Raw genomic sequence first — 105,796 nt, forward strand, 5'->3', positions numbered from 1 at the left:
CTAACAATTGCAGTAAGTATTCTCTCTTTATGCTACAGATATAAAAATAGCACCGAAAATATTTAAAAATAAACATCTCTAAATATTTTTCTAGATAGACAAGAATATTAATAATTTTTCATCCTCACATAACATCAATAGAGAGGGAAGTAAATTAATATTGTTGGTGGTAAGGTACCTTTACGTTGGTCTTCACACAACCCCATGTTTTTCCTAGTACGAGTACTTTGCCATTTCTTCTTTTTTTACCTTCTCAAGGATCAGAGAATCCTGAAAAAAACTGCCCTGTACTCCATCATCTTCTTGTGAATGTCATTATATTGCCCAATAAATTTTAAACTATAAATACCCTCTTAAATGTATTCACTGTCATTGTTGACCCCATTTGACTGTTTAGTCAGTCAAATACTAGTTTTTTCTGTTAAATTCAATGTATAGAAAAACAACATTTTTGCCCCACTAATCCTAAGCAATTTTTTTATTCTTAATAGTTTAAACTCTGCTAAATTTTAAAATAGAGTATTATGAGTATTGCAGTCCTGGTTTTTTATTATTAAGTCCCTAAAGCCCTTCTGTAATACATATATTAAACAGCAATTCCTGTGTGGGTTAGTATATGATCTTTTTGTATCACAGTCTATATTAGCCTTTGAACTAAGCTACATCTAGACTTGAAAATCATTAGAGGGTTGTTTGCCTTCAAAAAATTAACATTTAGCAATGTTATAATTAATCTTTAAATCTCTCTCTGTCACTATTTCTCAAAGCATCACAGACACTTTAAGAAGAAACCAAAACAACCAACTCTGCCTATTAGCTCTGCATCTAATAGCAGACATTTTAGATGCTTGAAAAAATGTCAAACAAGCTGACACTTAAAAGGTCCTTAATGCTTCATTCACTTTAAATTTTATTCCAGGTGTGTAACCTTGCAGAAATTCCTTGTAAAACATAAGCCAAGATTTTGTAGGACTGAGTAATCTTTGGTAGGTGGACAGATAGTTCTTCAAATGCTCTAGAGTTCATCATTCAAGGCACTTACAAGCTATTAAATGCTCACATGATTCTGCTATAAGCCCTTAGTTATTCCTGTGTTGTAGCTCATACCCTGCCATGGCTGAATTCTGTTTGGTGGAAGTGGCTGAACAAGAAGCAATCCCTCAGTTCTCATTTGTGTAACAGTGCAGAAAAAAAAGCAAAAAAACAACCTGGTTGTAGACTGAGATGCTCAAGGACAGAAATAGTAAGAGCATGAGACACAGTGTTTCTACATTATTTACAACATCTCTGGGGATGCTAGTTAAGAGCAGGAAAGGCTTTTATTGTAAGAGATTGTGTCTCCCATGTATCTGAGTTATACTAACACTGTTTTGTACCTGAAGACAATGAGTGAGTCTGAAGGAGAAAAAAAAAAAAAGTGTTAGACTAGGTTTGGCCTTTCTGAGAGTGCTTAAGTATGAGTTACTGTGTTTTTACTGCTAATACTGTTTTTTTCTGAGTTGAAGACTTAGGAGCAAATGTAGCAGTATTTTAGCTCCAAAAAATAACTGTGAGAGAACTGCAACTTGTTACTATTCAAGTTAGTAGGAATTTTGTGACAGTATTAAAGTACCTCCTTTTTCTCCTTTTTCTTGTGAGACGAGATCATAAAAATTCAGAGGTGGAATTTAAGAAAGGTTTACTCTTTGCTCTCTGCCTGCACTGTCATTCTGCTGCTGTGGTCATATAATTGCTTCCTTTCAGAAAACAAACAGCTGCCAAGTCTTGAAATTTTGGTTAACTGCTTGGATCAGAGATTCCAGTTCTCAAACTCCCTGAGAATTCAGTCATGCACCAGTGCAATGCATTCCTTCTCCTCCTCTCTGCACACAGATTTCAAAGCAGTTACTGAAGCTCTAGGTAGTGACTAAAGTTAAAGTGCAGAGTCAGCATTTCACAGCTAAAGCCGAAGCAAGCATTTTATTCTTTCACTTTAGCTCTGCTCTGCAGATTTGCAAAGTAATTGCATTCTCAAATATTTTACATTGTGATGGGCTGTATCATAACTTCTTGATGACTGGATCGTCATAGTGTTTTATAGTAAGGTTTTGTCTGTCAGCATCTGTGCTCCTTTGTGGACTGTAAAAATGTCTGCTAGAGCAGAATTTCCAGCCCTTTTGTGGTTAAATTTTGTAGCCATACAGGCCAGACTTACCTCTTAACTCTAAATTGAAGTTAAAGAATGCTTAAGGGCCCCTCAGGAGATAGTTACATGGCAGAATATTGCCATTTCATCTGCAGTGAAAAATCTGTTCTGGACATGAGTCTGGCTGGAGGGAGAATTAGTACAGCATTCCTTCTGCTCTCCCACCACCTGGTATGTGGTATGGGCCTTCAAACAAGCTTTCAGCATGTCTGCCAAGTCCTACTCAGATGGAAAATCCCTCCTTTCCTTTCCTTTCCTTTCCTTTCCTTTCCTTTCCTTTCCTTTCCTTTCCTTTCCTTTCCTTTCCTTTCCTTTCCTTTCCTTTCCTTTCCTTTCCTTTCCTTTCCTTTCCTTTCCTTGCCTTGCCTTGCCTTGCCTTGCCTTGCCTTGCCTTGCCTTGCCTTGCCTTGCCTTCCCCTTCCCCTTCCCCTTCCCTTTTCCCCTACCTGATAGCATCTCTTTATTTATGAGATGGAGAAAAAGTAGTTTTGAAGAGTACAGAATGACAGGACCCTGCTAACACTTAGCAGAGGCTGAAGAGCTGTTTGCAGCCCAGAGAATTCAGCTGTGGGGGCAGAAGATAAGGCAGTAGCCCCTTCTGCTGCCAGCCCCAGGGGGCTGCACAGAAAGAACCATAAGCAGTCACAGGCTGACACACCAGCTAAGACACCAGTTGCATGCTTCATTCTTGCAATGCTTATGAAATAATCATACTGTTACACTTGTTAACTTTGATATGCTTACTTAAAAGGTGCAATCTAAGTGTCATTGTTTTAGCTAATCCAAATGTAACAGCTATTGTCACACACACATTTTGATCGCTCCACCCTGATGTCATGTTCTCTCAGCCTGAAAGCCCAGATTTTGTTCCAACACAGCATTCCTTATCTGCATTTAGCTAAAAAAAAAGTGTACAGCAACAGGATCAAAATCAGTTCTTATTACAGCAGTCACTTATTTTCTATTTTGGCTTGTTTCATACCAGCACTGAGGCAGATCCATATCTATACAGTCCTGACTCTATCCCAAAAATTTGGGGCTGCTGCAACAGACAGGTTTTCCCTTTTTTTTCCTTGTGCTATGTTCTTTTCTGATGAGTCTCTAAGTATTAGTTAAATATCCAGTCATCCCCTCTGCCAGCTTTTGCAGTGAGGTGGAGTGTGAATTTTACAAAGCACATCAAGAGCTGGCAGTCCTGCTGCTTCCCTCTCAGTCTGCTGCCATGGCTCCCACTGAGCCCACGTGGGTGCTCCTCTGACTGGCTCTGTACCCCCAGCAGTATAAGCTAAGCCCAACAGCAGTGGTTAAAATGTTTTCTGATGTTCAGTCTCCTGAGTCTACTCCTCCCAGAGGCAGGGGAGGCCTGGTGGGGAACAGAAGGGGGTGGGGAACAGCACACCAGCAAGAGGCTTTAAATCCATCTTTTCTCTGCAGTTGTAGCTGAGGGTACAGTTACCTGACTCAGCCACACTTGTCCAACATCTGCTGCCATCTAAGGTTGCCGTCACTTCTGCTCAGGACATGCTGGCTCTCCCCTGTGCCAGGAGCCATGCAGAGGTGGCAGCTCAGTGAACTGCTCCTGCTGAAAAACATTAATGTATATATGCATATATAACACATACATGTGTGTGTAAAAATAGGTTTGTTTGCAGGCAGGTCAGCTTGAAGGCTTCAGGGGCCCAGGAGCTGAGAGCATGTACATATTGAAAAAGGAGTACAGAACTGAGGTAGCAGAAGAGGTGATAAAAATATTCATGTCAAAATGGAAATACAGAGAGAAAAGTCTTATTTCTTCCTGTGTTTAAGTTACGGGAGGAAACACCTACAACAAGCCAAAAGGGAAACATAAGCTGACCTTCAGTTTGATCCCATGGGCTGCCATCTCTTTCAGATACCCGGTACATTTCCCTGGTCATGGGCCACTTATGAAGTGAACAATTGAAGTATTTCTGTTATGAGACAAATGAGCTGCTGCTTGTGTGAGGAGAGCAGAAGTTTCCAGGCAGGACTGCCAAGTAGGCACAGTGGCCCTGAGAAGTGCCATGGGCTCAGCCTGGCTGGGCTGAGGGCCATGTGCCACCCTCATGGGCACTGCTGGCCACAGAGGGTACTGATGGCTCTGCTGTGCCCCATTGCACCCAGGCAAGGTCCATCCACCTGCCCACGACAGATGCAAAAGAGAATACCCTGAGCTGCCAGAAGCAGATGTGAAAAAACTTTGGGACATGAAAGACCACATTCAAAAGCTTGTCAATATGAACACACACTAAAAAGCTGAGACAAATTAGACAATGCACAAAAGGGAAGGCCTAAGAAGCATGTGTGAGGATTATCTAAGTCAGAAGTCAGTTTGCTATAGATTAATTCTCCTTCAACTTACAACACACTGTTGCCAGCTTGCCTCTCCCAGGAACTTTAACAGCTGTCTCAAATTTCTCAGGTAGGATCAATTCTAGAGCTGTATTTGCCAAAGATAGAAGGAAATGTAGGCAAGCATTGATAAGACACTGAACTAATGTGCAGGAGGTTGCTAAAAGTAGAGCTGATTTTTTTCTGCCTTGCCTGGAATTCAGCAGACCAAAAGGTCAAGTAGTGATGGTCTCCAAGGACTTTTTAATTTACTGCAGGTTCTAGGATGTAAAATGCCTGTGACAGTGCTATCATGCTACTAAAGATCTAATGCTGTATCAGATTACTGGAGTGATTTAATTACCAACGGATAGCCTGTGGTGAAAAGGGCACCCTTACTTGCTAGACCTGTAAATCCAGGTCTTATTTTAAAACTTTTTTTTAATCAGAAACGGCAAATTTATTGAAAATGTATTTTTCTTCTGTTTAGAATGAACTTTGAATCTCACATGATGGCTGGGAAGATGAATAGGGGAAAAAAAAAGAGATGGAAAAATTGAATAGTTACCACTCTCCTCTGGTTTTAAATTAAAACTATTTGGAACCATTGATTCCTGATGGGAAATTATATTTGTAGTTTTTACTTCCAGAGTTTGACTGGAAGTAAAACTAGATATAAACCTATATCCTCAGTTGTGTAAATGAATCCAGGTTCAAACATGCTGTGCAGAAGGTTTTTTTATGTGGACAATTGCACAATGAGAACAAGAAGCTGGGGTAAAACAGGTAAAAGCTGGGATGTCAATACCCAGTAAGTCTGTTTGTTTGTGTATAAAGAGGAAGTCACAAAATAAGTTGATTGAAAATTCTGCAAATCTCACATCAAGGTCAGTCTAAACTATAACAAATTATTTACTAAAAATCTAGACAAAACAGAAAATAAGTATCTGTAGTAATTTGAAATATTTTCACAGAAATCACACTATTTGTGTCCATGACAATGACTGCATTGACCAGCTACCACTTAACCCTTCTTAGAGGTGTAAAGGTCTAACAAAGGCTCTCTGTGTCTTCAGTTTACCTCACCCACTACTTCTTTTTTTTCAGATATACTCCCAAATCCCATCCAAAATTGGTGTTGTGGGTTGGAAACGTGGGTTTGTGAATTGTTTCCTTTTGTTCAGCTGCACTGTAATACAAAAGATGTAGAAAGGGTCTGATTGCCTGCTCAATTAAAAGAAAATGTTTGATGTGCTGCAGCTTCTGTCTGAGAGTGGTGGTGGTGCCATTTGAGCACTGTGTTTGGAAAGAGGGCTCTGAACACATGCACAATGAGAAGTCAGGGCTGCCACAACAGTTGCACTGTTCACATAGTGACATGAATATATCCCCTTTAGCACAAAGGATATGTGTTCAGTGTGTTTCCTCTGAGATAATAAAAGATTTAATTAACTGCAACAGCTTATTTCTTATATATTTAGGCATTTTAGCTATTTTTTTTAATATAAAATGCAGCTTTGGTTTCTTTTAAGCAAAAGACAAGGAATCAGCATGATTTCTGATGTAGATTCATGGAGGGCAATCTTAAAATACATCTTTAAGGCCTATGTTCTTATAGATACCACACTGTCAAATAACAAAGTTACTTTAGTTGTAGTTCCCTGATGCATTTTCTTTAGCAGCTGGGCTGCTTTAATAAGTTCTGACCACAGTCTGCTTCTTGGGTGCTCTGCAAAAACTTGTTCAGCTGTGCTGCAAATTTCATAATAGATATAATCCAGGTTAAAAACAACCTCTGGTTAAAAACAATTAAATAATATTGATGGGTGGAGGGGTGGAATGGTGTGTCTGTGATACAGAAATAAAATGAGCTGGGGTGAGGCCATACAAAAATATGTTCTTCTGTTGTGAACCTCAGTGCTGCTGTTAAAGCATGTAGCAGAACTGATCAATGAGAACTGTAACACCAGACTTTTACAGCCTTGTAAGAACTGGGCAGAAGCCTAATTTGCAAGGTATTTTTTAGCATATTGGTGTGGTATAGTCAGTCTATGACTGTATTGATACCTTGAATTTTAATGAAGCATAGAGTTAAAAATAATACTGCATACTATATTAGCATGAGCTTGGTTATTTTTTAAATTTTATTTTATAGCATTTTAAACTGTTACTGCTCCAAATTGCCTTCTGTCATTCATTTAGGGAAAAGAGAACACCTTTAGAAATGCTATAACTTGGCATTTATTGTGTTGTCATTTTTGCTGTGTTGTATGGATGGATAAAAAAAATCTGTTGTTCAGAAATATGTACTATTACACAGAAAAGAACCCAAAGAGTGTATTTTAGACTGTTGAATTTATTCTGCCTGGGTGTTTTTAATGATGTAAAGAAAATGTATGTGTAAAAGCAGCTCCCTACTTTGCTTAAAACAGCATTTTTCCCTCCAAAAAAAATCAGTCTAAGAATAAAATAGTTTTACTTAATTCTAGCAATTACATTTACAGTGGGAATTCCTGCTAAGTATTGTGGAAATTTAGATGTTGACAAATCTAAAATAATTCAATTACTACTTAATGCCTACTGGCATTTTCGATCAACAATCCCACAGCACTTTCCATGAAGTAGGCTCCAGGAATTAATTAATATATAATCAATACATTGCCTACTCTAGGGATTGAAAAGGCATCTGCTCTGTGCCAGGAACATACCTGACTGTCGGTTTGTGGTTTTGTTTATTTAAAGGGAAATTAAAACTATTTTCTGTAGGAAAAAAACAATGATAAATACTTAAGTATATTAACTGTACATATATTTATTAAGAGTTTGGAATTTTAGTAATATAGATATGGCCTTCATAAGTGGTGATAAGCTTTTTTAGAAAGTTTGTGTATTACAAATTACCTCAAAATTGCCAACTTCAATAAGTTACTACTAAAAATACATTAATTTTTTTTTTTTTGCCTAAAATTTGATACCTTACAATTAGAGGTTTTCTAAAAGGAAAAATTTATTTCCTAGACATTTCTTCTAATCATTACTGCTCTTTCAAGGGTGTTGCCAGAATCCTCTAACAATTCAGTTCAAAATTTCTGGATTTCAAGTATAAAGGTTTTGAATGTAGCCCAAAAAAGTAAGACAGAGTGTTATGTTTTGATTAATTTTTATCAATATCATGAAGACTGTTTGATAAGGCATGCCACTACACTGTACTAATTCTTGCTTATGGGACCATATTTCCAGCTTCATTAAAGCCTGTGAACTGAAGCAGATTTACTTGTGTATGATTTAAGGCCTGACACAAATATTATCAGTTCAAATTCCTCCATAACACAAGGTTTCATTCATTCTGCCCAACAAATCACTAGGTTGGAGTGTGTGTTATGAGGAGACATCAGTTTGAGGGCAGACTTGAAGTGCTTTTCATCATATCCCATTTGAAGTAGTTCCTGTATCTGCCACTTCTCCCAAATGTCAAGGTATTCCTGCATTTCTGAACATGGCACTCTGCAGTGGCATGCATAATCAAAATGGGGAACTGATGAGGCTTTTTCCTTTTTCTGTGTTATTTTTAATTTGAGTTGAGCAGACAGTTCGCCATTCAGCTACACAAAGAGCTGCATGGCAGAAGTGAGAGAACAGCATGGGAGTAGGTGTAAGTAGTAGAGGATGAGCGAGGAAAGGGCTTCCCACAGCAGCTCTGCTGTCTGTAGTTGCTCTCCTGCCCATTTTTCTCCTCTATACCAGAGCTGGCAGAAGGCAGGGCAGAGCTGTACCTCACTAGCTGATGTTCACAGTCTAGCATTTCAGCAGGAACTGGCTTCGCAGGCAATTAAAGCAAATGTGCTCGACTGTGAACTGAAAGAGTTCTGTTGTGGAAATGTCCTCGGGCACAGGGGATGGCAGGACAAATGGGGTAGCAATGCATTAAACCATTGCAGCTGTGTTGTGCTCTGTGCTTAGGTCAGAGCTCTCCTAATGCACCACGTGCTGAAAAATGTACTACCCTGCTCGGTGATTGTTCCAATCCTGTACTTCCTTAGGAGTTAAAAATTAGCATCGTCTTTCTGAACTGAATTCTGCTCATCTCCTCATCTTCACCTTCTCATATCAGTATGCACCAGCTTCAGTACTGGAATCTACTATTTAGAACCTAAGAGGAATTTTTAAAGAGTGTGGGCTAGGACTTGGATATTTTCTAGCTCTCTCTTTTACCTTATAAGGTAAGCAGGAAGGTGCAAGTGTTAATTCAGGGGAAGGAATTTTGGGAAATGGGGGTAAGGCATGAAGAAAATGCCAGCTAGCCTGTTTATTAGAAAGTCCATAAATAGGAATTAAGACTAACATTTCTGTTATAAAAGGTTTGTGGTTTTTAACAGATGACCACCACAAGCATAAAAAAAGAGAACAAAGAAGTCTTTTACTTCAAGTAAAAAAAGTTCAGAGGGGATTATAACTTTGCTTCAACTCTAATTCAAAGAAGGAAACATCCAGGATAATTAAGTAAAATCTCCACCTTGAAAATAAGTTATCTGAAAATTATAAAAGGCTTTCCAAACCAGAAATAGATTAAGGCTAGCAAGTGTATTCTGACCATGCATTTTAACATATAATCTCAATTAATCTTGGGTAAAATTCTTGAACATCACAACTCCAGCAATTAATAGTGGAAGTAGACTTGAAAGCATAAATATGTACAAAGAAAACCTAATTTTACTGGCTGATTGAATCTGAACTGTGTTGTCTTTGTAGACTTTGAAATACAGACATGCAAATATAAATGCAAACTGTTCTTTTGCATTTGCTTGCAATTGACCACCTTCAAATTTTTTCTTCTGAGTACAATATTTATGGAGTTTTCTTAGTCCTCTAAGGTATATAGGATTGTAAAGCTTTCTATTCTGGATTTTGAAGACCTATTTACTCTAGATATGTTATGTTATTAAGACCTATTTACCGTAATGTTTTTTAGTACATTTTGAATTTTTAAAAATATATCAGAATAAAAGTGTAAACATTGTGTCCCTTAAAGCAAAGACTGGTATGTCAAATTAATCAGTATCTCTGAATGTTTAATAATAATGATTGTATCTAATCTCAGTCAAGAGCTACAAATGAGTCACATACATTTATACAATTTATCTGATGGTAAAACATTATCTTTTACAAGCTGTGTTTAAATAAGGTAAAGTTTTCAGTGGTTATAAACAGCCTTTTGCTCCCATGTAAGTCCAAGCTATTGATGAAAGGAATTGGACTGCCTCTAACCTATCTCAGAGGAAAAAAGAGTCAAGATAAGTTTTTAGTTCAGATCATTGATTCAGTTCTTTATACAACGAGAGAAATGTTTGTGCCAGCCCAGGGGAGAAGGTAGGCACCAACAGCAAGAGAAGGTGACACCATCTGCCTCAGCAGCAGGGTGGATTTATGTGAGGTTTAAGTGACCATGTAAATAGAGCCTTAGAAATGAAACCCGTATGCCGTTTCCTCAAATAGATTCATGATTTGTTTATACTGAGTTAAGGGACAAGGGAATCCTTAACAGGCTGTGTCTGCTTTTTGGGTAAGAGGTGGTTCCACCTACTCAAGCAGTAGAAGCATTAGCATTTGTAAGAATGTGAATAGGAAATAATAGGAAATAATCTATTAGGATAAATCTAAAGCTAATACACTGATTAAGTCAGAGTTCACAGAAATTTGCAAAGGGGAAGGAAACAGTGTCTCTCTCTGAAGGGAACATGAGGGAAAGTTTAGATATAAAGGTTGGATGGATCCCCAGATCTTTGTTCTCATCCGCAAAAACAGGCCTAGAGAAGAAAGAAAGAAAGAAAGTAGAGTCTGTATAAAAACAGACTCCTAGACAGATACATGAGCAAGTAGATAGCTGAGTGGCACAAAAAGAGAGAAACCTCTAAATTTTTCTAGGCTTGATTTTAGGAAATGAAGGTGATTTTATTTTAAATCATTACCATATTATATATTGTGTAAATACACTTATTAAATGGAGCTACAAAGCTGGGCAATGGCCAATGCTAGAGCATTACATTCTACTGGTGCTGTAATACTTTAAGACTGCAGTAGCTGCTCAGGATCATAGAATATTTTTAAGCACTTCCAGAGCAAAAGAGCATTAATCTAGGAAGCTATTCTAGGCAGATTGGAAGTTAGTAAAGCTGCTGTGAGAAAGAGAAGTCTTATGATTATTAACATTAGCTAGAGACTCCCTGCATATAATATGATGGTGGGGAGAATGGGTGAACCCTGAGGATTTCCCATGGAGTCTCTTATGACAGTATTTGAGTTAAATCAGTATGTGGATGCAGCTGCTTCAAATAACTGAAAGAAACAAGTCCAGCACCACTGCAATAAGTTAATGTTTAGCTTTCATGTGATGTTAAACCTGTATTACTTGCTCAAGTTACAGAGACTTGCCTTCAAAAGAAATTGGATAAAATTATTTATTATATTTTGAAGGTGCACATTACACTGACTACCTTGAAGAATTCAGGTTCTTCTCTGTAGCTTTTCAATATTTTCATTTGTCTCATATATTCATTCCTTATATTTCTAGAATTCCTGAATGTTTCAATCTTTGCAAACATTTTTTGGTTTTTCTGAGTTATGCTAATATGTAATACAGTCTAAGTTGTCATGGAGTTGCAGGTGAATGTAAGAGGGTACTATAAAACCACATTTACCTTCTGACATTGTGAGTGACAAACACTGCATTGTACAACTAGCAGTCGATTTCTATCTTATACAAAACCCCTGCATCACTAAAATAACATTTAATGTTGTTATAGCTGGATAGGAAACTTTAAGAATTAATAGGTAGCAATAAATCAGCATAACTTCTACTGCTTGGACATTAAGACATACCAAGGCTTTGGTGTGGGCCTACAAAAATGGATGATGTGTGAACTGCAGAATGGAAACGTGTGAATGGAAAGGCTGTACAGCAGATAATGTATCAATATGACTTATGTTCTACTGGAGGGCAGATGCAGATGTTTTTCTGCATCTGCCCCCCAGTCCTTAGAATATTCCTTTGGGTTTCCACATCCTGAGAGCACCAAGTCAGTGCATGTTACATGGTTCCTGTTACTGTCATGGCTTATGTGGCCTAGCTTTTCATGGGAGTTGCCTCTACTGAAGCTTTACCAGGAATTTAACAGGTAACTGAAAAAGGCTGAAACAGCCTTATTTTTTAGCGTTTAGCAAAGACTGGGCACAAAGAGTACTTGAAGAAGAACTAAACATTTCAGTACTGGAATAAAGCACCTGCTCTCACAGATGATGAAGATCTCATGTACTAAGTGAAAAATATATCCCCTAATGAACATATGCCAGGAGCTGTTTGGATCTAGATGGAACAGGAATGAAACATTTAGATCCTTGCCAGCCATATGGGACACCGACATTTCACAATTACTCCCAGCCTGTCATTCCAAGGCTTGGCATACAGCACTGGATGAAGTAAAGGCTTGAGATTATTCAGCAAAATGTTAAAATGTTTTGCTCTGTGGCCTCCTCTTGCATTGCTCCTCTGTTGCATGTCCACAACCCAGCTAAACTTGAGCAAACCACTGAACTGCAGAGGGAAGTGATGCACAAAGCACAGCCATCTGGGCCTGCTGAATAGGAAGGGAAGAAAACCCTGGGAGAGTCACTGGCTGTTACTAAAGCCAGGATTGCTTTTGCAGGAATGCCAAATCTTACTAATTAATTTTCAGATTTATACTTCAGGGTGACTCTGGCAGTGATGATTATATTATTCAAAAAACAGTCACAGACTGTTCTTGAATCTTCAAGCACAAATCTTTAAATTCTTTGTAAGCTCCTAACATTTGCTTTCCACGCACACATCTTTCCTTAAGAGTAAGCCCTGCCAAAAAGAGTTAGCTTATCCTTACAGTAGTATTTTGTGACTTGTTCTTTTCATCAAAGCATCGTTCTTTGAAAAGTGCACTGAACACCCAAGTCACAACATGCTATGTTTGTCTCATTTTTATCCCAACACCTTGGCATAATCTTTGTGCCTGAAGTCTCATAGACAAAAAGCATCAGGACTGGAGACTCCCAGCTTCTGGCTTTGACTCTGGTAACACACTGCATTAAAAGAAGTCACAATCAAATCATAAAGGCAAGAAGGCTGGGCAAAACTCAAACCTTGCCTAAGAAAGGATGATTTTACTTGAACTTAATAGTGTTCCCACCAATTTCAATTGGACTGAGGCTTCCCACAATGTATGAGGAGCTGAGAGATCCCCTGGTGAAGAAGAAGTAGGTAACGTTTCTCCACTTTATGGCACTAATGTAGAATTATAGAATAACTGGGGTTAGAGATTACCTTTTCCCAGCCCTCCTGCCATGGGCAGGGACAACTCTCAGTAGACCAGTTTACCAGTTTGCTCAAAGCCTTGTCCAACCTGGCCTTCAAGTGGGACACCCACAGCTACTCTGGGCAGCGCTCTTACAACCTACTCAGGCTGCTCTTACCAACCTCGCGGTAAAAACTTGCTCATCTGTGTTAATATGTGTCCAGGCAAACGCTCCTTCCTTATTCTGGAGGAACTACTCCTTTTTTGGGGTTTTGCGGGGCGTTTTAGTGTGTTTGGCGTTTTTTTAAGGACGGTAAGAAGCCTGCAGCTGGTTTTAATACCCTACCCAGTAAATGACGGGAGCCTGTTCGCAATCAACGACACGCGTTATTTATTAACTGACTTCTCCGTAATTGTCCCCAGACGGCCCCGAGCAGTTTCTGGCAGACACGAGGGGAGCTCGGGGGTGGCTGTGGGCTCTACGGGCTCCGGGCGGCCCTGCAGGGGAAAGGGACGGGGACAGCCCCGGTGGCTCGGGGCGGGCGGGGCTCGCCTCGCCGCCTCAGCCCCGCCTCGCTCCCTCGCGACTGCCGCGTTCGCACCTTCGGCGCGGCGTGAGCGGTGGCAGAGGCGGCAGCCGCCCGCCCTGCCCGCTGACAGCCGCCGTCTCTCGGCGGCCCCGGTGCCCGAGGCGGCTCTTCCCCGCCGAGCCGAGTGGAGCGGGCGGCGCGGCTGCGGCGGCAGGCGGGGGAACGCTGCTCACCGCTCCGCCTCCGACCGCCGCCCGCTGCGGGGATGTGTGATTGCCATGGCGAGGCGGCTCTTCCCGGGGGCCTGGCTGAGGAAGCCCCATTCCGCGCAGGTAGGCCGGCGAGGGGCCGGGGCCGGCGCCCGTCCCTCCCCGCAAAGTTCCCTCCGGAGCGGGCGCCCCCCGCAGGGCTCTCGCCGCTTCCCCTGGCCCGGCCCGGCGCGGCCGCCGCTCCCCTCCCGCCGGCGCCTGGCGGCTGCCGGGGCTCGGCTGCGCCGCGCTGCCGCTCGGCCGGCGGGAGGCGGCGGCGCCGGGCACGGCCGGCCGTGTCGGGGCACGGGAACAGGTGGCGGCGGCCTCGGCGCCGCGGTGCCTCTCGCCGCCCGCCCGCCGGTCGGATCGGGCCTCTCCCGCCGCCTCCGGGCGCAGCGCGCTCCGCGGAGCGGCCGGCGCAGGACCTGTTACGCGGCGGGCGGCCCGCGGCTCCCCGGGCTCACGGCACGGCCGGCGGGGCAGCGACACCTGCGGCACTGCCGCGGCCCGCGAGCCCCGTGCTGTGCTCCGCGCCCCTGCTTTACACCTACCGCCCGTGCTGCGGGATCCATCCTGTCGGCGCACGGACCACAGCCTGCAGGAGCAACTCGTGCCCTTTTTTGCGTGTCTTCTAAAAAATTAATATCGGGCACTTTTCTACTGCTGCTCCATGCATTTCCTTATATGCTCATAGACACACTTCTGTATTTTTATATGCAGGTACATGTTTGCATTACTTCAGTTAGCAGAGTAAGGATGTTTTGGTTGGAAGTGCTGTGGCTGTTGTGTCGTAGGAAGTTCTGCGGTGAAATGTTAGTCGGTCATGACATTGTGGTAGCTTGATGGTTTATCCACTGGGTTTCCCTTTATCAGCTGGGTTGTATTTTAACTAGATTGTAATTAAGGTGAGCATTTGTTGAGTTTGAGGAGCTAAATAATGTTTACTTTTCTTATATATTCTGTTTATGTGTTTGTCATCTGTTGATATGCTTAATGATCATGGGATTAAAAAATTTTAAACTTCACATTGGTGCATTTTAAAATCTTGAAAAAAATTTGGAAAAGTTCTAGAAGAGGAGAAATTAGTTCTCTTTCTGGAAGTACCTGGGCTGGGATGTAATGTTTAAAGAGAAGAATACAGATCTAATTTTACCCTCTTCAGTGGGTAAAATGGTATGTATCTGCAACTCTGGGTCCATATTACTCAGGTTTTAAACGAAAAAAGATTACTCTAGATCTATTTACTGAAGTAGACACTTGTACAGTATTTTAATTCCCATAGCATAAAGCCTTCAATACAATAAAAATGAATTAATAATCTATATGCTACCTTTCAAATGAGGAGTCTCCAAATTGTTTGCCTCCTTTGCCTTGATAGTCTCTTTCTTATCATCATATGGTGATGTCTGATAATATTCTTCTCTACTCTTCTCAAAATTTAATTTAAGGCCTTCCAAGCAAAATATGTTCTTTTAAAATCTGCTAAGAAACAAGAAGACCACAAAATTATTTATAAAAAAATATAGTTAAGAAGTTAAATGTTTGTTTCTATTGCAGATTTAAAAAAAATAAATCTGGTTGTGCTTTCTTATACTGAGAGCTGATTTTGCATGTTCTACGGACTTGTTTTAGGAGAACTAATAGTGGCTTTGTGACCTTAAACATATTTTTCTGTGTTAGTGCATGTATGTTGATATTTGATGCATCCATAGAACAGCAGCAACTATCAATATATTGGCTTTTCTTGTCACTGCATGGTACTGTTGGTACATGACAAATGTAGTCGTGATTTACACTGATTGCTGAGCACTTCTTTGAGATTTGTCTGCAAAGAAGCCAAAGCTCTCTAAGTAAGAGGTAGACCTAACTCACTGAGGGCTGTGAGCAAGGTAGAAAGACTTGTGCAATGTTTCTATGCAGCATTTCAAGTAGCACACCAGGGGAGATATTTGTACAGTGGAAGGTTATAACCTTTGCTGGCTGGTGTTCCAGACTTCTTGAACATTATGTTGTGAAATGAATTGCCAGAACATCAGCTTCTGTCAGTAAGAACTTAATACTTGTTCCAGCTTTTCTGCCCTAATGGGAGCAGGATGTTATGAGCTGGTTGCAACAGATATTCTTTGGCAAATGTTCTCTTGCTCCATGCATGCTTTAGCTTTTGTGCAGAATGCAAGACCCATAGGTAATCAGTTGATGATCTTTGACCCTAAAAAAGATGTCCTGCCATGTGTCAGCTCGTGCAAAAGGAGCAGGGCACACACTCTTAGCTATCTTAGCTCAGCCCAAAACTTAGTGTTAGGTCCTCCCTGAGTAAATGTTAAAGTCCTGTCACTACAAAGAATAGTAAGTCAGAAGTACAAAGCTTTGCCATTGCTTAGACTGCTAATCATGTAGTAATAGAAAACAAAACAAAAATACCCTCAAACCTGAAAAACTTTTAAACACTGCTAAAGACCACAAAAATAATTTAATTGTATTTATAGGATTTTACAGTTAGGTGATTAACACTGGGATATTGTTTGACAAGGAGAGTTAGTGTCCCAGATTTAAGGGACATTGTCCTGAAGTTCTTTTCAGATAGCTGTAGTTACCAATTGTATTGTGAGGCTGAGGACTAACCAGCAGGATTCCTTATGACAAAAATCATGTAAAGAGCACTTGAATGTGTGGAAGTTTGGCTTTATAGATTCTGGATCAAGTTTACAGCCTCTTTAAAGGTGCCTCATGGACTTCACTAGTGTACAAGAGACTGTCTTTGAAGGGCCAAAGAATAAGCAAGTTTAAAGCCCCACATAGAAGAAATTTCCTAAATAATCTCTTTGCTCTAAGATTTTAATCCCTTCTGCTCTGTTTAACCTTTAAAGGAGAGATGTCCCATTTTCCATCTTGGTCATTATTCTATTTCAAAAGATACCTCAGCTCTATTTCCTCACTTTGGTTACTCTGGATACAAAATAACTCAAGACACCGGCATAATCATAAGCACGCACTGTGTGCTTTTAAATATTTTTGTGGCATCCAAAACAGTGTGGGCTAATGCTCTCAGACATCGTGTCAGCCTACCTGAAATGCCTCCTGTGAGAGACAAATCAACCTGAACAGAGAACAAAATAGAATTTCTAACATGATTGGCCTACTTTTTTTTCATCTGTCCTTTCCTATTGCAAGCATGTAAGACAAATGGAATGAACAGCTCTGATTTGGAGATTACTACACTATGGTTATGTGTAATACTTTCCAGAATTAAGCTCTCTGTACTATTACACAAAGAAACACTTTCACACTCTTTAACCATAAAAGTGTTTTAAATAAAAAGTACACTCACCAAAAATCTGTCAAGTTATGTTTCATGTTGATTCACTACTCTCCATATGCTTTGGAGTGCATCCAGGCTTGAGTTTTGCCAGAAGTGGTTTTCCAGTTCTATTTCAGGGGATGAATGTCTAATTATTGTTCAATGCATATGACTTAGCAGAATATACAAGTGATGGAAGAAGTTGAATCTGTAACATCAAGCATTGCAAGTGCTTCCCTCATTCTTGCATTCCCTGGCTCATGTTTAAGTCTTGCTGGAAGAGTAGATTTGAAAAAAAAACTGTTTCCTTGTTTTGAATACTTTTTTCCTTTTTTTGATAATTTTGGAACTCTGTCATTCTGTTGCCCTAAAAATGTTCTTATGACAAGTTTCCTGTCAGTTTGTCACAGTTTCAAATGGAGTCCATCTATATGTGTTGTTCCCTAAATGCTGTCTGGAACTTCCTGCTCAGAAACGTTCCAGTGCTCTGCAGAGCAGTGTAAGTCCCTGTGTTCAGGGGCCAGAGCAGCTCAGTGAAGCCCTGTGCCCTCATTTGGGACAGTGTGCCTGTGCCAGGGGAAGTGAGCTACGTGTGTCAATGCTCCCAGACTGTTCTGGGGAGAACATGAACAATTGGTAGGGGAATGCATGGGAAGAAATCAAATTATCATGCCTTTTGCTGAAGTTGATGACGAAGTCCTTAGAAGAGAAGTAATTCCCTTTGAAGCAGAGTGGAACCTTGGTTGTCTGTAAGCAGAGGGATGCTGTTGTCCATGCTCTGAACTGGCTGGGCAGCTTCTGCAAGTCAAAAGCTGCATGACTCCAGTGGCACAGTGCTGAGCTCAAAATAAACCTAGCTTCTCTGGAACTTCCTGCCAAATACATGAGGTAGTCAGATGGCATTTGGGGAGGATTTTCAGTCTCAAGTACATTCTCTTTCAGCCTAAGGAGGAGGACAATATATTCAGTATCCATACTGGGAGAATGGTCAATATTCTGCAGTGGTCCTGAGGCCTGCAGGCTGCTGCTGGTCTCTGAGGTTGTACTAAATGGATACAATAGTACAAAATTTCATTAAACAGCACTTTAGTTTAAAATGTATTATAAAAGTTCATGGAAGGATTCAGCAAGAAACACTGAGGAATGAAGAGGGTTTGTTGTCCCAGAAGCTTTGGTTCCCAAGCAGTTTTTACACATGAAACAGCTTTCCCTAAAATTGTCTGTTTTATTTCTGTTGATCTTCCCCAGATTTTACCAGTAGTTTTTTATGCATTATGTTCTGCTACATAACAGAGTTATTAGAAATAGCTTTAAAAAACGCCGAACTTATGAAACTTGTCTCTAAAAAAATCACTGGAATAAAAAGTTAATTGCAGCTCTCTCCTTTTTTAACCAGGTAGTTTTAAGATTGTCAAGTGAGTTTGTGTGAAGGCGTGAAGGAATAGGGATGCACAGCTGATGCATGTGGCACAGCTTTATGGATTGGAATCACCTTTGGGTCTTTTGAAATGGACTTTTCTCGATTTTTTTGTTTCCAAGAGAAAGAGTATCATGCATGCTGGTTGGTTGTTATATTTTAATAAATACTAATAAATTACTGCAGTCTTTGTGGTTAAATAAAATTGCTTATTTGCATTTGCTGCAGTTCCGTGTATGTGTGTGATGGCAAAACTGATTACTACCTTCCTTGGAACCTTTTCCAAACATATGGAATAATTTCTCCATGATGTACAGTCAAGTTAGGACCTGTCAATTTGCAAAAGAGATGAGATCACGGGGAGGTGTGTTATGGAGGCCTACAAAATCAGGCCAGTGGAGACAGAGTGGATAGAGATTGTTCACTCTTCTCTTCCAATAGATGAACTAAGGGGTCTCAAACAAAGTTAATATGAATCAGACTGCAGCAAAATAAAGTCCAGTCCCTGACTGTGGTAGTGAATAGTAGACCTGTGATTGTTAAGTTTGTTGTGGATGCTTATGTGGATTTCAAAGGGAATCTGGGTAAATTAGTGAAAGATTTGAGATTTACTAAATATAGAGTATTACATCTGGCTTAGCAAGTTCTTCTAGAGGAAACTGGGAGTACACTTAGTGTATATAATATATGTTACCAGTCTTCAATAGCATCTTTTTATAGCTATTGCTGAAGATCAGGATACTGATAGAAATGGATCTTGTACTGACCAAATATAGCTGCTCTCATCCACTTCCTTATATCTTGCTGCTAAAGCTGATCCTGATATTCTAATTAGTTTCTGATCCTGATGTGAATATGAAAATCATCCTGTTAGCACACCAGACTCTGAGGAGGAGGAAAAAAAAAAAAGAAGGAAAAGATCAAAACATCCCTCCTACTTTGTAAGACACTTAGGTCTCCCTCAATTCTTAATTTATAAATAGTTTTTCCTTCTGCCCCTGTGAAAACTCTATTTGTGAGGCCACAGAAACAACAGGAAAGTTGTGCATACAACTTCCCACAGTTGTGGGAAGGTGAGGCTACTATAGAAGAATTTTATTTGCATAATTAATGGTGTCATTTCAAGGAAGGAGTGGAAGACTTTAGCATATGGAACCTGACCCTGATATCCCTTCTGCTCATTGTATCTCTATCTTGCATATTTACACATTAACACAGATTATTTTTTTACCAAATTCCTTGTCTGTTGGGTTTGATTTACCATGAGTGGAACATAGATAACTGGTCTTAGAGAAAAATGCACTTAATTGAGCTCTGCGATTTAATGATTTTGATCAAATTTGTTCCTGCAGTCTGGCTTGCCCTGTGAGGGTCTAATACCTTTTCTTCTATTTATTTATATCTCAATTTTCCTTCCACTTACATACATGAAACTGACCTCCCCTGTCAGTTTTGCTCACTGAAGGAAGCAAATGTTCCATATAATGCAGTCTGCTTATTTTATCACTGTGGAAGGCAAATTCCTTAGAGATGAAACAGTAAATGATTTTTAGTAAATGAAATAGTAAATGTCCTGCTGCTCAGTGAATTACAAACAATATTTTCTGTTTGTGTGCTCTAGGTCCGTCTGTCGTACGTGCGGATCAAGTATCTCTTCATCTCCTGGCTGGTGGTGTTTGTTGGCAGCTGGATTATGTATGTTCAGTACTCCACCTACACAGAACTCTGCAGAGGCCATGACTGCAGGAAAATAATAGTAAGTGTATTTAGTATAGCTTTCTCAAGTGTTTGACTAATTCAGTCTGTGCCACATGTGATTTAATTAAATTCTCATATTCCATCATACTGATCTAAGATTACAGCTTCAGTTACAAACAAAACCAGTTGTGTCTCTTAACAATATTTTAGCATAGGGTTATTAACATTTTTTCTTAGGTTTTTCTTTCAAGACTCAGGTGTTGGAAGAGATACAGTTATTGCCTCCTTTCCTAGGCAATTTGTTAAATATTTTTCTCCCTGTTTGTTTCAGTGTGACAAATACAAGACTGGTGTTATTGATGGATCAGCATGTAGTAGTCTTTGTGCTAAAGAAACATTGTATTTTGGAAAATGTTTGTCAACAAAGCCCAATAACCAGGTAAGGCTTTACTCATCCAATCTAGTTTTATTATTGCCCACTACCATCAGGTAGACCTTAGTGTCAGCAAGTTGAATCTGTTTAATACAGATTATTTCAAATTCTATTTGCTATGACAGGCAGAGTGTGTGTGCGAGTGTGTGTATATATATATACCTTTGTATAGGTATATATATATATACATATACATATATACACACACCTATACAAAGAAGATACACTGTAATACAAATCAAAATACGTAATATGCACCTATATACAATAATAGAAATTAGTCCTGCATGTAGAGGGGTATATGGTTATTTTATAGTACATGAACATATACAATACATCCTAAATCCTGCCACAGTTTGCCCGACTGTGCACACTTTGTACATCATATTGCCTTCTCTGCTATCCTGCATCCCCAGTAGAAGCAGCAGCCTCATAACAAGCTATGCAGAGGTGGCAGTGATGCCAGGCTGCTGTTTGGGGAGCTGTCTGTGTTCTGACAGTGCAGTGGCTCCTGCAGCAGTGGCTGTCTGTTCAAATTGCCACATCCATTGTCTGCACACAGGATTCAGTTCCTGATCTGTGCTGACTCTTAAAGCAATGGTTGGAGGACAGGTGGTCTTCAGATGAACATCTACAGTGTTTACCTTTCCCCCTCTTTTTCTGCATAGATCTATTTAGGAATCTGGGGAAATCTGCAAAGTGTTATAAAATGCCAGATGGAGGAAGCTGCTCAACTTGATTTTGGTACTGACCCAGAACCAAGGAAGGAAATAGTCCTATTTGATAAACCAACAAGAGGAACCACTGTTGAGAAATTCAAAGAAATGGTATATGGTCTTTTTAAAGTAAGTATATTCTTATTTAGTCTATTTTGACAGAATGGCTTGTTTTCTTGAAGCTGGAGAAAATACCCTGTTGTATGAGCCTTTTTCAAGGGTAAGCTAGATAAATAATCAGCACAAAAATAGTTTTTCCCAGAGCTGATTTGAAGTTTGAAGTAACTAATTAACAGGGTTTTCCCCTTATTCTTTAAATGATGGAAGCAGGCAATAATCTTGTATGTCTATTTTGCTAGTATTGGTATAGAGAACATGATGTAAGGCTGATGTCAGTTGTCATGCATTGCAACAGCTTTGTCTCTGCTGTGAGCAGCAGGTGTGTTAGGCTAGTTTTAAGGAAAATTTGGGAAAGGTTGATATGCCTGGCTGAAAATGAAACAGTTCTGATTCCAGCAATGGCTTTTTTTCTCTGTAGTCCTACAATGGAGGTGATTACATCAAATAACACAACTAAGCATTTCAGTGTAATTATGGACTCCATTTTGTCTTGGTACCCTTAGTAATTGGACCAAATGTAATTCATAACATTATTCCTCTACATTTCTAAGGTCTAATCAACTGCAAACTAAACCTGATCTAAACTTTTGAATTCTTCATACGTTTTCTTAAAGAACATTGAAAAAGCTACTTGATACAATTTTTCTAAAGCCTGATCTGATCAAGAACAATGATTGAATTGTAATATTTGCATTTTGAAATGCAAAGAAAGGTAGTTCTCATAGGATTGTATGCTCAGTGCCTATGAAAGCAGAACAAAAAGGAAGCTCTGCAGGCAGCTGATGGCAGGTCCTGTTACATTCATAACCAATGAAAACCACAACATAGCCAGTTTTTCCTATTATTCATAGAAGGAGAGGAACAGAGGCAGAGTGACAGATGGATTGGGAGTAGTTAATGAAATCATACTTAATCTTTTTCATTTGTTGCTTTCAGGCAAAACTGGGTGAACAAGGGAATCTTTCAGAACTGGTTAATCTCATCCTGTCTTTTGCTGATGGAAACAAAGATGGAAGAGTCTCTTTGCCAGAGGCAAAATCTGCATGGGCACTCCTGCAGCTGGAAGAGTTTCTGTTAATGGTCATCTTGCAGGATAAAGAACATACTCCCAAGCTGATGGGTTTTTGTGGGGATCTCTATGTGACCGAAAGAGTTGAATATACCTCTCTCTATGGAATCAGCCTTCCGTGGATCATAGAACTTCTCATTCCCTCTGGCTTCAGAAGAAGCATGGACCAGTGGTTCACTCCATCATGGCCAAGAAAGGCAAAAATAGCTATAGGGCTTTTAGAATTTGTAGAAGATATTTTCCACGGACCTTACGGAAACTTTCTTATGTGTGATACAAGTGCCAAAAACTTGGGATATAATGATAAATATGATTTGAAAATGATGGACATGAGAAAAATAGTGCCAGAAATTAATTTGAAGGAAATAATTAAAGATCGTCAGTGCGACTCAGATTTGGACTGCGTTTATGGTACAGACTGTAGAACATTATGTGACCAAAGCAAAATGAGATGTACCACTGAAGTAATTCAGCCAAACTTAGCAAAAGCTTGTCAGCTCCTTAAAGACTATCTGCTTCGTGGTGCTCCTTCTGATATCCATGAAGAACTAGAGAAACAACTGTACTTGTGCATTGCCCTTAAAGTCACAGCAAATCAGATGGAAATGGAGCATTCTTTAATACTCAATAACTTAAAAACTTTACTGTGGAAGAAAATTTCTCATACAAATGATTCGTAGCTTCTTCACCAGCAGAAGAGAATATTGATGCCTGCCACTAGAGGTGGCCCAAGACATTTGATAAAAACAATCTGCACCTTTTTAAAAAGATATTTCTTTACTCAGATTTTATTAATGGTTCTTTCAGTCCTGCCCTTCAGTCAGTAACTCAGGACAGGGCTTGTCTAAGAATGAACACGCCACTGAATGACCCGGCACAGGCCAGAAGGCTGCCTGCTGTTCAGTGCTGTGTTACAGAAACAAGAACTCTGCATGCTTGACTGTTCTGTGCACTTTGTCAGATCTTGAACAGGATGAAAGTGTTCACTGTGCCACCACATCAGCTGAGGCAACATCTTCCATTTCTGTGAAAAACATTGCCCACTTGTGAAATACCTGCAGAGGATTTCTTTCCTAAGTAGTTTTATGAAGAATCACCACTACTGCAAGTAATGTGTCCAAGTCCAAGCTGCTGTTATGAAAAACTGAACTGTGAGATTGAAGTTTACTAATACCTTGGCATGGCAGAATTTGCACATTAAATAATTTTTAACTATGGAAAATTAGAATTTTATTCTAGAATGGATAGGTTGTAATGAGACAAATCAGATTCTGTTTACACATTGTTACCTCATGCTTACATCTTGAATGTTTAAGTAATTCAACTTTTTTAATTAAGTCATTGTATGGTGAGCCCTGTGGGAGCCAACAGTTTTAGAGTACTATTTCTTAAAGTCATTTATATGGTTTAGCAGCAATACCAGCCTCTGTTTGAAAACTTCAGTGGAAACCTCTAATCCAAATTAAGCTGTAGCAAACAGTGAAAAGCAAGGACTTTGTGGACTAAGCTATAGTATGAAAACTGAATTTTTAAAAATACTGAATAGCAGACATGTCCAACTAGTTAAAAAAGAAAGTTTGCATAGTGCAGGAATCTGCTGTATGACATGAGAAACAATCAATAGTTGTGGATAGTCTTGCCTCTTAATGCTCCCTCCACATTTAGCTACAGACCTGTACTTCAGTCTTAACTACTGCAGGAAATATGTAAGCAAGAGCTAGACCTGAATTTTAGGACAGAAGCTGGATTGTTCAGGATTGTGCAATATTGCTCAAATGGGAGCCTATGAGCTATTTTCCAGCTCGCTCCTAGCTGTTACTAAGTGAGCTGCAGTGTGATACTATTCCTTTTTTCTAGTAGCATCTATGAGTCACTGTTAAGGCTCAAGTCATGAGTAAATAAACATCACCTGATCCTGGCACGCCACAAAGCATGACCACTCTACCACCTTAAATCTTCACCCTTGTATTTTTCAGATTTACATCTGTATTCATAATTATGCAGAATTGGATGTCCATAATACACCTGAATATAGGCCAATACTTACCTATTGTATGTTTAATTTTTAAATGCTTTAGGTATAAAGTTGTTCAATCTTTATGATTTTAATGGCAGACATCTGTATACTTCTGAATCCTGGACCCTTAATTCATTTTCAGCAGAGGTAAGAACAAGTTTTAAGTATCTGAAAGGTTAACTGCTGTAGGGATCCTGTCTTAAATGCATTCCTAGAATGATGATACTGAAATACAGGACCACAATAAAGTAATTTGTCCATACCAGATGTAATAATATGCAGCTTGGGTTAAGATTGTTTTGTGAACATCAGTCTTTTAATTTAAGAAATACTGTGCTCATGCTAATTATTGTCTTGAACTTGCTAACGTGCTCCAACTATGAACTAAAAAGTATTCATAACCAGCAATGCACTAAAAGTGTAAAGTGGTCATGTTCTTGTGGAGAAATCTGACAGTGACTGCTACTTGGGCAGATATTTAAAATACCCAACATCACTGGGTATCTTAACTGGAGAATATGTTTAATAGTGCAGTTTGTTGTACACAATCTTCATTTTTATTACTGTTGCATAAAGTTGAAGCTTTCATTGGGAAAAAAAAATACACTTTTGTTTACAATAAATCACAGGCCTCTTTTTTTCAATAGCAGTATTTACACCAACTACCAGTACCTTACAGCAAAACATTCCTCCATCTAGCCTGCTTTACTGGTGTTTAAACTGTGCAAACAGTTTGTCTGAGTCTAGTGTAAACCTACTGTAAGTAAGTGCCTGTGAAACAGGAGGCAAAGGAGCAGAGGACAAAACTGGTGGGGAACGCTTCTCTTCCAGGTGGCTCAGCCTGCAGAGGGAAACACAGACTGGGCTCTGGGAAGGAGCCACCCTTTAGGATAAGGAGATGAAAGCTGCTGAGTGGTGAGGTGGAGGGACACAGAGAGGGGAGGCAGGAGAAGACTGAGGAATTCCACACTGGCATCAGGGAGGGCAGGGAGTGTGAGGATATAAAAGCCATGGGGTGCTCCTCAGAGGAACCATCTCCAGTTGTTCCTGCACCAGGAATAAACTACCTTGTGGGACCAGATTTTCTGTGCTCTGCTAAGGGAACCCTAAGGGTGAACTGGAAGGGAACATGGTCTGGCGAGTGTGTGGGGAGAGTCAAGGGGAAAGGCTCTGGTGTCTGAGTCTCATAATGTTTCCTTAACAAGGCTTCTGTACTTACTCCTGTATATGCAACTTGAAGTGAATTCTCTTATCAACTAAATCACATGGAGTATTCAGCTCAAGACAGTACCTGATTCAGCAGCAGCCAAGGCTTGGAGGTGGCAAGTGCCTGAAAGCCTAAGGTTACCTTTGGGCAGAGGCTTTAGAACCTACTGTGACTGCTCCTGGCCTTTTCCAAAGCTACATCCAGACTCCCCCCAAACAAGAAGTATGCTGAAAGAATTGTGAAATACAGGTACAGGCTTAAAAATAAATTTTAAAAAAATCTTTCTCTAGTTAGAAGTAGCAAACTCTTATACTTAGTTCTTGATACTAACCATGCTAAAAATTAATCGAATTTACTTCCTCGTTCTTATAGAAGTAATTCTGATGCAGCAGCCTTGGTCTTTGAAGTCTGTCACCTCTCTTCTCTGTGAAAATTCACACAGGACTTTGAGAGGGGAGAAAAAGAACTCTTTCAGGTATAGAATACCTAACAAAAAATAAAAAGAATAAAAATATTCTCTATTTTTATAAACTATATAAATAAGCTGGTCTTACGCAGTTGCTTCCTCAATAAATTTATTGCCTCTTTTTCCAAAGCTTCACAGAAAACTGTGGAAGTTGTCTTAGCTCTCCGTTCTGCGCTCCTGGGCCCTGAGGAAGCTGGCCTTCTTCTGAGCAACGCGGTCTTTCTTCTGGGCAAGAGACATTTTGGGACAGTTCCACCTGCAAGGGAAGCACAGTGAGCAGTAGATCCAAAGCTAAAAAGTAGCAGTGCAACACAACTGTGATTAAGAGTGCAACGAGAATATAGTCCCACTTCTGTAACATGCTTTATTTCCTCATAATGATCTAAAGCTGTAGTTAAAACACCACAAAAAGCATGGCTGGACAGTTCCAATTTCTCTAGAGGTAAACTCTGTATTCTCTGTGACTGAAGCATAGATGTTATCAAGCCCAGTGCAACAGCTGTGTCTTGATTTCTTCTCTCCCACACCCTTAAAAATAAAAATAGTTTAGTACTGACAGAATAGTCAATGAGCTCTCAGCTGAAGAGAAGCAGCCTTCCCACGGAAAACACTGGGACCTGAAGGTACACACTATTCCAGCTATTCAAGCCACAAACATTCTTCACTTTGATTTTTTAAATAGTTAAGAGCTCTTGAATTTTATATTCCTACTGCTAAATTTAACTCTGAAACCATACAGAACTGCTTGTATCTTAATCTGGTCCAGAACACAGAACTAATGACGGAACTGCAAAACTGTATTACTAGTTTCACTGTAACTAAGGTATGTCCAACAGAGAAGTCACACAGATGTTAGAAAGAATGAGAATTTTACCTCTTTTTCTTGACGTCCCTCTTGGGTTTCTTTTCATGGACTGGATTATCCCGTATAGCAGCATGGGCTTTTTTATACATTTCTTCCATCTTGGGAAAAAAAGAAAAAAATTAAATTTACATAGTGGTCCAGTTGTAGGTTTATCAGAAATCCAGGATCCCTGTGCCTGCATTGTCCCCAGGCATGCAGTAATGCTGCTCTATCCCAAAGGCAACTCTGGCTCCATAATGCCACAAATTTTAAGAATATCTTTGCTGGTGGTTAATTAGGACCACTAGATCTCAGCTGTGAAAAACTTTTTAGATGTGCAAAGAGGAAGTGTCTATATAGTGACCTAAATCCTAGGCTCGCTTTGTTTGAATGCAAGCTATAACTACTATTTGTTTAGAAAGCAGATGAAGTTGGCATTTATATTACTTTCTTTTTATAATTTGTTAGAAAAAAACTAGCAACTAGTTAAATTTATCAAAACCCCAAAACCCCATGGAAATGAAGGGATAAAGAATGAAGTTTGCTGTAGCCTATAAAGGGGATATGAGGGAGCTATGTTTTAAAGCTGCAAGATCACTTACTAGGCGAACCAAGCAAGAATACTAGAGGCAGCAGCACAAGCCATGTGGAAGGAGTTTAATACTTGAAAAAACTAGAAGAACCACCTCTGTATTCTTACCCATCTTCTAGTATTTTATTAACTCTAAAATGTGAAGCAGTACTAAAATAAAGTGTATTACAGTCTAGACCTTCATGAAATGCTACCTTGGGCTCTCTCTATTCTCCTGGAATAGGCAAACTCCCTTCTAGGGTCACACAAACAGTACCACAGATGTGACCCACAACCACATGCTCACCCATGGTACAAGCACTACATCTGCAGAAATGATAGGCTGTGGGGCAGGATAAGGAAAGAGTAGAGAGTTTGTACAGAAACTTCTTACTTAGATTTTTGGGAAGGGGGGAAAGTGGTCCAGCACAGATTTAGGTCAAGTCTGATTTATAGGCAGAATATAAAGTTTCAGAGCAGGCAAAAAGGTTCCACTTTCAGAAGTTCTACACTAATATTAGAGCCCTTAATGAAGGAAAAAAAATTTTCTTTGCATAGGTAACATACAACATGAGTCACATGCTACATTATCAGACTTATTGGCATTATTAGAGAAGTCCCTATCAGCTTCTCTATTTAAATTCCCGAGCTCCAGCTGGATGAACCTTACCCCATCAGGTGTTACATTGTTCTTTATGTACTGGGAGAACTGTTTCTTGTAGGCATCTTCATCCTCCTCCATCAGGTACCGCATGTAATCGGCCACGTTCTGGCCCATGATGTGCTTGCGGTGCACCTCAGCATTGAACTCTTTGCTCTCCGAGTCGTAGCCAGGGAAACGTTTGGTGCTGTCAAACAGCAGGGACAGTCACATTAAGGCTCTAATGCAGAGGCTAAGATGCACACTGAAATGACTCATACATCAGATTCTCCTACAGATAACTGAGGGATAGGACCCTCTTATAAAAATTGGACGTTTTAAATTAATCTCAGCTGCCATCAGTCCCGTCTTGAAACACTGCAGTACATCAGACACACGCTGTGGACCAACTACGGCGTGTTCAGTCACTGCAAGTATCATCACGTAGCAGCCAACTCAAAACAACTGGACAATTAGCCAAGAATAGGACAGCATGGGAGAGGGCAGGAAAACACACAAAAGATCTCAATAGTTTCTTACTCCACTCCTGCTACCAGAAAGCAGCACTCAGCTGTAATACCATTGTTAGGTAACAGTCAAAATATCCATGTGGAAATTCTAAATGAAGGTGAACTGCTCAGACTTACTGCTGTACTGACAACTGTAGCAAGTACCAGTGGGTTTGTACCTGGTAAGTAATTTTTTCGCAATGAAATTAACACCTACACATAACTTTGTGAAGACTCACACCAAGCAAACACCCTTTTGAAGATCTGATAAGGGCATTCTCTTGATTTTTGGTAAAAGCAACAAGATAGTTCTTTAGTTACGACAAGTTTTGTAACATCTCGACAATTGTAAGATTCATAGCAGCACTATCAGAATTGCATTTGCAGATTAAAAACCAACCAACAAAAAACCTTCAAACCCAGAATCTAATTACATAACTATTACTAGGTCAGTACAAAATTATTCCAGCATAAATTGATTAGTGTAAGTAGACTGTCACATACATAAGCATCTCAGGCTAACCCCAAAGAAATTCTTTGTAACACACGTTACCTGTGAGGGATAGACAGCCCCCCATCCACTGCACCCTTCAGAGCACCAAAGACTTTGTTTCCAGTGGTAGTTCTGGCAAGACCTGCATCCAGGTAGCATGTAAAAGCACCAGGCTTGCCATCCACACTTTCCACATTGTATTCATCGCCAGTGACTTCAACTTGGCCTTCATAGATCTTATCAAGGCCAAATTTATTCAGAAGCTGTGAGGAAAGAAAGCACACTTTTGAAATTACCTCCATTTATTGATAATAATTTAGAATTACCATTACTTTAAAATGTGAATTTGCAGTAGAATCATGTCTTTAACAAATTTCTTTACAAAAAGTATGTACCAATAATAATAACAAAGATTCTTAACAACCACCACTGTAAGTGTGTCTGTTAAGTTCCAACCTTCTGTTCCTACAGGTACACCACTGAACATATTCATGAACCCCTGTGGAAAATGGATGGCTGCTGTTTACATACTTTTGAACTCTACAAGGTGCATTTCTTACATTTTTATCCTCCCTCCCTCCCTCCCTTTCTCCACCAAACTCAAGTGCTGAGGCATAAAAGTGGGCTGCTGGAGCTGAGACTGCATGCTGTCAGACCTCTCCCTGTGACTCGACAGTCACAAGCCACATCAAATCCATGATGGTAAAGAGCGAAAGTTCTGATTCTGAGAGCCCCCAAGACTCGGTGGGCTGCCACAGCCCTGAGGGAAGGGTGTCCCCGTTCCCTGAGGAGCAGCAGAGCAGCAGCCCCGGGCGTGCCCGTACGTACCCTGCGTGCCAGGAGCAGGCCGGTGCAGTAGGCAGCAGCGTAGTTGGTCAGCCCCACCTTGACGCCGTACTTGGGCAGCTCGTGGGCGTAGGCAGCGCACACGATCATGTCCCCCTCGATTCTGGCATAGGCAATCTGCAACACACAAACGTTGGGGCTCCCTGTTCCTCTTCTGACACCTACTCAAGCCACGCTGGGTCCGAGTGTGCAACAACTGCCAAGCTCTGCATGCAAGCTCAAGGAGTGTTGCTGCTTTGGTTTGTTGGGGGGTTATTTGTTTGTTCTGTCCCTCCCGTCTCCCCCCGTTGTTTGCTTGTTTTTCCAAAAGGAGTCATCAACTCCTCAAGTAAAGACACAAAGAAATGAAACCTGTATTAGGCCAGCTAAAATGTTTGTCAGCAACAACTGGTTATTACCTTTCCACATAAATCAGGCCAGAAGCTGCCTATAATAGTAACCTTTCAAAGAATCACTATGAATGGGGATGAGTTCTGTCCCATTTTCTGATACATCTCAAAAAATACAAGCAGCATGTCAACACTGTTAGTAACTTTATGGAATGATTTGATTAATCATGGTCTAAGACCATCATCATCCCAGGGTCACCTGTGGGACAGCAGGACTACCAGACAGGTTTCTGCTGTTCCTTTCAGGTACAGAATCTTCTCCTTTTGACTCTCACATCTCCTCTCTATATCCAAATGTCATCCCATTTCTGCAGGATTCTGACATACTGGAAAAGGACTTTCAGTCAGATGTAAGCCCCTGCAACCACTGATCTTCATTCATTAATGACTGAACTGTTCTCATCAGATAACTACTCTATGAAAAACCAAGTTTAACTTAGCTGCTTCCTTTTTGAGCTCAACAACAACTATTTATTATAAACCAGGCATTCCTAAGTTTTAAACTTAAAAGTTAGTCAAAACATTCTAAAAATTAAATAAAAGTGAGCCACAGTGAGGAACTGCATATGATGCTACACACAACCACAGCCTAACGAGCATGAAAAAGTGCCTGTTCTTGTTTACAAGCCTCCTTCAATCTCACAGGAAAGCCATCATAAAGCCTCAGAGCTTCATGTGAGCCACACAACACGGAAATAGAACTCTCAAAAGAGAACCTTTAGACATAGCACAAGTCAATGCAGGTTAACAGGTCACACTGTGAACTTGGTTGTCTTCAGCCAAGCAAAAAAGGCCTCTTTTTGAAGCCCTTTAAATATGGCAAAAACCCCCCCAGAGATATCTTCCCTCTCTCAAAAATGTTCTACTTAGCCCAGAATTATTAAAGCAGTACAATCTTACACAACAAATAACCTCACAGCAAAAGTCCTAACACATGCAGAACTTTTTTTCTACAATGCACACGGTTTATTACTGAAGTTGTGATAACACTGAAGATTGTCCTCCTCTAAGGAGCTGTTTTACAATGCAAACACCGCGCAGATCTGGCCTAAGAAACCCCAGGTGCTCCAAGCCTCCCTCTCTGTGCTGACCTCACCCTGCAAGGCTGGCAGGTAAGCAGCAGACACGGCGGCGGGCCTTACCTGGCAGATGATGTCTCTGTTGGTAACACGCACAATCATCCTGTATTTAGGAGTGTTGTACTTGTTTTTATCTTGAATAACCAAACGTTTCCGAGCATAGTAGTCAGTCTTTCCCTCTGAAAAACAACAGTTGCAGTGTGCAAAATGCATGCATAAACCAGAAATATTCACCAAGGACATTTAATTGTGTGTTACAGGCAATTTAATAATACCTCTCCTTCTCCTGAATTTCACTTGGTATCTCTTGAAGTACGCCTTATTCTTGACAACTTTCACAAACCCCTTGGATAAGAAACATAAACTATGCGTTATTAACATATAACCCTGTAAGCCAACACCATTCCAACTAAACGTGCCATGAAAAAAGGCCCGTCCGCACGGGCAGGAGCAATGACCGCGCTCATTTCCTGTCACTCCCGCACAGCCGCGACTTCTCTGGCCCGTTCCGCCACGGAGCCGCTTCCCCCGCCGCCCCCCGCCCTCAGCCGCTCCGACACCCGCACGCCGGGGCCCGGCGCGGCTGCTGCAGGGCACCGGGGGCTGCATCAGCACCGGCCCGGCGGCTCGGCCCCGACCCAGCCGCCGGTGGGACCCCGCAGCCCATGGGGACAGCGCAGCCGGTAACGGGGCCGGGCCGGGCCCCGCGGCAGCCCCTCAAACCGCCCGCGGCGCAGCCCCTTCAGAATGGCAGCCATTGCCACGCCGGCGCCGGGCGGCCGCCCCGAGCCCGCGACAATCGGGCTCCATCCGTGCGGACAGCGCGGCGCGGCGGCCGCGGAACGACGGACGCGATGCCGCCGACCCCCCCCGTGCCGGTACCGACCATCGTGCCAGGCACTGTCCGGTCCCTGAGGCCGGCGCCCGCTCCGCACAACGACTGCGCTCCGCAGCAAACGGGAAAAGGCCGCGCGCGCCGCGCAGCCGCAGCTCCTGCCCTGCCCGGCGGGGCGGGGCCGCGCGCGGCCCGTGCTGCCCCCTGCCGGCCCGGCGGACCGAGCGCGGGCGGTGAGAGGTGCGCCGCCAGTACCAGCCGGAGATGTAGCACGGAGAAGGGGTCTTAAACAGAAAGCAATCCATGGATTTGATCCTTTAAAAAGTCACCATTTATGTATATGTTATAGGATTTTAATTCCCGTCATTTTCTAGGGAAAATTCTCACAGCCGATCAAGCAGCAAGTAATTAATAACATCAAACCAAAACCAAAATCTCAATTCAATACTGTTCCTACAATAAATTATAGCTGCTTGGGATTATTGATATTTGATGCATTAAAGCAAGAATGTAGACTTGCACACATATGTACACTGGATCAAACAGGTCAAATGGCATTAGGTTTCTTGACATTGGCAGGCAATAGTGAATCTTCATTCCTGATGCATTTGTCTGGTTATGCTCATTCATTTCACTAAAAAATACAAACAATCCACTTAGCTAGTTACACATAAGCCAGTATTTAAAAAAAAATACTTTGATATAAATAACCAAGAAAGTTAAAGAAAAAATAAATGTTTACTACATCAGGCAAATACCAGCATGGTTCCTACTTGGTAGGGAGCTGCCAGCTTCGGAAGTAATTTAACTGTCTGAAAGGATGTTGTAGCAAGACGGAGATTTGCCTCTCCTCCCTGGCAACCAGTGACAAGAGAACATAGCCTTGAGCTGTGCCAGGGGAGGTTCAGATTGAACATCAGAAGGAATTTTTTTGCTGAAAAGGTGGTTAGGCTTTGGAAGTGGCTGCCCAGGGAGGTGGCACGGTCACAATCCTTGGAGGAGTTCAAGAAATGACTGGATGTGGCACTTAGTGCCTTGGCCTCACTGGCAAGGTGGTGATCAAAGGATGGACTTAATGATCTTGGAGATCTTTTCAACCTAATTGAAAAATGATTCTGTGATCTAAGAATGAATTTTAGAAAGCTCAGAATTCTATGTGCTTTTCAATTTGTACAGAAAGTATCTCTAGCAGAGCACTTTTTTTTTTCCTCCCCTCTGGCATATAAATCCATAGTCTTCAAAAAGTCTGCTGCTACTACTGGGCAATTACTTCCATGACAAATGCCTCACAGACAATGGTATCATAAGCAAGGCTTGTTAGGTTTTGTTAAACAAGGAAAAACAAAATCAATTTCTTGTTTTTCTCTGTAAAAACACTTTTTACTCCTCAAATAGCTTGCCATGGCAAAAGTCAGCCTGTTAACCTGCCACACCCACATGCTTTCTTGCTCATTGCCACCCTGCAAGATGGAGACCCCAGCTGGGTCTATTAGCCCCACCCCAGCATCTCTTATAAATTCAGGGTGAATGGCTCCTCTGGGCTTTTTTCCCTCTGGCTTTTAGTGGCAATGTTTGTTGGAAGGGTGACTGCTATTCATACGCACCCTGAACATGCTAAGGTAAAAGCTAGTATTTTCAATGCTTTAATGAAGTACCTTTTATTCATGTCATGTTGATAGGGGGAAAACCATTCCTTTAATGTTATTTCTCAATTTCTCTTGTATGTGGTATTTTGACTTAGGTGTGTTCTGGAGAGCAAGGGATCAAGCAGGGGTTTTAGAGCAGTGACAAGTACTTATAAGTCTCTTGGACTGGCAAAACTGATGCTTGAGCAGCATCTCCTGCAAGCAGGACAAACGCTCTCCCTGTTTGTCAGCAGAGGACTCAAGGCAGTACGGCTGTTGTCCCTGACTGGATTGACCCTTGTGGTCACTTGTAGTAATTGTTTCGGATCTTTTTTGCTGTTCTTGCAGGAGTGACAGCCTTATTTCAATGAAAAAAGTTTGGTTGAAGGCCTGGCGATAGCCTATCCTTTCTATTGCTGCATACTTTTTTTTTTTAAAGAATGTATTTCTGCATACTTGGCTATGAAGTAGTGTTATAGAGTACAGTATGTATTCTGGTAGTGTTGGAATTACTTTCATAAATATTTTTAAATTAAAATTATTTATTAAAGGTCTTGTTAGAATTCTTCCAAATGAAAATTTCTGTACGGTTTAGTCTAGGAGTCTCTACTCACTGCAGAATGACAATGGCGAATGGGTTCATTATTAGATGGGGAGCTGCTCCGGGCAGACAGTGTCTCAACTGTTTGTGTAACCTAATCGGCATCTGACTGAAACGTGTCAGACAAATGAGCCTAGGGACGGGCCCGTGTAGCCCGAGGCTGTGGCGTTCCCGGAGAGCGCGTTACCGTGCGCAGCTCCTAGCGCAGAGCCGGCGTTACGGAGATGCCCGGGCAGACGCTCTGACCACACCAAACCCGAGCAGGGGCCTCCCCTCGTGCGGCGGCGGCGCCGCGGTGGCTCCGAGCCGCTGCCGCGAGGAGCGAGTGCGGGCGGCGAGGACGCCGCGACCCGGGGCCGGCCGGGGCTCGGCTCAGGGCCGGGGCCGTGCGGAGGCGGCGGCGGTGACACAGCGGGCGACCCGCACGAGGGCAGCACGCGAGCGATCCGCACGCTGCGGAGCCGGCTCGCCGCCCGGCCTTCCAGCGTACGGCACCGGGAGCCCCGAGACCCGCAGGGAGAGCCGTGACACCGTACGGGAGCAGCGCCGGTGGGTTCCCGCCGTCGGACCCGCGGGCTCCGGCCGCCCGCAGGCAGCACGGCGAGGCACAGCCGCCGCCCGCCCCTCCCGGGGGGCCCGCGGGGCCGGGGCTGCCCCTCGCGGCGGCTGCGCGCCCAGTGCGCCTGCGCGCGGCGCGGACAGGGACGTGGCCCGGGAGCCGGGGCCGGCGGAGCGGCGCGCGGGGCTCGGCGGGGCGCGGACGCCGATGCCCGCACGCGCCGCCGCTTCCCGCCGCGGGCAGCGCTCCCAAGGTGAGGCGCGCCGGGCGCGCGGCCCCGCCGCGGGGGGCGGGGGGCGGCCGGGCCCGGGCGGGGCGCGGCGATCGCGGCCGCGCTGCGCCGTCCCCTCGGGCGGCGGCGGGGCCGAGCGGTGCCGGGGCAGCGCCGGCCGCCCCCGCCCGGGCCCTCCTGGCGCGGTGGGCGGTGGAGCGGGCGGCGCTGCCGGGCAGGGAGCGTCCGCGCCGGGCGGGGTGCGGAGAGGCCGCGCTCTGCGGCCCTGCCCGGCTCGGGGGCCGCGGGGCCGGCGTGTCCCGGCCCCTCCGCGCCCCGGCCCCGCGGGACGCGGGTGGGCAGCGGGCACGGTGGAAGCGCCCCGAGGCACCGGCCGCGGGACGGGCCGCGGCTCGGCGAGTCTCCGGCGGCTCTGTCTGCGGAGGGCGAGTTCTGCCTTGGCTTATCGGCGGAACGCCGGGCCGGGAACCCGCGCGTCTGTCGTTCTTGAGCGAGATAATTTTCGGTTTTCAAAATAAATAACGATAACTCGTGCTGCATCAGCCTGAAGGTGATTATATAATGAGGGTAAAAAGTCGATAATAATATTCTGGCTACTTACATATTCCAGGTTTATGGCTACTTACATATTCCTCAGTTATGGCCGTGCTTCCATGTAACACCTGCTAATCGTCAGCATTGATAAAGCAGTTTTGTGGCAAAGGAGAAGTTGGCTTATACGATTTTCAATTTCCAGCGTGTGCTGCCATTAGCACTGCCTGCATCAAAACATCGTACTCCATGTCAGTCTAGGATAGCTTTCTTTTGCAAAGATCACATGCAAAAGACGTAGAAAGGAGATGCTAATACAGAGAAGGACAGATAATATTCTTTTTTGCTTTACTTCTCTCCAAATTATTTACAAATTTTTTTTTTAAACTCACTTTACTTCGTTTACCTAAAGGAAATGGCAGTTGGATCTTGTTTGGTTTGCTGGTAGATAGCATTAAAATGTTTTTTTAAATGTGCCCGTTTATTTCTCTTCCCTTTCCCAGTGTGAGTTGACAGCTTTGATCACAGCTCTGTATTTATGCTTATAAAGATTTAAGGCTTATTTTGAAATGCATAGATATGAGTTCTTTCTCAAGTAAGGATTAGGAGAGGAAATAGAGACAGCCAGTGAAAGAAGGGCATGATCAGAAGGAAAGCACTCAGTATTATGAGTCAGCATTGCCTGAATTTTATCAAGTGGGCTGACAGCAGCTGTAGTGATTGTCACTGAGTGTCCATCCAGTCCCACAGTACTTTGAAGAGGAACAGATGTTTGGAGAAGAAAGCTTCAACAGAACAGCCCTACTTCCTTCCCATGTCTCTACCTACACTCCCACAGGTTGAGGCTTAAGCACTTCTTGAGCTTCAGCTAGTGGCTTGGATATTTTGTTTTGGTAATGTGGCTTTGTTTGGTTGGGTATTTTGGAATTGCTCTTCATATCTTTGTCTTCTGTGGACTTGTTGAATTGCTGTTGAACAAGTAAGCAGGAGGTGGTTAGAGTAGTTGAAGAGATAGGAGAAAAGCCCTTCTAGATTTATGGCAGAAGAAGGGATGGAGAAAGTGACATGCCTAAGCAGTTACTGTCAGTTTATTTTCTGGGTAAGACTGATGGTAAACAGAGAAGTTTTAAAAATGGGAAGACAAGTCCTTTGTCATGAAAAAACTTTGCTTTCATGCTTACTTTGCTATTTCAAGGTTCAAATATCACAATTTAGAGGGAGGAAAACAGCTGAGTTGGGGGTATGCATACTTAAGACTGTTTACCCTTTCTTACCCTTAAGTTTCCTTATCTTGTAGAAAAAAGAAATTCTAATGCTTAAGAAACAGAGAGAATGTAACATTTGCATTTAAAGTGTCAAGTGCATAGTTTACAAGAAAAAAATTCTTTTCTGGTTGATCCAAGAAACAATAATAAAAACTAACCCTGAGTTTATGAATGTTGCTTTCTAAACCAGCCTATACTTGCCTCGATTATGGACTCTTAATTCTTTTTTGTAGACCCAATTAAAACAGTAACAGTTTTAGAAAAGGCAGATAGTAAATATTATAGTAATATGTCATTTAAAGTAGTGAAATGGGTTCCCTGAAATTCTTGACTATGTCACTGAAGTTTGTAGGCAGCATGCTGAATTCAGCCTTGTGCTTTCTGTGTTTGTAACACTGCCCATCACATGTTGTAGTGTTTGGGTTCCTTTAAGCTGGGAATACTGTCTTGCTTTCATTGTAGTGATCTCTGCTCAAGTTTGTCCATTGCAGTGCATCCCTTCCTTCTCCAGCCAGTGGTTGCATGGAATGGGGGGCTGGTGATGGATAGAGCCTGGGCCCTGCTCTGCCTCTGCTCATTGTACACATGGCTGTGATGTGGTTTTGTCGTGTGTGTGTGCACAGAAACAGTCTGCTCAGAGCAGCAGAAGTGATTTAGTGAATTGTCACTTTTCCATAATTAGTCTTAATGTCATCTAACTGCTGAGAACTCTGGAAACTATTCAGTTTAGCCATCCAGTGGTGTTTTGGGGACAGCCTAGGATCCCTAGTTGAGCCTGCTCTAGGGATCATGCAGTGGATCTTCTTTCAGTCACAATGGCAGTGATGATGTTGCCAGTGTGACTTTGTTTGCTAATTGTCTGTAGGAGTGATCCTCCCCAGTCCCTGTGAGGCAGCTGTATATTTGGAGTTGAAGTAAAATACTAGGGTGAGTCTTAATTCTAGACAAGAAGTAAGGTGATGTGATAGAATGTCTGTGGACACCTATTTTGTCCTAATTTCCAACTTAGAAAGCAGGCAAAAGCCATCATCAAATATCTTTTTGTTCTTTTGCCTGAACAAACCTTACCTGTCTCTGGTGGGTTATGTTACTTTATTGTCTTGTCTGACCAGTATTGCTTTTGCTTCTATGGTTCAATCCTTTGAAAAAAAAAGAAAAATCCAAACTTAATATTTTGCTAGTAGGCAGTGTTCATGTATTCTGCCATATGGTAAGCTCTTGATCTTCCTAAACACCTGAGTTTTCTTATGGCCTATTGTCATGTCTAAATCTTAGTGATTCTTAGCATAGCATTAAATATCTGTTTGATGACATCATAACATGATCTTAAGAGTTTTGACTCATCAATATCTTATATTGCATTAACTGTTTTTTTTTCATTGTTTTCATCAGGCTGGCAGATGGGGTCAGTCTTTCAGTAATGGATTGTTGTTGTCATAAATTACCTTGCACTTGTAGCTAAGAAGATGTTGGAGGAGTTTACTGTTAATTTTTGTTATAGAAGGCTAAAACTATCAAATGTCACTTAAAATGGGTGTTAAAAAAGTTATTATTTAGCCAAAACCTAACATTTTGAACATGTGCTGTTGACATAACTATTGTGTAAAAGTTAGTTTTATGTGTCTCACTTTTCATGCATTCTTCTGGATTATGTGTAGCTCAAGCAGTAAACTACTTCCAGACATAGTAAAAAGAAATTCCAGCTTCTATGCTGTCTGAAACAGCAGAGCTAAAACTCAATATTCATTGAGCAAAGTAATTTTTTTCTCCATTAGAATGCATTACTGGTGGAACTTCATGGGTTTAGCTGAAGTCTTAGCAAGTATTTCTCAGGCCTTTGGAGAAAGATTTGTGGTCAGTCTTTCTAAGACAAGATTGCAAAAGCAAGTTTAAATTCCATGATGAGATGCATTAAGTTAAAATGGACCTGGGATTTTTATGTGAACTTCTTGGTGTCAGGCTGGCACAAAAAACCATCTGTGTTTCATTGATCTCCTTTCGTTCTTCCCCTGTTTTGAAAGAAGTAAACAGGCCCTTATTTGCAAATAAAAGTGCAGAAGTCAGTGGCCAACTAATCAGAACATAACTGACTTCATTTGATGATGAGCAGGTACATCATTTCTCTGAAGAGCCTTTTCCCTTTTCTTTATTAAATATCTAAGGAAAATTAGATTTCTCTGTGCTGTGCTCAGAGAAGGCTGCTGGAGTGCTATTACAGGCTTGAATAGCATGGAGGGAGACCCTGCCACAGCACAAAAGCACACTGCTTCCAGTTATGCTCTAAGTGCTTGTGTAGGCAAGTCATGACTATGGCAAGTAAATTAGTGGGCAAAATTGAATATTACTGCAGGACCACAGATGTTGGCATGGATTGTGTTAAAAGAATTGACTACTGCTGTTTGCAGCTGTGTTTATATTTGTTCTGTTTACTGGATAGCTTGGACACCTTTCCTATGTGGAAATTACTAATTAGTTATGCATCTCACTGCTGAAACTTTTACATTCTATTTCTTGTCTGTCAGCAGCTGCAGGTTACAATGAGTTGTAGTTCACAAGAAAGGCTGGCTACCAGTCAGTCCTTTAGAAACTGTTTCACTTTGGAGGTGGCCATCACTTTGGCCACCTGATAGAAAGGTGGCCTTTTAGCTGATCATTTGAAGGAGAGGAATATCCTGAAGGTGAGGGTCTCACCAACGTCTGTCATGTGGTTTTTTTTTTTTTCTTCTAGGAAGTTCTTAATAAAGTTTTAAGTGTGACCATATTGCATGAGGGACATCCTTATATTCATTGGTTTCTCCATTAAGTCTTATTTAATACATCCCTTTGGGAAGGGAACTGTGCACAGCCTGATAAATGAGAGATGAGCATTTTGGTTCTAACCTGCACATTGTGTTTATCTGGTCTCTAAAAAGGAGCATTAGACCTAGAAAATTCTTGAGCTGCTAGTATGTAAACCAAGTTGCATGGAATGGTAAGTTTTCATCAGATACTAAATCCTTTTAAACTTAGCAATTGAACTGCTTGTAAATTTTGTATCCTTTTAAATGAAGAGTTGTGTTAAAAACATTGATTTTGATTAAGGGTCAGTGAATGTTTAAAAATAGGACTCAGTTGTTTCTCACTTCCAAAATATGGACCTAAAGCTTTTAGTAAATTTAACTGCATTTGTGTACTTTTGTTTATTTCTGTCCTAATGCAGTGTAGATGCCAGACCTGCCTCCTTTCCAGGAGGAAGCTAGGCTTTGGGGAATGAGTAGGAAAGTAAAATCTGTAGAAAGGAGCTATAATTATTAACATGTGTGCTTTGGAGTGTGTTACTCTTTTCCAAGTGCCTGATGATACTTGAACACCAGTTAAATAATTGAGTTGCATTTTACTGAAAAGACAAAAATCCCTGAATCTTCCAATGTATTGCATAAAAAAACTTGACAAGGTTGATTTTACTTTAGCTGGTTAATCTGATTGTTGCCTCTGTTTTGTTAGCCAAGGGGATGGTCCTTCAAGTACATGTGTGAGCCATTGACATGCTGAACCTCAAATACAAAGAAATTTTGCATACTGAGGTTTAAGAGAACAAAGGAAGTTTTCTGTTAAAGATTTTTAGTGTTTTAGTTGTAGTCCATCAGTATTTTCTCTTGCAGCTCTGAGGAGCTGTCAGCCACCTTGGGTACAAAAGCACTGTATCTATTTCCCCTCGAAAGAAGCCCTCAGTTTCTTGAACACAGTTATGTTCCTGTGTCAGATGTGAAACTTTTTTTTTGCTAAAGGGCCATCTCTGGATGGACAGAAGATAGTGTCAGCAAAAGCACTGTTGGTTTGTCTCCTCAGCACACTGGGACAATGCCTGACAGACTGTAAACCACATTGGACTGCAGAGGTAATGAAAAACCTGGAATTGTTCTTGGAAAGGAATGAAATTTAGTACAACTTGGTCAGTGATGGAAATGATACTCATAAGACTTTTAGCAATGGTTTCAACCTTTAGTGGGTTGCTACAACATTTCTAATGAAGTTCTTCTTTAAAACACCTCATAAATTAGTTGTAGATGTGAACTGCCACTTTACCTTTCTCTGGGATCATCAAAACCCCATGACATGGTAGTCAGATGATGAATTTTAAAAATGATGCTACACTAACCATTGATAGCCTAAATTTTATACAATCTAAAAATGTTAGACTGCTTTATTTTTTTTGTTTCAGAAAGACTTGGAGAGCTAGTGTGTATCAAGTGAAATGGAAGCTAGGGAATGGTAGCCATGATATTCCTACTATTGTTAGGTTAAATCACAAGAAAAATCAGGAATGTGAGCATAAGTGAGGACTTCTCACTCATGCTTTGGCAGAAATCAGTTATGAATTTTTATTGTAGAAGACGCAAATAAAGCTTATAGTGAAGCCATGTTTGAGCCCTCAATTAGGATTTTAGCTTGTAAGGGAACATGATTGCTGGCTGACTCACCAGCTACATCTCCTGCATGTGTCATTGACTGAGTTGGTTTAATTGGTTCTACACATATTAGAATGCTGTTAACTTGGAGCAGGAAGGAGACTGGGTCTATGGAATGCTATAAAACTGGCTTGACACCACATATACAGTTTCAGACCCAATTATGTCAGACTTCTTTTTGTATGTAGAGTAGTGTGGAGATTGCTCCTTGTATTCTGGAAGTTCCCATTTCTTTCTCTTTTCATGAAGAGAAGAAATCATTGAAACAAATGATACATACAGTAGTGTTTGTGTGGGGCTTGCAGTTATTTTTACTTTGGCATATGGTTCGAATAATTGAGACAGTATTTCAAGATACCTGTAATCTTGTGGGTAATCAAGATATCAAGATATAATTGTTTGACACAAATGTTCCTCAGGGAAATGCAGGAAAAGGTAGTAAGCAAATTCAACATGTACAGTGAAATACCTTTTTAAAAGAAATCTAAATAGACCTTTTTCAAAAAAACAGATTTTGTCTGGCAAATGCAAATACAAGGAGTGCTATCATAATTAGGCTTTCTGAAAGGTGATGCACATTACCTGAGTATTCTCAGGGAAAGAGGCTTATACATTTGTGTGTAATGTGGAATGTTGCAGTCTACCTTTAGCTGGTCTTACTTAAAATATTTTATATGCAGCCTCATTGCAATATTCCTTTGAGTAATTTGGAAAACTAAACACAGTATTGTATTCCTCTTGGTAATAAAGTCCCGTAATCATCAGCTAATTAAGAATACTAAACATGAAGTTGAGATACTGAATATTATATATTTTAGTTGGCATATATATATGCCACATATTGTGCATCTGTGTTTAGTATCAGTATGAACATTTATTGTCTTTGCAATATCTTAGAGGATGTAGCAGACAGGCCTGTGTCTTGCCTGATAGACTTATCAGGTGGCTGAGAGTTGCTGGTAGTTCTGTTTTCCCAGTGGAAACTGTGTAAGAGTACAGAGTCTTTGGTAATTAAGTCTTGTGTCCGTCCCCCCCCTCCCCCCCCAATCATTTTAAAGATCGAAGTGTTCAAGCTCAAAATTCACACCTTTCTTTAGGAGGGATCTGCATGACCTTAGGCAGGCACAAGCCAATGAATAGTTCCTGTGCTCTGGGTTCTTTGGCAAGCTGGGAGCAGTGTAGCTGTTAATAGGATTGGGAGCCTGAGTGAGTGCCTGCTTTGGAGTTGGGAGATACCTGCTCAGTTCCACGTGTCCTCCTGCACAGGGTAAGGAGGATGTGCCCCTGCCTGCTTGTCTCCAGATCCAGCCATGGCTCCCTTCCTTCAAGGGAAGGAATTGGTGTCCCACGAGTGGGCTGGAAGTGACATTTTTGTTCGAAATCTAGGATAAATTGGCAGGTTCTTGAGTGATCCCCCTCCAGAGAAAACGCACGTTTTTACAATTGGTTGATTCTATTTTTGATCACACATCAATAATAATTAGTAATAGCTTGAGCATCCTGATGGTGTTCTTGGTTTGGCATACATCCCAGCCAATGTAGGTTACCTTTGTACTCTTTAAAGCTAACTTGGATTTCAGCATCCAAAGAATGCTGGGAATAAGAAGGAAACCAATTCTCTTTGCAGAGTTGAAAAAGTGGCTGAGGTGAGTTGGGCAAAGAATGCTGTTCAGTGGGGACTCCCAGCCTGGCTGGTCAGCTGAGCGGGGATGGAGAGCTTGCCTAGGTCTGGGAGGTGTTGGGACTCAGGAGTGGTCTGGGTCGAGCTCTGTGTGTGTCAATGGTTTCAGATAGCTGGCTAGAAATAGTTTTGGGGTACTAATTCTCTGATACATTCTGATGCACCTCTCAGCTGCCCTGAGAAGCAGTATTGTTAGGCACGTTGTTTTGACTGACTTAACTGCTGTCTTGCATGGTGTTCTTGGCCGTATATTTTTTATATTCTTCACACAATTGGCTTCTTAACACTTTTGAGTTAATTTTAATGCCCAGTGATATGTTGGTGAATGAATGCTAGCAAGATTCTTGATTTCTGTCCCTACACCACTCCTGTTTCAGTTGTCTTACTGTACAGTATAAGCCTCATCATTTATAGGCCAGATTGACCTTGAATTTTGTTTTATGCCTTAAGTCTTTCCAATTGCTTTACTTTGTGAAAAGATAAAAATTGGGTGTATGGGTTTTTATCCTGTTTGCACCACATAGGGTATTACTCAAAATCATTGCTTTTCTAATCCTTATACCTAAGATTCTTAGAGCTGTGACTCCTAAAGCTTGCTGTGTATGGCAGTCATTTTACTGTGTTAAGATTGGCCCTGGTTCTGCCAGCATTTATTTTTGGAATTACTTGTGATATTTTAAGCAGTTTAAAGCCTTTGAGAAAATAATCAGTCTTAAGTGAGATGTATGGGTTACCTTCATTATAATGTGATTTTATTCAAAGTGAAACAGCAGTAATTTATCCTTTCATAGCAATAGTGAATAAAGGGTATAGACTGAGTGAAATATTAATGCATGTATTAAACTTTGAATTTTGAAACCTCTGGTAATTTTCATTCCTTTCTTTTATAAAAGATGGTGTCAAATGCTAGTGTTGGAATCAATTTTTTCCAAGATTTTATTTAAAAGATATGTGTTGGGATCTTTGTGTTTTGGGTTGTTGCAGATTTTTTTTCCTTTTTTTCTTCTTTTTATATACCTGACTTTTGCTGTCCAACAGTGACAAGAACCAACCGGAGCCTTTCTGATGCTTATGTTGGTATCTTATTATCCCTGCCTGTGGTTGGCATCCCTGCCTCTGAAGACTTCCAGCAAAATTTGATACCATTTTCAGAAAGAATGCTAATAAGCATATGGAAATTGGAAATTTCTCCTAGTCTTCTAGGAGAGCTCTTAGGTGTCATGTTGTTGATGGAGAGTAAGTGGGAAGGTTGATTACCACTTGTTTGGGTTTGGCCTGTGTTGTTCTGCTTGTTTTCTGAAGGCATTCAGTGGGTCTTCTTTTTGATATTAAGTGAAAGTAAAATACTGATGGATTTGATTGACAGGAAAGTTCTTTGTAGCATTGTATCCAAATAAAAGCTTCTGTTTCAGCAATCAGTTACTAAGTCTATATATTGTGCTTCAGATAAATGCACAGTGTGATGGGATGGAGTGTTTTATTTCAGTTAAAATTTTCCTTTAATTAGATTCTATTGGAGGATCTTGGGAAGAGATTTTTCTTCCCTGTAGCTCAGTGTCTTTAGTATCTTAGTAATTATTTATAGGCTGTACTGCAGAATTCTTTGTGGCATGGAGTAATTCAGTGTTTTGAGGAAATCAGCAAAGTTCAAAATAAATAGTTACCAGCAATACCACTTCAGTTCCTCTTCAGCCTTGGTTTTACCAAGTTTTAACATTTGCTAGGCAGCTGGCTCTTCCTTTGAGGTGCACCTGGATTTCCTCTCAGTTGGGCTGGGGAGGGATTAAAATCTTGAGTTACTTTGTGTCAAAGCCTCTCATATTTTCAGATGCTGAAGGGAAACTCTAGTGAGGGATTCACTGGAAGATGCCTCCAGCAGCTGCTCTTTTGTTCTTTGCACTGGTCAAGAAATAGCAGCTGATAATGGTCAGCACCAGTTAACCTTTGCTTTCCCAGGCTCACTGCTTTCCTGACTCTAGCAGCACCTCTTGCTTTTTCCCCAAAATCCTGGGGTCTGTCCAGGCACAGTGGGACTGGGGATCAAGGACACTTGGTGTACAAGTGACCTGAAGAGAAAGTGAGAAGAGAAAAGAGGCAGCAGTGTGATGCCTTACTGTGAGACTTTGAGCTGTTGTAGATTTATGGGCATAGATTCTTGGTGACTGTTTTCTGCACACTGGCAATGCTAGAGGATTCTTGGTGTACATCAGAAATGTGGCAGCCCTGCTCCTTGTCCTGGCACTTTAGGGTTCAGTGAAGGTGAGCAGTGGGTGGTCTGGGGGGTTACCCTGATATTCTGCTTCAGTGTCCATCAGTAAAGTAGTTGATTGTTTCTGTATCTATATTTCTACAGTTTCTGTGCCATTATTTTAGTTTATCGAGTTGTTTTAAAATAAGCTTTTATTTCTATTTATTTTTATAATGGAAAGTCGGAGCTGATCCTGGATCCTGTGGTATTTCTGTACTGCAGAGATGAGCTCTGTGAGTATACATCAGGAGTTTCTCGGGGTTTGTCTTTGTGGATTAGCAACATACTTGCATGTTCCTTCTATAATACTGTATTGCTGGTGATGCTTGTGTGACTTCTGACAGCCTTGGGCTCCTGGAGAAATAAATGATCTCGGTGTTGCTTTGTGCCTATTGTATATTTTTTCCTTTGTTGGATGCCGCAGGTTTGCTGGAAAAAAGGAGTTTAAAAAGGACAACTTTTGCATCCTGTTCTTTGTGTCGATACAGGTGGCGACAGACAAGGTTGCAGGCAAGCTGAGCTCCACTCTCTCATGGGTGAAGAACACGGTGTCGCACACCGTCAGTCAAATGGCCAGCCAGGTGGCGAGTCCATCTGCCTCCCTCCACACCACATCCCCCTCCACCACTCTGTCCACACCCGCCCTCTCACCATCCTCCCCGACACAGCTCAGCCCCGACGACTTGGAATTACTGGCTAAACTTGAGGAGCAGAACAGGTGAATGGAAAACTTTTTGCTTTTCGAAGTACAGTAATGAGACTAAAATTGGTTTGTTGCAATTGTAGCATAGAGGCTGTTAAAGGGGAATTAGTTAAAAATTTCATGGCACTGCACTTCAATTTGAAAGCCCAAAGGTTTAAGAATTTGTATTTTTGTGCTGTGTTTTTACAAGTTATGTTTTTGTGAAACTCTAGAAGGTGTTTTTCTCTACTGTTTTTACAGGAGTGTTTATAGCTGCCTCTAACAGTAAGAAATTATACTATGATTTTTAAAGCATCCAATTGAAAGTAAAGTATCCCAGAGATGAGATTTGTGTAAAACCTTCTTACCTTCTAAAATCATAACGATAATTTCTATGAATTTCTTGAAATCTTAAATCTTTCTCAATTCTTTTTTTTCCCCACTTTTATCCAGTTCTTGTTTCAGCTACATAATTTGCTATGTAGAGAGATGGAACCATGTTCAGCCACCTTCTTGCTGTTACACTAGTGGTGCCTGATGCATAATAGCTTAAATTAATTAAAAGTTAATTCTTGATCAGTTTTTTTGTGTCCATCTTGCCTTTGTATGTATAGAAACAGTTTTCATGGTAGTCTTTCCATGTGCCTATTTATCTGCACAATTGAAGATGCAACTTTCAGGTGGATCAGTTACTCTTGATGTGCATAGTGATGCAAATTCACAAGATCAGTCAGAAATGAAGTTGGACTGTAGAATTTCTTAATGCTGAATTTCCAGAAGCCACACTCATTTGCACTTTTGAGGCAGGACTCCTAAGTCATCTGTCCTTTTGCAAAATCCGGTTATATTTGACAAGTATGTTTTGGTAATTTTTGAGAGGTTGGCTGTTAACAACTTGAACTCCAAGTAGATTTTTAGACTTGGCAGTTAGCTGCAGGGCTTTGTTACCTACTGGAGATGGCTATCCTTGAGCTGTAGTGAAGGTTTGATAATTTAGCTCAAACTAGCTTCTGTTCCAGCTTCTATGAGAGTGCTGGCCTTTGCACTGAAGCAGTTGAGGTACTCTCTTTTTGATTGGTTTGGGTTTTCTTTGGGGGTTTTTTGCTTTTGGTTTTTTTGGTTGGTTGGTGGGTTTGGGGAGAGGAGGCTTTTTGTGTGGTTTTCTTTGGTTGTGTTTTTTTGTGTGTGTGTGTTTGGTTTTTTTTTTAAATATTCTTATTCTTAGTTGGGAGGGGTTGTTTGGTTTGGGGTTTTGTTTTAGTTGGTTTATTTATTTGTTTGGTTTTTTCCCTGCTGAGTCACTTCTGAGGGTAGTAACTTTCAGTGGAGGAAGCGAGTAACTGGGGGGAGGAGAGGCAATGCCTGTGTGTCACCAGGCATGTCTTCTCCCATGTCTGCATTCTGCAGCCTGATAGCACCACAATTTTAAGGGAATTTGATACATCTGTCCAAATTTTGACAATGGAAGGAAGCTTCTAGAACCACATCATACACTCTTCCTTGTCTTCAAAGATGAACTCCATTTAATTTTTGCTGAGCAAATGAAAAATTATCAAAAGAAGCAGAAAAATGGTTAAATAGTGCTTTTTTTAGAAAGCTAATCTGCATTTAATCTGAGGCTTTCTAGTCTGTTCATGACTAGAACAACTAACTTGTATTTGAAAAGCAAACTGTTCTTTGGACTGCTTATCTATGCTGGAGTGTAATGTCTTTACATCTAGAGCCTTCTCATTGAGGCCTGCAGTCAGACTGCCTGGCTTGTTAAAAGCAGAATGTGAGCTTGGGCTTTCTGTCTCAAGTCAGCTTTCTTCATTTAGTAAGTAAACTAGCCAATCTTGTCTGGTTTTATCTCCTTTTAGCCAGACTTGTTGTTAGTCCCACACTAGTCTTGTGTGTGAATTCTATTTGGAGCCTGCCTTACCCAGCCTGTGCTTGCTGGTGAGGTACTGCCCTTTAGTACTGAAATTCGATGCTCTTTGCTGGCTGCCCTGTAGTTTCAGAACAGTTTGCATCTGCAGTTTAGCACAGTGGCACTTTGTTGACAATTGTACTCTGTTCACAGGGAACCATTCTTTCTTCTTGCTGGAAGAATTGCTGCTGTGGATGTTTGTAAAGGTTTTGGGTTTTTTGTGAGCTTTTTTGTCAGAAGGAGAATATGAATTAGGTAACAGTTAGAAAAGGGAAGAACTCAAATTGTTTCAAGCTATGTCTTGTAGCATTCTGTAATCTAATTATACTGAAAGTCCCCACAGAATAAAGAGGAAGCTCAGTCCAGAGTCCTGGTGGAACAGTTTGGCATTAGTAAATCATTTATAAAGTTTTAAATGAAAGAAAACAGTGACTAAACGTCACAGAACTTGCGACTTACTGTGAACAGAACTTCCTGTTTTCAAATCTAAGGACAATGAGTTTATCCAGGTAAGGTCTAATTACAGAAACTTAGTATAACTTTTACAGAAACCTGTGAAAACTGGAAGTGTCTCATTAGACCTTTGTTTTTATAATCTTAATGTTTATTCTATGCTTTTTCCTCTGTGATTACCTTGAATTTGGTTTTGAGTCATTGTCTTGGATTGAGAGCATTTCAAACTAATTTTTCATTATGGATCAGTATAGGCCAGGTTTCTAAACATTTGAAGTGGATTTTTAAAGTATTTTCTTTAAAACTAGATTTTATGCATTCCATTAATAAATGGAAAATTATTTGAATTTTTTTAATAAAATCCCAAATGAAAATTTGTCTTGAAAAGGTTTTGTTTTCCTTTTTTTTTTTTTACCATTTAACTCTTTTCCAAACAAAATACTGTTGCAGAAACTGTGCTATATATCTTAATGAGTTAAATTACTTTTTCCCTTGCTTTCATAAACACCAGTAGGTGAAAGCTAGTATAAATAATTTCATTATAGCAGAGAGCTTAAATATTGTAGGTATTTCTGTACTATTAAATATTAGGTATTTCTGAGATTTCTGTACCATCTCAGATACAATATCCTTTGGGCTACAATTTGTTAAATATCTAAAACATAACCTGACCTTGCTGAAATGCTGGGGGATTAACTTTTGTACTAATTTTTGAGAAAGTATTCAACCACATGGCTCTGATTTTGGAATTCTTAGAAGTTAAAGCACAAATGAAACTCATGGTATAGTGAAACAGTTCCAAGTTAGTCTGAATTCTTGCTCTTAACTAACACATAATCCAAAAAATGTCCCCTGCTTATGGGGTTCGATATTAGTGGAGGATAAACAAAGCATTGCCTTCTTGCCAAGTCCATGGCCACAGCAAGCTGCTCACAGGGAGGTCTCCTCAGGAACTCGTCTGGCACTTGACACACCTTTGTATTTTGCTGCTGGGCAGCCCCAGAGGGTCTCACGTTTGAGCTCCTCACTTTAATGGCACGTTCATTAGCTCCACTAGTCACTTGCCTGTCCTGTCCTTGGGCTGCAGGTCTGGGATTTCTCCTGTGCCTTTATAAAACACTGTGCTGATTTGTGAATCAACATGTCAGCAAGGATCAGTTGTTTTAAAATTGCTTCAGAGGTTTTAATTGTTCTGTTTTTATTTATACTGTCAATTTTCAAAGAGTGTAATCAGGTAGACTTACAGGAGGTTAATTTTTTGTCTTTTAAATTACTATTTTTTAAGTTCTGTGACATTTGATGTTATCATTGAGGATATTTAACTTCCTTAGGTTTTCTTTGTCAGTCTGATGCATGACAGCTGTGGGTGACGTTTTTATCTGTTTCTTAAAATGCTGCAGTGTGAACTGTTCTATCTGCAGATTTACTTGAGATCTCAAGAGAAAGGGGTAACATTGAACGGTTCTTTTCACATTTAGTCCAAATGAACGCTGTGAAGCTGTTTCACTGAACCTCTGGGTGCGTTCTTTGTCAAGAAAACAATTAATAGTGCCATCCTTTGATTAGAAGAACTTGAATTTGTTTTTTGTGTGCTTTCTTTGCAGACTCTTGGAAACAGATAGCAAATCCTTACGATCAGTAAATGGGTCAAGAAGAAATAGTGGATCTTCCCTTGTATCTAGTTCATCAGCTTCTAGCAATCTCAGCCATCTTGAAGAAGACTCGTGGATCCTGTGGGGGCGGATTGTGAATGAATGGGAAGATGTACGGAAAAAGAAAGAAAAGCAAGTTAAGGTAGTTGGAAACTGGTTTTTTGATTTATTTTTAATGTGATATAAGTGATACTGTTTTATATTTGTGATGGGTTTATTCTTTTAAAATTAATATGCAATACAAACTTCCAATGGAGTCTTTCTATCCCTAAGCCTTGGTGCTTCCTTTGTGACCTTCCTATGTGCTGTCACCCAGCAAATGTCTCCTGCTGAAAACCAGATGCATTTACTGTATCTTGAATACTAAAGCTTTCAGTTTACCTCTGATGAGAGATTTCCATGAATGCAGGGATGATTAGCTTCATGTTTCCAAAAATGGAATTACTGAAGATCAGCAGAAGGGCATCTGATAGCTTGATGCTCTGATTCCGTACGTGTATGTTGTGCTGCCAGATACTGAGCAGCTCTCTTTAAAGCATTTTTAATAGGGGAGCTGATAAGTCTTCTCCAGGGCTACAATGAGTTTAGATTTTGTGCTTGCCAAGTATGTTGACCCCAGAGATGACCTTAGGCAGAAGAACACATAGTTTCTAAATTCTGGATGGATTGGATGAACTTTGTCCAGTGTGTCCAGTCTGGGTTAGTTGTGGTCATGTACAGAAGTGGGGTTCAATCACACTTTAAATTCAAACCAAAAAGCATTTAGTGCATTTGAACATATCCATGTTTCAGTGGCAGCAAGCAGAACAGCGTGGGATTTTTTTGTTAGCAGGCAAGTCTGTTCTGCTTTGGTTCTTTATTGGCTGTAGTCTGCAGTTTTATGTGCAGAATACAAATGTGTCAGGGTCTTTTGAACAGTTTGAAATGTGTGTCTATGAATAGGTTGTGGGAAGGCAGAACAATGGGCTAAAGTAAAGTATCTTTTGTATGGAGCAGTTGTGAAGAGAACATGACTTGAGAGAGGAAACAAGGGAAGAAAATGAACTAAAGATTTCCTGCTTGCATAGGGAAAGCAGTTTCTGGAGAGGTGTTCCAAAAGGCCATGAAAAGAAGGCCACAGGAATCTGGCAAGAGAAAGTAAAAGTGAGGTGGTAATAAGATCTGTCAGTTAGAATTTGTTCGAACATTTTCAAGTGTCACAAGTGTCACTTGTTTTTACAGCTGCCCAAGTACAATTTGAGGAGTATTTGACTAACTTTCAGGGAATATGTAATTATATTGCTGACTAATATAGTAAAAACTAGCCATGGTTTCATTTGCTGTTAAATAATGCTCAGTATTTTTTTGTTGAATGTGAACCTTATCTGTGAGTCTGTATTTATGATGGAATATCAGAACATCCACATCTATTCCCTGATTGTGCCACTAGGTAAATAGGTAGCAGCATAGGTATCTTTTTGTCCTGGCTGTAAAACCTGGTCTTTGGTTGTCAGAAATCTGGTAAGTTTTTACGTTTTAGGCGTAAGTGTCTATACCTCCCTCCAAAGATGATGTGTTCCATCCTTTACATCTCTCAATTCACTTCAGAACTTGCTTCTTGTTTATGGAGCACTTCTGAAGGATGACTCAAGTCCTGCTGTTCAGTTCACATGGCATGGCCAGTAGATGTGTTTCCTGCTGTTCCTTTTAGGAAAGTTGGAGGGGTTAACTCTATTATTCTGTCAAGGAGGTACATTAACGAGGCATTAGCCAGAAGTTTCTTGCTTTATTAGTGCTCTTGAGGCTTTAGATGGCTGATGTACAGTACAGTTGTGTTGTTGGCAAAGGATAGGTAGATACAGTTGTGTAAAGCTGATGTGTTAGGGTTCTTGTCTTGGATTGGCATTCTTTTAGGAAAAACACCTTGGTGTTATGTTGTAGACAGGAGAAATAGTTGGAGTGGCATTACTATGGTGGTTCTGAAGAAGGATGGATTGAGAGCTTAGGATGTTAACAAATGGAGATCAGTGATGCAAAACTTCTGCAGCAGAGTTTGAGCTCAAGAAAAACAAAACTTAAAAGGAAGAGTCTGTTTGAAAGTTATCAGTGTTGCATGAATTAATTGTAACGTTGGAGAAGTAGGAGAAAAATGTGAAACAAACAGGAAGAAGAGGAAGCTTTGCAGAATAGGAGGTTACTCTAGCTTCAGAATAAATAATAATGAAAGAAGTTAGCCTTTAGGAGACTGAATATTTGATAAGAATTCTTAAAGTAAAAAAGTTATTAAGGTACAAAAAGGAAATAGTCTTGAAGAGACAATTTTCTAGGTCAGACTGATTCTAGGTGCAGAGCATACCACCAAGAGTCTGTTAAATTCCTGAGTAATGCTTCTTTTTCAGTTTTCAGATCAAGCAGCAAGACTTCTTGTCCTTGTGATTTCTTAAAGGACGAGTAACAGGTTCTTAGCTGTACTCATCTGGGCATGTTTGAATTGTATAATACCTAGCAGAATTTTTTTCAAAAGCTAAAGTAATTTTAGTTAATTCAGTAGGTGTAAACTTAATGTTTTCTTGGTGCAGTGTCTGAAACTGCATTTAAATGCTTTCTTAAAAGATAACTTGGAAATCCTGGCACACCAGAGAAATTGGACATAAGTTGTCAAGTTTGCTAAATGATAGCTGTACTGTGCAAATTTTTTGTTGCAGTTGACTGTGCTACGGTTAATTCTACTTTTTGTCATTTGCCTATCTTGGAAGTAATTTTTAGTCATGATTTCTTAGGTCTCAGTGACTGCAAATATTATTAAAGGTGTTATCTCCAGTAATCTTTCATGAAATATAGACATCATTGTATTAAGTTCTGTTTAATGGAAGTTCTTGTATAAAATTATTTGAATATTCTGTTTTTCACATAGTTTGCCATGGATAAGGAACTATTTTCAGTAGCTAATTTAGACACTAAAAATGATTCAGAGACTGCTTACTTTTGTGAACTTATCCTACTAAATTTGACGTTATAAACTGTATGAGGAGTTTTTGCCATGATGTAAAGGTTTTTTTGAAATTGTGAGGAATTTGATTTCAAGCTGTTTTTTCTCTAGGTTTATTTTTTGTAATATTTTCAGGAAATATGAATTGTCTTTTTGTGCCTTAGGAGCTGGTTCGAAAAGGGATACCTCATCACTTCAGAGCAATTGTTTGGCAACTTTTATGCAGTGCTCAAAGCATGCCAATTAAGGATCAGTATTCAGAGCTTTTAAAAATGACATCTCCTTGTGAAAAATTAATAAGAAGGGACATTGCTAGAACATACCCTGAGCATGATTTTTTCAAAGAAAAAGATAGCCTTGGGCAGGAGGTCTTGTTCAACGTAATGAAGGTGAGTTGGTATTTCAGCCCTTGAGAATGTATTAGCAAGAGCATGCACCAGCTTGGATTGCCTTGTATATAGAGAGCTTGCACCAGTTTCATGTGTTATGAGTTTTTTTTAAACCATAGACACTGGGTTAGTTCAACAAATCCCATTTTAGTTCCAATGGCATTCCTATAAGTTTTTTTATATCTCACAAGGTAAAACCAAGTTGGCATTAAAACAAAGCCACATGCTGACTGCTGATTGTGCAATGGAATGAAGTGTGCCATAAATTAAAGTGAACAGTGTTGCCCGAGACAAGAACATTGGCAATCAGAGCTAGTATTCAGTGTGCAGGTATTTCTGAAGTGCACATGGCAGGCACAAGCTAATGTGCAGTTGTTCCAGTGCCCAAACATAAAATGAAAATGCCAATGTAGCATTGTTTGCATCACTTACTCTTCACTAGAGGTTAAACTTTGAAGGTCAGACTTTTCCACAGAACATGGTTTCAATGGAGAAATGGCAGGTTTCCAAACCATAGTAGTTTCCATAACTCTAAAACAAAGATGCCACCTGCATGGAGATCACCACATTTCATCCATCTGTAAATAAAACTGCAGCACATATTATTTCTGAAGACAACTTGTTTCATTGTCTAGTCTGTATCCTATAAAAGTAGTACTTTGTGAGATTTGTATGCCAGTGGTCTCTTTTATCTTCTACCAAATTCCTGTAGTTGAAAACTGCCTGTATTTTTGATAGGTATGCCTTAGTTTAGCTTTGTATGTATATGCTCAGAGAGCAGAGTTTGTGGCAGCAGGTAGAAACTAGAATGTCTGACTAAAATTTCTGGATAGGATGTCTGCCCTTGTTGGATTTGGGGAGAGGAAGAATAAGTTATTAACAAGATAGCAGGGATAAGCCATGATTACTTTTTATTGATAATGAGGTTTTAATTGCTGATAGTTTTAACTTTATTTTCCAGGCTTACTCTTTGGTGGATCGTGAGGTTGGATACTGTCAAGGAAGCGCTTTTATAGTTGGGTTACTGCTTATGCAGGTAAAATATTTAAAAATATGTGAACCTTTTAAATCCATGCTAGAATGCATAATATATTGTGGTGGTTTATTGGGAATTCTTGCAATGCTTTTCCTTCATAATTTTGTTACATTGGAGCTGTCAAGGGCAGCTGTTTAGTCTGGAAATAAAATGAGATTTACTTTGTGTCATTCTATTTGCCAAGATACTTGTATTGGAGTGGGAGAATGTATTTGTTTTTCAGAGCTAAGGTAGGATTGCAGGCTTGCGAGCTATTTTGGTGAGTAATATTTCAAAAATAAATGAACTTGTTATTTCTCTTCTATTACATGGAATCTCCTCAGAGTTCAAATGAAACTACACAGTTGATTATCTTAAAGCTTCCTTTGTATTATTGGTTTTTGATTTATGACAAAGTATGCTATATAGTAAGAAAGTTACAGACCTCCATTTCAGTTGAGAAATTATTTGCTAGAATTTAATATATACAAAAGTTAATTGGAATAATTGGCTGTAAATCCCTTAAACAAAACAAAAACCTCAAAACAAACAAACCAACAACCAAGAAAAAAGCTCTGCTATGTGCACATGCACACAGACACAAAACCCCAACCCTAAATCCTCCCAGGCATTTACTCTGATATATCATTATGTTTGTCCAGAGTTTTTACTGTGCTTTTTTGTTTTTGATATAGATGCCAGAAGAAGAGGCATTCTGTGTGTTTGTTAAATTAATGCAAGATTACAGACTACGAGAACTCTTTAAACCAAGCATGGCTGAACTGGGCCTTTGTATGTACCAGTTTGAATGCATGATACAGGTACATACAAAATTATCAAACTTGCTCTTCAGTAACTATTAATAAGAAACTTGGGAATTACAGCTCAAGAGCAGGCATGTCTGTTGGCTAACAGGCTGCACTCTTGACAATAGCTAGTTTCAGAACTTCACAAGTAAATGCATGTGGCTGTGAGCAATTTTTTTTAACCTTTGGCAGGCAGTGACTGGCTTTAAACACTGAAGCATGAGGATTTGTATTGCTGCAGTTTAAGCAGATGGATGTTTAATTCTGTTTGGATTGAAGACTCTGAAAATCAAAGTCTTCATAGTTAAGTTATAGTATCTTAAAAGATGAAGATTGGGAGATACCCTCTTATCTAGGATTGAAATTGTTTTCAGATTTGGAATGCAGGTTCTTCCTGGTGAGGCTGATGGAGCAAAAGAGGTTTCTGTTTGGTGATCTGGTTTCTAACATAGTGGTCAAGGGTGAGAGATCACATAGCCTTAGAGTTTTCAGCTCTTTTTAGTAGCCCATTCTAGTTATTACTCAGGGATTTACAAGCCTGACTTCCCCTTAGGATCAGGAAGTGTTTTTGTTATCTGCTTTGCAGGGTAGACATGCATGGTTCTTGATAATGATGAGTTATGTCTTTCCTAGTCCTGTTGCTAGTACCGACAGCTCCTCTATGTACTATGTGTCAATTACTTTCTTGTATTCAAAATTTGTCAAAAACACATCTGCACTAAAACTACAAGCAGAAGCTTAACATACTTGTGTATTTTATTCCTCTTCTTTTCCAGGAACATCTTCCAGAGCTTTATGTGCACTTTCAGTCTCAAAGTTTTCACACTTCTATGTATGCATCATCATGGTTTTTAACTATATTCCTTACAACTTTTCCACTACCAATTGCAACGAGAATATTTGATATCTTTATGTCTGAGGTAACTACTAAATGTAGTCATATGTTATATTTCAAGAGTAGCTGTTGAAAGCAGTTATTTAGGTAGTGGTATAAATCCCATCATGATGGACAAATCTCAGTCTTGCTTTTTATTTCTTATGCTGATCAGATTATTTTAAGGGAAGGTGTCTGTGTGTGCAGTTTGTCCAGGAAGAGTAGCCAAGTCACTGAATGTTGATATTGTGTGTAGCTTTGTGCTCTAAGTTGAAGTGGTCCCAAATACGTTTTTTCTGGATGCAGTTCATTAGCATTGCATGCAGCAGGGATATCCATTCCTCAGTATTATGGTGAGTTTGCAGTGGAAACTAATGCTGCTTTCAGGCCAAAGTTGGAGTTCATGGTGGATATGCAAGCCAAGAAGGGGGAGTGTTAGTTCTTTTTATTGTTCACATGATGTTAGGTGCCAAAGGAATTTTTGGGAAAGAAATCTGTGTCATTATCACAAGGACACCTATGCTGTGTTTAGGATTAGAACTTTGCACAATTGTAACTAATAACAAATCATAGTTTATGCTTGCCCTGCAGTCAGCTTTGAGAAAGCAGTAAGTCAAAGGTGGATCCTTTCACCTTGTCCCCAGGAAAGTCGAAGATGGGGTATATAGTGAGACTTTCCTTTTTTTTCCCAGTAGTTTAACTGCGTTGTACTGTGTCTGAAATGAAAATGGCTTTTGTGACAAGTACTGGGGATGTTTCTACTAGATATACTTGAAATGGTAGATAGAGCTGACCTAGAGGATTCCTGTCACTCGAGATTTTGCCTCATCACTAACTTCTCTGAGGGAGATGTCTGGCATCAGGACAAATAGCCAGCTTGCTTGTCCTTGGAATAAAAAAAGAAACGCAGAAGCAATTTGGTGAGAGATTTTTTCAGTAGCCCTTTTACTTGTGCTTAGGTGGGTGAGATTTCCAATGTTAGTAAATAGTAGAAAAGCTCTGTGCTGTTGACAATGGCATGAATAATTGTTGAATATTTTTTGACTTCTCTTTTCAGGGTTTAGAGATAGTATTTAGAGTAGGTTTAGCATTACTTCAGATGAACCAGGCAGAATTACTGCAACTTGACATGGAAGGAATGTTACAGGTAAGCTATGATTATTATAATTTTAAGAGATATCTGAAATGTGCAGTGTGTGTATTTCCTTGCAGCTGTTAATTATGTGTAATCTTGTGCTCTGATTGCTTTTAGCACTTTCAAAAGGTCATTCCACATCAGTTTGACAGTGGTCCAGACAAATTAATCCAAGCATCTTACCAAGTCAAATACAATGCAAAAAAGATGAAAAAGTAGGTATTACATTTTGAGAACATACATTATACTGTTGCTGAGTTACTGTTTGTTTACCCTTAAGAATTGCTATTCAGCGTTTCATTTTGAATTTTTCATCTTTACATTTTTAGGGGATTTTATACTATATAAACAGTTAAAACTGCAGTTCTGTCTGCAAAAAAATTATTCTAAAGTAGTATTTGCTATTTTTCTTAAATATAATAAAGCTACAGCTCATTTACAAAAATAACTAAAAAAGCATTTGAAGAAAACTGTGAGTTATGGGGAATTACAGCCCTTCTGTAAAAAGGAACTGAATAGGAAGGTTGGGTAGGGGGTGGTTTTCTCCTCTGGTGAGAGGGGAGATTGTTTTTGTTTTGTTCAGGGTAAAGGAGGTGAAACTTTTGTCATCTGGCCTAAATTCTGAAGATTTTAGTTCTCAGAAACTGGAAGAATAATCATGATACTAAAGAGTGCATTTATAATCAAAATTAGTGCTGTTGAAAATATAAATTGAGAGAACTTTGTAGTAACATTGACAACAGTAAAACAACTTTCATGTGGGGTTTGAAGTCTTGAGAATACCACTTGTTGTTGTTAAGGTTATTTGCATGTCTCTTCTGCCTTTGGTAAATTCTGCTTTGATTAGAAAGCTGCAGATAGTGTGGCTTGCCAGGGTTGAGTTTGTTGGGCACTCATTGGTTGTAAAGTATCCTGTGTTCATTGTTGCACTGCTGGCTGTGTCCAGGGTCTTCCAAACTGAATTTGTCAATCTTTTTCTTTTATTTTTCTGTCAGCAGCCTATGATCAGTAGAATGAGCAGTCTTCTCTAAAAAAGGAGTAACAACAAAGCTTTCAGGAAAAATATTTTCTTTGCAAACCAGTCCAAGTGTATGCAGTTGAAAATCTACCATTCCAAGTCTGAACTTCCTGATCTGCTTTCTGTAGAGGCATTGTTATCTCAGCTTGTGGGTTTTTCTTGCTGCCTTTTTCATTTGATTTGCTGGGGAAAGGCTAAAATTGGTTTATCTTTAAGGTATTTTTCTCAGATTTCTTTACATCTTTGTCTTTCAGGCTTTCCAAGCTCTGATTTCTTTTGGCTGAATCTGTTGAATTGATGACTGTATTGCATAAAGGGGTTATTGCAGAGTAGCTCCAAATTGCTGCCACTGTAATGTATCCAGGCAAGCTCCTGCACTTCATAATGCTGGTTCAGTGTGTTCATATCTACTGAAATCATATCTACTGTGTTAAATTTAAGGTCCAGTCTAAGCATTTACAGGAGTGCATTTGAGAGGAAATATCAATAATCTGTATCTCTGTTCTACTGTTATTTGTTAGGTATTACACCAACAAGTAAATTATCCACAATGTTTCTGATCATAATTTACTATTTCTAATTTTTAGGCTAGAAAAAGAGTACACTACAATAAAGACAAAAGAAATGGAAGAACAAGTTGAAATTAAAGTAAGGAGCCCTCAACAAATTTATTTATGAATAAGTTTAATTCCTAGATGGGGGGATTGCATGTTTGATCTCTGCATGTAGCAGGACATAATCAAGACCCCCAAATTTTTTCAGCATTTGTATTTGGGATGTCTGTTCCCAAAGGACACTTACAGTGAAATTATTGAGACTTTGGGTGGACATTAAAAAAAAATCTATGGGGACTTTCTGTACTTATTTTTTTAGTATTTCCTGCTGACAGAAGCTTAATAATAGATGCCCTCATTTGTCAGAGGTTCCAAATATGCTGGTTTAAATGTAGGTGCTGCACACAGGAGGTTTGTATGATAGACTTGTTAAGATAGACTTCATGGAGTCCACTTGACTGGTTTGTCTTTGATTTTAAGGTCCTGATTTTTCTTATGCATTGGACCCAAATTGTGGCATCTTCTCTCTGCAGTCACTTTTTCTTTTGGAGCTTTTGCAGTTAATACAAACTGGGGGGGAAAAGCCAAGCTGCCAGTGGAGTTTATTTTTCCCTTTTTACTAACTGACCTACTTCCTGTATGTACCTAATCACTGCATCTTTTTGCTTTTGTGACATAAATAGTCTTTTGATGCTTTTTTTCCTATTTTGCTTTTTTTTCCACAGCATGTTGTTTGATTTGGATTTTCTTCCTTGTGGTTTTAGCCAGTTCTGTGAGAAAAGACAGTGGGAGAAATGCTGTGCAAGTGTATTATATACAAGTTTGGTGAGGGAGTTAGGTACAGCCTTCCTTCTTCCTGTCCACTGCTTGTCATTTTGCCTTTCAATGTCAGTTTTTGAGGCATCAATTCTTCAGAAAAATGACTGTGAGATGCACCTGGGAGCACAAAGGTATTAGGAGCCTTTTCAGGCAGTTGATTGCATCAGGCAGTGAGGCAGTTAGCAGCAGCAATACCTGCTGTAACAGCAGCTGAAATCAGATTTGCAGGGCTCAAATGACAGCTCTCTGCAGAACAGAGTAAAACCATGTGAAAGACAACTGTAACTTTAGATTCTAGTATATTAACTCTTTTCAAATCTTTCTTGCTTCTTGCCACCATTCCCCCCCCAAAAAAGGAGAAAGCAAAAACCCTTCCCAAAACAAAAAGCATGAAGCCCACCCCAAGAAAAAGCAACCAAAAATTTTTGCAAAAAACTCCCAACCAAACAACGCAGAGCTACCTGTTTCTAGGCCCTACTTTGGGACATATGTAAATAATTTCTGACTTAGCAGAGCTTCTTAGCAGAAGAGACTATTTTAGGGGAGATAGAACTGTATTTTGAGTTTGCCTTTTAGCCTGGCAGAGTAAAGCATTTGCTGAACTGATATCTAATCCCCTCTTCTGAGTGGTATGGATCTTTTGTGTCTGAATGCTGACTGCTAAAATTTTACTGCCAAAATTAAAGGAAGTGCACTTGTAAAATATAGGGTTCAGCACAATTCTTGCTGACTTCTGGGATGTTTGAGGAAATTCTCAGTATAGCCATACTATAGATTTATAGATTAATATAAATTCTTATGAAAGAAACCTTGTAGCTGCCTCATTAGGCTGTCCTGCTGCAGGGAGTGCACTGTCATGTCCCTTAACCATGAAGACTTTGATCCTGTTTATGAAGGGGAGGCTGTCCAATCTGGTGTGGGTTAAGCCCCATGGTTCCCCTGCAGACACAGCTTTCAGCAAATGCAACATAAAAGCTTTCACATAACATGAGATGTGTTCTTGTTGTTGCTGTACCAAGCTGTTTAAACTCATATTTCGAGCTAGTGCATAATATGAAAGGATGTTAAGAAGTTCAGAAATTATTTTTGTAATTATACTGATTTTCATGGATGTGATGAGATAAAAGTATTGGTAGTTTGCTTTCCTTTTGACTTTCAATTCATAACTTGAGAAATGGATTTGTGAACTGTTTACCTTCCAGAGGTTACGAACTGAAAATAGACTCCTGAAACAGCGCATTGAAACACTAGAAAAAGTAAGTATGCTGGGGATTAGATTTAATCTCTGTTAATTTAGACTTTATTGATGGCAACTTCATTATATGAAATGGGAATCTCAGAATTATAGTTTACTGTTTTCCTGATAATCTCTGGTGTTTACTAGCAGTGCTTAGCCAAATAGCATGGCTATCACTGAGCAATTAAGGTCAGTGCTTTAAATATGTAAGGTTATGTCTGCTTCTTAGTGATTATAAAATCAAACATTTTAACATACTCAGCTTGTGTTGTACTGTTTTCTTTCTGAATTAGAAGCATATGTTCAAAGTCCAGAAGACTCCATGAAATAGTGGACTGGTTGTTTGGAAAAAGGTCATTGTGAGAGAATCCTCAGTTTTGAAAATCTGAAGTTGCTTGGTGTTTTTATGTAGGAGCAAAATGACAGACCTACCAATGACCAGAGGGATGTTGCAGCACTCATACTGAGAACAGGAACACTGCCATTCATTCCTTCTTTGTGGTTTTGAGGTTTTGTGGCAGGTCTGGGTACCTGGTGGGGAAATATCCAAAGACTTATTTCTCTTATATTTAGTCTGGAGTAGAGTTTTGTTAAGTTTTTTTGTAACTGACTGAAACTTCAATAGTAGGCATGAGGAGTGCTATGGATATGTGTCCAACTGTTCTCCAGTGGCCTCTGCTGTATCCTGGTATCACACTTGTGTGGCAGATTGCATCTGAGCTGCTCTGCTCAGGAATGAGAGCATTCCTGCTTTTCTTATGCCAACAAGGACCATCTTTGAACAAATGGGATTGAATGCTCTTATGAGTTGCAAACAGTTGTTCATGTTTCACAGGGAAGAAAATGGTCATGTTTCAATTGAGAGTGACATAATTGAAAGATGTCACACTAAGGATGTTATACCCCAATGCAATTTCTGGAAAAGAAGTTGGTCTATGTCAAATTCTAATTGACTGGTTTCAGAATTTAGTTTGGAAAAGATGCATAATGATGGCACATTGTGAAAGTTGTGACCAACAATAAATTTGATGAACATTTTTGTTTCTAGCATTGGAGATTTATGAAATGGATGGAAAAGAGTAGGCTCTCTTTAAGAAGGTTGAAGCTGTAGTGAATCATTTCAATGACCTTGGTAAATATGTAATAGTTAATACCCTTGTTTTATACTTAACTTGTAGAGGTTTGAAATCTTTTCTTTTTTTAATTTTAAAGTCCAGGATGAACTGCTGCACGCTAGTGCTTTTGCAAATTCTGTGCTTAGAATTTCAGAATTCACCTTCAGATTATCCCAATCTGATTGGTATCAAAACAATTCAGAACTGGAAAATATTATTTATTAACAAGAATTCCTGAAGATTGTTATCATCGCAGCATTTGAAAAACATCATAAAGAGTGAAAAATACATTAAATTCTTCTGTTGGAAACTTACTTTAAAAATATTTTTCCCATCTGATTTAGTTGGGATTTCCTTAGTGTACCTTAACTTCTAAGAAATAGCTTTTATCTAATAGTTTGAACTTCAATTTTAATCAAAGCTTCAAAGACAAAGAAGGTCTGTGAATAGATGTATTTCTCTGTTGTAGAATGTTCAAAAAAATTGATTGGTTTCAGGGATGATAAAGTAGAAATAAATGTAACTGCAGGGCAGTAGGGCTTGTCAGTGTGCAAAAATGAGTATTTTTTTTGCAAAAGTTTGGCAAGAAAAGAGAATCTATGAACTGCTGAATGAGTCAGTGCAAGAGTTCAGTAAAATAGAACATTAGCTGTCAGTTGACATTTCCTACTTGTCTGTCAGTTTGCACTGTTTAACTGTCCTGCTTCATCTTAGTGGAAACTGTAGTTCTGCATGAGTGCCTTGGTGCTTAGTGGAGTTCCCTCTGTGCTCAAATTATGCCTTTGTTTCATGTTGTGGGGGGACTGTAGGTGGTGTCCTGCATCTGTCTGTTTGATCCTATCAGATTATGCTTTGGTAACTTGCATTAATTCAGGAGCAAGCCACTCAAATAAAAACAACCAGTCTCCTGTAGGTGAATTTTAAGTGTTACAGAAATCTGGCTTTGAAACCTTTTTGTATCACAGCTGGACTGTGTTAAATCTGTTGCAGAAAAGGCTGCTTCCTGAGATCTTTGGACTGAGTTGCCTTCATTTATATGAAGAGTTGTTAATTTTGCAATAAGAGTTTGCACAAAAAATGGGTAGAATTTGGGCATTTTCTTTCTATCAACTCTTGGTCTTTTTTGACACTATTATCAGCCCCTTGTGTTTTGGTTTCCCTTTTCCTCATTCCTGTCTGAATTTTTCCTTTGTAGGAAAGTGCTTCCTTGGCAGATAGATTGATACAGGTATAGTCTTTTAGTCTTTTACTGTATGACTCTCTTCCTACTCATAAAAAAACCCAACTGCTTTAATGCATGCATGTTTGCATGCTGTATTCTATCCCTGCTTTGCTGATTTGGAATAAATACAGAGCTAATACATCTTGCTAGAAACTTGTTTAATTTTGTTTACTAAAAATATATAAACCCAATACCTGCACGTTATAGTAATTTTCCTAACCTATTGTAATTTTTTGTACAAATTCCTGTGGCAAATGGATTCTATGACACTGTATTAACAATGAAATTGAATATTGTGAGCCTAAATCTGTGCATGTACAACTGAGTAATAATGCATGAAAGGAATTTTATTGAATGCAAGTACAAAACTGTTCTTGCTAAATGGATGCTGAACTTTGTAATAAAGTACTAAAGCAGCTGTTTAGTACTACTTGTCCTAAAATTTCTACCAATTGTACTCTGTGCTATTTGCAAAACCAATCTGATGAAATAAGCAGCTAAGCATCACAAAGGCAGTTTTCCTTGGATTTGTCATCAAGTGCTTAAAAAAAATAAATTATGTCCTAAGGGACAAGTGACAAGGGCCCAGGAGGCTGAGGAAAACTACCTCATAAAACGGGAGCTGGCCACCATCAAACAGCAGAGTGATGAGGCCAATACTAAACTGGAGCAAGCTGAGAATACCATCAGGGAGCTCCAGCAACAGCAGCAATGGGTAAGGAGCCTGGCAGCACATCATCTCATTTTTTCCCCTCACATGTGTTTATTTTTCCTCATCATTATATGACATGGTCTCTGTGCTGTCTTTGTAAACCCCTGTTCACTGTGATTTGCATTCTTAAAAGGACACAAATTGGATTAAATGAAATTTTGCTCTGTTCTACTGATAGATGAGATTCATAACCCTGGATAGGTGTAAGTTGAGTTAATTAAAAAAACTAAACACATACCCACAATGAAACACACCAAGCAAAAAACCCTACAAACCAACTCCAAACCCTTCCACTACAAAAGAAATACTAACAAAAACCGCACATACAACCTCTGATAGCTCTTAAATGCTGAGAATCTAGTCATTGCAAGTTGTGTCACTCTGAGTACTCAGATTTGAGGATTGATTCACAGTGCCCTTACCTAGTGTATAATTTAAGTCCATTTCTTTCATGTTAATGCTTCTTCTGTGTACTCATATTTGTTTTTTTTCTGAGTATGCTAAAATTTACTGCTTGCTGAGGTAGAAGAGTATTATCCCTGATTTTGCCACTACAAAACTTGATTAAAAAGTGTGAGTTTATGGGCATATGGAGCCGGAAAATAAATTTTAGTAACCTTTTGTAGTGCTGTATTTGTGTGCACTCTGTGTTCTAGTTAGTAAAATGTTCAGGACTTCTGACTGTTGCTGTAACATGGAAGTTACTTTCCCTAAGATACTTAAAATGCTCAGTATCTTCTCTTTGGTGGGACAGGGGGAAGCATTTTAGCATTTTCACTTGCTGAATAAACTGTGCGCTACTAGTGTTGATGTGAATGTCTTCATATTGTTTTAAGTAAGTGGTATCCAAGTACTTGTCTGGAATCTTGGGAATTTCAGGTGTATGGAATATGACTAACTAGAACTAAATATATTGCAGCTCCTTACTAGGTTTCTTTTTATCTTTCTTTTAATCTTTCAAGTGAAATACAATGAGAAGTGTTTATAGACTTTTGCATATCCAGCTGTTTTATGCAGCTGTATTATCTGATTACAACAGTACACATGCCTTTGGAATGTATTTTTTAGAGGCATACATGTTAATGACATGTATGCAATGAAAAGTTATTAGAAGAAGACTAAGATACTGTATTTATTTGTTAATTGTTGGGAATATGACTTTTAAAGCTACTGCCTTTATACTGAGGACCTTACTGAGTACCAATGATGGGGTGGCTTGACAGGTTGCCTGGGTATGGGAACTGATCCTGAGCAAACCTTAGATAACTGTGGATTCCAAATTTGGCTTGGTTGGAGCTGTGGGTGCAGACAGCTGGATAAGTACTGCAGGAGTGGAGAGTAAATGAAATTATGAGCACACTTCCTTCTTTCCATGCTTGCAGCATGTTTTCCTCCACTTAAACGTGAACATGGTTGTAGGAAATTGTCTGTGTGTGTGGAACTGAGACTATAAGTCCGTATTGTTATAGACAGATTTGTGCCTAATAATAACAGTAATAATAATTGTGCTGGCTTATTTTGAAGTGCAAGGAATAGCACTGTGGCTTTGAGACCCATCAGAATTAGACAATGTGGTGAAAGAGTTAAAATGGTTTAAGTGAGGAGCGTTTGCGAGCTCCTACTGCGTCAGTAGGACGCGTAATGAAACAGGATTTTAACTGTTTCCAAGCATGGAAGTGGGAGCAGCAAGTGTAAGCGGCTGTGTGCGTCTCGGGCGCCACCTGGTGGGAATGCGTGGATTTATTTGGGATTTTGGCATTTTACTGTAAACGCTGGTTAATTTTTTTGCCACTTGCTAGTGCCAGTAGTTTTGTTCTTGGCAATACTCCTTTTCGGTATTGCCTTGTGAGTATCTGCTTTAATGTTTTCTTCTCTAATTATTTCAGCTTTGTTTATTGTTAGCAAAAATGATTGCACTGTAAAGCTTTAAATCACTGCATAGTTTCTGTGCTTGTTTAAAGATACAGCATCTATTGTATATATTTTATCATCTACATATTTTTCAGTCTTGAATTGTCTGTTTCAGCATGGTAAAAAAGCTATAGTGTTTGGATATGAATCTCTGAATAGGAATGGAAGGAAAGAACTGCCTAAAGGTACTTGCAACAACCTCTTCTGAACAGCACTGTGGGATTAAAAAAACCCATTGTTTTGTAGGTGGCAAAAAATTATCAAAACAATGGTATTTCTAGGAAGGTTAACATAGCCTTTGTTAAAAGGTTATTAATTTGTCTTTGAGTATTGTCAAGGGTTTATGCCCTCTGTTCTGTGAGACTGGATAGCATAGGTTGGATGGCTTAAGGATAAGTCTTGAAAATATTTACTGGATTTGTGTCTGAAGAAATTCTCCCCTGCAGCACTTCTGAATACAGAGGTGGGTAGAGGAGTATTCTTCTGATTGAAGCCCAACACCAGAAGCCCAGATTACATACAAGTTCATTTTTTGTGCTGAATAGTTGTGCTGTGCTCAACTATTTATAGTGAGTTTTTAGTTGAACCAGAAAGACTTCATTATGAAGTTTGGAGTCTGCTTAAAGAAGTAATAATTATACTAACGAATGATGCTGAACCTCTCTTTGGCTTGTCTGGTCTTTAAATGTGGAAGCTTGCCAAAGCCATGGTGTGTTGCCAAGTGATTAAGAGGGAGGTGGCTTCTTCCTTATACTGCTGGTAAATCGAGGACTGCATAGAGGAAGTTTTGCCTGACTTGAACAAGATACAGTTTTCTTTTGAGGCATGCTAAGAGCAATGGTCTTTGAGGAGTTAGTTAGTTAGCCTGTTGTAACTTACTCCTGATAATGATGTTCTGAAGGTTTTATTCTCTGTTCTTTTCCCTCTTGTGTTTCTAAATGAAAGGGGTAGCTTCTTGCTGGATGTAAACACCTCCAGAATGCAAATCTTGTCTTTCCTTGTGACACTGTAATTGTCTATGATTACCCAGTTCATCAGTCTGAATGCTTTAAAATTGAATCTGATAAACTGGAGGCTAATCAAGCTAAAATTAGTTCGCATCTTATTTTTAAATAGGCTCTTCAGCTATATTATGTGAAGATAGAATTTTAATTGACTAAGCATTCAGATGGAAGCATATGCATTTTGCAAGGTAATTTATAGTGATGTATTTGGTTATTGTTACAGCAACTTCATAATGCATAGTTTCTTTTCAGGAACTCATGCTAAAATGACTGATAATAATTAAGAACATAGTAAGTGACCTTGGGAATATATGCTTGTAAATGAGTGTTGCAACTTTATGAAAGACTTGACTTTATTTTACAGTATACTTTCCTAATACTGTGTTCTGATTTGCAACAAAAAGGCAGAAAATAAGAATACTGTATTTAGGGAAGTACTACAGTTAGTGCTCAAAAGTATAAACAAACTTAGCTGGGAGCTGCTGAGTCATCTGTTAAGTGCTCTTCAGTATAGTGTACTGGAGAAACATTGTGTAATGACATCTGTCATCAGCCAAAATAGTATTTGGTATGGTTATGTTTAAGAAAAGTTGGGTGGAAATCAGTCTAGTTGTGTGAAGCCCAGCAAGGACTTGTTTCTTTTAGAATTAAATGGCTGTGGAACTACAGTTTTAGTCCTTTATGTTACTTGTGTCTCTTCAACATAGGCAAGAAAGTCTTACTGTGGTTAAAATATTTGGTGCCTGAAAGTCTGTATTTGCATTTTGGCTTTTGTCAGAAATTCTAGGGCTTAAGGCAAATATATAAAAGCAGATATTTTTCCTGCAGTCAATTTAAAAGTAGTTTTCAAATGTTGTTTTAAATATAAACTTGTGTTACTTTTATATACTAAATTATTGAAAATGTGCTTTGTTTTACTAAGTAACAAAATGCACAACTTCTGATTTGTGAATCTTGATTTCTTCAGTCTGTTTTGATCTTGGCTGTATATCAAGACTTGACTCAGAGTTTGTTGTGGCTAAGTAAATAAGTGCTGTTAACGTATTCTTTAGGCAGGCAAAATCTTAAGACAGATTTAAAGAAGTCATGGCTCGTGCTTGAAACTGGATTAATAACGTTTCTTACATTCTCTATTACTAATTATTTGATAAACATCGATTAGATTTTTATAGAATACACTTACATTATTGCAAAATCAGCATGTATTCAGTTCTTCAAATCTGCTGTGTTCTCTCAATGTCCTGGAGAACACTGCATTTGCTCTCATTCCATGTATCGCAGACAGAAACCTGGAACATAAAATGTAAGGTCCATGTAAGTTGCTGTGTGTATTGTGGGATGAACCTGTACAAAGAGCCAGGGAATAAAAAAGAGTGGTTGCTTTTTCTCTGCCTCTGCATGGTGTTACATGTGGTACTTCTGTTGCTACATGATGTGAAGCACCTGTAGAAATGAATCAGCATTGTCCACCATCCTCCTCCTTACACTCAAATGAGGTCTGCCTCCACTGCTTGCTGAGGCAAGAATGCTGTGTGGGTTGATAATGCTATGAATTCAAGTAGTATTGTATAAGGGAAAAATGAGTATTAATGTACAAGGCTCATAGTGTATCTGTGTTCCATGTGTGTTCACGTGCACACAGTATGCTGAGTGCTTAAGTGGACAGTGTTAATGACACTAAAAACTGCCTGCCTGAGCTGCCTTTGCCTTTTAATGCTTTGTGCATATCACCTCCATTACAGCTTCTTGTAGGCACATATATACAAGAAATGTAGTAACACTAAGAGTAGAGTGTACATTTTGAATTTGGATTGTACTGTAAGTCTCGACAAAAGGTTTAATTGACATGCTGAAATATAAAAGCAAAAAAAAAATTCCTTGACTGTATAGTTACATTTAAATTCTTGTTCTGTCCTGTTTGCCTTTTATTTATACATAAAAAGTCAGTGTCACACCCTAACAGAAGCATGTGGAACTGAAGACTTCTGTTCATTTTTTAACTGTTTTTTAGATGCAAACTATGATGAAAATTTAGATGAAATTGTTTGATGCAAACATAATGTAAGACACAGCTGTATCTTTAGTATAATGAATAATCTTTTAAAAGTTGAATTGTAAATTAAAACTGAATCTATGATTCCAAGCATAGTACTTTTATTTCACAATGTAGTTAATGACACCAAAAATATGATTTTCCTCTAAATGTAATTTTCAGAGTAGCTGAAACACAGTAAACACAGTAACTAAACAACTGCACTTTGAGGATTTCAATGCCCACTTTTTTATTCAGTCAGAAATTTAAAGGCTGATTTAGGTTGGTGTTGCCTATCAAGCAAGTTTGACATCTGTCAAACTGACAGGTCATTTTAAAGTGAACAAGGAAAGAAAATGTATTTTTTAACTATTGATTGGGGGGAAAAGTTAAGAGAGTCTTTTAAATAGAAGTGCTTCAGTTGGATGTATCTGAATCTCAGAAGGAATATATAGTGTGTGAGCAAACGAGACCCAAGAGCTGGAGTGAAGAAAAGGGCAAACCAAAGTCATTGTGCTTTGAAGCATGTGTAGTTTATTTAAAGCCAAGATTATGGAAGGATTCTGTTGAACTGGAGTTCAAGTGAAAAAGGATTGAGTGATACTTGTACTAACCTTGTAATTAGTTAGTGTTTCCCAAACATCTTTTTCTGCAGATCACAAAATAATCACAGATGGTTTGAGAATCTTTCAGTTGGGTTTACAATGAGAGAGAAGTGTGAGTTGCTGCTTGTCAGTACTGGTAGGGGTCTCATTTTTGTCAGATACATTTGGTTGTGTGGAGGTGCAGTTGTTTGAGAAACAGGGCAGTAGGGATATGTTTGTTAGCAGTCTGGACTGACATTAATAGACTTGTATATGGTAAGCACTTATGCTGGTACTCCTGATATTAAACATTTGAATGTACTTGTCCCACCAAATCTGGTATATGAAACCCCTTTCAAACAATCTGTACTTCATACTAAACATATTTCTGCAAACTTTGTAGCATAAATGCAGTTCACGATACAGTGAAGACTTTGTGCTACAGCTGGAAAAAGAGCTGGTCCAAGCCAGGCTGAGTGAAGCAGAATCCCATTGTGCCCTGAAGGAGATGCAAGATAAAGTTCTAGAGATGGAAAAGGTAAATCAAACCAGGACCTCTATACAGAATGGCACTAGAAACAAACTACAGGTCCCTGTCCTTCCTAACAAGCAGAACTGTGCTCTAGAACCTTCTCTTCTATGCTTCTGTGACTGCAAGATGCTTTTCAAACCCGAAAGTACAACAATAAAACTAAGGTCTGTTTGTGCAGGGAAAGGTTTGTGAATAACTGATCACTTTTCTTCTATTCCTGAGGCCTGCTGTAGTAGAAAACTTGGATTCTGGTGAAGTCCTGACAAGAAACATCAGTTGTTTCAAAATTATATCCTGCAACAAGGGCAGTGGGCTTAGAGTGAGCATTGAGATGATGTGAAACTGAATATTTTGGAATGGGATAAAGAATGGGTTCAATATTACCATTCCCATTGTGGGCAGGGAAAGAATCCCTTATCCTTTCACTGCTCAGTATTGGAATCTTTATTCCTTTTTGGTGCCATGCTAGCTTGTGACTTATTGATGCCAGAGTTCAAGCTGTACTCAAACCTACTGTCAAACATTTACCTTTTTTGAAGCAAATTTTAACTGCAAGATAAAAAAAAAAAAACAAAAAAACCAATAACTGACCTGGTATAAAGCATGCTTTTCAGATCCTGTTGTACTGGCTTTGAAATTAGTTTCTTTAGGAAATTTTAATGAGCTACGTACCCAGGCTTTGTAGCTAATTAATTGACCCCCTTGAGTCAAGATTTTTCAGTTATCTGGTGGGCTTAGTATTAGTAGGGTGGTAGTTTTTACTGTATTGACCATTGGTAAGGATTCAGGATATAAAATATTTTTCAAAATTCAGGAGACTGCTTAATCTTCATCAGTATAGAGACAGCATACAGTGCAAACTTACCTGTGAAGAAAAACTGGAATAGTGGGATTAGTTCCAGTGCACCAGACAAACTCAGGCATTCAGTAATATTTCAGTGTGTCATAATGAACTTATGCACATGACAAGGTGGCTGAAGTCCCTCAAATTCCTCCAGTAGAGCTCTTTACTGCTGGTAGTGATGAGTCAGGTAATCTGGGGAGCTTCTGCTGAATAACCTGAGACTTGCATGGCCACAATTACAGTGCCACAAGCATTCAGAAACAAACCCTCTCATTTCCTGTATTTGCCAATACTCAGATCCCAAAATTCCCATGGAATGCTAACCAATGGCTTCTGTGCTGTGTTCTGTTAACGTTAATCAGATGCTTTACTCAACTCTCAAGAAAACCTGACAACTGTCACGGTATTATACATCTGCAAAAACACTCAATTTTGCTGAAAACAACTACAGGGAAATAAAGCGATGAAGAATATTCAGCTTTGAATATTTGGTGACCAGTGATTTGTTGTAAGGAGGTTGTAGACAGCCTGTCCATTTTCTTCCCCTCTTGTTTTTCTCCCACATTTCCATCATTAGGATTTTGTCTTTGTTATGCTTTTCCTGGTGTTTTCATGTTTTCTGTTCAGCCTTCTCTCACCTTTCTGCCTTTTCCTCATGTGTCTTGCACTGTTCATCTCTAAGACCTCTTGACTGGTTGTTGTTTATAAATATTAACAGATGGTTCTTTTATCAGCGTATCTGTTCTCCTTTTCAAAGGCTGATGACCTACTTCCTAAAAAATGAATTTCCATTAATTATTTTTCCTGTAAACCTAAATAAAAGTTTTAGCTTTAAGGTGTAATTTCTGTTCACTGTTGCTTTACTTTTTATCAACTAGATCAAAACCTTCCAGATTACTCTCCATATTCTGATAGTGTGTTCAAATATTGTAAATGTAACATTTTGTTAGGGATACCATTCAGGGAAATCTTGAGGTAAGAATACCTAGAACTACTATCTTATAAATTTTTTTTGTAGTTGGCAATTGGAAGTTATTTATACACACAATATCCAGAAGCTTAGATTGTTTGATGGTTTTTATTTTGCAGAGGATGTGTACTTAAAGTTCTCATAGTTATTTTTGCACGTCTATGTTCTTGGACTGGGTTTCACTAAGCACAATTTTATTCAAATGCATATTTAAGAGGATGGTCCTTGTTGCAGAGGAACAGTTCCCTTCCTGATGAGGAAAATGTTGCCAGACTACAAGAAGAACTGATTGCAGTAAAATTAAGAGAAGCAGAATCTTTGATGGGTCTCAAAGAACTAAGACAGCAAGTCAAAGATTTGGAGGAACACTGGCAGGTATGGACTGCACTACAATTTTATGAATTTTTGTTTTCAATGATAAAGCATAAGACTATAAATTGTTGAGATACTGAGATCAAGTAGAAACTAATGATTATGGATCAAACTGCTGAGGTGAGAAAATCCTTAAATTTGGCTGTCACAAGAAACTTCAAAAAATGTTAGAAATTGGTGCCTAGTTGTTATAGATGGCAGAGGGCCTGTGCTACGAGCTAACTGTAATGGTAGGAGGGAGATACCTGATCAGTATTCCTACTTTGCTGCATGTTAAAAAGGGCTAGAAATAGACAAAAGTCTCAGGATATACTTGCAGTTCACTGACTTAATGTAGTTGGGAATGAATGTGTTCAGTTTTTTAATTGTCTGCTCTTAAAACCGGTATGTTTCCATGGGATCAACAGGGGAACTCTAGCTATATGTCCTCATATAACTGAGACCTTAGATGAAGTAAGGAAACACCAGGAATGATCAGGCACTGCCAGCAAAACCATGCTGTTTTTCTAGCGTCACCTAGCTCGTACCACTGGAAGATGGAAAGATCCTCCCAAAAAAAATGCAGTGAATGAGCTCCAGGATGAGCTGATGACAGTGCGCTTGAGAGAAGCAGAAACCCAGGCTGAGCTGAAGGAGACCAAGCAAAGAATGATGGAGGTGGAGACACAGGTATGTTATTGAACACTGGGATGTGGGAATTGAGCTGGATGCTGGCAGTTTGCTGTTATATAGTACATGCCTGCTGATGATCTTCACTATCTACAGGCAGGACCTCAGTTCCAAAATGTGGGATATTTTTACTTCTGTTAGATGGGGATGGGAGAATCTAGTGCTTGCAGTCCAACTTGAATGTCTCTTCTTCAATCTTTTTCAGGATTATGCTTCTTGAATTTCTAATTTGGGTTAGTTGTTAGACACTGAATGTGTGTGCATCTTAAGTCATTAAATCTTAACAGGTGTAATAACAACGAAAGTATGTTTAAGGTGTTTTACTTAAAGGAGTTTTACTTACTGGCAGTTCTGGTAATAGTAATGTTTACCTGGCAGTGTGTGCTTTTTTTGATGGCATTGGTGATTGATGTTCTGCTGAGGTCCTGAATCTGGTTACTAAGCTGGAGATTCAGCAAAGCAGCTGTGTATTGGTCAGGGGTATTTGGCAAAGGTTTGCCTTTAATGTGCCAGAATAGAAAAGCATGGGTTGTGGCTGCTGAGGTTTGTGCAGAAAAGACACTCATACCTTGAATGCTGAGATTGTTTTTGTATAAGTAGGGAGTAAGTTGCTAAGCACCTGAAATGAAAATGCACTAAAGTGGTGAGTTCATATTGTATTAGTAAACTTTCACTCAAGTTAATAAGCACAATGTGCTGATGATTGAGAAGGATTTGCATGAGGCTTCTAAGAAATCTTCCCATGAAATACCTGCTAAATATTACTTTTTGAAAGAGACCTATGCATCCACAAAACTAAACAAACAGCAGCTTTACTTGAAAAGGTTCAGCAATTCCAGAAGCCAGAAGAGCATGTAAGGATGTGCTATTGAAGGTAGATGAAGCAACTGCAAGGCCTAGGAAGGCTTCTTTCTGACAGAGTCACCACTTTGTCTATACCAACTGAATGACTTTCCTCTTGCTTTACTTTTAAAATTTTTAAATTTTTTAAAATTTTCACTGACGTGTCAATATTGTTTTGGTCAGTAGGGGGCGGAGGGATCCTGCTGTTTGGCTCGCATGTACTTAGGTACCTCTCACTTCAGTGTTACACAGGGAGTCTTTGTATGTGCTTAGGCTGTTCACCTGTCATCTGAGAAAAATGCCATTCTCCTGGTATGGTGTGCACAGCTTCAGGTACAAATGCTGTGACTTGTACTTGTGCACTGATCTCAACTAAGGTGCCATGTTGCTTTCAGGGATTTACTGGGCAGGGAAATGTGCAATGTCAGTATTTCTGACATACCTGATCTTTCCTGGATGCATAGTGTATTTGGGATACAAGTTCAAAAATCTGCCTTACTTAGGCAACAAATTGGGAAAAAGAGATCTACTGGAATGTGGTGGAGCTTTGCAATAATGTTCTTACAATGAGTCATCTGTCCAAGAACAATTTGAATATCCTGGTGATAAGCAAAATGTTATGCAGTTTCTTCTGATTACCCTTGGGAAACACTGAATGCTTTTTCATCAAAAGCTTTTTATGGTAAATCACCTCTAGGTCTGTTTTATCAGGCTTCAGGGAGTTAGATTAATATCCTTTCCTTAACATGTATTTTGTTTCCTTGTTTTGGCCATACATTTCAGAACCAGATCAATAGCAATCACTTACGAAGGGCAGAGCAGGAGGTTACCAACCTACAGGAGAAGGTGCAGTATCTTTCTGCACAGAACAAAGGACTCCTGGCTCAGTTGAATGAAGCAAAACGTAGACAAGCAGAGATTGAATGCAAGGTAAATGACATCCTGAAAAAAATGTGTGCTAATATATGTACATTTTAGTCTTGTCTGCCATTATTGGATAAAATTGTGTCTTAACTGAGAAGCATAAATCATAAAACCAAAATTCTTTTTACTGATTTTGACAATATCACTTTGAATTTACTATCTCACAAAAACCACTTGAGGTTTTGACAGAGCTGCTTCTTTGTGGTCCCATGAAGATAAACATTTACTTTAGAGCATGGTTCTACTCAGAAAAGTGTCTGTGTATAATATAAAAAGACTCCTCAGCAACAGGTTTTCATTTTTCTTACTGTCTTGCTAGTTCCATTTGTTTCTAGTGGGACTTGAATGTACAGTGCAGTAAAGAAGTAACTTCTGCTGTCTCGTCAAACTCCATCATAAGCTTTTAGGAAAAAAGACCCTGAAACTTAACTAGAAGAAATTGCTTCTGCTGACTTTCTTGTTTGCCTCTGGTTTCCTAAGTACTATCTTTTTACTGCTGAGATTAATTTTACTGATTTTTTTAAATAATCATAATCTCGGTGATGCCTTCTTCTTATAACCCATAACTTACTTTGATTAGTTTTTGATACTGAAGGTGCTCATTAATCCTTGAGAGATTGAGGATTGAGACTGTGTAATCGATATTCTGGTTTTATGTTGGCTATGTAAAGAGCAATATTAACCTGATTAATGAATTAGTACACATAAGTATTCTCAATGGGATAATACATTTGTAGAACAATGTTGTAAAGCATGAGCTAGAGAAAAGTATGACAGTAATAGACAGAGCACCAGTCATACTCTTTAGAGATTCTGTGAAATTCTGAAAGTAGCTATGGTGAATAGCCAGTGAAATGTCTTCACTGACATCCTAACATTAGATCCTAAAAATTGTTTTGCAGCTAATTTTTACAGTTTTACAAGTAGTATTTGATTATATATCAAAACCAACAACAGTTATTCCTGATTCTATTAACTGATGTTGGATTATTTTTTTTCTGTTTTTTCAAGTTGTTTGAAATCATGCTCTAGTTTTATTTTTGTCTTGGCTAGGTAGCAATATTTCTACTGTCTCAAAAAGTATATATTAAGGTTTTCAACTCCAAATATATGCATAATAAACTGGTATGTTATTTCAGGAGCTTGTATTTTTCTTTTAAAAGATGTCTTGAAATGCTTAAGCAGAAATTAAATTTTTCTTGTAGCCAGTTGCATCTCATACCACCTGTATAGCAACTGTTTTTGCCACAGGTGTGTATTATGTTTTTCCCTTTTTTATCTGACTACTGCTTCTACAGCAAGGATCAATTTGAATTTTTTTCTTGAAACTCACCACTGATCTTTCTAATCAGTTGTGCTAAAGAATTTACGATTTAAGGTTTGTGTCCCTACTGAGTCTTGTCTTTCCTACCATATCAACTTCTGTGGTAATTGCTGAGAACATGCTCTGTTTCAGAGATAAAGCATCAGTGCCATCTAGAGCAGCACTATTGACTCATCTCTGATGCCAAAGTCAAACCAAGCCACTCTTTCCTTCAGCTTTCAGTTAAATACATGCAATCCTGTGGAATTGTCGGTTTGGCTTTATTTAAGCAATCATGCTACAGAATTTAGCAAGAATGGCTAAACTTTGTCTAGCACATGATAGATTTCTCTGAAATGGGCTCCACAGATTACAAATGCAGTTAATCGGGTCCTGTAGATTATATAGCTCCAATACAGGAATATCTAAAAAAGGACCCAAAGCCAAACAAGTAGCATGTTTAGAAGTAGCTCCTATGGATAAGCTTTGATATGTTTGATTTTATTTTAACTGTACTGTCTAATGAAGGGTGATTGAGTACTGTTTGTTTGAAGCACACATTAAAATAACTGAAGTACTGGAACTGATTTGCAGTAAATACAGTTTAGCTACACCAGTCTGCTATAAAAGTAGGTGTACCTGAGCCTAATCTGTCTCTTCCCCAGAGCTGTTTGCTCTTCAGATAATTAGTATTGCTCACTAATTATCTAATGCTGCTTTCTCTCTGTGGTTGTACCAGGCTGCTGACAATATAATATTGTTTTATTCTCTGAAGTCTTGAGGACTTGCCTCATGAAACTGGACATTTTTTTCTCTCTTTTCAAACTCCCTATCATTTATAGACAGACTAGTGGGTTAAGCTTACAGTGGGAGGCCAGTTGTAGGTTATGTGCATTAGTATTTGATTCTGAAATATCTTTGTTTTATACTGTGACTAAGATAGCTGGACTAAATGAGGTTGAGAATACATTTGCTTTTGTATTTAATTAATTTTTTAGGACAAAGGAAATTATTATATAAGTAACTCTTGTGTAGCTTTGCTATTTCTCTGTATAGTCCAAAATTAAAGCATGAGCTGGTTTCTTTTATAATGTTGATTCTGTTTCTTAATTTACAATATAATATTTCTGGGAAATAAGACAGTTGTTTTCTGAACCTTGAAACTGATAACAGCAAGTTTTCATTTCTGCACAGATTTTTTTTTAAATTAATATACTTTAGAGTTTATATTAGATTATTGTATACTCCTCCTATGGGTTAAAATTAAATTTAAGTTCTTTAGAATAGTGGTAGTTTGCAGAGCAGTATATTAAGTTTTCTCAGGATTTTGAGTAAAAGCAGTGCACACTCTTTAATCAGCTAAAACTGGTACTAGTTAGCTGCCCTTTGTGACTTTCCAGAGTAAAGAAGAAGTGATGGCAGTACGGCTCCGTGAGGCAGACCGCATCGCGGCTGTGGCAGAACTCCAGCAGCACATTGCTGAACTAGAAATCCAGGTAACGAGTGATGGCATTAAATGTCAGACTTGATACTGATTAGATTTTGTACTTTGTCAAGTTTTTTCTTCCTCTGCTGTGTTTCTTCATTAGCCTACTGTGAATACAAGACACTGCTTTGCCAAGTGGGATAGTGCTGTATTGCTGAATTCCTGTACAAGCAAAGCCTTAAATCTAACTTGGGCAGATACCTGTGAGCTGTTAATAACTCCTTTTGTACAAATACCATGTTAAAGGCAACATTTTATTTAACTCTGACTTCTGTTTTGGTTTTTTTTCCTTGTAATTGGTACTTCTTACCAATTAAGAGATGAGATTGAAAACATCCTCTATCCAAAAATAGATGCATACAATTTTGATTCCAACAACCATTTTTTTTTGCTTACTCTTCTGCTATGATCAGTATTGAAGGATTTATTGTTAAACTCTTACTCCCTTCATGTAAATCTTGAAACCAGAAATATTTACTGCTACCACGTCACTGTAGGATCTCAAGATGCATCCTTTGGCCTCTGTGTTGTTCCTTACACTTTCAGTTCCTTTTGGAACTTTCACCATCCCATGAACTTGCAGCTCCCTTTATGAGAAAACCTGAGATTGCTGTGCTTTATATTTTCTTGGCTTTGGAAAATCATGATGTCTTACTGTAGTCTGACCTTTCTATAGTCATGTACTGTTGTCCTGTCTGAATTCTGATGCAAAATTTCTCTTGGCTATTTTTACTAAGTTACAATCTAGTTACTATCTGGATTACTTTTTGTTAAACCTGGTATTGCTATTGTGTTTCTTCCCTCTGAAATCTTTCCTTTGAGGTGATGATTTTATTATATAGTTTCAAAGTCACCTTTTCCCTATCATTTCTCAACTAGTTGTATCTTTTTCATCTCTTTTTATATGGAATGGGCACATAAATTTCATTTAGCTTGCATAAAGAATTTTTGTTATATTTCCTCTAATGCAGCAGGCGCTAAACTTATTGAAAGTTAAAGCAATCATTTCTTTAAATCATATACTGCTTAGATAATGCTGTGATCTGTACATTAGACATACCTAGATAAGTATAGTAAGCATTGCATATGAATCAGTTATCATCTAGTAAGATAATGAGAGAGTAGCTGAGTTAAGGTCAATCTTCTGCTCAAATTGACATTTCAAAAAAAGAGAGAGGAAGTTTAAAGGTTACTTCAAACAACGTGATTTAGTAAGTGAGCAGTGAGTACTCATTTTACATTATTTTTACTTTAGCAGAGACTTCAAATGCCATGCTGCTTCCATTATTTGATAGATTCACATCTCTCAAAATGTAGTCAGTATCTTATCAAATGGTGAATCCCCTCATGATCAGTTGGGAATTTTTGGATAGCTGGCATGCAATTCAAATTGTGTTCATTTTTTAATGTAAATACATCTGACTTGGTTTTCTGTTGTTTAACTGACCAAACCGTCCATGCTCCATCATTTTATTGCTCTCTCCTATTCCTATTCCATATTTCTGCTCAGCTTAGGGATCCCTAAGTTGCATGTGGATTTTTGTACCTTGTCATGAGACAGAAAGAACTGCAGGAATGTAATCTTTTTTATGACTCCAGCTAATACAGCCAAAGGACCACACTGTTCCCGTTTTGTCATCATATTGCACGCTCTCAGGTTCAGTTGGTTATCCACATCATCTCTCCTTCCTTTTCACAAGTACTACTTTGCACAATGCAATCTTTAGTTATGTTTTTATTATTATAGGTTTTTTTATTTCCTTCCAAAGTATATTTCAAGTCCCAGTCTTTATGGTATTCTCAGATTATCACCTGCTAATAATTTCTTCAGGTGGGTCTCAGTAAAATTCTTGATTTTCTTCACAAAAGTGAGAGTGGCTGGGCTTTCTTTGTCTACAGTGTGGAGTATGAAGTCATTTTGTGGCTGAGATTCATGTTCATTTGATGAGTTTGCGCTGTTAGGTTTTTGGTGAGCATCTGATCTCAAACTTACACTTGCAGGAAAAATAATTTCTTCAATTGTGAAATACAGATTTTGGGTGTGAACTTTATAGTATTTAAAACAAATAATTTAGCAGAATTAAGTTCTGCTAATGTTTATTTATTTTTGACACTATAGACATTACCTGAACTGCTTTTATTGTACTGTGGTAGATGTCTAGGTTTTTTAAAAAATCTAAGCAGATATTTTTCGCCAGTGTGTTTTGCCAGCAAATACGAAACTTATGATCAGAACTTCCTTTTTGGGTACTCATGCTCAAAAGCCTTTGAAACACCTGCACCAAAAGAAATGTAATAATGGAGTTGGAAATCCTGAATTCCCAAAGCTTGTCAGCCATAAAACATGCAATTGATAACAGGGTTTAAACAAAAGTGAATTTTAAAGGAGATTGAAAGTCTAGATAACTTCTTCATCACTGGAGAAAGAGCTGCCTCCCACTCTCTTCTGTTCAGCTTGTAATCAGGTGACAGCTGTAATTGCTGTCACCTGATGTGGGGAGCAGAGGCCCTTTTAATCAGAACTTGCCTTAATGACTTGAAATGCAATATTTAGTACTAGAAATACATTTAGCCAGTCTTGGAGAATAGGCACCAGGATTAAAGTACAGATTCACAGTGCATCACAAATAGGTCTGCTTGTCAAGCTGTTTCAAAGCTGATAAAAATGAAGGGAGGAAGTTAACCTACCACATAACCTTCTCTTTTTTTTTTTGAGGGGGGTGGTGCTTTTCTAAGAAGTTCAAGGGATTCATTGCCAGGTCCACATGGGCCATAGCAACACTTAACCTAAATTGCAAGGTTTTCTTTTAAAAGTTTACGTAGGTGTAGGTGCAAGACGGTGATGTTAAATTTGTAATGCAGAGTATCACTACTCCCACATAAGAACTGATCTGACATCACACACACACATGCTAGATTTAAATCACAGTTTCTGGGTCACTCTTAGTTTTAGTTAGTAATAATGACAGGGATGGAGAGTGAACTATGATTCAATAACAGATGTAATTCTGCAACAAGTTGTCAGTTTATGTCGTTAAGAAGTTATTTCTTAATATATTCTAAATGTCACCTTGTCTTGTTTGAGCATTCAGTTCATGATGCTGAGCTTTTAAACTTTTGTGTAAGTATATTGAAATGCAATGAGTTGTCCAATACATGATGGATATTCTAGGTCTTTCTTTAGACTTTCTGTGCAAAAGTAGCATGGAATTGAAGCATAACTGAAGTTTAACTTATGTTGCACATACCTAAGGTCCAGAAGTGACAAAGAAAAACCCTGATGTTATAACCCTGTTATGTAGAAACAAAGGTTTACTTTGTCAGCATTTGTTTATTTGTTTACTTCTCTAGCAAGTCTTTATTTTTCTCTCACTTGCCAGTTCAGCTTATGTTTGGGAGGTAAACATAGAATCACAGAATGGCTTGGATTGCAAGGAATCTTGAAGATCTTTTTTCAACCTCCCTGCCATGGGCAGGACAGCTTTCCCTAGACCAGGCTGCTTTACCATCTTCACACTAAACAATTTCTTCCTAATATCCAATCTCAATCTACCCACTTTCAGTTTAAAGCCATTCCCTGTTGTCCTGTGACTATATGCCCTTGTCAAAATTCCCTCTGCAGCTCTCTTGTAGCCTCCTTAGGAAAGGGCTCCAAGGTCTCTGAAATGAGCATACAAAGTTCTTTCTGGTTGCATATGGGCAGCCCTGCTGGTCCACTGATGTTTTTTTGGTTTTTTAAGTTTTTCCTGACAGTAATTGAAAGAAGAATAGAAAAATTCAGGCAAGGTTAAATCAGTTACAAGCTTCAGTCACTCAGCTGCCTAGGGTGAGGAGCAGTAGGCCAGTGGAAGTGTAGACAGGTTGAGGAAGCAGAGTGGGACAGCTGTCGCCTCTGCTTGGCAGCTTAATTCCTTCCCCTCCATTTCTATGCAGGCTGGTGACTGTAGTATCCTCTTAAGTTATCCATGCCTGGGTTGTGTTGGGCAGCATAGAGCATACTTGTAATATGAAAAGCTAGTTTTACATCTGAGTAATCTTATGCAAAAACTATCCATAAGAATTAATTCTTCTTTTGGTGAGGTTGATCTGGACAGACAATAACATCACTTCTTGCTGCTGTGTTTCCTGGCAGATTCAGAGAATTGTGTCACATTTACCCTATCTCTAACCTGGTCAAAGCAGCTTTGAGAACAACTGTAAAGGAAATCCATGATTGTGCTAGTAATCTCTCCACAGCTTAACTTTTAGCACTATTTCTTTAGAATGAAGCCTTTCTGTGACCTCTGTTTAATAACTTTTCCAAGTACTGACTGTTCAGTAAAGAAATTGTTTCCATCTTTTCAAATTACAGGAAACCCTTTTTTTACTCTTATCAATAGTGGTGTGTGATGTTAGTGATGTGTTTTCTGAAAGTCTAGAATGAGTCACTGTAAAGTCACTGAAAGGACACTAGTTACCACATCTACCCTTCTGAATATACTTAATTTACATTTTTAATGCAGTGTCTTTTGCCACAAAGTAAGAATTTTAAAGCCTCTCCTGAAAAGAGGCTGAGGCAAGTTGTTACCAAGTAAATATTTCTAAGTCAGAAAAGATCAAATTAAGGCTGTTAGGGAAATATCCTATCTTTGAGTCATTTTTAGTAAAGATGTTACTGAGGAACAAACAGTTGTCTAGTGTGCCTGGAGTTGACTGCCTAGGTAAATATTTTTTCTGTGATTTTAAGTTCACAGTTATTAAAATGAAAACAACCCTAGATGTTTTCTTATTATTTAAAGTAGCTTATTTTCTTATTGATGTATATTTCCTTTCCTATTCAATGTGAAAATTGAGTGTTTTAGCAAAGTTGTACTCCTGTTGGGATGAAACACCTGCAACTGGAATTTGATTACACCAATCTCTGTGTCTTAAACTTTGATCAAGCAGCAAAAGCCAGCTTAAGGCCTCCAGTGTTTTTTCAGGTGCTTTCTGGTGATTTATTTATTTGTTGTATAAACCCTTTTTTATTATGAGTACCAAACTTGATTTTGGGAGGCCGTTATACAGTAATGGTTTCAGGTATTTTAAATCTGCATTTTTTTAAGCAGTCTGTCCCTGCACTCTTGTGTTGCCAGCTATACATCCTGGCCTGATGCTAAATGAATTTGAAAGGTCTCCATATGTTCAGGAGTTCTCAGTAGCATCAGGTGGCTTTTTGAGACTAGCTGTTGCTTCTTGGCAAGATGCTTTTTTCTTAGAAAGCCAGACAAAAGAGCATTTGAGTGTGATATGAAAACCATGATTCTCAGCTGATAGTTTTTTGTAGACAGAATTTTTTCTCATTTTAAGGAGAAAATTTTTGGAGTTTAGGTTTTTCTTCTCAGGAGCTCTCAGTGTAGCTCTTGATATGCACACAAGTACAGTCACTCTACTGCTTCACAGCAGGATGAGAGAGGTGAGAGCTTCCAAAACCGTGAAGGGGCCTGAGTTCTGTTTTAGCAGCGGGTTTTTTTGATCTATAGAGCTCATTTCCTGCTTGGCTGCCCGTGCTACTCCCACTATATACACAGCCTCTGGGGCAGGGGGTTGGACTGTGGATTGCCTGAGTACCCTGCTGCAAGCACCGTGTGGAGGGTGATGGCTGCCACGAGGTGTTTGTTACCCTGGGAAAGATTTCTAACCCTGGTGCTGCTGTTGGAGCTGGTCTGTCAGAAAAGACTAAAAAGGAGCAGTTAAAAGTCTTCAAAAGCAGTGAAATCAAGATGATGCATCTTTAATGACAGTGTAACACCAGTTGGCATTGCTGGTCTAAAAATCCTTCAGGCAAGAGGAGGTGGGCACTGCAGCGGTGCCGGTATGCAGACGCAGTACGCCAGGGATGTGGGTGTAGAGATTCATTCACATGTGACTGCAGGAGGTTTTAAACAAATTCCTACATTCTAGAATTGACTAGCTTTCATTATTTTGCAATTCTGATAATACCCACACTTTGCTTATTTATACGTTCTCTGATTTTTTTCTCTGTATATTAAATTTTACATTTAAAATTACTATGATTTGCCTAGCAACCAGCTAGTTCTTGTGTTGTGACTTCTCCAAATATCACAGATTTGTTATAAGAGTGCTCCCCCTCACCCTCAACCACCAAAAAACCGAGCAAGCAACCCACATCCTATGTGAATAACTCTAGATTTAAACAATTTAACATGGAGATTACTAATTACTTATGCTGTTCTCTTTTAAAAGGTGTGACATTCAGACCTTAAAGACTTCTAAATTGTAAGTGGAGTCTTAACATTCAGTTTTGAACCCTTACTGTTGATTTGAGTGCTTTCCTCAGAGCTGCTCAAGCACAGTAGTCCAAAACTATTCAAGCACAGTATACAAGCAATGCAGAGTTAAATGTCCTGTTCCTACTAAAGTAAATGCCACAATAGGAAGCATTAAATGAAATTAAGCTGCATGAAAGCAATTTAATTTTTATGTCAGTGCAGCTGTATAGGAACTGGTAGTATGGCTTCACCTTGACTACTGTGTGCAGTCCTTGGCTCCGCTATTTCAGAAGGATGTGAAGGTCCTTGAATGTGTCCAGAGGGAAATAAAGCTGGTGAAAGGGCTGAAAACAAAGTCCTGTGAGGAGTGGCTAAGGATTTTGGGCTCAACTTAGTTCAGAGACAAGGAAGCTGAGGGGTGGTGGTGTCAAACTCCCCTAATGAAAAACGACTGTTAAAGAATATTACTACCAAATTTAAGTTCCTCACATTCAAATTTGCCTTTGATTAATGAATGCTCATCATAAGGTGGGAATTATTTGCATTAAGTTCAGATGATGTTCTAACATGAAATGTCAATGGAAGGTGAAACAATTTGGAAGATCATGGTAATACTTTGTACTTGTATAAAAATGTATGTATTGATGAGAAATATCAGTCTCATTTCACAGTATTAAAGAATATTGGGTAACTTAAAAATGATAATATGACAGATAAATTTTGAAGGACTTTTTTGTTCATTAGACAAAGGTAAGCTTTCAGCTGTCTACTTATTATTTATTCTCTAAATTAGATTATTTGGATAAAAATTAAAATATATTTTAATGCTGTGCTGTCTGACTCCTGCATGTTTTCCAGTAGTTTGCTGCCACACTTGCATAAGAATCTTTAAAAGACAATGGCATGATCAGCATAGTAGACTATACTTTTCTGTTGGTCAGGGATGAGCAGCAGATGTAAAGAAGACTCAGATATCTTGTAGTAATTTTTTTCCTATGTCATCCTTCCAATTTATCCACTGTAGACAGACTGGTAGCCCATAGAACATGGGATTATTTAATTAGGAAGATGATTTTTTATCAGCAAGTTAAAAGGATCAGCTTCTGATTACTTGCATTTTGGATGTTGCAAGAGGAAGTTACAGCATGACCTTTCTAAAAGTATGTTTGTCGAAGATGCAGGGTTATTTTTTTTTGGTTTGTGAATTGCTAGCTCTACAAAATCTGTAGTTCTGAAAGGAAAACTGAAACTTACTTGCCTTTCAGTAATAATGGCCCCCTTACAAGCCAGGCTTATGCCTTCCATTCAGCTCTGACTGTAGCTACGGTCAGTTCTTCCATGAGCAAATACACACAATTTCTCTGTAATATCTGCATTGACTTTACAGTGTTATTCCTAGAATAAAAAGTAACCATAACACCACTTCAATGTAATGGAAGTGTGGAATTCCCATATGCTATATGCAAACAGCTTTCAGCTGTTTGTGTGCCAAACCCAACCTGCTGAATGTTCCTGCTTCTGCTGTTAGTTTATACAGTCTGACCTTGGCAGTGCCTGTTTCACAGCCCCTTGTGCACCCAGCTTCTACCTAAGCTCAGCTGTTTGTTACACTTCTGTTTTAGAAGGGCTATGGCATCTCTCTTCTGCTTCTGCTAAAGCTTTGCTTTACTGTTGCATTTTGATTGCAGAGTGCGTAGTGACGTAGTAGAGTCCATAGTGTAAGAGGCTTAAATGGGAAAGTCAAGGTTTCAAACAGAGGGAAAGGACTTAAATTTCCCCCATATATTCCTGCTACCTTAAGAGATCAGGTCGTGCTCATTGTGTGGAATCTTAGTGTCTGAGAGCAAGGAAGATTTTTTCATATGCTGATGTATTTTTAGTCTGCAGGTTATGTTGCTTTTGTTTCTTAGGCCAGTAGTCATTCTTGTAGAGAGAGATGAGGGGGTTAGACTGCTTTTGGGTTTTTTTGATCAATTTAGGACAGGAACTATTGTTAACATTAATGCTACCTTTCTGTACGTGTGTGAATGTGGCCATAGGTTACATTGGAAATTAGGTTCAGTGTGGAAATAGGCATTGAAACATCTTGTTCTTGTTACAGATTTTGGGAGTTAATAGTGATTATGATAAAATTATTTTTTGAGTAATTTTGTGATGCATACCCCACTGCAAGGAAAACAAAGCCTGAAAAGTGATATGGCTTCGATATTGCCAATACTGACAGTGTTCTAGATTGTTCTCTTCATCCAGCAAAAGGGTTTGGAAGGTAGCATGTTATCTCTTCTCATAGTTTTGTCCTGGGGTTTATATTTCAGAAGGATGTTTTAAAGGAACCTCTCCATTAAAGCTTTTTGTCTTATCCTTTGATGAACAGTTAACACTTCATTCTAAAAGGTATTTAACCTCTCTTTGCTAATGACTTTCAATTTGGCTGTTGAAGTAAACTGTTTGCTTTCTTCAAGTGTAATTAAAACTTCAGCAAAATGAGCTATAGGTAGAAAAACAAGATATTCCCATTATATTTGTATTTCTGTAATATATTGCTCATATGTGATTTACAGTCAAGGTAAAGGGTTTTATAAAACCAAGATGCTTGCATTCTCTAGAGCTGGTGGCTGCTTCAAAAATTATTTAGCTAGAAAAAGGCAAGAACAGAGTTGTTCTGCATTTTATTAGTAGCAAGTAGAAAATATGGAGTGTATTCCTCATCAGGGTGATCATTTATCTCAGATCTGCCAGGTTTGGTTCAGTCACATTAGGATTCCCTTTAGGGACAAGATGGAAACCAGTGCTGCAGGCATTCAGTGCAAGCCTTTTCAAGCATCCTGAAATGTAGGAGCTGCATTTGATTGACAAATGAGGGAAACATCATATTCATCTTAATCTATTGTTTCTGTTTGCTTTGTTTTTTACTTGCCAGCTTTTCTGTATGCCTCTTGAAGCATTGGTATGAGGGGACATTAATTTATACTGTCTGGAACTCCTACATGACAAATACCACAATATTTTGGATGTTACAGCTCTTCTTACAGGACAAAAGAAACTTGTCTTATATAGTGTTTCCTAGTGCATGTCCTACAAAGCAAGGAAAGAATTGTTTTGTTAATTGGAGACAAAAGAAAATGTGTTGTTGCTAAAGGATAAACTTTAGTGAAAATAAAATATGCTATGTTCCATGTATTGAGAGTGTTCTGTAGGAGTGGTTTACTAAAATGCAATCTCTTGTGCAAAGGATGTGGATTCCACCTGTGAAGCTGTTAATTCTTCCTGCTCCTCCATAGAATCCTGCATTGTACTGTTGAGAGAGTCAGCTTGGTCTGAGCCACTGTCAGATAGCTGCTGGAACTTCAACTAAATGAAAGTGCTCAGTGGTGTCTGGGAATAGCTTCTGTTCGTGACAGAAATATGCAGACAGTTAAAATAAGATTTTTAATATAGTAGATCTTTGAATAATTTGAATATGATTCCTTTTTTTAACCAAAACAGAAAGAAGAAGGAAAAATTCAAGGGCAGCTTAATAAATCTGATTCTAACCAGTACATCAGAGAGCTGAAAGATCAGATAGCTGAGCTGCATCATGAGGTGAGTGATATTATACTACAGTCTCTGATCTCTGGTAACTTTTGTCCTTTCACCTGTGGCAGGTTTTGCTTATTTAATAGTTATTACATCTTCAGTACCTGTTTTTGTTGAAGTACATTATTTTAAATTAATGCAATAAAACTCTTACACAAGAATCTTGCCTTTATCTTGGAATGTAAGAGAACAAAACAGTGATTAGTTTTGTGATTTGACATTAAATGAGATTGGCATTTATATTCCATCTTGACTTTTTCTTTAATTTCATGAATTGATCATATTCATGTTGCATTTACTCCATTTGGAACTGCATATATGAAAATAAGCCCCTTGATGTCTCTATTTGTTACAGCTGTTAAGGCCACTATAGTTAGAAGCTAAACCTCACTTGTGCAAGTAGAAGAATTCATGTGTAAATTTTCTGGTTCTTGCTGTTGCAAGGATGAATTTTATGTGGTAGTATACTGAGATTGCTTAAAAAAAAAAAAAAAAGGGTGCTTGCTTAACATCAGTTAACAGATTTTTAACTTTTAAACTGCCAAAACCTTCAATCTATGAAATGTCTGTCTTCAAACTTCCTTGCTCTAATAGTTGTAGTAACTTTCTGTTAGTTAAAAAGATCAGAAGATCTTGAAACCGAAATGGCTTATGTAACTCCTGTGCTCACTGGCTCATTTCAGTTCATGCTGCATTGTGAAGAAATGTCTTTACCCAATACTCCATCGTGTGCAAAATGCCTGCTCATCTTTGCATAGAATCTCTTTCTAGCCTTTTCATACACAGCTCTGAGAATGTTGCTTAAAACCACAGGATTGAAAAGCAATTCGACCTAATTGTTTGTTGCTGTTTTGCTTTTATTAAATAAACACATCCTTTCTTTAAGTGTAGATAGTGTTTTCATAACAATCTGAGTAGATCCAAGCTTTTAGGATCAATCCCTTGAGACTTATAACACTCTTGAGGATCTTGGAATGTTGTCTCTGCTATAGATCACTATGCTATAGATGTAGGATAGTCTCTAGGGTCATCAGTCCAGCACCTTTACTAATCATTAAGCTCACTTAAAAACAGATTTAAAAATCAATAACCTGGCTTTCTCCATTAAAGCACTCTAATTAGTTTTCTTTGTTGCTTGCTTGAAGAATTCCCAGAAAGCTAGATATTTAGTGTATTTTTGCATTATGACCGAAATAAGGCACTGTACTGACTTTTTCCTCTGCTCACTGTAGGTTTAAAAGGTAAGAAACACTGCTTTGGGGGGAAAGTAGAATTATTCTTGGAAAGATGTTGCATAATTTTCTCTATACAATCATCTGTTTCGTGCCTGGCTGAGCAACTGAATTGTCATGAAGGCAGGCAATGTTGTACATCTGTAAATGTGTATAAGTTAACGTGAACTGGTTGGAAAGAAGATGAGAGAAGGTGTTCATAAGCTGACAGAATAATGATAATTCTGAGTAATACCACTGATTTCCTGGTTCAGTTCATTCTAGTCAAATCTTTATCAGCATTTCAATTTGGCAGAAAGGAAATGCTGTGAAGAACATGAATTTCAACAATAGCAGAGTTTGAGTAATTTCATGTAGAAGAGCACTCCTATTCCCCGATATGTGCTTTGTGGTGGCTAAATTTTTAATTTCCAAGCTAGAGAAACGCTATAGGAAGGAAGTCCTTCCAGGAGATATAGGAACAGTAAGAAGAAATGGTTTGACTTGATGATTTTACAGTTATTTTCTGACTAGTCATTCTATGATTTCATGAAACTCTGTATGTAATAGATGTGTGCTACTTTGGCAGCATTCTGCATGCTTTTTACACAGACTATATTCAGGCCTGGAAGTCTTTGTTTACTAATGATTTATTTTTCCCTTTCCCCTTTACTGTTACCTATTTATTTGTCTAGTTTTTAAATCAAATCTTAAGAGGGAAAGCAATGTTTCCTCAAAAAACAAAATCTGAAGAAAATGGCAACAGGAAGAGGCAAAAATGTTTGCTCTCAACTGCTAAATTTTAGAAGTATAATTCATTCAATACTAGTTAAATAAACAACTTCCTTAAATCTGCACTGAAGTGTCCTCATGCATACATCCATTAATGGCCATGCTCTTTGTTTTTTGGCTAGCTGCTTTCTGATTCTACTTCTGCAAAAGCTAAAAGAAACGTTACACGTTTGCAAATGCATCTTCCTGAAGATAGGGTGATGGTGTGTGTGACATGCTGACCACAATCTCCAACTGGTTACCTTTTAAAAGGCACTGGAAAAGGAACAGAGCTCTTGGGGACTCTATGGTTACCTTCTAATACATTGTAATTGTGGAACTTTAAACTGCACATAAATGCAAATGTTAATTAAAGCAAAACTTATAATTTAAGGTAGGGGTGGGACGGGTATATGTGAAACAAGGTGAAATGTCGTGGCATGGCCATCAATGTTGATTCTGCATATTTAATTTTTTCCCTCTACAGCACTGCATTTTTACAGATTTTTACACCAAAAAAGTTGCAGGTTCTCCATCTGAAAGATGGAACAAAATAATGACCAAATTCTTTATTGAATACAAGTAACTGCTGACTAAGTCCATATTCTGGCCTTTGGATAAACACTATTTCGTGCCTTTGGCCAGCAGTATGAATGTAAATGTTTCTGTGACAGTGGAGCCTGGAGGAGCTAAATACTTTAATTCTGTTCTGTGATATCATCCATCAGATGGCAATGATACCAAGTTTTGGCAACAACATGGTCCATCCTAATTGCAGAATTCTTGTGAAAGTTCTCCTGTTCCATCAGTGTTTGCAAGCCAGGCTAGTAGCCAGGCACAGGGAAATCTGGAATATCAGCGAGGAACACCAATAAGGACAGCAGAGTGTCACTATTACTGAGCAGTGTCTAAAGGTGAATTCTTCACTAAAAGGTGGGTTGGGAGTGGGAGTTTGCTATGGTACAGGTGCAACAAGCTGCTGCTGTACTATCTCTCAGCTTTCAGGGTGAGAAAAGTTTGGCCCTTTGTATTCAGATATTTCTCTTACTCATTCCAGTGTGATAACCTAAATCAGCTATGTGTTGGAACTCTGCATGTTGTATCAAATGATTAATCAATGGATTCAGATTACAAAGTGCAATTGGTTGGAAGTTTTTGTAAGTATGAACAAAACTTCTGAAAAATCAAAATAAGTTTGGTCACCTTTCCTGAGCTCAAAAATTTACATGCTTGTGAAGAATAATGCAGCTTGCAGCTAAAAGGATAAATTTCAGCTGCTTTTACTACTCACCTAGGAATAGTAATGCTGCAGTCGTCTTCAAATAACATTATAAAAATACTTATTTGCAGTAAATTCAAGTTGTGTTCCTGTTTCTGAATAAAACTACGCATACTGGAAATTGGTATTATGGCACCCAAACCTTAACCAATGAGCCACACTGGTATTAAATGTACAAAGTAATTAAATAGAAAAAGATGCCTTTTTTCTTACCATTCAAACACTGTAAAATTACTATAAATGGAATTATTGGATTTTTGGCTTGTTCTAACAAGCTGCCTGCCGGATTCCTTTTTTACCAAACCAGAGGATTTCTGTAGCATGGTAATCTGAGTTGAATATTAACTACTTCAAAGTAAGTATGAACACTTCAGGAGAACAGACAAAATTTGGAGCTTTGAGAACATTATAACTAGAAGTTGTCAACTTCTGCTCTACTAGGCTCTAGATTTCTGTAAACTTCTGCTTTACTGATCAGCACTGCAGTCTTAGGTTAATGGTTGGACTCTGCAGAGGCTTTTTCCAACCTTTACAATTCTGTGGTTCTATGCACATTGTCTTAAATCTGTTTACATGCACCTCTTTCTTTGCACTGATTTGAACAACCAATTATGAGTTAGAATATAAATATTAAGTATAATTTGTAATGTTATGTAAAATAGTGCATTAATTCTTAAATTCCTCAGTGCAACCATAACTCCACTCAGAAATCAAGTACATGTAGATCAATTATTATTTACTTGCATTTTGAATTAGTAAGCATATCTGGTTTTTTACTCATTCCCTAGAAAGCTACTGACAGCTATCCTGTAATCTTTTACACAACCTATCAGTATTCAAAGAACAGCTGATGCATACTGAAAGGACACTCAGACTGAAGTATTTCTAGTTAGCCAGTAGCTAATCCTGTGATCAGTCATGTATGTTGAGTGCTGTACTTCCTTTCCTCCTTACTGGCTAAGTTTGTGATTTATTTGGCACAAAGTTGTTAGGTGGTTGTGACTTATGACTTTATTGTTGAAGGTTGAAACTATTGTGAAAACCTGAAATGATCAAGGATCATCACAAACGTGACATCATGATGTAAATTTCTTTGAGAGCTTTCAATATGTCCTAGCCTTAGACACTCTGCCTTCTCAGAATCTCGGGTTCAGTTGCCATTTGTCCTTTTCATTAACTGAAGGCTTTCCACCTAGCATTTGCTTTCTTGTTTCTTTTCCCTCCCATTCTTAAAGCTATCTCTGCAGCATTCTTGACTTCTAGCTTAGTGGTATTTTAACTTTCTCAATGTGCAGCTCCTGCAGGCTGCAGCTTTTGTTACTCTTGTCAGTAAGTACAGAAGCTTGGCTGCCCTATGTTTGCTACAGGAGAAATAAGGTGTAGTGATCAGTCTGTTCTGTCACTTGACCTCCCAGTTCTTGTGCTTTAACTGATGTAACATAAATGGCCTGAGCACACAGACCCTTTAAGGTTGTCCTGTGCTTAGATACTTTCAGGCTGCCCCAGGAATGCTAACGTTTCACAGAAGTTGCCTTTGATTAGATACAGAAATGTTGTGTGAAAGCAACTTCTGTGAAACATTTTTACTGTTCAAGAGAATAGATCACTAAGTAGTTAGTACTGAAGTAAAGCTGTTAAACTATGTGGAAATAAATACATTGGAAGTTTGGCCTGTTACAAGTTTCCATTAAGTAAATTTGAATGCTTAAGAAAAACTATTATTATTGAAAAAGCTGTTACTCTTTTAAACACAAATCATATTCTGGAGAAACAAGGAGGAGGTAGTTTCCCACCTTTTCCTTTTAATTCAAACTGAATGGAATTAAATGATTTATAAACTGCTGAAGTTCTGCATTTCATGCACTACCTTTCTGTATGTGCAGTCACTTATATATATTACCCAGCAGCTGCTTCTGCTTCCTGTTGGATGTTGCAAGGCTTGTATGTGTTACCTAGATTACAGGGGTGGTACAAAAGATTAGAATTGATGTGCTTACCCACAAACTACACTGGCAGACCACAAGACACCTTTGGAGACAAAAGCAAGTGGTTTCCAGTCTTTCAGACTTTGTGATTTAGGACTGAAGTGCTTAAGCTTAAGTTGTTTCGCTTGAAATTTGACAAAGTTTGCCTTTGTCACGCTGTCAGGTGATTTTTGTCCCTCTTGGAATCCTATAATGTGTTTTGCTGTAAAATCTCAGGTTTTTGTCTTTATGTACTATAGTATTTCAAAAGTAGATTTGGTTTAATCTTATGACAGCTGTCATATTAAAAGCTGAATTCTGCCTAACATGTTGCTTGTACAAAAGCAAGCAGCCTCTAGAGTTTGGGATTGTGGATGTGTATTGGCTGTCTGTTACAGGACAGTTTTATGAAGGCAACAGCAACATACAGAACATACAGTGCTTCCTTTACTTAAGACATTTTTTTCCTCAGAAAGTAGGAATATGGATGTTAGCCCATTTTTCAGTTTTACTATGACATCTGTGCATCTGCATGGACTATTCCACCCACCATTAATCTAGAGATGATTGCTGGAGTTTAGGAAGAATATTGGGAAAGTACCACTACATGTTTTGTCTTGTTCTTTGGGCTCTGCTATTGGCCAATGCCAGAGGGAGAATACAGCATTTTCTTCTAGCTGTTTCTTTCTAGTGAGATATCCTCTTGACAAATAATTAGTTGCAATATTTTGAGAAGAAGCAAGGATGATGTGCAAATCTTATGCAGGTGTTTGGTATTTGAATGAAAACCAAAATTCTGGTGTTAGTGTGATACACTGGTCCAACATTTAGAAAATGCAACTTGTCCAGCATGGATAAGTTAACAGTGTCTCAGCACAGCTGATGGAAAAGAACAACATGACGAATAACTGGAGCGTTACTATTCTGTCAGAATAATTTTTAGGCATTTAGAAGATTTTATAATAGTCCCTTTAAGTGAAATTCCCATTTCAGTATCTGACAACTTGATGGCTATTTGAAGAAGTAGTGAGCATTAGTTTACTAATCTTCCATTTCCACATAGGTGTAGTTTATCTAGGAATGGATCTGATATTATGTCTTAAGGACCTAATGCAGTCAGTAAGATTCTGATATAGGTGTTATCTCTTGGTCTGATCGTGCTCCTGGTGAGCTAACATTTTAAGATTGGCTTAATGAAAAGAGATATAAAAGTTGGAGATTAAATACTATGCTTTTAAAAGATTTTGCTTGTGTAAATAAAATTCAAGACACTTTAAGTAATGACTTTGAGGATAAATAATGTATAAATTGTGACCAACAAAGTAATTGGTTATATGGCTGAAATAAGGATATATCTTACAAGTTGCATTAGGTTTCTAGGCTTTCACTGCTGAAACTAAAATGGAGATGAGAAACTGAACTTGTAGCCCATCAGTGCGAAGGATTAAAAAAAATTCACCTATATGGACAACACTATTAATACCTAAATAAAATTCAATGCACTATAGTACACAGAATGAAATATTATACCACATCAACAGTTGCTTTAGTCTTTAATACCATAAACTTATATGGTAGGTAAAATGTGTTTTAAAGCATTTCCTCCTTGTATTTTTTATTGTTAGCTAATAATCTTAAATCAGTTAGTGGTTCTGGGCCCCAGCACTGATGAATCCAGGTTGTCCCCTGAAGAGGTGAGGGTAAGTCTGTGCAAACAGTAAAATGAGGATTTCTGCATTGGCCATAGCTGAGAACAAAATGATGAAACTGCTTGTGGCCCATTGGAGTAGCACAGGATGGGCTGGCCACTTCTAGCAGATTCCTAGCTCCTGTCTCTCGTAATAATTGCATCTGGCTTGATGATGGGATGCCAGTAGAAGCAATATTCCTTTCCTCTGGTAATTTTATTATTAGGCTTCCGTTGAGTCAAATTTAATGCTTACCAAATCAAATGTTTTCTTATCTGATGCATCACTAGACTACATTCAGAAGCAGAGCAAATAACTTGGAGTAAGTAACATAGCTTTGCATAATGGAGATGAGTGACTGGGGAAAATGAATTGTAGTTGAAGTTCAACCTACCAGAAATTGTTTCAAGTTCTCTGAGGACATACTTAGAGAGTGACGGACAGCAGCAGATCAGATCATGTGCGCAAATGAGGATGAGAGAAGATCAGATTTATCACCATTTGAGTACCTGAGGAAGAGAAATAAGTAACATTTCTTTTATCAGAACTAAGGCAAAACCAGCAAGGCCCAAAAGGTCTCATCCTCTTTCTGTAATATATGCAATTAGATATAGTGTTCTTTTACTCAAGCTCTTGCCAAGTTCTTTCTCCCCCCTCCATTTCTTCTGGAAGAAGTGTACTATTCATTTTTCATGTAGTGCAAACACAACTACATTTGTCTCTTGGAAACTGTAATTTTGCTTGCTCACTTTGATAAAACCAGCTAAGATTTGTGGGATTAATTCCAGTCAATTTTTACTTCAGTCAATTGTTTTCCCTTCATAGTTCTCAGCAATGTTGGTTGAAAGTCCTGTATTAACTCTTGTAAAGCACTTGTTTCTCAGTCCAGACTGGAGTCACATTAATGTCTTCGAATAGATTTTTTTACTAGACAAGCGCTTTCAAAATATGTGACTCTTTATAAATGTTTTCTTACTTGATAAGAAATGTTGTCTCTGAAAGGAAATATGTTAGCCCTCAGATTTACAAAGTAAGCATTTCAGCTTGTGGTGGAAGTTTATAGCACAATAAATCATGTGCTTTTCTTTTACCATATCTTGCAAGAACAGTTGGACAAGAGATGATCAGATTTTTCCCTCCCCACAAATAAAGCTCTTGCAAGGACAGCTAAAAAATGTAGTTGCTTTACTAGTATGTGTCAAAGTTACAGAATGTCAGTGCTGGCAGAGTCTGATTTAAGTGGTTGTGGTCAGTCTGAGGAACCTGTGATGTGATAAGATAGCGTTTGTGAGGTCATGTGGTTTGCAAACACCCAATCTAATGTAGCAGCTTTGTCTACACAGGATAGTTATATATATACTCTATACTTTAGAAAAGTGAATTGCTTTATTCCTTTAACTCAGCTTGTCCTTATAAGGGTTAGAGATGTTATACTGGCTTGAAAATACCCAGATTATTACTGAAAGACTGAACTGATTGGGAGATTTAATTATTCAGTAGCTTTCTCCAATTTAATTGCCCTTAATAAAGCAGCTACCTTTAGAAACTATCTCACTAAACAAGCAATCAACAGGCAGATGGAATACACAATTGAATCCCTGTATATTTTATAACCATCATTTTTTAAATTCAATTAACTTTGAGTGGTCACAATGTAATTAACACAGGCATGTTACACTTGCCCTAAATGACAGTATTGATTCCATAATGATGGTACTTCATTCCATGAATCGTCATCTTTGTCAGAAAGAGTTGATTCCTCTCCCTTCCCCCCTGGTAACACCATCAACAAAATATTTTCCATCCCTTGTGAGAGGGAAGAAAACCTCTAAATGTGATCAATATAACCTGGACAGTGGTGTAGTTTTCCTTAAATGGAACAGGTGTGACTTTGTTTACTTGAATGAGGGCAATGGTTTTTGGTATGAATCTTAACTGTTTCACTGCCACTAGTGACAGATTGAATTCAGTGCTAAAATAAATTAAGATTGGTGATTGCTGTTTTTATAAACATTTTCTCCCTGTTTTGTGCTGACTGTATCCTACACATCACAGCTCCAGATCTGTCTTGCTGAGCAGTGTAATATTTCTTGATTGCAGCATTAGAGAGAAATACAGCTAGCTATAATTAATTACACTGTGTCCTTTAAACTTTGTATGGATTGCCAAAGCAAGTAAACCGATTAGAGGTAAAATTATTTCTCTATCATGGCATTAGAATGTTCTTGATTTTTGAAGCTGTGTGGCCTGTCTGCTTTACTGATAGAGCTATGTCAGGGTCTGTCATGTTTTTCTGCCTATAAATAAAATTTTAGGGATTAAAAAATGGTGGAATTGAGGGTCTACTGGTTTATCTGAGTAGTTGTTCCTTGCAAAAACTGTGGATTAGCACCCATACACAGGTGCCAGCTCTGGGAGAAAACAAGCTCTGGAGAGGATTACTATATGTTAGTTTGTTATAGGTCTCTGTAAGCTTATCTGAATATAAGCAGGCAAACAGTGGAAGTGTGGTGGAAACACCTCCTAAAATTCTTTTATCAATTTGAGTGCCAGTCAGCACAGATGAAAGTAGCTTCTGCAATCAGGGGCAGAAATGTTACTTAGTCCATTTAAAAATGCTGAGTTTAAGTCCTGCTTTAAAATGACAGAGTAAAAGTGTGAAATGCTCATTTCCTGTAACTGTTGCCTGTAATGGGTGCATTTTCAGTCTCTGTCAGCCAGTACATTCTAGTTAATACTTGAGGTTTCAGTGACATTTGTATTTATAGATGCATAAGGTAGGGAGAAGGAGTATTGAGATTTTCTTGAATGTAGTAATTGCAGTACATGAGGTGTGATTGCACTGCTGTTTTAAAATATTTTTGTTGCTGTATCCTCCCACCAAACAAACACTTCCATTACAGCTTCTTGTAGAAAGAGTTTCTGGGAACTTTCTATAAATAACTAGCTAGGAGGTAGAAGGAAAATTCCTAGGCCTGTCATCCTGGACCTTCCTTTGGAATTGCACACAGTCTCACTACAACAAATCTGTCAGCTCTTATAAAACTTCCCTCAAGAAATAAAACCTGACACACTTACTAAATACTGACTTCTTTTCAAAACAGCATTTAAGTTGGGCATTCCTCAGCACTGTTGCTATTTCAATTGTATATTTGATACCTAACTTCAAAGTTAAGCTGGATTAGACTGCACTAGATCAAAACCAGATACTTAACCATACAGTGCAGTGATCAAAAAGTCATGACCTCCCATTGATCGCTTTATTGGTTTCCTGTTCTGATTCACTGGAAACCTTCTGGTCTGAACACTTGTCGCTGGTTTTAATCTTTGTCACGTTTGCATTGCAGCAGACTTCTCTATGGTAGAACTGATCTACAACATACATTTAATTTAACATCATATTTCATTTTAGCTCAAGTACTCTCAAAATGATCATGTTGAAAAAACCCACTTTTTGTAAAAGACTTAAGTCAAGAAATTTAAGAGTACATTCAGAGCAGTATGAAATAAACATGTGGACAACTGGAGGTGAGCTCCAGTAGATTTTATTCTGTAGATTTATTTAAGCTTCCTGACAGTTATAGGGGTTTTTAAATACATTTTGTATTACTCTTAGACTGATTATGACTTATGAAAGCTGGCAATTTAAAACAGAAGCCAAATATTTAAATGCTGATAAAAAACCCCTAAAGCCTGAAATTACTCAGTCTTGGAAATTCTCTGCTGCTCTTTTGCTTTTCACTTACAGCACACTTATCTCTCTTAAGTGGTATGGTCAGTAAAGTTCATTTGACATAAATATTTCAGGTTGTACAGCAATATGTTGGTCATCCTTTTAAAAGTATGAGTTTCAAACCCAAAGGTAATAGTTTCCTTAAACAGGAGACTTTAGTAATTAATCACAAACACAGTCTTGGTTTCCAAGGAGCTAATGATGAGTGGGGCAGATTCAATCTATCCTGTAGTACCTCATGACTGTTGCTTTTAAGCCTACTATAGGTGGAAAAAGGAAAAAAAAAAGTCAGCCCAGAGGGCCCAGAGGGTTTTTTAACTCTTAAGAATAGCAGCTATGCTGGCACAGCCAGAAAAAGGAGCCTAGGTTTATTCAGGTATTTAATATTGCCATTCACCACTGTTCTGGCTTGGGCCCACAGTAGGATTATCCAGCCTGGAGTTTACTGCTTGCTCTGATTTCCGATGAGCTACTCTTGCCACTTTCAGTTTTTTTTGCTGCAAGTGTTTGAAGAAATGAGAAGTAGATAAATGATGCTGCAGCTATATTAGATTGAATCAGTTCATAAACTCCAAAAATCACAGAATTAACTAGGTTGAAAAAGACCTTTGAGATCATTGAGTCCAGTCTATGACCTAACACCACCTTATCACACCTATAACACCACCACTAGACCGTGGTACTAACTGCTGCATCCAGTCTTACACCCCTCCAGGGACAGTGCCTCTGCCACCTCCCTGGGCAGCCCATTCCAATCCCCACACACTCTTTCTGAGTGAAGTGTTTTTCCTAATGGCCAGCCTGAACTTCCCCTGGCACAGCTTAAGACTTTGTCCTCTTGTCCTGTTGCTGGTTGCCTGGAGAAGACCCCTGTCTTGCTATAAGCTCCTTTCAGGGAGTTGTAGAGAGTGCTAAGCCTCCTCCTGTCCAGGCTGAACAACCCCAGTGCCCATAGCTGCTCCTCACAGGACTTGTGTTCTAGAACTTTCACCAGGCTTGTTGCCCTTCTCTGGATGTGTGTGAGCATCTCAACATCCCTCCTAAACTGAGGGGCCCAGGTCTGAAAACAGCACTTGAAGTGCAGCCTAACCAATGCTGAGTACAGGGGAAGAATGGCTGCTGCATTGTAATACCTGCCGGATGGAATATTTGTCATTAATGGCAATGTATTTCCTACTAATTCTGTTGGAGATGCTTCACTTACTTGATTTGCTGTGATAAGCATTTTTCCAAAAGAAGGTAGTGGGAGTTTTTTAAATGAGGTGATAGTGTACTACTCTGTGCCTTAAACTGGAGTCATCTTGTTACAGTAGGAGAGTCATCACTAAATAACAGTCAGCTGTTAAGTAGGCTAAGGGATCCCATTAGATGCTGTGGACAGTCTCAGGAATTTTTAAGAATTCAAATTAATTTTCCTTTATTCATGTTAAATGTGATTATAATTTAATAGATCATAACTGATTTTTAATTGACTTGTAATTTTCTAAATCACTATTTTTCATGGTGCCAAGTTGACAATATTTTTCTGAATTAGAGGAAAGGTATTTGTAAATCCTTATGATTTGTTTCTTCAGCTAAATGTGGTTAGATCCTATTTTCAGCAGCATTCTAGTTTTCTTTTGAATCATGCTTGGGTTTTAAGTAGGAAATCTTATGAAGACTTTCAAATGTTACTAAGGTTAGAACACATAAAGAGGGAAATCCGATTTTTAGATTCCTCTTCTTGCAAGTAAAAGCACTGAGAATTCAGGACCTTTATTCTTTAAATAAACATTTAAGTTGATATACTGCCTTCTGCCAAAACCATTTTTATTCACCCGAGGCAGTGGTCACATTTCCATCTCACTTGTGTATTTCTTGGTTATCTTACTGTGACTAGATTTAATACTTATTGGCAAGCTTTGTTAAAACCTGTCTTTACTACTTTGGAATTGAGTAAATTTAAAGAATTAATTACTGATTGAAACCTTTTAAAAGGAGCAGACAGTAGCATTTTAGTTCCACTTTTCACCACTGAACTCCTAGCTTAAAACCTCACAGGTTACAACATAAAAATGTCTCCCAGAGCTTAAGTCAAACTGTTTCACAAAGTCCCATTTGAAAGCTTAACCTATGTTCCCTACTCAAAAAACCCAGAGGGACTTAGAAATATAACTTGCTTGCAACTGACTATCACCCTTCAAACTTGATTCTATGATTTAATATGGAACACCTTTTGAATTGTTTAAAACTTCTAAATTTCTCTTTACTGTTTCTCCTTCATGCCTGGCTTGATGAGGCAGTCAGCATCAGGTAAGAAAGTTTATTTTAAGGTTCAAGGATCTGATTGTTAACCTTTTTTCAGCTCTTCTGTATTTGTGGAAGTACACTGTTACCTGTTAAGAGTATGTACAGTTTTTTCATATGTTGCCCAGTAGACATAACAGTTTGTCTTTCAAATGCTGACAAGAAGATATATAAATGTGCACGTTATTAAAATTTTGTTGTTGATTCAGCTGGCTTTTGAAGGGATAATGATGACATATATTTTGATCACATAACGTTATTAACCCTTTGAAATGTCCTAAAGACCTTGTGAATGTGTTGTAGTAAAAACTAACTGGGTTGAAGTTGCAGTCATCTAGACAATATGACCTGGATTTGAGAATTAAAAGCAAAACACATGGGGTTTACCAGACCTGGTTTTTTATTGGTTGTTGTTTTTCTTTTTTTTCTTTCGAAATCAGATTTGAGATTCTTGCAAACTGAAGCAGTAAAAAACAGGTTCCTTTAAATGTTACTTGTTGGAATGACAGAGATCAAGTTCCCTTCACATGAAGGAAGGCCAGACCCAAAACTGAAAGCCTTTAACCAATATCGACTGTATAAAAGAGAAGAGAAACTAAGAGGCCCTGGGGTGCAGGTCCACACTTTGCTCAACATGGCTGTAGTTCCTTCAGGGATAGGTATAGAGTAGAACTAGGCTGTGGGGGGAGCGTTTGGGTTGGATCCACACATCCTGCTTTCCAAGCTCTTAGCTGGATTCCCCATTGTCTCAATATGCTTGGCTAGATGAATGGCAAGATCTTCGCCTAATGCTTTCGTTCCTACCTTAAGCTCTTTTCCCATGTTCAAATAAGACACTGACAACAAGAATCTCAAGTCTGTCTTAAAAAGCTGACAAATTAGTTTCAGTGTGGATAAGCTGGTTGTTCACCTATTGCAAAATCTAAGACGTACCTACACAATGGCAAACATAGAATTGGTAGTTACAAATCAGGAAAGATGTTTTCGGTTGGTATTGAGTCCTCTGACACTGGCTTAGCATGCAGCACCAGCCAAACCAGACAAGGCAACATTGGGCATTAATAGGAAGTATATTAAAAACCAAATAAAGGGAGTTGTATTGCCACTTGGCATCTGGATGGATGTAGAGAATTTAAAGAAGGTCTGTAGGAAAGTTAAAGGGAACTGAATGATGGTTGTCTTGATTAACACCTGTTTATGAGAAGCTAAAGTGGATTGGGAGTCATCTGTTCTAGAGAGAAAACTGAAGAAGGTACTATGATTAAAGTTTCAGAATAATGACCACGGAACTGCTTTTCACCATTTGTTCCTGCATTATTAGAGTCTGGGGGCACTTACTAAAATAAGTAGATTAATTTATAACAAATAAAGGAATTTCTGGAATTTGCTGCCACAGGAGATGGGGAGGTGGACAGCAAATTTATGATCAGTCAGGGACAGCTGATCTATAAATGTATGCCAGAGCAGCTAGAAAGGGATTTCACTCCTATTTGCTACAACAGCTTCTGGCAAGTGAATGGAGGCTTGGTAATGTGAACGTCCTGCTGTCACTGTTGGAGACACCATATTGAGCTGGTGGACCATTGCCCTGAGCCAATAGTACAGTAAAGTTCCTCCCTTGAAAAAAGATACTGCTTTTTCTTTTAGAAGTGTAGAGCCTCACTTGCTAGACTGTAAAATTATATGAGAGTACAAACCTTAATTTTAGGAAACTTCAATTGTAGAGCTTTATGCTGCATTATCCGCTTGTACTTAATTGCATTGGAGTGCAGGCTGTCTGCAAATTGTTTCAAATACTCTGAGAAGCCATACAAAGCCTTCCTGTTGCAGTAAAAATTCCAAATAATCAAGCTGCTTCAGAAATGAACAATTTTCAGCTATGGCAGTACACTTGCCCCTGTCAGTGCAGCCTAGCATGCTGTTATGTTCCTCGCTGCCCAGGGAGGGTGTGGGTTTGAGTTAGCCTTCCTTGTGTCAGGATCCCTTTGTCCTCTTCAGCAGTGCTGCTCTCCAGCCTGCTGATCCTCATAATACAAGCAAGGTCTATGGCACAGTGTTCTGGCTGAGGTGGCCATTTCTGGAGCAGACAGAAATTCTGGAGCTCTGTGACCATTGATAAATGTGTAGTGTGTGTTCTCTGCAGTGTGTTATGTTTCTTCACAGCGGTCTGTTTCCCCTTATGTGCGAGGAGTGCTTAAGAAAAAAGGCAGCCAAGTGTAAAGCTGCAGGTCAAAAGTGTTTCTGGAAAGTCAGAGATTTGTTATTCTAACAAAAGGATGCACAAAGATAACACAGTGTTTTCTGAGCCTCCCTTTAGGAACTGGCAAAGGCTGTGTCTATTCATGATTATCTTCACCACCAGCATTTTCCACAGACTCCCATTTGGAACAGTTGCTGCCTAAACTGTGAAACCATGATTTTGTCATGTTACCTAAATAACTTCATCTAAAGGTATCATGTTTAAGTCTTCACAAAAACAGTTGAGGTCATTGGCTTGGCTGAGTGCTCCAAACAACTAACATTGAGTATCAGCTTTATAATTTCAGGTGAACCAATGGCTTAACTGTACAGACCTAAAAGCATATAATTTCTTTCTCTAATATGAAGTTCGTAGTCACTTGTACAGCAGTTCTTTTTTTTCCTGTGGTAAGGGTGGAGAGAAATTGTTGGGTTTCTGTATTTTATTTTCCTAGTGACTAAAATTGATAGCTGTTTTGGAAAATTCATGTGGTAGCTAATCTGATCATATTGCAGGATATTTTCAGGAATAATATTTCTAAATAAGACAAGAATTTCTTTACCAGGCTTTCTGCATCTAGATATATAAGCTAGTAAAAATTATCTATTCCAGATATATTTATATTTGATATAAGCTGCTTTTGCTTGCATCATGAGTTATGCTGTACAAGTGTGGAGCTCTGTTTTTCTTGTCTTTATACGAAGTCCTCATGAAACAACTGCAGCCTATGTGTATGTGAAGAAAATGCAAAAAACTAATGTTAGTATGCACAGTAACCACAAAGGTTTAGATCTACATCATGTTCCCGTATTCCTAACAGGGATTTTTTACTATAACATCAAAAGTTGGAGTTTTTATGTGCTAACATGCAATTTCATGGCTTCTAGCATGATTGTGACTCTTGTGATCTTTTTTCAACTCCTTTTTTATTCTCATCTTCTGCACAAGCTCATGGTAAGTACAGAGATGCCTTCTTCCCCAAACGGACAGGTAAAAATCTCCTATTGGTGTCAGTACCAAGGACATACAAGCACTTCTTACTTATCAAAGTGAATATTGCCTCAGATTTCTGAAACATCAAACAGATTTTGGTAAAGAAATGCTTCAGTATTTTATTCCTTCTATTCTCCAGGTCTCTTGCTGTAAAAAGCCGCTTCCAAATTAGCACTAGGTTCATCTTTTAAGCTTTTAGAGTGATATCAGGAAGGCTCTATAATCCATTTTTAATATTTATCTGCATCCTCAGGATTTTTTAGCTTAATATCCGACTGTCAAACTGATCCTGAGGTATCTTCTGCTAAAAGCTAACAAAAATTAAACTCTAGATCAAACAAACCAAAACACCACAAAAACAATCAACCTCCAGAATGTCTTCCATGAGTTGCAGTTATTTTTCATTAAATTAATAGGAGACTTGCCAAACTTTAGTGCTTTGGGTCTTAGTTTTGAATAGTTTGAATGCATGGTTGAAATTGTCTATCACTCTGCAGCACATTGAATTAAAATATTATCTGTCTGTGGTCAGGTAAAAATTTGTCTTGTTTGACATTCTCTTAAAATTGCAACTACAATCTCTTTATGCTGTACAGAGATGTTTCTCTCATACTATTTGATGTGAAACCTCATAGGATCTGAATTAGATAATTAAAATACTTAATGTTACAATGTAGACTGAACTAAACATCCTCTTGGGGATTTTTTTTCTGTGACTCTGAGAAGCTGGCAGTATTTACTTGGGAGCCTGTTCATTGAAGGGGGTGCTTTCTCAAGTAAGAAATCAGGCAATATGAGAAAGAATGGAGCTATAAAGTAAAATGTTAAAACCAAAAGTGCTGTTGAAACAAATAGGCCGCTCTGGAAGAAAGAAGCCATCCTTGTGGGGGTATTAAAGATGCAGTAAAAGCAGAATCTCTCATTACTGATTCTAGGTACCTTGATTATTAAGCCTTAGAACTGAAATACTTGAAGTGATCATCAAAGGTGCTACTTTCTGGTCTTTCATTTTATCCAGTAAGAGTTCAATGAGGCATTTCTTGATAATACACTTGGTTTTTTCGTTTGGTTTTTGTTGTTTGGGTTTTTTATTGCTGGACTCTTGAGCTGTGATTAACTGTCAACTTCCACTTTTTCTAACAGATCAAATGTCTAAAAGGCCAGAGAAGCTTCTCAGACCAACCCACTTTTGATGGGATTCACATTGTCAACCATTTCACCGGAGATGATGAATCATTTCATTCTTCTGATGAAGATTTTCTAACTAACTCCATACAGGAGAGTGGGGTGAACTTTCATCTTCCCAGGAGGACTGGTCAGATGTCTTTGGATCACACTCTTGTAGACAGCAGTGACAGTGATGCTGAGGAAAGTGCCCTTCAGACTGGGAATTCAGACAAGATGGTTTCCAAGCAGAGAAGAACAGAATCTTACTCTACTACTGTGTGATTATCACTGTGACTAGCACTGAAGACTTCCATATTTCTTTAAGGCTGAAAGTTTGAGGGAACTGAAACCATCCAGCAGTTGGTTTAAGTAACTATTGGATTGGTCTGGCCTGTGATAAATATATACAAGTACTGTCTATCTGCCTTCTCTCTTTGCCAAATCTTGCTAATGACATACCATTGCCATAAAACAGGCTGGGAAGAAGTTGATGGATGACAGTTTTGACAGTATTACTGAATGTTCTTTGGTTTAGAAACTGCAAATATATTATTTCTTTAATGTGTAAGAAGCAGTTTTGCTGTTCACAAACACAGGAATTATTTTCCTCGAAAGAAATTGCTTTTGTGCAATATTTTATGCTCTGAACAAATGTGTATGTTTTACATTGTTATCCTTTTGTGATCAAGATGGACCCTAGTAAACCATCTGATCATGACACACATATATATATATAATTATCTTATGCTTCTCAATTAGTTTTGGTTTTTTACTAAAGTTATTGGATGCCCACAGAAGGCTTGAAAGGCAAGCCTTTATCTGTACTACTTCATATATGCAAATAATGGTCACTAATGTCATAAAGGTGTTTTTCACCATTTTCACTTAAATCTATGTGCATCTGCTTTTGATGTTGCTAAATAATAAATGGTCTGAATATGTTAATTACAATAATGTTTATTTTGTACATATTTATGTATCTACACCAAGCTGAAAATGTACATTACTCCATTTTATATGAGGAATGTAAATGTTGCGATATTACTGTCTCTGGTATTCTAACAGGAAAATGAATTCTGTATATACACACTAAAAGTGAATTACTAAATAAAGGCAAAACACTAACTTTGCATT

At 38.8% G+C, this 105,796-nt stretch overlaps 3 protein-coding genes and 1 non-coding gene across 12 annotated transcripts; 2 read left to right on the top strand and 2 right to left on the bottom strand.

Annotated features, from left to right (window-relative positions):
* Nucleotides 1–13,635: 13,635 nt before the first annotated feature.
* Nucleotides 13,636–26,069, top strand: DIPK1A (divergent protein kinase domain 1A). 4 transcript variants are annotated; one of them, XR_008483666.1, is made up of 6 exons: nucleotides 13,636–13,714; nucleotides 19,970–20,104; nucleotides 20,378–20,485; nucleotides 21,148–21,324; nucleotides 22,252–25,857; nucleotides 25,981–26,069. XR_008483666.1 is itself a non-coding variant. In XM_054285783.1 (5 exons), exons 1-5 carry the CDS (start codon nucleotides 13,661–13,663, stop codon nucleotides 23,062–23,064), a joined length of 1,287 nt encoding a protein of 428 aa, XP_054141758.1. In that variant the 5' UTR covers nucleotides 13,636–13,660; the 3' UTR covers nucleotides 23,065–25,876. The 4 variants fall into 4 exon arrangements, 2 of the variants coding, with proteins under 2 accessions (XP_054141758.1, XP_054141759.1); XR_008483667.1 differs by having other exon boundaries at nucleotides 22,252–24,548; XM_054285783.1 differs by lacking the exon at nucleotides 25,981–26,069 and having other exon boundaries at nucleotides 22,252–25,876.
* A 97-nt stretch (nucleotides 26,070–26,166) lies between these two features.
* RPL5 (ribosomal protein L5) lies at nucleotides 26,167–32,440 on the bottom strand. Of its 2 annotated transcripts, XM_054285788.1 has the most exons (8): nucleotides 32,332–32,440; nucleotides 31,721–31,790; nucleotides 31,509–31,624; nucleotides 29,960–30,094; nucleotides 29,192–29,394; nucleotides 28,160–28,337; nucleotides 26,949–27,037; nucleotides 26,167–26,330 (listed from the first exon to the last, which is right to left on the bottom strand). In XM_054285788.1, exons 1-8 carry the CDS (start codon nucleotides 32,332–32,334, stop codon nucleotides 26,231–26,233), a joined length of 894 nt encoding a protein of 297 aa, XP_054141763.1. In that variant the 5' UTR covers nucleotides 32,335–32,440; the 3' UTR covers nucleotides 26,167–26,230. The 2 variants fall into 2 exon arrangements, with proteins under 2 accessions (XP_054141763.1, XP_054141762.1); XM_054285787.1 differs by lacking the exon at nucleotides 32,332–32,440 and having other exon boundaries at nucleotides 31,721–31,841.
* On the bottom strand, nucleotides 28,482–28,578 carry LOC128943405 (small nucleolar RNA SNORD21). The gene has a single exon (XR_008483703.1). It is a non-coding gene; the product is annotated as a small nucleolar RNA SNORD21 (small nucleolar RNA).
* A 2,598-nt stretch (nucleotides 32,441–35,038) lies between the features above and the next one.
* EVI5 (ecotropic viral integration site 5) lies at nucleotides 35,039–105,021 on the top strand. Of its 5 annotated transcripts, none has more exons than XM_054285771.1 (21): nucleotides 35,301–35,318; nucleotides 45,652–45,703; nucleotides 45,959–46,188; nucleotides 50,119–50,308; nucleotides 53,299–53,523; nucleotides 54,485–54,559; nucleotides 55,234–55,359; nucleotides 56,121–56,264; nucleotides 57,276–57,365; nucleotides 57,471–57,568; nucleotides 58,959–59,019; nucleotides 60,947–61,000; nucleotides 63,292–63,324; nucleotides 63,887–64,033; nucleotides 69,965–70,099; nucleotides 72,142–72,282; nucleotides 72,790–72,948; nucleotides 74,575–74,721; nucleotides 77,419–77,514; nucleotides 87,242–87,337; nucleotides 104,639–105,021. In XM_054285771.1, exons 2-21 carry the CDS (start codon nucleotides 45,695–45,697, stop codon nucleotides 104,942–104,944), a joined length of 2,562 nt encoding a protein of 853 aa, XP_054141746.1. In that variant the 5' UTR covers nucleotides 35,301–35,318; nucleotides 45,652–45,694; the 3' UTR covers nucleotides 104,945–105,021. The 5 variants fall into 5 exon arrangements, with proteins under 5 accessions (XP_054141747.1, XP_054141750.1, XP_054141746.1 ...); XM_054285774.1 differs by lacking the exon at nucleotides 104,639–105,021 and adding an exon at nucleotides 100,260–100,416; XM_054285772.1 differs by lacking the exons at nucleotides 35,301–35,318; nucleotides 45,652–45,703 and adding an exon at nucleotides 35,039–35,055.
* The last annotated feature ends 775 nt before the right edge of the window (nucleotides 105,022–105,796 follow it).

This window comes from Melozone crissalis, unplaced genomic scaffold (genome assembly GCF_028551555.1).
Source record: "Melozone crissalis strain CALT ecotype California unplaced genomic scaffold, PUWL_Pcris_2 ptg000045l_1, whole genome shotgun sequence".
In the NCBI taxonomy this organism is placed as follows: domain Eukaryota; kingdom Metazoa; phylum Chordata; class Aves; order Passeriformes; family Passerellidae; genus Melozone; species Melozone crissalis.

Excerpts from the sequence above, each read along its gene's own strand:
- DIPK1A (XM_054285783.1), top strand. The coding sequence starts at position 13,661 with ATGGCGAGGCGGCTCTTCCCGGGGGCCTGGCTGAGGAAGCCCCATTCC. Across the intron at positions 13,715-19,969 it reads GGAAGCCCCATTCCGCGCAG|GTCCGTCTGTCGTACGTGCG; the intron begins GTAGGCCGGCGA and ends TGTGTGCTCTAG. Across the intron at positions 21,325-22,251 it reads TGGTATATGGTCTTTTTAAA|GCAAAACTGGGTGAACAAGG; the intron begins GTAAGTATATTC and ends TGTTGCTTTCAG.
- RPL5 (XM_054285787.1), bottom strand. The coding sequence starts at position 31,826 with ATGTTAATAACGCATAGTTTATGTTTCTTATCCAAGGGGTTTGTGAAA. Across the intron at positions 31,625-31,720 it reads GAAATTCAGGAGAAGGAGAG|AGGGAAAGACTGACTACTAT; the intron begins GTATTATTAAAT and ends GTTGTTTTTCAG. Across the intron at positions 26,331-26,948 it reads AGGGACGTCAAGAAAAAGAG|GTGGAACTGTCCCAAAATGT; the intron begins GTAAAATTCTCA and ends CTTCCCTTGCAG.
- EVI5 (XM_054285771.1), top strand. Across the intron at positions 46,189-50,118 it reads AAACTTGAGGAGCAGAACAG|ACTCTTGGAAACAGATAGCA; the intron begins GTGAATGGAAAA and ends CTTTCTTTGCAG. Across the intron at positions 57,366-57,470 it reads ACATGGAAGGAATGTTACAG|CACTTTCAAAAGGTCATTCC; the intron begins GTAAGCTATGAT and ends GATTGCTTTTAG.